The 128,996-nt window shown below is 62.6% G+C and overlaps 9 protein-coding genes across 17 annotated transcripts; 6 read left to right on the top strand and 3 right to left on the bottom strand.

Annotated features, from left to right (window-relative positions):
• The first annotated feature begins 9,978 nt into the window (after positions 1–9,978).
• LOC142091561 (olfactory receptor 10A7-like) lies at positions 9,979–10,995 on the top strand. The gene has a single exon (XM_075170996.1). It carries the CDS (start codon positions 9,997–9,999, stop codon positions 10,993–10,995), a length of 999 nt encoding a protein of 332 aa, XP_075027097.1. The 5' UTR covers positions 9,979–9,996.
• A 10,256-nt stretch (positions 10,996–21,251) lies between these two features.
• On the top strand, positions 21,252–46,664 carry NPDC1 (neural proliferation, differentiation and control 1). The gene is given in 9 exon segments (XM_075170153.1): positions 21,252–21,362; positions 35,924–36,067; positions 42,266–42,373; positions 42,516–42,692; positions 42,810–42,876; positions 43,320–43,521; positions 43,524–43,639; positions 43,758–43,854; positions 44,899–46,664. Coding segments are annotated over 9 exon segments (1,083 nt in total). The 5' UTR covers positions 21,252–21,268; the 3' UTR covers positions 44,977–46,664.
• A 4,034-nt stretch (positions 46,665–50,698) lies between these two features.
• On the top strand, positions 50,699–57,336 carry LOC142091236 (POU domain, class 5, transcription factor 3-like). Its single transcript, XM_075170161.1, has 5 exons — positions 50,699–51,193; positions 53,114–53,225; positions 53,636–53,766; positions 54,319–54,483; positions 54,746–57,336. The coding sequence occupies exons 1-5, from the start codon at positions 50,699–50,701 to the stop codon at positions 54,995–54,997; spliced, it is 1,155 nt and encodes a 384-aa protein (XP_075026262.1). The 3' UTR covers positions 54,998–57,336.
• A 275-nt stretch (positions 57,337–57,611) lies between these two features.
• On the bottom strand, positions 57,612–61,631 carry FUT7 (fucosyltransferase 7). Its single transcript, XM_075170162.1, has 2 exons — positions 61,573–61,631; positions 57,612–59,973 (listed from the first exon to the last, which is right to left on the bottom strand). Exons 1-2 carry the CDS (start codon positions 61,592–61,594, stop codon positions 58,886–58,888), a joined length of 1,110 nt encoding a protein of 369 aa, XP_075026263.1. The 5' UTR covers positions 61,595–61,631; the 3' UTR covers positions 57,612–58,885.
• Positions 61,632–66,441: 4,810 nt separating this feature from the next.
• Positions 66,442–102,947, top strand: ABCA2 (ATP binding cassette subfamily A member 2). Of its 6 annotated transcripts, none has more exons than XM_075170159.1 (49): positions 66,442–66,619; positions 75,246–75,339; positions 77,791–77,902; positions 78,359–78,525; positions 78,744–78,871; positions 79,148–79,252; positions 79,718–79,903; positions 80,017–80,235; positions 80,884–81,215; positions 81,518–81,677; positions 81,958–82,086; positions 82,372–82,539; positions 82,705–82,801; positions 83,212–83,385; positions 83,476–83,578; positions 84,240–84,354; positions 84,708–84,898; positions 85,117–85,267; positions 85,566–85,770; positions 86,357–86,521; positions 86,841–87,021; positions 87,315–87,527; positions 87,846–88,042; positions 88,128–88,310; positions 88,764–88,948; positions 89,050–89,170; positions 89,435–89,725; positions 90,841–91,065; positions 91,249–91,351; positions 91,767–92,095; positions 92,651–92,864; positions 93,041–93,146; positions 93,574–93,685; positions 94,121–94,181; positions 94,437–94,611; positions 94,697–94,812; positions 95,074–95,221; positions 95,459–95,582; positions 96,447–96,579; positions 96,770–96,887; positions 97,021–97,199; positions 97,515–97,656; positions 98,010–98,144; positions 98,380–98,483; positions 98,762–98,854; positions 99,127–99,229; positions 99,389–99,526; positions 99,792–99,998; positions 100,267–102,947. In XM_075170159.1, the coding sequence occupies exons 1-49, from the start codon at positions 66,554–66,556 to the stop codon at positions 100,300–100,302; spliced, it is 7,539 nt and encodes a 2,512-aa protein (XP_075026260.1). In that variant the 5' UTR covers positions 66,442–66,553; the 3' UTR covers positions 100,303–102,947. The 6 variants fall into 6 exon arrangements, with proteins under 6 accessions (XP_075026260.1, XP_075026259.1, XP_075026256.1 ...); XM_075170158.1 differs by having other exon boundaries at positions 79,097–79,252; XM_075170155.1 differs by lacking the exons at positions 66,442–66,619; positions 75,246–75,339 and having other exon boundaries at positions 75,748–77,902.
• A 363-nt stretch (positions 102,948–103,310) lies between these two features.
• CLIC3 (chloride intracellular channel 3) lies at positions 103,311–106,886 on the top strand. The gene is given in 7 exon segments (XM_075170169.1): positions 103,311–103,408; positions 103,410–103,460; positions 104,273–104,382; positions 104,696–104,821; positions 104,959–105,065; positions 105,403–105,578; positions 105,962–106,886. Coding segments are annotated over 7 exon segments (795 nt in total). The 5' UTR covers positions 103,311–103,345; the 3' UTR covers positions 106,124–106,886.
• Positions 106,887–107,158: 272 nt separating this feature from the next.
• Positions 107,159–109,631, bottom strand: PAXX (PAXX non-homologous end joining factor). 3 transcript variants are annotated; one of them, XM_075170165.1, is made up of 7 exons: positions 109,526–109,631; positions 109,377–109,437; positions 109,191–109,225; positions 108,929–109,119; positions 108,279–108,344; positions 107,685–107,778; positions 107,159–107,556 (listed from the first exon to the last, which is right to left on the bottom strand). In XM_075170165.1, exons 1-7 carry the CDS (start codon positions 109,621–109,623, stop codon positions 107,517–107,519), a joined length of 585 nt encoding a protein of 194 aa, XP_075026266.1. In that variant the 5' UTR covers positions 109,624–109,631; the 3' UTR covers positions 107,159–107,516. The 3 variants fall into 3 exon arrangements, with proteins under 3 accessions (XP_075026266.1, XP_075026264.1, XP_075026265.1); XM_075170163.1 differs by having other exon boundaries at positions 108,057–108,347; positions 109,526–109,623; XM_075170164.1 differs by having other exon boundaries at positions 108,279–108,347; positions 109,526–109,623.
• TMEM141 (transmembrane protein 141) lies at positions 109,595–111,527 on the top strand. 2 transcript variants are annotated; one of them, XM_075170167.1, is made up of 5 exons: positions 109,595–109,746; positions 109,851–109,917; positions 110,050–110,133; positions 110,457–110,588; positions 111,236–111,527. In XM_075170167.1, exons 1-5 carry the CDS (start codon positions 109,693–109,695, stop codon positions 111,313–111,315), a joined length of 417 nt encoding a protein of 138 aa, XP_075026268.1. In that variant the 5' UTR covers positions 109,595–109,692; the 3' UTR covers positions 111,316–111,527. The 2 variants fall into 2 exon arrangements, with proteins under 2 accessions (XP_075026268.1, XP_075026267.1); XM_075170166.1 differs by having other exon boundaries at positions 109,851–110,133.
• Positions 111,528–113,174: 1,647 nt separating this feature from the next.
• On the bottom strand, positions 113,175–125,075 carry ENTPD2 (ectonucleoside triphosphate diphosphohydrolase 2). Its single transcript, XM_075170160.1, has 9 exons — positions 124,764–125,075; positions 118,150–118,267; positions 117,483–117,633; positions 116,684–116,843; positions 116,356–116,583; positions 115,672–115,938; positions 115,349–115,468; positions 114,949–115,083; positions 113,175–114,345 (listed from the first exon to the last, which is right to left on the bottom strand). Exons 1-9 carry the CDS (start codon positions 124,872–124,874, stop codon positions 114,145–114,147), a joined length of 1,491 nt encoding a protein of 496 aa, XP_075026261.1. The 5' UTR covers positions 124,875–125,075; the 3' UTR covers positions 113,175–114,144.
• Positions 125,076–128,996: the final 3,921 nt, after the last annotated feature.

The raw sequence follows: 128,996 nt of genomic DNA, 5'->3' as shown, positions 1-128,996 counted from the left end.
GGTACTCCAGGAAGGTGTCATCCCAGCAGCTGAGTGCCTCGGGATGTTCCCAGGTGCTCCTTCTTCCTCCCAGGGACTGGGAAAATACATTTGGGAAGCTGCCCCTCCTGATCTTGAGGACCACGAGAGCTGGACACGTTCCAGGAGTGGCAGGGCAAGGGACCTCACTGGGACTTCCCAACCCAGCATCATCTCCACCCTCTTTGGAAGGAGCCCAGCGTTTCCAGCAGGAATTCTCCCCAGCAGTTTGGAGGGGAACAGTTCAGCATTTGCCGTGCTCCCAAGAGCACCGGGCCCACACACAGCTTTGCCTCGAGGCTTGTTTTCGGTGCGTGTATTGATGTAGATGAAAACATCCTGCTGCCAGCAACGCCCTTTGCCAAGGGCTTTGTGTGACGGGGAGTCCTGGTGTCTCCACATTGTGTTCCAGCCAAATATTTCCTTCCTGCTGCGTGCAGGCATCACCCTGCCAGACAGTGGTGAGATCATTTCTCTTTGCCACCGGCATTTTCCACTCCTCCTTTTGTCCGTCTGTTTTCTCCCTGTGCCACGTGCAGGATGCACACAGGCTGCAATTTCAGCTCTTTTCTGGGTGTGAGTCCCCTCCACGCGGAGCAGGCGGGGGGTCCCCACCGCAGCCTCCCACGATCCCCCAGCCCTCCCATCAAGACGGTCCCTGTACCTGCTGCTCATTCAACGCTCACCAGACCAAGCAGCCCCTCTCCCAGCACCCTGCCTTCAACAACAGGCAGGTAACGGGGCAAGGAGAAGCACACAGGGACAGGGTGAAAAAAGGGTTGTACCTGTCCCCTCCTTTATCCCCCAGCAAACCTGGCCAGATGTCATTGTATATTTAATGACATGGGACTTTTCTTCCCTGAATGTTTCTAAGGGCTTCCCGGGTGAGGCATCTTCTCAGCACTGGTGCCATCCTGCAGCGAGGAGCTTCACCACCCGTCTCTGCACTCCCTTGTTGCAATGATTTCACTTGCAGCTCCTTGGCCGGGCGCTGCGGGAGCATGGTGGTGAGACCGGGTTGGTGCAGTGGAGATCAGCCCAGGCACCCAGGTCCCAACCGGCTGCTGGAGATTGCAGAGGGGTGTTGGGGCAAGGGAGGTGCTGGACAAGACTCACAGCTGATGGCTGCAGTGCTTGCTGGTGATGTGAGACTATCTTCGCTATTCACCCTTTTCATGCTGTTCCAGATCTTAAACCTTTAACAAGTCTCTTTGCTCTCCCAGCTGTGCCTCTCATCCTTCTCTCTCCCTCCCCTGCTTAGGCCATGTCCCTGCTGAGGCTGGATGACCAGACCTGGACCTCCATCCAGCTGAGAAGGTGTGGGTATGGCTTAGATTTACATGGTGCTTTACCCTGTTTCCCGATCTTCACCTAACTTCTCCTCACGCTGCAGCTGCCACCTTTGGCACCTGCTGCATGTGGATGAGATGTTTTACAAGACGTCTGTCAGCACAGTGAGCTCCCTGGGTGACCTTCCTCTCTTTTTCTCTCTCTCAGCCACTCGTTTATCCAAGTGAGGATCTTCCTCCCTAGCCTAGGGCACCTTGTCCCCTGCAAGCTTTGATGAAGACCCTTCTCAGCTGACCAGGGGATGCCCAACACCCATATCTTGTTGACTCCTCCAGAAACTGTATTTCTGAGGTGTGATTTTCCTGTGCAAAAGTTGCATTCAGTCTCCCCTGTGACATACATCAACCGGGTCTACCATTTATTACAGCTTTTGTGAGTATCTGCCCACACTGCATCGTAGATCTACTTGTCCGAAGTCTCTTACCTCCGACAACCTCTTTAAAAGCCAGCATATTTGCTTCTTCTAGTCTTCTAGTGAAAACTAGAGGTAGCAAAGGTGAGTCCACGCAGCAGATGACATCCTACAGTGAAAAGTTTGAGTTTCATACCTGATTTACTTTGACTGGAAATGTCATCTCCCCTGTCTTACTACTCACTTGTATTTCTGCATTGGTAGGACAGACCCTTTCATGTGTTAGCAAAGGAGGTCGTCTAGCCTGGGTATCCACCAAAGCTCCTTCTCAGCTAAGGCGGATGCAGAATTTCTTCACTTTTCTATCAGTTTATTTCCTTTGAATACTCACTCTGAATTTGACTGGCTACTGGCCAAACATTTTCTAGTGTTAAATTCTCCTGGTTCCTTTGAAGAAAGCAGTACATGTAAGTGCAGATGTCATTCCTCAGAGTAGAGGAGCAAGGGGACAAATTTGGTGTCTTTGTTGTTTGTCTCATGTTGTTGCCAGTTAACATACCAGGGGTCATTTTACTGTCTTCATGTGGATGCAGCTTCAGCAAGTTGAAGAACATTTATCTTATTTCTGATCAGCTTCTTTAAATTGATTTTATTGTGCTGACTTCCATTTCCCTTTACAATGTTGTTTAGGGTTTGCCTTTGCTAATATCAGCTTAAGCGCTCAGAGTGAAGCTAAGCTGGTCTTTCCAGACAATCTCTGTGCCATATGTGATATTTAATCCTCTTGACTTTCCATTTTTTCCCCTTTTAAAAATAAGATGTGACTGTATCAGATAGTTTCTGGTTCTAAGCGTAGCACTGTCACGAGAATGGCATTTTGATTTCAGACCATGAGCCAGGTCCTGCTTGCTGCTCAGGACCTGTGGGCTCTTGGCCATCCCAAAAAAACTGAGCCCATGGGTGCCCATCCAACCTGCCTGGAGTAACCATGTGTTAGAGCCTCCTGGATGTCCCTTTCCATGTGACAGATGCCAGCACCACTTCACCAGCTAGAGGCCACCGCAGCAGGAGTCACTCTAACGACATGCAGTCATCAGGTCTTGTCTGTCTGTCTTGGATGGTGTAGGGTGAGGCCATGGGGCTCCCCAAGAGCCACTGGACATGGGACCTGGCGGGTGCCAGCCCAGCTGAGTCTTTCCCCACCCTCCAGCCTCACGGCCAGCCCCCGCCGGGATCTGGGCGATGGGCATTGGCTCTCGACAGCACAGGCATAAACAATTTGAACTCCCACAGGTCAGGAGTGAGTCACCTCTAAATTGCCAATTACTGCTTGTAGACACCTCTGTGCTGGACTGAGCCCACAGAGGAATAAACACTGGTTCTGCTCCCTGGTTTGGGAAGGGGCAAATATAGCTCCTGTCTCCAGGCGTTGCAGTGGCACAACAAGCCCCCTGGAGCCTTTTCAGAAGTTCAGACTGCAGAAGTTCAGAAACTTTTAACGACACAACTGAGACCCATTAAAAGTGAGGAGAAAACCTCATTGCTGCTGGGTGCACCGGCACCCGAAATGCAACTGGCTTCGGACGTTCCCGTCTCTTCCCGGTGTTGAAAGCTGTTGAAAGCTGTTGAAAGCGTGTGGCTATTTTCAACCTGGATCACCTCAGGACCCTGGTTCCATGTCTGGCTGACCCAACATGGCTGATGGGAAGTGGTTGGTGGCCTGAAGGTGGGAAGCAACGTGGCTGGGGACTTCCCAAGCTGCCAGGGTCAGCATCTCCTGAAATGCATGAAGATGCATCAGTACCAGCAATGCCCAATATCAGTGATGATGTGCAAGCTTTGGGGACAACAAAGGTTTGGGGACAGGTTATTGTGCTGGAACTGCCATTCAGAGAGGCCACAGCAGCCCCCAGAATGGGGTAGCACAAACCTCCTGATGTTCAGCCAAGGCAAATGCAAAGTCCTGCCACTGGGCTGGGCTAACCCCATGCAACTGGGCAGACTGGGTCTGCAGGGAGATGGCAGCATTGCAGGAAAAGCCCTGCGTGTCCAGCAGGCAACAAGCTGAACATCGGTCAGCAGAGTGCCTTTGCAGCAAAGGCAGCCAGATGCATCCTGGTCTGGGTTAGCAAAGGGCAGCCGTCAGCTCAAGGGAGCACTTGTGAGACTATGTTGGGAGAGCTGGGTCCAGTTTAGGGCTCCCCAGTACAAGGAAGGTCCTGACAAACCGCAGACAGCCCAGTGGAGGACACGAAGCTGGTCAGGGCCTGGAGCACAGCACGTACGAGGAGAGACTGAGAGAGGTGGGCTGGTCCAGCCTTCAGAAGAGAAGGCGAAGGAGACATCTTGCTGCTGTCTCCAGCTGCCTCAGGGGAGGATCTGGAGAAGATGCAGCCAGACTCTTCCTGGAGTGCTCAGTGCTAGGATGAAGGGCAACGGACACAAGCTGCAACATGGTAAATTCCAGTAGGACAAAAGGAGAAAGTTCTTCATCATGAAGGTGGTCCTGCACTAGAGCACATCCAGAAATGTGGTTAAGTACCTTCCCATCCTTGGAGGTATCCAAACTGAGGTGGACAAGTCCCTGAGCAACCTGATCTAACTTTAAAGCTGGCCCTGCTCTGAGCAGATGCAGGACCAGAGACCCCTGAGGTGCCTTCCAACCGAAATCCTCCTGTGGCTCCCCGGGCCACGGAGATATGCAAACAGGACTGATAACAAGGAACCCAGCTGAACATGGCCAGCTGAGCATCAACGCCCATAGAAGTTATTTATTCATTATTCACCACCCGTAAATTAATTATAATTGTGGCCAACACAAGGGAAGATGCCCACTCCTAACGTGTGGTCTCGGTGAGCCCTCCCTCATCCGCCGCTGTGGGCATCCCCTGTGCTGCCGGCTGCTGCCCGCTGCCTGCCGCTGCCAGACACCTGTGGGCAGAGCAGGGAAAGGCCGAGGCTGCTATGGTGAAATAGAAGGAGGGAGACTTTAGGATCCAAAACACACTTGTGTGTGCTGAAAGTGGGAAGAAGGGTTGAGTCGGAGGGGCAGGGAGAAATGCCGCATCAGGGAGAGGTGCTCCTGTTTCTGGCCAGCGTCTCCCTCTCCCCTCCCCAAAGATGTGGATGCTCTCAGGTCCCACCCTGACCTTTGCAGATTGTTGCATCTGGGGGGAAACTTCCCTTCCAGATTCCCAAATTTCTCAGAGGTGGAAGGTCTCCCAGCAGTGGTTCAGAGAAGCAACACACCTTATGCTTGCTAAAGCCCCTTAAGTCACTCTTAAATCTAGATGAATTTGTCTAGAAGAAACCAAAGCTATCGAGCAAAGCCAGGAGGTACATTCTCAGTTGTAAAAGTGGAGAAAACAAGCTAGAAAAGGAAATCACAGGCTGAAGAGCCAAACTCTGACATATTCCTAGACTCAGGCTCTTGCTTAAGGGTGTCTCTGAGCCACTTTGGCTGCAAAGCCGACCGTGCTACTCCACTCCACCGCAGGACCACCCCTCTGGGTGTCTCTAGCTGCTAAGAAGTTCAAAGACAACTTCAGACCTGCCCCCCGTCCTGGGCCCTGGAGGTTGGGGGCCCTCTTCGTGGAGATTCTGCTGGAGCACCCCTCAGGGAGATGTCCATGGTTGGGCACAGAGCACAGGACTCAGCACACCATATTCCCTCGCAGTGTACTTCCCTGCTCCCACAGCATCCCAAAGCACTGTGCCCGAGGGGCTGTGTGGGGCAATTATGGACTCTGCTGTAACAGGGGATCTTTTCCCAGATGCATCCCAGGAGTATATTGAAATCATCCTGGTGTCCCGAACTGCTGGTGCTGCCAGACACACCTGGTGTGAAGAGAGAAAGCATCTTCTCAAGGTAAGCCGTGCAGGCACTGGGTCACCAGTGTCCCTGACATCTGTGTAGGTGAGTGCTTGGGTGCAGGACAGCTGTAGGGTGGAGGAGGGAAGGAGTCAGCCCCACGACGGGGTCCTGCGAGGCCAGGTCTGCCCTGCTCTGCTCTGTGCCCCTCTCATGGCCCAGCAGCCAGATGAGTACCTGGTGCCTGGTATGCGTCTCAAAGTTCACAGCACCACAGCTCGCCTGCTCGCAGCGCGGCAGGAGCCCTGCCCCTACGGCAAACACAGCGCTGCCCGGCTGCAGACGTGTCCCTCGTTCACCTGTGCCACAGCCTGTTTCGGTGTTCCCGGTCTGCCCGGGGTGCGGCTCTACAAACCCAGTGAGACCGTGGTGGTGGCCTGTGCTTCGTGCAGAGCAGTTGCTCCCAAGTCTACCTCGAGCTCACTTGTCTCATATTAGATTTGATTGCAAATCAAATGCAATTTAATTAGCAGAAAGGCAAACAGACACGTCCAATGACTGGCTGATCGTCCAGCTAATGACTATCAGATCAGATGCAAACCCCTACAGTTATCGGAAAATGAAATGAAGACGCCACTTGCATCCCGGTCGCACAACGCCTTTGACATCTCCTCCTTCCCTGGCTCGCGGGCTGGAGGGCACCGCTGGGGGACACACACGGTCTGCCGTGCCTCATCCCCCCGCGCCCTCCACCTCCCAGTGAGGCAACCGGTGCCAGAGAAGCCAAGCTGGTTTCTGGTAGCCCAGACTGTGGCGGTGCCCTGGGGACATCAGATTGTTGGTATGCCCCTGGTTCTGGGGAGACCACGGGGCACGGGAAGGGTGCTGGGAGTGGGTGCCCTCCCCAGGGGTCTTGCGCCGGGTTTGTCTGTGTGCCATCTTCCAGGTGAACCAGGCATGTGGTTTTCCACCCCTGCTTCATTAAACCAGTGCAAAGGCTCTGCGGACACTCACTTATACTTAGAACAGGTTTATTTTAGGTAAAGGGAAAAGTTTTCCATGGTGACAAAGAGATTTAGGAACCAAAACCCCTCCTGCCTTTGCGCTATGATGTGAGCACTTTGGGCCCCAAGCCTCCTGAGAAGGCACCACGTGAGACCTCAGTTCCTTGTCCGAACGCTGGCGCATTAGATCTAAGGAGATGATTCTTGGGTCAAAGTCTTTTTTGAAATCAGGTTTAAGCTGCTAGCTCTTGCCGGCTTGCCCATGCCAGGGTCACCCACAGCAGCACGCTCGAGCAAAGGGCTCTGCTCCCTGATGCCGCAGCCATCTCCCTGCTTAGCTTTGCTTGTCCGGGCTGACAACGTCGCACCACGTCCTCTCCGATGGACTCTCCCCTCTCCAGGCATCCTGGCAGCCCGGCTCAGCTTCCTCCTCCTCGAGTGGGCTCCCACTCCCTGTGCACCACCTGGCAAGGTCTCCCTAATGTACCACAGCATCAGTATTTTCCCACATGGACTGGAAACCTTTCTGGTGTCCCCATGGCCAGTTTGGCATCCTGTGCCACACTCATGACTCATTACTACCCGGGGCTGACTGGACCACTTGGTCTCCAGCTGAGGACCCTGTAGGCAGACAGACTGCTCCGTAGTCCCAGAGCTCCTGTGCCCACCTAGTTTTCTTTCTTTTTCTTTCCCCTAAAGCCTTGCAAATGTCTGGTGCTGGATTCTCCCAACGGACATAACCCCCATCGCGAAGACGTTTTGCACCGTCACTCTAGGAGAAGCAGCAGTCATTCCTCCTGAACTCAGGTGAAGCCACGCTCCCCTCCCGCAGCCCTGCTGACATGCAGCAAACCTCTGAAGACTCTCCTCCCTCCTTAATGCTGCTGTCCCTGTGCCCTCATGCCCCCCACCCTACCTTTGCCATAAATTGTCATTGTCCTCCTGGAAAACTGGGAATGGGCGATGTATGACTTCCAGGGCACAGAACTGAGAAGCACTGCGGGGCTGCCTGTCCTTCAACTTCATGGCTGAAGGGCGTATATTAATCTCATAACGCTACAAGCAATTTTCACAGTCTCCTTGCACTCCACCTTTAAGTGCAGACTTTGCTTACCGCTTTTCAGGCTCTTTTCTTTCCTTCCAGACTTTCCACTCTTTCCAAATATCCTCCTCGGTGTATATACATTGCTCATTTGCTAGGGAGAAGCCCTGCTCCACCAGCCTCCTTTGTGCTCGAGAGGGAGTTTTAATCTGGATTTTGCACCTTTGCTTTCATGAAATCTCAGCTCTTTTCTACGTTTGCATGCTGGACTTCCCAAATCTGCCCAGCTGCAGTAACAAGCTCTCCTCACTTGTCCTGATTTGTGCTTGTTCACAGCCACAGCCACCAATCTGCTCCTATTGATCTTCCCATTTACAGAAAATGGCATTGACTCATGCCTACTCTAGCTGAAGTTATTTTCTCAGATAGCTCTTCTAAAAACAGCCTATTTTTCAGGAACAGGTACAAAAAAACCCCATCAGCTCATGCTGTGACCTGGTGAAGAGACACGTGAGATGTCATATCCAAGGATATCTTGAATGACCATTACAGACAAGGCTGTGATTTATAACCTCCCAACTCCAAAGAGTTACTCTTCCTGGAACAATTTCTCTCCTGGCGCGTTGTCCTTGCCCCAGTCTGGCTGGGGGATTTGCGACAGGCTCCCAGCACTGTCTGGGCAGGCCTTCTTTTCCCTCCTTCCCAAGGCAATTTAGATCCATGAAGGTCTTTTGATGGTGCCTTTCAACATATTGTGCTGTGCTACCCTTCCTCCTCGCCTCCCGTCCTTATCCTCTCCTCCTGTGACCTCCATTGCCTCCACTCCGGTCACACCAGCTATTTCTCTGAGCTCTGGGAATATCTGCTGCCATGGGCAGCTCCATGTCGTAATTTGAGTTCCTCCATACCAGCTTTGCATGAGGCCACAATCGTTTGGTTATTTCCTATGGACCACCCTGCTGTTCCTGAGCCAGAGGAGACACCAGATTTTTGCTGCCCGTACCTCTCTCCCAGCTGCTCTTAACCCTACAGGTGCTTCCCTTCCCTCTGCGGTTATGCCCTTGTTTACCAGCTCCTACTCTTCCAGCACATCCCAAACCAGCATGGAGAGTACATGCCTCTCCTTCAACCTCCATCCCCTTCATGGTTGAAAGCCTGGCATCAGATCCCTGAAGGCTTCTCCCCTCCCGCTGGCGTGCCTCCGTGCATTAGGAGGAGGGTGTCCGTGGAGGCTCCCAGCTGCTCAAGCACCCCAGCCCTTGCTGCGGCACCCAACCTTGAGCTGGCTGCTCCTCCCTCCCTCCCTGCTCACACACCCGCCTTCACTGCTGGGCACCAGGACAAACCCACAGCCCATCCCTGAACCTCTGTGTCATGGAGCACATCCCCAGCATGGTGAGGTTGTTCTTGTTCCCTCTCGGAGGGAGCCTGCAGTGTCGTTTAAGGGTGCTCAAGTCTTCTCAGCCTGGCACTCACCTCCTCTTCTCTCTGGAAGGACCTGGTGACAGGTCTGCCAGTACCAACAGATTCTTGCAGGCTTGCGCGAATCTCTGATTATCTCCTTACTGCTCTTCCTTTGGATTCAGTAGTTTTAGTTTCACACTCAAAACCTTCTGTATCTCATCTTCGTTTGTCCCTGAGCTCCAGTTTCTTGTTAGATTCAGTCTTTCCCTTTTCCTGCAGGCTAGTGTCTCTGCTTTTCCTTGCCACCCTCAAGCCTGTTTGAACTACGCAGTCACCGTCAGATGCCTTTCTGATCCTCCTATGATCTCTCAGACTCTCAGAGGTCCTTCCCTTGCATTGTTTGCTAGGTGTGAACATGAGGCTAACATCTACAGTGCAGTACTTGCAAGCAGACACCTTCTTTGTCTGTAATGTTTAAAGATTTCTGGTTGGTATTTTTTTTTGAGATCTGCTCCCACAATCTGTGATGGAGAGGGGAAGCAGGAGATCTTTCTCTATCTTCACTAATGGTGTAAACACAATTTGCTCCCAGGAAGGGCAGTAACTGTTCAGGCAAGGTCGAACTTGTCACATTTTGTGGGATCTTTAGACCAATCTCCAGCTGCAGCCCAGGAAACCTGGAGGGGGGAGAGGAGCTGCTCTCATCTGCTCGCCTTTAACAGTCCCTGGGATGCTTACTGACTGCAGTGGTGAGGTCCCAACTCTCTCTGGTGTCCTTCAGGTGACCGAGAGTTGGGGGTTGCCTTGAGGATCGAAACCCCATGGACTGAGACCCCCACCTGCCCCCACAGACGTACCCTCCCCGAGCCCCTGGAGCGAGGTGTGAGGAGTGCCGGGGCAGTGGCACAGCTTCAGCCCGCCGCGCAGCAGAGCGGAGGGCTGGGGATGCCCCACGGCAGGGGTGAGCGTTCACCCTCCTTCTACCTGTCCTTATCTCCTCCTGCTCTCCCTGTAGATGAGCCCCAAATCCCTGCAGCGGGGAAATCTCAGCAGCCCCACCACGTTCCTTCTCTTGGGATTTTCCAATGCCTACAGAGCACAGGTGACCCTCTGCCTGTGCTTCTCGCTCATTTATCTGGTGACGGTGGTGGGGAACCTGCTCATCGTGACCCTCGTCTGGCTGGATGCCCACCTGCACTCCCCCATGTATTTCTTCCTGGGCCACCTCTCCTTCCTGGACATCTGCTACTCCTCCGTCACCCTCCCTAAGATCCTTGGAGACTCCTTCTCACCACAGAAGACCATCTCCTTTGTGGGCTGCATCACACAGATCTATTTCTTCCTTTGCTTTGGGGGCTCCGAGTGCGTGCTCCTGGCTGCCATGGCCTACGATCGGTACCTGGCCATCTGCCACCCCCTCCACTACCCGGTGCTCATGAGCAAGAAGATGTGCCACTGTCTAGTGGCTGTTTCGTGGCTGAGCGGTTCCTCCTCATCTCTGATCCAGGCCTTCCTCACAGCCCGCTTGCCCTTCTGCGGGTCCAACATGATCAACCACTTATTCTGCGAGCTGCCCTTCTTGCTGAAAGCATCCTGCAGCCCTAATGCTCCCCTCAACAAGGCCGCCTTGTATGCTTTGGCCGGGACTATTGCGATGGGCTCTTTCCTCCTTACTCTCATGTCGTACGTTCACATCATCAGGGCTGTCCTCCAGAAGGGAGCAGGGACGCAGAGGGCCTTTGCCACCTGCACCTCCCACCTGACCGTGGTGTCCCTGTTCTTCGGTGCTGGGGCCGTTGCATACCTGGTGCCTCACTCCAGCGGCTCCAAGGAAATGGATGAGGTCCTCGCCCTGCTGTACGCTGTTGTGACCCCCATGCTCAACCCCATCATCTATAGCTTGAGAAACAACGAGGTCAAAGGGGCCATCAGGAAAGCCCTGCGCAGGGGGGTGTTGCAGATGTCCACCAAGGGTGCAGGCATCGCCACTGAGCAACCCCCACCCTCCCCATAGCAGGGATGAGGCTCTTGGTGACCCAACGCACGTGAAGGGGTCTGGAGGTCCCGGCTGGGCGGTGCTGCGTGGTGCTGGTGGGGGCACAGCCAGCAGCTCCTCACTCTCCCTCACCAACGCATCCAATGCTCAGATCCGTTATTGCCCGGTGGGGACCCAGGGGCTGGGTACCTAATTCACAGCGTTGTCTCCCTTTGTCTCCCTTTGTGTTCAAGCACAGCTGGCTTGAACTCCCAGTGGCAGCTTCAGAAAGCCCAACTCTCGCAGGTACGACCCCAGGCAGGTGAGCTGTGTCTCATCCCATCCCAGGAGCCGGGTACCATCCTCCCAGCCTGGAGCACTGCAGAGGTCTTCAGCCTCTTGGACTCTCTTCTGGTGGCAGAAGGATGGCACGCAACGTCCCCTGGAGACCTGAATAGGCTAGAAGGGGATTTTATAAAATTGCTAATTGCTTGACCTCAGGAATTCTCCCAGTAAGTAGTTCTGGAACTTTTTTCCTAAGAAATAGGTATTGCCCAGGTAGAGAAGCTGTACTGGCTGTCCACACACTGCCTTTGATGTGACGGTGCCCTTAGTAAGCCTTCTTTTTTTTAATCATTTATCTACACCAGAGCTTTGTCAGGCTTTCTGGAAAGAGCTTTCATCCCTAAGCAGAGCCCTTTCTGAGGTGGAACACTGTGCAAAGCGCAGCAGTAATGCTCGGCTGTTTGCACCTCCTGTTAAGTGGTGGATAATCTTGCCTGGGCTGGACTTGCAGACACTGCAGAGCCAGATGTCTTTCCCCTAATGCAATAAAATACATATGAGTAGGAAAACCATTGTCAGGGGATTGATCTTTGTAGTTTCAGGAGTCAAAGTTAATCCTGGGAATGGAGAGCTACTTCCACATGCAAAATGGTGGTGGTAAGGCAGGAGCGTGGGTGGGAGAACAGGTTAATCTGACTCATGACGTGCCTTCAGGAAGGGTTCAGGGGCTCTCACGGAGCCTGGAGGGTGTTACCTGGTGGTTGTGAGGGATGTGAAAGGATGCTGTGACCGCTGCCCAGTGTGTGCAAGAAGGTACACCTACAGGCACAGCGAAACATGTCCTCCTCGGACCTCAGCCGAATGCTGGGTTGGGATTTCTTTACAAATAAGACTCTGTAAGACTCCTACTTAGCAGAAATTATAGGAACTGGTTTCCTGTGATTCCTCCGTCCCTGACGGACCCAAGGATTTCCCAGTAGGAACCCAACGTGCCTTATACCGCTCAGGTGAGGATGCAACACATCCTCCCAGAGCACATGGACAAGGCAGGGCCAGTTGGGGAACACAGTTTTTAGGATATCTACAAAATCGGCAGCTCCTTTGGGAATAAAATAGGAATTTCACATCCCTTCCCACCCATGGTGCCCAGGGCAGGGTGAGCCAGAGCTATCTGCCACCCTCCGCTCTCCCTACTGACGGCAAAACCTGTGATTTCATGACTGCTCCTGCCAGTTGTAGCTGCTTTAGTATTTGGCCGGGTATGCACCTCTGGAGGTGACAGGCAGGGAAAGAGGTTGGAGAACCCCTGTAGCAGGGAAGGGTCAGGCACGAGTGCGTCCTGAGTGCGCTCCGTGCTCAGCCTTCATCAACTCATGACACCGATGGGCGAGACCACACCACGATATGGACCAATGGAGCTTGCTGTAAAGACCAGCAGCGTCACCAGGGATAAAACAAAAATATATCCCTTTTATCAGGCTCATCTGTATGGGGATATCCCTGCTTTCTCTAGAGCAGTGTCTCCAAAACAGGGGGCATGCGCCCCGGGGGGTACGCAAGACAATCCATTGGGGTGCAGGAAGAAAATATTTTTGATACCATTAATAAATAAAGTAAAATAAAATAATATTTTAAAACTAGTGTTTATTTAATCTTTATCTTGTCCTTTTAAAATGTCTATTATTGTGTATGATGTTTTATAATGTACATGTATATAATTTATGAATAAATACACATATATTGGTGGTGCAAGCTCAAAAGTTTTTCACTGATAAGGGTGTGCAATCAAAAAAGTTTGGAGAGCACTGCTCTACACCACCACATCTGAGCAAAAAAGAGTCCGGGGGAGTGAAGCTTTACCCACAGCAAAGGAAGATTTAGGGATGAAATGAGGATCACTTATGCAGGCGGGACATATCCCGCCCCTGGGACCAGGCAGGATGCACCCCAGGGTGCCAAGGAGGTCATCTGGGGCTCTCCATCACTCTGGAGGCTCTTGCTCTGACTCCACGGAAACCGTCGGTGGGGCTGAAGCTGGCAGAGAATTTCTCGCCCTCTTCTCCCTGCCCTCTCTCGGAAGACCTGAGGGGACCGCTCTGTCTCAGACCTCGGTAGGAACACGCCGTCCGGCTGCAGGCGGGGAGAAACCCAGCTAACGATGTTATCTCAGCACCGGCCGTCGCACAGACGGGGGACAAGGGAGGGTTTGCTCCGCTGCCCCTGAGGATCCATGTGCAGGGATGAAAGCTCTGAGCTGCCCACGGAGCTTCTCTTTCTCACAGGTGTGCTGAAGATGAAGGTAATTTTCTTGCTCCTGGAATTGATAATTCTGTTGATGCTTCAGGCCCGGGCAAAAATCCCTCTGAAAGAATATTTTGATGGAGAGAAGGCAATGCCGCTGGAGGGAGTTTTCCCATGGTGGAGGACAGGGAAGATTCCTTGCTTGGACATGGTCTCCCCGAGGGAGCAAAGGTCCCACAAAACCCACCTGCCTGTTTTTGCAAGGACCCCAGTTCCTGCTGGAAGTCAAAGTCCCTCAGGCTTCTTGGCATTCAACAACACGATGTTTGGGTGCTTGAACGCTTTAGTGGGGCAGTCAGCAGGCTCGTGAGGGTCACAGAGTCCCTGGGTTTGGCCAAGTGGATCTTGCATTGGGCTAGATCTCTATGGCAGACCGCTGTTGTGCCTGGCAGAAGAGATGGTTGTCCACCCCGTCAGCAGCCTGGGCAGAGGAGCGAGGTTCCTGCTCTACCCCTGAATCTCTCAGTGCTCTCTGTATTAATCAGCGCAGAGCCATTCTCTCTAGCTCGCTGGGAAGTGGCGTACCATCGCCATAGCTTCCCACTCCATCTGGATCGAAGACCTCAAAAAAATGGGAAGATGTCTGCGAGCACCGTATTTCATCGTGATGGTGAAATAATCATCAAAACTTTAATTCCTGGGTAAGTGTCAGTGCAAATCTTCTCATTCACTATGGCTTTCACCCAGGGCTCCTCTCCTTCTTGCTCCTCACCTCAGGTAGCTCTTGAGTTCTTTGTAAAACATAGAAAGAACTACACGGGTCCCAGGGGGGCTGTTGCTTCCCATCCTGGTAAAACACACGTGTGCTCATTGTGCACATGGAGCAGAGCTGTCAGGAGCTGGTCTCTCGCCTCCAACTTGGAGTGGTGATCAACCAGCTGTAGAAAAATGCGGTGGACATGGGAGCACCTGCCATGTGGCTGGAGACTTCAGGAGGTGACATCAGAGGGGCTGCTGTGCCAGAGCTCTGTACCCAGGCAGATGTCCAACAGCTGCTCCTGCTGCCAATTCAGACTTGAGGTACAGCCTAGTTTGGCAAAAATGAAGCAAGGGACTGTGCCAGGAACCCCTCCAGCCCATGGGGGAGGTTTACTTCTTCAGGCTTCGGGTGGAGTCAGAGAATTAATTCATCCCTCAATGTTTGTAAAGCACCTTCGAGTGGGCAGTGTCGGGGACTGGAGGAGTATCGCTAAATCACAGAAGTTAGACAGAAACACCTTTGTATTTTATCTACCTTTACCAGTGCAGGGTTGTCTTCAATCCCCTTTGGGGGAGCGTGTCTGAGAAGAGAGGCTACAAGCAACCAAGCTGCTTCTCAGTGGAGATGACTGATGTGGCTTCACAGGCTTTAAAGACCTGATGAGAAAATTAGTTTCTTCTTTTGTCTAGCACCGGCTAGAGGATTCCCCCATTACCTCTGCATTCAGCCCAAATAATTGGGTGATGACCCTGTTCCTCCTAGAAAGATGTCCAGTCTTGGTTAGAAGATGATGAGAGATGGAAATCTTAGCATTCCCTTGACAGCTTCCTCCCAGCCACCCTGACATTGTTAATTATGCCTTGTCTCTAATTGGAACTGCCTGAGCCCAAGCCACAGGTGCAGCTTCATGCCTCTCCCAGAACCTGCTTGGGCTGGAGCAACAAAATGACCTCTCAAGCTGCTTTTTTAGGAGACCCACTGGGAAAGCTGAGAGCTTTGTATGGCATCAACTGGAGTCCAATGGTCTTTATTTGCTCTCCAGCCCTGCAGGATGTGAGCAGAGGACGATGGTCTCAAAAAAACCCTGATCAACCAGTCAATACACAAACTTCCATAAGTACCAGGGGAGCGCGAGGGAGGAGATGGGACTTGACCCAGCAGCAGGGCTTAAGCCACCCCAGACAGGACCCCTCCATAGGACGAACATCAATGTGGGCTGTTCTCCACTGTGTAGGTGGCAGTTTCATGCACTACCACGAAGTGTATCATGGGGAGCTAGGGATTTCCATGCCATGCTCCCTGGGCTCCCCAAACCAGACCCTTCAGATAACCGTGCTGTCCCATTAACGTCTCCACCGAGGTGCCAGGACGCCTGTCCCGGAGCCCAGCCCAGCTCCATGCACCCTCCTGGCTCTCCGGCTCTCTCTGTGGAGCGTGCTGGAGTCAGGATTTGCGGATGATGCCATCTGGGGCAGAAAGGTCCCTTTTCTGTGGGGCACAATGGGGCCATGTCGCAGGGTGTCCCAGGAGAGGCAGCGCGGTGGCTATGAGCACGTGCTGGTCTACCTGCGTGCCCAGTCATCAGTGAGGGTCCGTGCTGGGTTAATTGAAGGAGATGTTGTCCAGGAGCATCCTCAGAGACCCCCAACCTCCAGGATGTAAGACAGTGCTGAGGGACCCCAGCCTCTCTCTTGGTGCAATTTAGTCCCAGCAGGTCCCCCATGGAGGGGTAAGATCCTAGAGCTTGCAGATTTGGGCTGTTAAAAGCGTACTGTGTTCCCAAGACTAAATAAACGACTTTCTTTAGGCTCTTCAGGGCTTAGGAGCCCTGATGATGGTCTGGAGGAAAGAAGTGATGCTTCTCACAAGCACAGTAAGAACCAATGGCTTTTAGGGGGCTGCAGCCCCCGGTGGTCCCAGGTCCATGCAATCACCCCAAGAGGGAGGCGTCCCGGCCGGGGGGACTGGAAGTGGCCATGTCCCACAGCCAGGGGAGAGGCACAGGCAGTCCTGGGGATAAGGCTGGCGTGCGAGGAGGTCCCACGCTGTGCCAGTGTGGAGGTGGTGGGGACGGGGGGGGCTCATGTGGGTAGGCAGAGAGAGCAACTTCAGAGACTTGGTCAGGGGTGCACAGGAGGTGCAGGGTGTACAGGGGGTGATGAAGAGGGGTAAGAGATGTGCAAGGGGTGCAGTGGAGGGGTGCTGGGTATGTGGGGGGTAGAGGAGGGGTGCAGGGGTGCAGGGGAAGGGTGGGGGTTTGGAGGTAGGGGGTGCAGAAGAGGGGTGCAGGGTGAGGCCCAGGCAGGCAGGACATGAGAAAATGTGTGGCAGCCCAGTGGTGCCTGAAGCTCCGGGAGCTGCTGGAGCACCAGGAGCCCCATGCACGAGGAGGCTCAGCCTGCATGCCGGCAGGAGGGAGCTCATCCTCTCCCCAAACCACATCTAAAACATCCCACCACGTTCTGCTGCAGGAAAGATCTCACCAGATGTGGCCTGGTCGATACGGACTACGCCAGCCACACCTCGGCGACTGGCAATACCAGGGGCTGGCCATCTCAGAGCTCTTTCTCTACAGTAAGTGTCAGGGGAAGCACAAAAAAGCACAGTGATGCCCAGGGAGGTGAGGGTTGTGGCGGGCAGACCCTCCAACAAGCCCCTGCCAATGGGATGGGAGCTGCTGGACAGTTTGTCCCGCTGCTCTGGGGGTGTCGGTGGCTGGGTGCCCCAACATGCTCCCGGTGCAACCCCATGGGAGGAGGAGGAGGAAGTCTGGGGACATTCAGCCAGGCTGCAGCCACGTCTCTGTCCCTGCAGGCAGAGACGCTGAAGTGAAACCCCATGGGTTGGAGAAATTCAGAGACACCATGAGCCAGATGGGACTTTCCAAGGAGCAGATGATCGTGCTGCCCAAAGCCAGAAAGAGCAACCAGCAGCCTCTGTCCCCGGGTCCTCCATGCCTAGGGGTGCCCTGCACTCGGCTCTCGCATGGAGCACAGAGGTGGCGAGAGGTAGAGGGTGATTTTGGCACCTTCCTGTGGCTGCTGCACTGAGGACCACGGGGAGCACGGCTCAACAGCCAGGGTGGCGGTGCCCTGGGATGCACTGAGCTGGGGCAGGCTCAGCCCTTGCAGGCAGTGCATGGGATGTGAGGCAGAAACTTTGCTACCAGCTGGGGTCCATGGGGGATTTTAGCTGGCACAGCCCTCTGGGTGGGTGCTGAGCAGCTTTCCCCAGTGCCACGTTACTCCTCGGGCTCCTTTCTGGAGCAGGAGATGAGCCTCATCCCTCATTGTCTTTGTAGAGGAGTGCACCCTGCCATCGGAGCAGGTGAGCCAGAGCTCCAGCTCTCCAATCCTGGGGCTGGGACAAGCCCCCAGTGCCTTCCCCCACCCCCAACCGGAGCCCTGGGCACAGGGACTCTTGGTACAAATGCCCAAAAGCAGCCCAAAAGTGACCCCCAGCCTGAAGCACCATTCTGGGGAGAGGTTGAGCACCAGATAAAGGCCAGAAAAGCCACTTTTTTCTTTTTTTTCTTTCTGCAAAGTAAATTGTAAGATCTGAAACTCGGCATTAGCAAGAGGTGTGGCCTCAGCCTGCGTTTTGGGAGGCTGGGAACCAGCAGCCATCTGCAACTGGCCAGACCCTTGGAGCTGGGGCCGGGCTTGTGGCGAGCAGCAAGCACTGCTCCAGAGGGTGGGAATGGGATCAGGGCATCCCGGGATAACTCAGGCTGGAAGGGACCTTTGGAGGTCTGTAGTCCAGCCCCTTGCCACAGCAAGGCCCAGGTCACTCAGGCTTTCATACAGTGGGGTCTTGCAAACCCTGAGGGTGGGGATGGTGTGGCTTGAGCGGGTCCCTCTCTGCCTTCCCCAGGAGAGCAGGTCCCACCTCACTGCTGGCCCTGCTCACCCCTGATGGGTCGGTGCTGGAGGATCCAGCTCAGGTCCCCGTTCTGCAGCCCCCAGCCCCGCCATGTTCGGGGCTGGCTCCTGTGACCCCTTCCGCCTCCCCACCTCCCTCTTGCTCCCAAATAGAGATGGTGACCCTGCCCCATGGCTGAGTGTGATGCTGGGGAGTGCTGGATCCTCACAGAGGTGCTTTGGGCTCTCAGACATCCCCTGTCTAGGTAGGCAGCATGGGCTGGGGGTCTCCTCCTCACCCTGCCAGGACTCACAGACTCCCTGGATACACACCAGTGCCTACCCAGTTACCTCCCATTTTCTCCCACTGCTCTTGCACAGCCGGGTGGTAGCAGGCTCAATGTGCACGTGGTTGCACCACCATCCCCACCTGTTTCTCCCGCAGACCCCCTCGCCCAAGTGCCCCCGCTCGGGGCTGCGCTGGCCTCTGCACTCAGGTGCTGACCCGGCGCTTGCTGGGTTTGCCTCTGCACAGACCCATTGCTGGTTCCCAGCCATTGGCCACAGGCGGCTTTTGGTTGCTCCAGGTCAGCTTCATAACTCCTCACCGCTGCAGATCTGGTCCCCGTGTCCTCACCCCCACCAGAAGCCAGCCCCTGGCCCTGACGCCAAGAGGGGGAACCCCCAGCAGCTATGGGACTCTGGAGAGCCCGCAGTGGGGCAGAAACACCAAGCACCCCATTGAGGGTGCACAGCCCTGGCAGGGCCAGGTCAGCTGCAGTGCCCAGGGATCTGCCCTGGCCCTGTGGGCGAAGGGTCCTGGCTGGACCCTGCCCTGGAGATGCCAAGCCCTGGCCATGCGATGGCACCACCACGCTGCACAAGGGCACCCGCGTCCAGGAGCACCAGTCCCCTGGGTGCAGCCGGAGGTGCTGGGTCTGGTGACACATGGAGACAGGACCTGGCAGGGACTTTGCCCACCGGCTGAGGTTGGCCTCTCTGTCACTTGGTTGACAGGGACAACACAGGGCAGAAGAGGAGCTCGGCTCTTTCAGAGCATATTGAATCACTGAGTTTATTAGGGATTTGTATCAGCATAAATGGGACCAGTTTGCCCCAGTAACCCTTTGGTTTGGCCCAGTATCCATCCCAGTAATGCTCCAACCCCACCTTCCTGCAGGGCAAAAAGCAGCAGGTTAAAGATGTGGTTACTGGCCCAGGCGTGGGCACTTGCCTCAGTTCTCTCAGCACCATCGCCTGGTGCGCTTGCTGGTCCCAGAGATGCGTATTAAAATTGAGAAGCAATTAATGAGTACAGAGCTCCAGCAAATTAAAGAGCAAAGGAAATGCAGGGTCTTTCCTTTGGAAGTAAAATCCCGGGCTTGCCCAGACAGCTGGCAGGAGCGATAGGCTAAGGAAATTAAGGAAGAAAGAAAATTTTAAGAGATATCTATTCTGCTGGAGGCTGCAAAGAGCGTTGTTCCCATGGCTGGCCCCACGCCATGCTGTCACCCATCTCTGCCTGCACCTTCCTGCACAGCCTTGGTGGCAGCGAGAGCTGTGGGCAGGCAGCAGCCCCTGCCAAAGTGTCCCCAGCATGCCTCACCCCCAGCCGCTCGCTCTCAGCAAACCTTGGAAAGCCGCAGAGCAGGCTGACAGCCTGCCAGGGCACCACTGGTGCTCTAACGGGGCTCCCGCCACGAGCGCCGTTGGCTGGGGCTGAGCCCAGCCATGAGGTGCGGCGCCGGCTGTGGGAATCCCTCCACCGAGAATTAGGGACTGAAATGGCAGCACATGTCGGCCAGCGGGATCCCGGACAGCGGGTCCCTTCGAGCATCACGACATCTTGCTCGTGCCAAGGTCTTGGGTCTGTGCCCGGAGCATGGGGCTGGAGATTGGATGCCTGGATTTTTCAAAGCTGCCTGTCTCAGCATCCCCTGCCTCTGTGGGGGAAGTCCTCGTGCAGCCCCGAGCAGCTCTGCAGCGCACAGGGACACTGGGGACAACAACCTGGGACCCTTGCTGGACGCGGTGGTCGGTATGACTGGGGTGTCCGTGGGGCATTCCTGGGGCTGGTGGCTGTGGGGGCATGTCCCCACCGAGCACTCACTGTCCTGCAGCCGGCTGGGATGTTCGTGCTTTGAGGAGGACCCAAGGGTTGGAAAACAAACCCTACAGACATGAGCCCGGCCCAACGTATATGAAGAGGGTTCGGAAGGGAGCTGACCCCGTAGGGACCTGGGGATGTGGCTGTGACCAGGAAGGGAGGGGGTGTTTTGGCCATGCACGGCTCTATCCAAGGCCGGCGGCTGCAGCTGAGGTCTGACAAACTCAGCGCTCGCGGTCAGGTGCCGCAGCAGCCTGGCAGGCAGGGACATGGTGCCTCCGGCCATCAGCCCGGGCATTGTCCCAGCAGCAACCTGACCCCCATGCGGGATTTCCCAGCCCCTCGTCCCCAGTTCACGCCACTCCTGAGGGACTGGAGCAGTAACTGGGTCCCAACATCCACGAGCATCCCCTGCCCTCTGCTCCTGGAGTTGGGCAGAAACAGCACCTCTGCTGCCCTGTGCTCCTCACCTCTGTGCACGCAGGTTGCATTTCTGGTTACAAGATTTGATGTTATCTGTCCCACCTGGCATGCAGAGACACCACCACGCAAAATAGTGACACCACCAAGCTAATGAACGCTCAAAGCGGCTGTCCCACACCAGCGTTTTGGAAAACACTCGTGTTTAAAGGAGGGTGGTTTGAGGGGCGGGATAAGCCCGGTTTAGGTGGCCTTGCTGACGGCCTTGATGCCTACAAAGGGACCTGGGGTCCCAGCGCACAGCCCCCCGCCCCGCAATTTGGCCATCAGCGGGGACGTGGACATCACCCACCTGCCCCCTCTGAGGGACTTCCCCGCTCCAAGCCCACGGGGGTGTGCGTGGGGAGGTGGGCTGAGATGATGGGGGACCGCTGCGGGGATGCTGGCAGGGACGGGGGCTCCAGCGGTCCAGCCGCGATGCTGCAGGAGGGGCGGGGCTCAGCGGGGTGGGGCCTGGGGGGCGTGGCCCACTCGCGGGGCGTGGGTCCGGGGGTGGGCCCCGCCCCCACCGCCAGGCCCCGCCCCACCGCTCCCGCCCGCAGCCGCCGCGGCCCCCACGCCCGCCCGCGTCGGTGGACGATGGTGGCGGCCCGGGGCGCTGCCGCCCGCCGCGGAGCGCTGCTGCTGCTGCTCGCCGCCCTCGGGGCCTGCCGCCTGCGCCTCGCCCGTGCCGGTGAGTGCGTCTCCGTGTCCACCCGTGTGCCCCCCGTAACCACCCCTCCCCCGTGTCCGTGTCCCCCCCGGTGTCTGTGTGTCCTCCCTCCCTCGCGGAGGACCGCGGATGCTCGTGTCCCCTTCCCAGGGGACCCGCGTGGCCCCTCCCACGGCGAACCCGGTGCGGTTGCCCCCCCCATCCCCACCCCAGGAGGGCTCAGCATCCATGGGTGTTCAGGTTCTCAGCCCCCTGGGAGGGGGCAGCGGGTCCCTTCCCGCACCGCGGCTCCCGTGCCCCCCCCCAGCGTTCGGGGGATCCGGGAAGCTGCCGTGGGTTAGGGGCCGCTCAGCAACCTGGTCCGTGCATCCGCATGGCCTGAAAGCGAGGTGGGAAACGGCCCGTGGGCTCCCCCCCACGCAGCCCCACAGGCTCCCACCCCACCCGGCTCCCAGCCAGGCCCCGCAGCGCTCCCCGGGGACGGGCAGCGCCATGACCCTCCTGCCTGCTGCTGCAGGCAGGGCCCTGGCAGCGGGTGGCAGCGGCACAGGGCTGGTCCCCGGGAGCGGTTTGGGGTGGCAGGAGGAACCCGTGGATATGGGGCCTGATCCTGGAGCGGGGAGAGAGCGTGGGCTTGTGGGAGCGGCCCTATGCTGTGATGCTCGTGAAGCACCTTTCTTGGGGGGAAAAAATTAAAAAAAAACCCAACAAACCCCCAAAACAAACAAATAAAGCTGCTGTGGTGACCGAGCCATCCCAGGGAGCCGTCGGGAGGCTGTGTCAGGCCGGGCAGCGTGAGGGCTGGCCAGGCCCGGAGCGCCCTGTTTGCTCGCCCGCCCGGAGTCGCTCCCTCGAGGGGCGCAGCAGCAGCAGCATCGTCGCGCCGCGGGGCTGAATCGGTGACGGAGGCGTTTCTCCTCTCTCCCGGGGCAGAAAAAATGCGTGGCTTTCGTTTCCCTCCTAGCAGCACCGCCTTCGGCCTTCTTTCTGTTTTCTTAAGGGTTGTTTTGGGGGTTTAGGGTTTGGGTTTGTTTCTTTTTTTTTAGTTTTGGGGTCTAGGTTAGTGCATTTCCCCTCCCGGCGGGTCTGGCCCTGGACATGCGCCGTGGCCCCTTGCCCTGTGCCCGCTGCCAGGGTGCACGGGGCCGTGATGGGCATAAACACCACCCCTCCAAAAACCCCAACCGCCCCAAGCATTGCTGCCTGCGGGGAAATCTGGGGGCTGCCTGCCTCTGCCCGCGCCGGCTGGTCGCACCGGCAGGGCGGTGCGGTGTCCCTGCCTGGGGGGCGGCGTGTCTCGGGCAGGTGCTTTCCACCTCGCTGGCCGCAGGAGCTGGGGAGCGCCTCCTCGCTCCCAGCATTGTTTGCAGATCCAATATTATTCTCCCTGCTCCGGCTCACCGGAGGGGCGGATGCCGGGCAGGCAGCCTGCCGTCAGCCGAGGACGGTGCGGCCTCGCTGCACTCCTGCCTGCTCTATGGGAGGGTGAGAAGGTGCAGGTTTCTTTTAAACCTCCCAGCGGTTTGAAACATCCGGGTCTTTCCGTGCTGGGGGACTGGAGGCGGAGGTGGGGATGCTCCTGCGCTCTCCCTCTTCCCATGTGTTGAGGCCAGGGTGGCCCGGGTGGGGGTACCGGTGACACAGGCTGCGCTGGGAGGAAGGAGATCTGGGCTCTGATGCAGCCGCCGGTGATCCAGCATAACCTCCGCCGCCTCCGAATTTAAGGGGTTGGGGCGGGATAAGCTGGCCTGGCAGTGCTGCTGGGGAGGGACCCCTCAAGGGGCTGCTCGGGGCAGCTGTGCCTGTGGGCTGTCGCGGGGGGGGGAGGTAGCAGAATTTCCCCTTCCTTTCCCCTCCCTTCCCAGCCCCGGGGGCTGCCAGAGACAAGGCAAGTGCGACGGGCCTGGCTCCACCGGCAGCAGCCTGCTCCAGCGGCTGGGTTGTCACACGCTCTCGGCAGAGGTGAGGTTGGGATGGACGGCTCAACCTCTTTCCCCCAAGCGAAGGCTGGGGATGGTTTCTTTGCGCCGTTTCCAATCACGTCATCGTACTGCCTGGAAATGCCGACGGCAGCATCCCACTGCCGGGAGGTTGGGTCTGTGCTGCGTGTGGCGGTGGGGAGCTCTGGGCTGGGGTGCCTGGAGGAGCATCCCTGGGATGGCTGGGCTGGGAAAGGAGTCACTGTCCTGTCCCCGCAGCCTTCCTCGCTGAGCACGGCGGGGCAGGGGAAACGTTGGCTGTTTCTTCCCGTTTTATAATTTCCCTTCTGGGCAGATGGGGCAGAGCTCGGCTTTCTCTGGGGACGGCTGCAAGGTGGAGGTGGCAGGGCCAAGGGCAGCTCCTGCTCCAGGGCGTGCTGCTGAAGCTGGCTCCTGGCGAGGAGAGAGCCAGGGGAGAAGGTCCTGGACCACCATACCCGCATCCTCCTGCCTCTGCAGCTTCAGCAAAGCTTCTTCAAACGGGGGCTGGCATCTCCTCCTCCCCACCTTCATCTGCCAGTGCTGCAATCCAGAGGCCCCTGCAATAGATGCCATCTCCTGGGACGCAACAGCACATGGCACGGTGACATCCGTACCTTGCCGAGGGCTTGATCTGAACTGGAGGAAGGCTTTGGAGGTGGTGCAGCCGGTGGTTTAGTTTTGGTTGGTGCTCCTTAGTTGTATTTTTTCCCCACGTGTCTCTATCCAGCACACCCAGCTTCAGGCAGAAACGCTTCCTCACCTATTTTCTGGCTGCATTTCCTGGAGCATTAGTGAGAGTCAGACTTCTCACCTCTTCTCGAGTAATTTGGTTGCCAAATTTCATCTATTATTATTATAAACAAAAAAAGATTTTCCAAATGGGATGACAGGCGAGAACCTCTTTTTTTTAATAACCCTGAAAACCCCGGCCCCACTGCTGCAGCCAGCACTTTGCATCAGAAACACCCGGAGAAGCTGTTCAGCAAAAAACAAGTGGTCCTTTCTAGTCCAAGTGACCCATTTGGCCACGTGTGAACTGCCGGCTCCTCGCTGCCTTTCTTCCTCGTGCTGCTCAGGGATGCGGGTGGGAGCAGAGATGCTGGTGCCGACAGCGGCTGCCCCAGCTCTGCGGTGGGGCAGGGACTTCTTGAGGTCCAGAGCTGGGCTTGGCAAGGCAGGAGCCATCCCCTATGAAGTCCTCACGGCTCAGCCTGTGGTGGGATTGTCCATCTCTTGGCTTTTAATTTGCCTGCTTTGGAATTACAGCGCTGGGGAGGGAGCCGTGGCGGGGTCGGGCGCAGCGGGCTGTCCCCAGGGACCGTCATTCTGCCATGGGGCAGCTCCAAGCCCCTCTTGGGAGGATCGCAGCGGAGCCTGGTGCAACGGACTGGCTGCCCTGCCGAGCTTCCCAGGGCTCTGCCCGGTGGGTGAGCAGGGGGTGATCTCTGAGCCCCCCGACATCGGACGGGTCGGTCTGCAGAAAGCGGATATTTCCAGCCCCAGCTTTTGCTTGAGACACAGAGAAGGTCATCTGCGTCCCCCTGGTAGCGGTGGGCAATGGTCCCGCTCAGCGGCGTGCAGCCACCCCGTCCCTTCGAGCCCCCCATGGCTGCACGTCGGGGGGTCCTCTGCCATGCTGGTGCAGACCAAGTGTTCCCTGCGTGGCAGCTGGGGCATCGCTCCCCCGGGAGCTGCACGTTGCTCCCAAATTGGATTTTCTATGTGACTTTATTCTTGGAGATAACGTTCCCCCTCGTTCTCTGGGGCTACATTTGCTCCGCTGGCTCCCACCGTGAGAAATGAGCCCTGGTGGGTAGGCAAGGTGTGGGGGGAGCTGGGGATGTGGTGCATGGGCATCTACGGGGCTCCGCGGGTTGGTACCTGTGCCAGGGACCTGGGCAGGGTGCTATCTGTAGGCGTGGGGAGGGGGAATGGATGGAAAGAGGCCCCTGATCTCAGTGATCCTCATTCCCGATGCAGTCAGCATCAAGAAAGAGTTTGAGTTTTATGGAAGAGACGTGGTGAAAGTCCCTCCTCTCCTTTTGCTGCAGCTTGCTGGGGACCCGCAAACCCGTGTGTGCCCACCCTGTGGGTGCCAGCGCAGGGAGAGCTGGAGCTTGGGGTGGGAAGACTGTGGTCCCGGAGCCTGGGAGATGCTGCAGTTACATTGTGCAGGGATCCTCAATTTCCCTGGCAGCTCCGAGTGCGAGTTTGGGGTCTGCAGGTGGTCTCGAGGGTCTGGGGTGGGACCCTGGCCTAACCGCAGGGCTGCGCTGCCCGGAGGGGGCTCCCTGGGGATGCCATGGCCCCGCAGAGCCGCCCCCCTCCCCAGGGACCCCTCGCTCCCCAGGGGCGCCTGCGCCCTTCCCGCAGTGCGAAGGGGAAGACGAGGCCAGGGTGTTTGCCTGAAACGTCTCTTCTGGGCCGTGGGGGTATTAAGGGAGGTAATCGGCTTGGCTCTGCCGCGCGCTTACGAGTGGGCGCTGGGGACAGGAGGGGTGGCAGCGTGATGGGGCACTGGGGACAGGGAGGTTGATGGGGCTGGGGAGTAGAGGGGTGATGGGGATGTTGGGGATAGGAGGGGTGACAGGGTAGCAGGGACAATGGGGACAGGAGGGGTCACGGGGTGACCGGTGTGCTGGGGACAGGAGGGATATGGGGCCACTGGGTATAGCAGGGGTGATGGGATGGTGGGGGCACTGGGAACAGGAAGGTTGATGGGGGGTGCTGGGGACAAGAGGGGTGATGGGGTTGTTGTGGATAGGAGAGGTTATGGGGTGATGGGGGTGTCAGGGACAGGAGGGGTGACGGGTGCAAGTGCTGGGTCCCTGGGCGCCGGGGACAGGAGCTGCCATCGGTCCCATCCCTTAAACACGGTGCCCTCCTGCTTCACCCCCATGGGGAGCTCTGGGTCTGGTCCCCGATGGGTGCAGTGGCTGCCCCAGGCTGGCTGCCCCCCAAAACCCTGGGGCACGGCCCCAGCGCTGCTGCCAGTGCTGGGGTATCTCCCTCCCCTGTCTGGGCTTTACCGACCGCTGCTGCCGTGGGGGTGACTAGAGCACCGAATGGCGGCAGCAGGCCTGTAATTAGCCGCTTCATGAGCTAATGATAATTGCAACGGGAAGAACCTGACCGTTAAGTGTCTGGAGTGCACTTTGAATTGGAGGAAGGAAGCGCAGCCGGAGCAAGTCCCGGTCCCTGCCTCTTCCCATCCCGGAGCACCGGAGCACTGCGGTCTGGCAGCTGCCCGCCCTAACCAGTGCACCCAGTGGCGTGTTGCTGGGGTCCCTCCTGCATGGATGGAGCGGGGCAAAGCCTTTGCGGGAGGGAGGTTTGCTCTTTGGTGGGGGGGGACCATCGCTTCAGGTGGGTGACACGAGAGGTGACATGTCAGCTGGCGTGCTGGCAGGGACCCTGGCTCGTCATGGCACAGGGGTCCCCCAGGCTCCTGGCCCTTGTTCCTTTCCTGTAGAAAGGAGATGGTGATAGAGGTAGAGGGCAAAAGGTGGGGAAGGCGCCGCTCTTGCTGTGCACCCATAGCACCCATGGGTGCTGCCTGGGCTCGGCTGGGGGTCTGCAGAGGAGTGCTCCTGGGGAGCCCATGGCTCTTGCGTGCGGGAGGAGCGGCTCTGCCTCGGGGAGCTCATCGTCTTGCATCTGTCGGGGATTATTTCCCAGCCGCTCGCTAAGCCGGGAGAGGGGGTGGCCCCGGTAAGCTGCCAGTAATGTGACCCATCCTGCGGCCGTAATTCTTGGCTTCCTGGCTGGAAAGGAGAAGGTTTCCCTGAGCCGCAGGGGATAAAATCCAGCCCCAGCAGGACACGATGTCCTGCAGGTCTTTATCGTTGGTGGCGGCTGAGTCAGTGTGGGCGCAGCCGTGGGCGCAGCCCGGGCAGGGTGGGGTGATGTGGCCCCTGCTTTTCCACCTACCTCTTGCCTTGCATGTCTGCGGGATGCGGGCTGCCCGCCGGGGGTCCCCGCTCACGAGCCATTGGAAAGCCAGAAGCATCGGCCCCTATAGCCCCTGGGACCTGCTGAGAAGTGGCCGTGTCCCCAAACCCCCATTTCAGGGTGACCAGCTGGTGGGAGTGCCGAGGCTGGTGCCGGGCGCAGGTCAGATGGTAGGGGGCAGGACAGACGGACTCCCCACCCCGAGTGAAGCCACCTGTGCTGCCGCTGCCTCCGAGCTGCCCGAGAGTGTTTAATCAGCAAATTCGTGCTGGTGCATCTTTACCAAAGGCTGCAAAATGTCTCCCGGCAGCGTGGGACGGCAGCGAGGCGTGGGAGGGCTTTGGCTTTGCCAAAGAGCATCTGGCCCCAGTGGGCGCAGCGGTGCTTCGCTGGGGAGCTGCCGCTCCGGGGTTTTATTTCCAGCCCAGCAGTGGGAGCACGCGGGAGTGCACGGCTGCTCGCAGATGGCTGAGCTGTGCCGGTGCGGCCGTGCCAGCCCTTGGCCTGGCAGCTCCTTGGGTGCTTGGCTGGGTGAGGTGGGCTCACGTCTCTCACCTCCCTGCTGGCGGTAATGGGTCTGCAGGAGGAGCTCGCTGGTGGCCATGGCTCTGCTCTGCTGCGGCTCACCGGGCAGGCGGGTGCCCTGGCAGACGGGGCTCTGTGGGTGCTGTCTTGCTGATCGGTCGGTGCCCGGCCATTGCCAGGAGGAGAGAGAGGTGGACCCGAGCCCTTCGCTCGAGGCTGCTCAGGGCTTCAGGTGGTCAGGTGGGTCCGTGCTCGGAGCAGAGCTGTAAAACCGCCTGCACCGCAGGGCACAGCCCGCCCCGGTGCTGCCCCGGTGCGGGCACAGCAGTGGTGCCAGGGCTGCCCATCCCCTGCGATGCTGGCACAGCGAGGGTCCGGCACCGTGCCGCGCTGCCGATTGGGGTGTCCCAGAGCACCGTGGGGATGCGAGGAGGGGTCCCCCTCGCCAGTAGATCCGCCATGCTGTGTACCCGGCGTGCCCATGCTGGCCCCGCTAACCCGCTTGCAGCGGCGCTCTGCACCTTGGCCCTGACCACTGGCTGTTTCGCCCGTCGCGCTGTGCCAAACCTCGGAGCCCAGCCAGTAAAAGCGGAATTTAAAAAAACCCAGCCCCTGCCCCTGCCCCAGCCCGGGTGAGCTCTGGGCAGGTTCGAAGCCCGTTGGTATTTGCTTGAGCAAAACCTGATAAACAAGACTGAAAGTGGGTGGTTCAAGCTGCGAAGAACAGCAAGGTGCTTTTTGGCATGGGGTGGCATTGGGGACAGCCTGGGGTCCCCACTGCAGGTGGGCGCATACCCAGCTGAGCCGGGGCTGGCGATGCAGAGCAGGCAGGTTTGGGTGGGCAGCACTGGGGAAATGGCCTATGGCATCTGGTTTTCCTTTTTCTTTTTTTTTTTTTTTTAAACCATTTCTTCTATTCCTGAATGCCTGACGCAAAGCTCTTGGGGCTGGAGACAGCCTGGCGCTGCAGGGCCACCCCGGCACGGCGGGGGATGCAGTGTGTCACCCTCCCGCGGCGGCACAGCCTCTACAGGGCTGGAGCTGCCCATGAGCAGCTGGAAGGGGACAGTGAGCCAGAGCCAGCAGTGCCCAGGGAAGGTGGGGGACCGGGGGGGTCTTGCTCAGCTCGGTGCCCCCCCGTGGGGCTGTGGGATGGGGCGAGGTGTGACGTTGGCTTGGTGACTGGCTCCTGCAAGAGACGCACGGGGCTCTGCAGGGTGACGGTGGTCCCTTGTCCCCTGGGGCACGTGGTGGCCACCATCCCGTGTGCCACAGGCAAGGGGGCCGCATCCTCTGCTGCCTCCCGGCTCTGCCTGGTCCCTGCCGGGGTCTGGAGCTGCGGTTTGCCGGAGCTGTTTCCATCCATCTGGGTGCCATCTCCCCTTCCCGCAACGCCCAGCTCCTCTTCCCTCTTGTGCCAGGCGGGTTCCCCCAGGGTGGGGAACAGGGATTTTTCTGGCTAGTTAAGGGGTTTGAGTAGCAAGGACACGAAATCCTGCTCCCTCGGCCTGGCAGGGGGAGGCTGCCTGGTGCTCCCCCTTCCCCCAGCCCCGAGGCGCAGGAGCAGCTTGAGATTTTGGGGTGCTTGTAGACAGGGTCTGCTCTAAAGCAGGGACGGGCTCTGGGGTAACACTGGCAGTTGGGGAGGTGAAGTGTTGGGGTTGCCAAGGGTTTGGCATCCCCCCACCTCTGGGGAAGCCTGGCCCTCCATTTCCTCCTTGGCATTGAACCTGAAGGGGAACAAGGCTCTGGGAGCCCATCGTGATGGCCTCAGGGCTGCAGCAGGCAGCTGCCCTTGGCGTGGCTCCCGTCTCCTCTGCCACGCAGCCCCGCTGCCTCCTCAGACCCCAGCCCTCCCCGCGCTCGCTCCGTCTCTTCCCGGCACTGGGCGCACCCTGCGCTGCCTGCAGTGCCTGTACACTGGGGCCCCGGTGCGGGCAGCCCTCCCCGCGGCGCCTGCCGGGGCTGGTGGCTCCAAAGCAGCCAGCAGTGGCATTTCAGCTGGGTGACTGCCTGTGGTGGCATTTTCCGTCGTTCCTGGGTGGGGATGCTGCCGGCAAGACAGTCCCCTCAGCGGGAGCATGGTGCAGCCGAGGTGTTTGCTGGGCAGGCAGGGGGGATGCTGAGGGGGCACCCCTGTCCCCCAGCCTGCAGGGACACCCCTGCCCCCCAGCCTGCAGGGACACCCCTGTCCCCAGCCTGCGGCACAGGGCTGCTGGCACTGACATAAGCCGCTTTGGGACCGTCCCTGCCAGCGTGCTTTATCAGCTGGGCCAGACCCCGGTGCCCGCCCGGCTGAACCAGAAAAGCTGGAAGCCCCAGGTGGCCGCAGGGACGGGAAGCCCGGTGGCACGTGGCCTTTGCGTGGACAAACCTGCCGAAGCAAAAAGCAAACAAGCACTTTCAGCTACAAAGTGCTCGCCAGTGGGCCGGCATGCGCCGGTGCTGCTGCAGCAGGGGGTGGCGGGGGGTGCCATGTCCTCCTTCCCCAGGAGCAGCGTGACTGGGTCAGCATTTGCGGAGAGCCCCGCTCTGCTGCGCGGGAGGGGTCTCCATCTGCTGCATTTTCGGGGGCAGGAGCACGGCAGTGACGTGAGTGGCCGCAGGCAGCGGCAGGGCTCCCACAGGGGCTGCCGGAGCAGTGGCAGAGCCTCGCTGGCCGGGACTGTGATGCCAGCGGCTGTGCCCGGGGAGGGGAGATCATTCCTGGGGGTATGGCCATGCCTGGAGCCCGGCTCCCCTCCGCCTCCTTTCATGTGCAAGAAGCAGCAGGGCAGGGGGGATGCAGCCGGGTCGGGGAGCCCGGCAGGGCTCAGGGCCGCTGGCATGGTGTTGGTTCCATGTGGTGCCACCCGTGGTCGGTGTGTGCAGCGGTGCCAGGGCTGGAGCACCCACCTGGGTGACCCCAGCATCCAGCCTGGCTTTAGCTGTATTATTGTGGCCGCTGGCAGTTGAGGCGGTGACCACCCAGCTCACCCGGGGGCTGTGTCCCTGGGCACGGGGGGAGTGGGGCTGGGGCTTTCGGGTGTCTCAGCCCGCCCTGCTCCTGCCTGCTGCTGAGCATCTGCCCCGGGGAGGCTGTAGGGCAGAGGGAAGCGAGACCTTGGGGGCGGGGGGGTGGTGTGGGGCAGGACGCCTGCCCGCCTGCCCAGGGCTGGCTCCAGCCCTTCAGAGCCAGGAGCAATTTGCAGAGCCGGGAGGAGAGCCCCAGATGGTGCCAGCTCGCAGCGGAAGCACTGGGAGGGCAGGCAGGCTGCAGGCAGGCTGCAGGCAGCTCCCGCGTCACCTGGCCGGAGGAGGAGGAGGAGTGACCTTGGAGCGGAGCTGGCAGACACCCCGGCGCTGTGGGGCCCGGACTGCCGCCGCTGCTGGTGATCTGCCGTGCCCTCGGCCATAGTCATACCTCCGGCTGCCGCCGTGCGCCAGCGTGCGGGGGCTCGACGTGGGGGTGGAGACCAGCACCCCTGTTCCCCGGGCACCCCAATATCGCCCACACACCTGGCGTGGCCCCGTGCCCTTGCTGCCATGCGGGGCCGGACCCCCGTGGCCTCGGGGCAGGCTGCTCCCGGCGGGCAGGCGTGAGCTCCGTGCCCGCTCGTCCGCCGCAGCTGATGCCCAATGGGCTCTGCCAGCTCATGCCACGGGCACCAGGGCCCCATCAGCCGGGAGGCTGGGTGTTGGCGTTGCCAGTGCACGGAGCATAAGCACTCAGACCAGCGCTCAGCGCTAATTAATTAACCTCTTACGTTAACTTTTATCTCTCTATCTGCGTCAATGACACAGCGGGGGCAGTTCCTGCCTTCCCAGCCACCCGAACATCCTCCCTGGTGTTATTGTGGGTTTTTTTCACCTGTATGTTTTGGCACGAGTGTTGAAAAACCGCTTCACGCAGGGCCGTGACTGCCAGCAGCTCTGTGCCGTGCCTGGCCATGGCGAGACGCTGCCGGACCCTACGGCATTCAGAGGGGCACAGCGGGCACCCCTGTTGCAGGCGCTCTGCTCATCTCGGGGCCTGCCCTGGGTGCCTGGCACAGCTCTCCACGGGGTGGGTCCTCGGGGCTGGGGCTGTTGTGCTGAGCTTTCCCAGCCAGGTAACCCGTCCGGGGGGGTGTGCGTGTGTGTGCACACCTCAGAGCTCGCACGCCAGTGTTTCCTCCTGTGCACGGAGCTGTTCCCGCTCCCACGCGTCCCCGGCTCACGCTCCCCTGCTGTTTGTCTTTCCGTGCCAGCTGCACGGTGTCCCGCTCACCCACTGGCCTTAGGCTCAGCTCCTGCCTGCATTTCTGCCTGCAGGGAGCCACCCTGCCTTCTCCAGCACCGGCGGCTTGTCCCAGCCCAAGCCTGGTTTCATGGGTTCCCTCTGGTTGTGCTGGGCTGGGCTCGCTGCCCACCTGCACGGGAGGTTTGCACCGTGGCAGCCGTGGTGACAGCGGTTGGATGGAGCAGCCCCCTCCTCCAGACCCTCCTGGCATGTCTGGGCGGCAGCGTCCCGGCTGTGCGGTGGCCAGCGCTGGTTTTGGACTCCATGTTATTGCATGCTCCTCTTGCTTCGCCTTACAGCTAGTTTACACCATCCTGCAGGTGGGTCCGCGCTGCCCTGCCGTGTCCCCGTCCCCCGGGACCAGCCTGGGTCCCTCCTCCCCGTCCCACCCATGGCCAGGCCGTCCCTCCTGCCCCAGCAGCCAGCAGGGCCGGCCACGCTGGGCCGCACTGATGCCAACCGGGGGCATGGCTGGGGTGGGGGGAATTGCAAATTATCCCAGACTCGACAGCAGTCCCATGGGAGCAGAGACAAGACTCGGGGTCTGCAGCCTGCAAGCTGGCACTGGTGCAGGTGGGCGGCATGGCCGTGGCACGGCCACTGCCAGGGTGGAAACGGGACCCACGTGCTGTGCCAGCCCCGGCACCCACCTTGGGGTGGGTGTGCAGGATGGGGGACACACGGCCAGAGCGCTGTGCTGGGGCTGGGGAAGCCGAGGGGTGATGGGGAGGGTCAGGTACACCCTGAAACGGGAGCTGGACCCCACCGCCTGCCCGCTGGAGCACTGGGCAGGGTGGCACCGGCCACCCTGGGCACGTGTGGGTGTGCAGGGCTGTAGAAAAGAGGGCCAGCGAGGGAGGGTGGAGGGGGTGGCAGCCCCCCAGGGTGACGGCAGTCAAAGATGCCCCCATGGCTCCTGAGTGCCAGCACGGGGGGTGCTCAGTCCCTGGCACCCGGCCTGGCATGGAGGTGCCCATTCTCACCAGTCCAGCCGGGGAACAGCTACTGGACTTTGGGGTGGGCTCAGAGAGTGGCAAAGCCCCCGTGGGACCCCTTACCCTGCAGGGTGCCCACACAGCGATACCTGCTCACTAACCACTGATTGATTACACATGGAGAGCTTAATTAGATCATGCCCGCCTGTCTCGCTCCTAATCCCAGCCTGTGACAGCTGGGCAAGCACAGCTCGTTCCTCAAACAGAGATAACGACGTTTTATATATTCCAGGCTGGGGTTTATTTAACTGGTTGCTGGGCACTGGCTTGAGGCTGCCCCCCCCCAGCCCTCCCGCTGCCCTCAGCTGGCTCCGAGGTGGCTCCGAGGGTCCCGCCAGGGTCTCATGGTGCTGGGTGGCCGCAAGTGCCGGGTGACTCATGCCAGGGTGGCTTCCTCCCACCAGTGAACAGCTTTCAGCAGCACCTGTGTTGGGGGGACGTGTTTCCACGAGTCCATGGCACCGGTGGGGGTCTCCAGTGTGTCTCCCAGTGCCCCACAGGGATGTGGCGTGTCCCTGCCCCTGGGGCTGTGCAGTGCCAAAACCTCCTCCTGCCCCTCAGCAGCCACGTGTTTTGGCTGGTTTGTGATTTATAACCCAAGCGGCCTTGAGAGCGAGCCCGGGGCAGGCGAAGCAGGCGGCTAAGTCCAATTTCTGTGCTTAAACACCTGATTATTTTCCCATTAAGCATTAATTCTCCCCCAACCGCCTGGCCAAGCCCCACACCATCCCCAGGGAGCAAACCTGGCTCCTGTGGGCACAGGGTTCTCTGCCGCCCGCCCCAAGCGAATCCTCTCCAGGCTGCTGTACCCAGCACGGGGTTCAGCCAACCCGAACTGCTGCCCTAACTGCAGCTGCCAAGAAAACCCTGCCCGCAAGAGAAACCACTGCAGCAAAGGCAGCTCTGCCCTTCTTTGGCAGCGTCACCCGGAGGGTGATGAATGCGATGCCCCATGGGGTGCACTGGGGAGGGATCTGGGTGCAGGCTGGGGGCCATTGGTAGCGGTCGCACCCGCCGGTGAGCAGTTTAATGATGAAATAGGGCCGTGCAAAGGGGGATTTGTTGTGGGTGGCATCCTGCTCGGCATCCCGCATGTATTGCTTTGGGGTGGCATCCCGCTTGGCACCTGTGCCCTTGCTAGGGGAGCAGAGCTGCCACAGTGGCCCTGGAGCTTCATGTCCTGGCAGCTCTATCTTTGCACTCTCCACCGTGCCATGCCTGGGCATGCCAGCGGCTGCCCCCCTCGCTCCCGGTGTGCTGCAGGGATGGGGATGCTCGGGAAAGCCCCCAAAGTTGGGGTGCCCCTTCTCACCGTGCTGGGTGCTGTGCAGCGCCGGGGCTGTCCCTGGTGCTGCCATCCACCAAGGCACAGGACAGGCAGATGGCGGGCGCTTTGCCCACCCTGTCGGCGTGGGTGGCAAGGGCTGACGGGGATGGCTCAGGGAGCGTGGGACGGTGCTGGGAGGTGGCTCCTGCCGTGACTCATCGCCGGGCCGGGGGCGGCCAGGCCTGGCCCTGCTCCCGGTGAGGGCCCCGTGGCAGCGCTGTCCTGCCTGCTGCTGCCTGGTGGCAAGGTGAAGAGCAGGGCTAGGGCAGCTGTATGCTGTGCCCCCCCCATCCAGCTGTGCCCAGCCCAGGACACGGGCGTACTGAGCGGTACCGGCTCCGCACTGCCACCAGCTCGTGACGGGGGGACGTCTGTGCTCGTGCCGTGGCAATGCCAGCAGTGTCACCGTCTCCAGCAGTGGCTCCTGCTGCCGTTGCTGAAGCTGGGACCTCAGAGTGTCCCCACAGCCCCACGCCGCAAGTGAGACCTGTGCGCTGGCCCTGCGTGTCACTGTCCCAGCTGGTCACGGTTCCTTTCTCCATCTCCGCACGCAGTTTGCCACCATCACCCAGCCTCAGGACTCGGCTTTGCATAGGACCCAGAGACTTTGTGTCCCCCCAGGAGGTCCCACTGGCTTGGGCCGGGCTGGGGGAGGACCGGGGCTGCTCCTGGCCATGGCAGGCTGCCACAGCATCACGAGCATGTTGGGTCCAAACGAGGTCGGAGCATGGGAGCTTGTGCCTGTCCCCAAGTACCGGAGAGGTCCCCAGGTCTGACATGGAAACGAGATGCCTTGTAAAGCCATGAGGAGGTTTGGGCCCTGGTGTGTCACCGGGGAGAGCTGGGTCCCTCTGTTTTCCCCTGTCGCAATGTCACAGGGATGGAAACTGAAGCTGCTGCTGCCTGTGGTGACCTGCCACAGCCGTGCTGAGACTTTGAGCAGGGTTGGTTTGGGGGTCTTTTTGTTTGACAGCTACCACACGAGCATCGGTTTGTGTTGGTTGGATTTCAGCTGCCAGCCTGCTCGGCCACTGCCTGCGTGGTGCAGGCGGGTGCTGGAGACCCTCGTTGCTGCCAGCTCTGCGGGACTCAGGGTGTCCTGCAGCACCCTGGGGCTTGGGGCGTCCCCGCAGGACGGTGACGCTCTGAGGCTCGTGGCGTCCTGTGGAATTGTGGCACCCTGGGGCTTGGGGCATCCCAGGGGACGGTGGCACTCTGGGGCTCAGGGTCCCATGCAGGAGGATGGGTGCTGCCCGCTCTTCCCTGCAGGCAGCAAACAGCCTTGCGCAGGTCATAAAATCATGGAATATCTCGAGTTGGAAGGGACCCATAAGGATCATTGAGGCCAACTCGCAGGTCATTAGAGCCTACGTAACTGCAGTCGGTAATGGCTTTGCAAAGGCAAAGGGGGGCCGAGGGGCAGCTCTGGTGAAGCTCATCCGCACCCGTTAACTGCAGCAGGCGCTGCTCAGGGCGGCTGGGCCCCCTGCCAAGCGGCCACAGACCCGGGGGAGCGTTTGACCCCTCTCCTTCTCCTGACCTGTTTTCTCCTGTCCCCGCAGCAGCTTCGTGTCCCCGGAGCCTGGACTGTGCCCTGCAGCGCCGGGAGTTCTGCCCGCCAGGGTCGGGCACCTGCGGCCCCTGCCTGGCCCCCTTCCAGGAGGACAACCATGGGCAATGCGTCCAGAAGCAGCTCTCACCCAGTGGTAGGTGCACCCACCCTGCAGCAACCCCTTCTGCAACCCCCTGCCCTGCCCTGCCTGCAAACCTGCCTGCAAACCTGCCTCGCACCTCTGCAGCTCCCATGCCTCGGAGCAGCCCCCTGCCCCAGCAGCACCTCTGCTCCCCGTCCTCTGGCTCCTCCTCTCTGTGGCAGCCGTACCCCCGTGGGGATGGCAGCTCTGCTCCCTCTCCCCCCAAACCCCAGCTCGCTGCAGTTGTGGGGTGGTTTTGGGGCTGGCAGGGAGCGCACGGACCTGACCCCGCTCCTTGTGCATCCTCCCGCAGCCACGCCAGAGACCTCGTGTGCCGCCTGGCCCGGCCAGCACCCAGGGGTGCCGGAGTCCCGGGACAGGAGGGGGCCTGGGTGGCTGCCGGGGTGCTCTGGCGTGGGAGCTTTTTGCAGGAGAGGACGTGGCCGCACAGAGCCCCAGGCTTTGCAGGAGCAGGGTAGCGGCTTTTGCTGCACGGAGCCGTGGCTTGTGCAGACCCCATGGCCAAGGCAAATGGGTGCCCGCGGCCTCACCTGTCCCAGGGCTGAGCCATGCCAGTGTTTGGGATTTCAATACCTGGTTCCCATCGGTTTGAGACGTTGGAGCTGCCGCCTCCTCCTCCGGTGATGCCCGGCATCCACACAGGGAGGGTTGAGGTGGGCAGCGCCAGGTAGGAGCCTGGCCCAGCTGCGCAGGAGGGCACCGAGGGCTGCACCGGGTGTTACTCCCCCTGAGGGAGCCGTGGGGCTGTGGCAGCCTGGGTGGCTGCACTGTGCCAGTGGGAGAGACGGGCAGAGCATCCCCTGGGAGCAGCAGGGTGACCATGCCACCCGTGCCACCCTGGGTGCCACCCTGCATGGGGCTCTCCCACCCGCTGCTGCGGTGCATGGAGGGTGCGCAGCCAGTGCTGGGGGCAGGCACAGGCATTTTTTAGGGTGACCCTCAATTGTTCATGTGGCTTGGAAAGCTGTAGGCAGAGCTGTTTCTGTGCCCCCCCCTTGTGGTTTTTCTTGCAGATTCAACCAGCGGGCGAATTAAGACTGTAATTACGGCTCCGCCCAATTATTTTTGCTTTAACTAAAGTGGAGCAGCCTCTGTGCGTGGGGAAGGAGCTGGGGCCCGGCTGTGCCCTCGCACGTCAGGGGCCTGCCTGGTGCGGGGTGGGGGCTCTCGAGCGCCTCTGAACCACCTCCGTGCCTGCTGCAAAATACATCAGCATCTTCCTCCAGCCCGCCCTTCTCTGCTTTTCGCTCCCCAAAACCCTCTTGCTAAGGGGGGGTTGGTTTTTCCATGGCAGGCAGAGCCTACAGTCCCTCCTGCAGCCCGTGGGCACCCCGCAGCATCGCCCAGACCTGGCGTGGGGCTGAGCTGGTACTTGCCAGGCAGCATCCCTGCTGGCACAGCAGCGACCGCCCCCCCCACAGGCCCTCGCCCCCACCCCAAGGCCTGGGGAGCTCCCAAAAACACACAGGGTGGCTCATCCCACGCCGGGCGGTGCGGGCAGGGAGGACAAGCATGGGCTTGCTGGGCCGTGGCAGGACCCAGAGAGGCAGCTCCCCCCGCACCCGAGCTGCTGCCTGCACGGGAGGATCCTCTGGGTTTTGGGGCGGTTACTTTGTGTTCTGTTCCCGTGTCTTGGGGACGTTCGGGGTCCCGCCAAGGTGCAGCCAGAGCTGCCCTTGGCCCGCAGCTCAGCCCGTGCTTTGCAGCGGGTGGGCACATGGGGCACGGCAGAGATCATCGTGCCCTTCGTGCCATCAGCCTCCTGGCAGGAGGATCACCCCTTAAATCAGAGGGGAGATCCCAAAGCGGGGCCCTGGCTTTGCGCAGCCCTTGGGTTCTTGGGGCTGGGCTGCGCTGAAATGGGAGCGATGGCTGGGGGGAATGAGAGAGGGGATGGCACGGGGATGGGGTCCAGACTTGGCGTTTGGCAGCGAGCGGGGGTCCAATGGGCAGATGTCCCCTGCCATGGGCTCCACATTCACGGATACTGAATGGCTTTAACAGTTGTTTGTGGTTTATTTTTTAATGTGAAGTCTTGGGAGCAAATTCCCGTCTCGGAAGGGCTGCACATGCGCCGGCATCTCCATAGCAACCCCATTCCATGCCGGCTTCGGCAGGGAGATGTGGCCACGGTAGCATCCTCACCCGGCTTCAGCAGAGAGAGATGTGGGACCGCCGTAGCATCCTCACCCGGCTTCAGCAGAGAGGTGTGGGACTGTGGTAGCATCCTCACACGGCTCCTCTGGGACCGTGGTAGCATCCTCTCCCGGCTTTGTCAGGGAGATGCGGGACTGCAGTAGCATCTGAGAGGATGCTGCGAGGATGCCGGGAGGATGGAGACCATCCCAGGGTCTCTCCCAGCCCCGTCCTGTTGTCTAAAGCAATGCCACCACCTTCTGGCAGCAAAAGTGTGGGTACAGGGGGAAAAAAAGGGGATCCCCTCCCAAATCCTGTATTTTAGCATGCAGGGGAGCGGTAGCATCCTGAGGATGCCCAGCTCCTTTTGGCAGGGAGGCACCGATTTTTTCCACGGGTGCTTTTGCATCCTGCCTGGACCTTGGTCTGGCAGCAGCACCCAGCTGCCTGGTGCAACCAGGGGAGCTTGCAAGGATGCAGACGGGCTGCGATAGTTGCATTTGGGGAGGGGTGCCGCGGCTCAAGGATGCCTAACCCTTTAAAGGGGCTGCCCTATGCAGCGACTGCTGGTGACGCCGATCCCAGGATCCCAGCTGCCGCTGTGCTTGCCGTCGCGCCGTCCCCGTGATTGGTTGCGGCTCCTGGCAGGAGTGTGGGCAGCAGCCGGAGCTCCTCTCCTCCAGTGTACCCGTGCAGGCAGAGAGGCACCGAGAGCAGCTTTTTGGGGTGAAAAGTGGCATTTTGGGGTCTCGGGAGGGCCATGCACGTGAGCGGCGTGTTCCTGCCATTGGTGACAGCGTGTGTGGGTGTCTCGGCGTACCCGGCGCAGCACCAGCACAGAGGTGAGATGGGATGCGCGGGATCCCATGACGCGGTGCATCCCGCAGCCGCTTCGGCTGGGCGGGCAGCTGGCTGCCTGCACCTCACTGGCGCTGCCTGCCTGGGGGTCTGAGCCCCCGAAACGCTGCCAGCACCACGGTGCTGCGTGCCATTTGAACATGCCGCGATGGGTTTGCAGGATGCGGTTTGGGTTGGTGAATCCCATCCCTGCTCCCGTTTGACTCCACCAGCACGGAGCCAGGGCTGAGCCCCACCAGGCTGCGGGAAGCGCTTGGGGAGGAGGGGGAAAAGGGGGTCCTGGCTTGTGGACCTGGGGGTTCCCCTCTCCCTGCTTGCTGTGCTGCCAGCAGCCAGGAGGGCATCAGCCGTCCTGGGGCAGGACTATAGAAAGAAGTGGATTTGTAGGAATTTTGTGCCCTCCTGTGGAGACTGTCAACATCAGGTTTCCTCCGCCCGGGGCAGAAGCCACACGTGTCCCTTCTTGCTCCCTGCTGTCCCCAAACCCATCACGGTAACTGGCAAGACCCCCGTGGGCGTCCCAGGGTTGAGCCCTGGAGACCCTGGGGAGGGGAAAGCCCCAAGGAGGGGCAGGGCAGGGAGAGCAGCTGGGCTGGGATGCTGTGTGCCAGCCTCGCCATGCCCTCCCTGCTTGCAGGCAGGTGGTGGGACCTACCATGAGAGGGCACCCGTGCCCTCTGCAAGCCCTGCGTGCACCCTGCGTGCCCTGTGCAAGCCCTGCGTGCCCCCTGTGCATGCCTTGTGCGTACCCTGTGTGCACCCTCCGTGCCCTGTGCATACCTTGCTTGCACCCTGTGCCTGCCCAGCGTGCCCAACTTGCGGCAGCAGGGCTGGGGGGACCTCTGGGAGCCCCCCCATCTCTGCTCCTCTTGCAGCAGGAGCCAGGGCCTGGGGCAGCCAGGCAGGAATAGGGGGTCAGCCCTGTCCCCTGGGAGCAGCCCTGGGCCAGCGTGTCACCGCAGTGTTTCATCCACCTGCGGTGCCCGGAGGAACCGGCCGTCGGTGCCAGGCTGCTTCTGCCCTGCAAATGTTGCAGGGTGGCAAACGTGGCATCACGGGGGGAAATCTCAGCTGCCGAACAAAACAGGGGTGCGGGGATTTTGAGCTGCTGAAAGGGAACTTGGCGATAAAGCTGGTTAATGCAGGTGAGCAGCACGGCCCAGGCACTGTCGGCAACGCTGGAAACCACCAGCGGCACAGCTGCCTTGGTTTTGCTCGTGCTGCTTCGCACAGCGGGAGGCTCAGAGTGACCTGGGAGCTGCTCTTGCTGGTTTTCCAGCTTTTTTTTCCTTTTCCAGCCATGTCACATTCATCCTCCTGAAGCGTTGGCTGATGCAGCTGCATCAGCCCAAGGCCAAGGGGTGTCAGTGCCCGGCTGGACCGTGCGCCCCGTTGGTGGCAGCACCAGTGCAGCCCCAGGCCTGACAGTGACAGACATGGGCACGGGCAGGGCTGTCCCGTGGGAGTGGGGACAGGCCTTTCCCTGAGCGCAGTGGGGAGCTGGAGCCAGGCTGTCCCCATCCCAGGCACCAGGATGTCCCCATCCCGGGTACAGAACTGTCCCCATGAGGCACCAGGCTGTCCCCTCCTGGGCACAGGGCTGTCCCCACAGGGCATAGGGCTGTCACACTCAGTCCCATGCCAGGTCCCCTGCCCATTGGGATAGCCTGGCCCCATGCCGGCACCTTGGCACCGTGGCACTTGCCCGTCGGGCACAGCGCTGGTGGCACAGCCCCAAACCTGGCACCGCGTGGCCATGGTGCTGCTTTGCAAATCGCTTTGGGGGTGGAAATAACAGGGTGCAAAGAGCTGGGGAAACCGGGGACTCGTGGGGTGCTCTGGCTCCTGCCAAGCATGGGAGGCTGGGGAGTGGTTTGAGGAGCCAGGGGGCACGGGGGACATGGGGCCATTGGCTCTTTGTGCACTTGTTTAAACCAAGAGTGTCCCCCTTTTAAACTGGTTTTTGGCTTGTGTGGCTCTGAGTCACAGGGCAGCTGAGTGGCCTTTGTGCCCAGCTCCAGAGGGAATGGGGGTTTATTTCCAAACACTGGGAGCGAGGACAGATTCCAGAGGAGCTCTAATTGTTATAACCTTGAATTATCCGGGAACCGAGCTGCCGGTACCGCCTTGCCTTTGTATGTCTTGATTTACCCTCCAGGGCTTCCCGCTGCGGACAGCCTGGATATGGCAGTGCCAGGGCAGAGGGAGCAGGGATGGGGACGGGGACTGCTCCTGCCTTTAAAGTTGAGTTTAATCCTGTTAAAAGCAGAGTGGTGAGCGTCAGAGCTTGACTCTGCTCAGCGAGCCTGAGGACAGCAGCTCCACTCCTGCTCCGCGCAGTCACCCCGTGGGTGGGCACCCCCAGGCCAGGGTGGGGGTCCTGCCTGTGCCCCGCGCCGCAGGGGCACCCAGCCCTTTGTGGGTCCCCGGCATGCACCGTGCTAGGGCACGAGCTGGGGCAGCCACCCATGAAACGCCCAGCCAGCCCCTGGGGATACGTGACGGTCCTCGCTGGACGGGGCACCCCAACTCCCTCCCCAAAGGGGCCGCATCCTGCCAGGCACTGGGCAGAAACCGGCCCCCCAGCTGGAGCGAGGGTTCTCACCAGCTCCTGGACAGCCCCGGATGAGCCCTGCTCTGGGGTGGCTCCAGCCCCCTGGGCCGTACAGGACAATTTAGGGTGAAAAACCAGCGTTCAGGTGTCCCCTGCCTGCCTTCGCCTTGCCACAGCTGCCCCTCGCACCCCGCAGCAGCGGGGCCGCTGTGGGGTGTCTCTCCTGGTCCAGCTTGTGTCCCTCCTTGCTCAGGGCCATTGTGTGGCCCCAGGTGCAGGGACACCGGGCAGGTCCTGAGCAGCAGGCGCTGGCAGCCTGCCTGCTCCTACGGGACTCTGCAGGACCCACTGGCTCTGGCACGGGGGCGGCTGCGGCCACTGTTGCTCTTGCAACCTCCAACAGTTGTGGGGTGAGAAGCATCCCAAAAGCGGTGAGGACACGTGCAGATCCCAGGTCTCGGCTTTGGGACCGCTGGCGTGCCGGAGGGCTGCATCCGAGTGGGCTTGGACTCCAAACCACCCGCGTTTGCTCATGCTGGGACGTGAGCCCCTTCTCGGGGGCATGCTGGGTCCGGCCCTGGGGCTGGGTGCGTGGCCGCGTCCCGGGGTGTTGGTCTCACACTCGCTCTCTCCCGGCGCAGGGCGGACATCCGTTCCCAGCTTGGAGGAAGAAATCGATTTTCTGGCAGATGTGCTGGCCAGGCAAGAGGCTCCTCGCCCCCAGCCGCTGCGGGATGGCAAGCCCAGGAGTAAGTGCCTGCTCCCCAGCTCCCACCGCTCTCTGCAGCGGTGCCAGGGACCCCGCAGCAGCCAGACCCTGCACCCCAGGCTGGTTTGCCCTCCAGAGCTGCCCAGGCGCTGCTCTGCTCATAGCTCTACCTTCTCCCGCAGCCACCCTGGTCCCTGCCGGCAGCAGACAGCGTGTGGCCAGTGTGCTGAGAGAGGGGCTTCTCAGGGGTCCCACCGGCAGTGAGGCAGCCACCACCCGCCCCACCTCTACCACCGCCGCGGTCCAGAAGTACCCGGTGGAGGCATCCCCCATCCCTTCAAATGACGACATGGTGCTCGGTGAGACCCTGGGGACAGGTGGCTCAGGGGAGGGGGTTTCACATCCTGGCTGGGGAAGCGTGGGCTGGTGGCACTGTGCCACCCACCGTCCCTCTGTGTCCCCCTCCACCTCTGCAGGGCTGATCGTGGTGTGCACAGTGGCCGGGATCTCGGCGCTGATCGTGGCTGCAGTCTGCTGGTGCAGGTGAGCCGGGGCTGCTGGGGCCAGCCAGTCCCTCAGTGTCCTTGTGCCCACGGGAGCTTGTTCCTGTGCCTCCCGGGTGTGTGGGGGGGTTTGGAGGAGAGGCAATAGCTGTCCTTGCCAGTCCCCCTGCACGTACAGCGTCTGCCAGTCGGGGCTGGAGGACAGCAGTGGGACACCCTCGTGCCAGGCACAGGCTCCTGGGAGCGGGTGGCACCTTGTTTGGGCATCGCTGTGGCGCTGGGTGCTGACACCCCCAGCACATCGGTGCCTCGTGCCCAGGCCCCATGGGATGGAGGTGGCTGTGCCTGGGGGTGCCACCTGGGTACCATCGCAGGGAACAGGGATGTGGGTGGGAGGGCTAAGCCCCCCCGGGGGTCGCTGGCTCCCGTATGGAGTCATCCACTCCAGTGGCCCCTGCCAACCGCTCCCCTCTCCCCTGGCAGGCTGCAGAAGGAGGTCAGGCTGGCACAGAAAGCGGACTACTCAGCACAGCGAGCAGCCAGCCCCCTGCCCTATGACAAGATCTCGGTAAGGCGCCCGCGTCCCTCCTTGCAGGGTGTTTGGCGCTGGGGCCAGGCGTGTGCTCTGCTTGAGGGGCTTCCAACACAACGGGGGACGCCCACCAGCAGGGCTGGGGGCTCTCCGGAGCCTGGACTCCACACCTGTCCTTGCTCTCTCCGCAGCCCGGGGACAAGACACTGGCTCAGAGCGCCCAGATGTACCACTACCAGCACCAAAAGCAGCAGATGCTCTCCATGGAGAAGTAAGCAGCCCCAGGAGCAGACAGCAGACCCAGTTGCTGGTCCATGCCCTGCCATTAACTGGGGTGCTGTTAATCATCCCCCTGGGCTTCACAACTTCTCTGCATCCTCTCCCCCCAGGCATAAAGAGGAGCCCAAGCTGCCAGACTCTGCATCATCTGACGAGGAGAATGAGGATGGAGACTTCACCGTGTACGAGTGCCCCGGGCTGGCTCCGGTACGGCGGGCACAGGGCGGCTGGGGGAGACTGTGCATGTGGGGTGGGATCCAACACATGCCTGGGATGTGCAGTTCCTTGCGAGGAGCCTTTTAAACACGTCCTTCATCAAACCCTGAGATGGTCCAACCCCTCTGCTTCCCCCGCGTGCCTTGGCCAGGTCCCACTGGAGCTCTCCAGTGGGCAGGAGCGAGTGCCCTGGTGTGGGTGCCCCGGCACGGGGCTGTTCCCTGGGGAGCGCTGCCCTGTGGCCGCAGGAAGGGAGAGCCGGAGCAGCCCTTGACAGACCCAACCTGCCGTCCCTGCGGTGCCAGGGATGTGGTCACTTCGGGCTCTTGGGCACCGGGACCGGGGAGCTCGTCCTGGAGGGGATGTGGTCACCTCGGGCTCTTGGGCACCGGGACCGGGGAGCTCGTCCTGGTGCCTCCACAGCGCCTGGACGGGGGACCTGTGACCCCTCAAAGCCAGGGGGGACTTTCCTGGCTGGCAGGGGACCCCGCGGAAGGGCAGCTCTTAACAGCCCTGGGTACAAAGAGCACAAAGAGACCCAAAAGGAGCCTTTCACATGGTAATGGCTGCGGAGCCCGGCCATCAGGGCCCAGATTAAGGGTCATCATTAGGTCTTTACAGGCCCATTAAAGGGCACTTGATGGCAGGCAGGCAGTCTGGGCAAGGAACCCCATTCCTGCCAGCCAGGCTGGGGGTCCCGTCCAGGGGTCCCCAGCCAGGCTGTGGGGTCCTGTGCTGGAGTCCCCACCCAGGCTGTGGGGTCCCATCCCATCCAGGACCGTGGGTTTTACACACCATGACCCCGTCCCAGCATCCCCAGCCGCTCCTGGTGGGGAGGCAGCTCCTTCCCAGGGGTTATGGCAGGGACCCAGTGTGTGTCACCCCATACCAGCCCACGAGGTCTCCCCCATCCTCCCTCCTCCCTGCTGGGCTGGGGTTCAGACTCAAACCCCTTGGGACAGCGTGGCTCAACCCCAGCTGGTTTCTGACCTCCTGCCTTTTCCTTCCCTCATCTTGCTCCCTCCGCCACCGCAGACCGGAGAAATGGAAGTGAGGAACCCGCTGTTTGACGACTCCTCCTTACACCCCTCCAACCCCAAGTTGCACCAGTAACACCCTTCCTCTCCTCCGCCCGAGCTCGCTACGGACTGTATGCCCAATGCCGAAGCCTGGTGGGGCGGCCGCGCCGGAGGGGCACCCGCAGCCAGGCAAAGGGGCGCGGACCCCACTCTGCCAGACTGTTCGACGCCTGCCCAATAAACACCCACTAACAGCTATGGGAGGGGGGGATCGCCCCCGTTTCCAGCGTCCTTGTCCTCTTTGCTGCTGTGATCGCGTCCCTGCCTTGCCCTTCGCTCACTGCTCTCGGGGACACACCAGCCCCGCGGGGGGGGCGGCCGCTGCCTTGGCACAGAAACTGGGGGGGCTGCAGCGCTGTCTCTTTGCATTTGGTTTTGAGGAGGGGGCTGCTGCCTCGGCTGCAGCTGGGCTGATGCAACAGCAGCTGGGAAAGGGCTGTGGAGAGGGGGTCGGAGAGCAGGAGAGGGGCCAGAGGGGTTGGGCACTCTTGTATCTGCAGGGGAAGGCATCAGGGCTGCCAGCCTGCCCAGAGCCCCTCTGCCAGGGATGGAGACTTTCCCTGGAGCTGGTGGCATTGCTAAAGGCTCTGGTGCCTGCTCTGCCCCCTCCTCCCCAGCCCAGGCAGCCCCTGGCAGCAGGGTCCTGCTCCCAGAGCCAAGGGCAGGAGCAGGAGCGGGCTTGGGCAGGTGCTGGCATCACTCCCTGGGGTGCACCTTCAGATGCTGCCCTGCGCAGTGCCCAGCCGGGAGCAGAGGCTCTGCCCCGGCCCCTGCACCAGCTCCATCCTCTTCTAGGAGTGCTGGTCCTCGGAGGTCCCAGGGTGCAGACAGTCCCGGTGGCTTGGGACCCTGTGCCGGGCTGTGCTGGCGGAGATGGAGGATTTCCTCACGGCAGCCCTGGGTGCCGGCTGGGCTCTCACCCCAGGCCTCCATGGGGTGAATGCTCAGAAAAGACTCAGGGTTTTGGTCTTAAGCCCGTGTGGCTGTGGGGGAGGAAGGAGCCAGACTGGTGGGGGCTCAGGAGGCCGGGAGGGGTAGCCAAGGCATGGTGGCTTTGCTGCGCTGCTTCTGTGCCCCGCGGAGCCCATGCCCTTTGCAGCATCCCTGTGGAGCCCAGCCCGTGGCAGGGGACAGTCTCTGCTGCTCCATCCTGGGCACCTCCTGGGCTCCAGAGACCCCCTGCACCCCTCCGCTGCCCGTGTCTGCGTCCGGGCTCACCAGCCCCCACTGACAAGTCCTTGCTCAGAGCCCAGTGCCGTTCCCCAAAGCCTCCCTGGTGCATTGGCCGTCACCCCTCCAGCGTAATGCCTGGGACGAGTTTTGGGTTGCTTTTCACAGACGTGGCTTCATATCCAGACCCTGGCATGGACTGTCACGGCCACGGGTGACCTGTTGCATGCAGGCGGTGTCTTGCATGGCAGTGACCTCTTACACACGGGTGGCCTCTTGCACACACGGGAGCCATTGCACGCTCAGGAGCCATTGCACGTGCAGGCAGGCACAGGCAGGGCAGGCAGCAGCGGCAGGGCCCTGTGCCGGTGAGCAGTGGTGGTGTGGGAACGTCCCCGGCGGGGTCACTGGCAGAGGCCGTCACTGCGCAGATCCTTTCCCCGCACCCTGCTCCCTTACCCGTGGGCTGCTGCCCTTCTCCCTGCGCCCCTTGTTGTTGTATGGATTGTAGTTCTTTTAAAAGGAGATTTTATTAAACGACCATGTTTGAGACCCATGCGAGTGTGTGGTGTGGGGCCAGGCTCCCCACTGTGGGGCCCTCGGCTCGGAGCGCTCCTCTCGGGAGCAGGGTGGGACGGGGAGGGAGGATGCTGTGGGTCCCCCATCCCAAAACCTTCCCCGGGGAATAGCGAGAGCAGCCGCCCTGCTCCTGCAGCTGGAGTAGCCTCCAAGCCCTTCCCAAGGGTTTTCCCAGACCCAGCAAGAACCAGAGTTTATTTTCTTGCTTCTCAGTGTTTGCCAGGAGAGGTTTCCCCAGAGAAGGGTTGGGTGGGAGCCCCTGGCTGTGCCTGCCCCCACCCAGCCCTGCAGCACCCAGCGCCCACCCACTCTCATCAGTCCTCGCCCCCAGGGCCGGGCCCTTCACACCTCAGCGGGGCCGGCAGATAAGGGCTATCGTGTCCCCCCATTGTGTGGAGCCTGAGCTCCTCTCCCGGCCCTTTGATCACGCCAGCCCCCCATCAGGCCGATACAATCTCGTCTCCTCCTGGTTTCGGCAGCCTGGAGGGTGGGTGCTGACTCACCGCCAAAGCGCCCGTGCACCATCCGGGGTGCTTTGCTCAGCCCCGCTCATGGGTGGCCCCGGGCGGGCAGCATCGCACCCCAAACCACCTGGGCCCGCACCAAGGCTCATCCCTGGGGAAACCCAGCCTTGCACCCCCTTCTCCAGGGTCCCCAAATTCATCCTTCCTTTGCTCTTGGTGCCTGCCCAGGCTTTTGGGGAAGCTCTAGCTTTGAGTAAAACCCGGCCTCTCCTCCTGGGAAGACCCCCTCACTCAGGGCCCCCCTGGGAAGCCATGTCCCCACCGCATGTCCATGGAAGAGTCACTTGTCCTGGGACACCATGTCTGTGCCACAGACATCCCAGGACAGCCTGGGTGCAGGGTCTGTGCTGAGCCCCAGCCTGTCTGTGCCTCAGTTTCCCCAGCTGTAAAACAGCAGGGAAGACTGGCTGGTGTGTTCAGGCACTGCGGTGATGTGGGCAATACCCAGATTACACCCCGGGCTCTGTAATGCAGAGGCCTTTTTAACGAGGGGACAGATCTGGACCAAACCATCCTCCAGGACTTTCACCTCAGACGGGTTTGGAAGCACCAACCCTCCATCCCATCCACCCAGGTCAGCAGCCAAGCAAATTGTGGTGCCTTGGAGGAGCTTTGGCATACCTCCCAGGGCTTCTGAAGCTGAACCCACTGCCCAGCCCTCCCCAGACTGACCTGGGGTGAAGACTGTGGCCGGCTCCTGACCATGGGGCTCCTGACCATGGGGCCCTGACCCACCGTGTGCAGGGCTGCAGCCCGCCAAGGTGTGATTGCCTTAGGGGTGAAACTCAAGGGGATCCAGCACAGCCCCAATGGCTTCTCCATCACCTGCCCCAGGAGAAAGGGTGGGCTGGGTCATGCACTCTCTTAAAATCTTGTCTCCAAGCCAAACCAACACCAAACCAGCACACTCAGCAAAGGGTGGACAAGCAAATGTGCATCTCTGACCCCCAGCCTGCTGCCGTCTCAGTGAGCCGGGGAGGACAGAGGCATTTCTTTCTGCTCCCCTTTTCCTACCAGGATCCCATCCATCCCTGGCTGGGTTACAGACTGCAGAGCTGGGCCCGAGCCTGGAGCGTGAGCGGGCTCTGGCCACAGGGGTGATGGAGGGACGCATCCTTCCTCCTCCTGGAGCAGGCAGGAGGCTCTGCCCCAAAGGAGACGGATGGCCAAGCCCTGGCCATCGGTACAAAATGACCCCGCACAATAACCGGGCATCTCACACAGCCCCCCCAAAATCGCCCCATTGAAATGTATGGGGGGGGGCACACATCGAGAAACCCCACTGACTCCCTCCACATCCCCCAGCTAAAACCATCACTGCCACAATGGGCCCCGCTCCTACAAAGGGGCCGGTTCAAAGTCAACGTCTCCCTTCCCCTCCGCCTGTATATGAAAGAGAGCAGGAATGCGTTTGAGGCCTTGGCGGGCTGGGGGGCTTCCTGGGGGGATGGAGAGAAAGAGCAGGTTGGCAGGAGGAGGGGGTCCGGCCCGAGAACAATAAATCAAAGGGAAGGGGAGTTACTGCCCGGCCAAGGATCTTCTGAAACCCTGGGCCGCAGCGGGAGCCCGGGAGGAGCAGGGCTGATGGCTGCAATTGGAGTCCCGCAGCGAGACTTCCTCTGCCCGCTGGCAGGGGCAGGCAGCAGGGCAGGCCTGCCTGCACGGCGCCTGGGTGCCGGCAGCCCTGGCAGCTCGGCCCAGGGCCCGGCTCTCCCCTTGGCATGGCAGAATCCAGCACCGGCAGGGAAAGGTGCCTCACCAGGTCTGGGCAGTGGTTCCCGGCCAGGCAGGTCCTGCAGCTGCAGGGCTCGTGGATTTTTGCATTCTCAGTTTTTTTTCCTTGGGCTGCCCTCCCTCCCCAGAGCAGCCTGGCACAGCCGGGATGGGCAGCTTGGCCCATGCCCAGCCAGGAGTTGGGGAGGGGCTTTAATTCCAGCTCATCCTCTTGGTCTTTTTTTTTTTTCCTTATAGGAATATCATTACCGTGTGTGGCAGTGCCATGTGCTGGGCCAGGGGCTGCTGCTGGCACTGCGGGTACCAGTCCCTGGGTACCAGCCGCTGGGTGCCAGCTGCTGGGTATGAGTCCCTGGGTGCCAGCCCTCTCGGGAGCCAAAGCAAGTGCTTCATAACCAGCATCAAGCGCCTTCCACCAGTCCCACCAGCAGCCCCATCCCCACCCCACTGCCGCGGGGGAGGCTCCTCCAGCCTATCTCTTCGGCATATCTCCAGTGCGAGACAGCCGCAGGCTCCCGGTAATCCGGGTTAATAAACAGGGAGCGGTGCAGGCAGTAGGATCGCCCCTTGCCCTGCCCTGGCTGGGGTCAGGGGGTGCCCGCGCCGCCGATGCCTGCCTGTAACCAGGAGCCAGCATCGGGCAGGCCGATCCCAGCAGAGCCTGACGTGGCGGCAGCGTCAGGCTTGGGGAAGCTCCCGGTGCCGAGGCGGGAAGGACGGAAAGGGGAAATGCCTGGAGCCGGCCCCGATAGCGCCATTGTGAAGGGCAGTGTGAGAGGAAAGCCCTTGAGATAGAGAAAGTATCAAGCGCACTCCATTGTGGAGCAGATGGGCCTGATAGCCAGGGCTGCAATTAGCTCCCCAGCGGCGCACCCAGAGCTCTGGGGCCTCTCTGCCTGCACAGGCCTCCGGGAAGGACACGCTCCCTCTGGCACATGGCCTTTCTCTGCAGGGCGAGGAAGAGGAGAGGGACAGTGGGAGTGCAAGGGAGCCGGGGAGCCCCAGCTTTATCCATGAAGCACTCTGCAGGACACCCCACGGAGCCATGAGGCCCCGCCGCTGGGACCACGCGTCGCAGAGGGCCGAGAGGGGATGGCCGAGTGCTCGCACAGCCCTCCCACTGCACGACGGCACCAGTGTCCCCGGGGCTTGTTCTCCGTCCTGCAGACAAGGGGCTGCTGCGGCCCCAGGCAGGCTGCCATCCCTGCCTGCGCCCCCAGCCTTGGCTCACGCCGTGGCGGCTGCCCCCGTTCCCCAAAGCAATCCCGGCTCCCTGGCCGTGCCCAGACCCTGCGGCACTGAGGACTTCCCGGTGGGGAGACCCTGGGGCCGCTGCTGCTCCAACATCTAGAGACGCGGGCCCCGTCGAGCACCGCGCTGCGCGGGGGGCTCTGCCCTTCGCCGCACACGGGGCGAGCGGGGCCAGCGGGGTCCCTCGCCCGCCGGGGCCGGCCCCCGTCCTCTCCTCCTCGCGGCCCGAGGGAAGGGTGCGGGCGGGCCGCGGCCCACCTTGCGTCGCACCTTCCCCCCGGGCGCCCCCCCGGCCCCCCCGGCGGGATCAAGTTCACGCCCGACCCACCGGTGCGGGGCCAATGGGGCCGGGGCCCATTTCCATACGGCCCGGCCCGGCCCGGCCCGGCCCCGCCGCCCTCAGAGGCCCCGGCAGCGCCGCAGCAGGGAGGCAGCGGCCGGCGGGCGGCCGGGCCGAGCCCCGCAGCCCCCGCATGGAGCCCTAGGGCGGTGGGCAGCATGTTCAGCCCGGACGGGGGGCTGCCGGCCGCCCCCTTCGGCCTCCTGCCCGACGCCGGCCCGCCCTTCCCCCGCGGCGGCTTCGACGGGGCGGCCGCCCAGCCGCTCTTCTTCCCCTTCGCCGCCGAGCCCGAGGCCGCCCGCGACCCGCCGCCGGCCCGCGCCTGGCTGCCCCCGCCCGCCGGGCCGCCCGCCAAGGCGGAGGCGCGCCCGGGCCGGCCCTGCCGCCAGCCCTCGCCCGAGCCCCGCGCCGCGGCCTGCTGCGGGCCGGCCTGGCCCGCCCCGCCCTGGGCCGGGCCCGCGCCGCCCGGCACCGCCAACGCCGCCCTGCCCGGCCCGCCCTTCCCCGGCCCCGCCGCCGCCGCCTTCCCCGGCCCCCAGCTCTGCCCCGCCGCCCTGCAGCCGGGCTCCGGCGGCCTCTCCGGGCTGGGCAGCAGCGGCAGCTCCAGCGGCGCCGCCAGCGAGGGCGGGCATTCCAGCGACAGCGGCGACGAGGTGAGACCCGACGGGACGGGGACGGGCTGCCCTGCCGCGCTGCCCTCCGCCCGGCACACGGGGTGCCCCGGCACGCCTCGGAGGTACCGCGCTCCCCTCCGTGCCCCGCTGCGGAGGCGGGGAGCTGAGCCTGGGCTCGCTGCCGTGCCGCCCCGTCGGGGCGGGCCGCTGCTTGGCCACCCCCGGGCATCGCCGGCCCGGCCCGGCTGCAAGGCGGGGGCCCCGCCGGTGCCGTCCTGCCTGTCCCCTCCGCCCGGTGCCCCCGGGAGAAGCTCCAAAGCGGCCCGACGTGTCCCAGCGCTGCGGCTCGTCCCAGCTGGGTCAGCTGCTCCGCGGAGGGAGCGCCTCGGGGGAGGCTGCACTGGGGTGAGAAAGGTGGTTTTGGGGACTTGGGGAGCCGCTTTCACTTGTGCTGGCCGTCCCTTATAGGCGGTGCTGCATGCACGGCCCATATACACGATGCCCTGTGGCCGTGCCTTGAACACGGCGCTGAAGCCGGGCTCGGGCGGGACGCTCGGGGCAGTGCAGCGCGGTCCCCCCGGCCCTGCCCCGCCGCAGCCCGGCTCCTGACAGCCCCCGCCGGCCCTCGGCCCTGAGGCCGCTTCCCCGGCCGCTCCGCCGGGGGCTCCGCGGGCACCCACGGCTGCCGGGGCGCGGGCAGACCGAGCCCGGGGGCAGGGGGAGCCTCGGGGGGTGGCAGCGCTGGATCAGCATGACTGGCAGTTGTGTTTTGGGTTTGTTTTTAGTATTTTTAAATCTTGGCATAATATAAACCCGTCCCTCCCAGGCAAGCACGCCTCGGGGGTAGCAGCGGCAGATGATGCCGGGGTTTGTTGCAAGGTTCCTGCGAACTGTTGCGGGTGTGTTGGCTGGGTTTGTGCGGAGCTGCTGCCGGGTACGTGCCGCGGGGATTCGGGACCTCCCACGCACGCCACGATGGGAGCGCGGAGGGGTGCGCGTCCCCCGAGTCGCAGCCTGCCGCGGTTGCGGGGGTTACGGGGAATGGCTTTTCCCGGCTGAGGGAGGGTGAGGATTGCCCCGTGGCGGGGGTGCTCCGGACTTCTTGCTGCCGGTGTACGCCGGGAGTTAAAGCCGAGACTTGGTGGCAGGAGGGACGTCTGTAAAATCCGAAATTGCGCTGCAGATGTGGAAATGGGGTAAAAGATTGCAAAATGCCCCTGCAGCAGCTGAAGGCTGCGCTGCAGGGAGGAAGGGAAGCACCTGGGTAAGCAGCTTTCCAGAAGGGGAGAGCCGGGTTGTGGCAAGGAGGTGTTTGAATCCCACTCGAGTCATGGGCCCTTTCATCATTTGCTTCGTCTGAGCCATTTCACCTGCCCGGGGCGCAGGCGGGAGAGGGGCTGGGGAGGTGGGTGCCCACGCCCCGGGATAGCTGAGCCCGTGGGGACATGTCGTGGGATGCGTGGGAGTGGGGCGATGCTGGGGCCATCAGCAAATGTGCCCATCAGTGGTGCCTCTGGTCAGGCCGCGAGGGTCTGAGCATGGGGGCAGAGGGGACGTTCCCAGGGCATGTTGGGGCAGAGCAGGAGCTCTGGGTGCTCCCGGGCCCTGCTCTCTGTCCCCGGGCCCTTGTGCCACCCTGGGCCTCTGCCACGCCAGCGTGGTGTGAGCTGGGCGGTGTGCTGTGGTCGGGGGGGTGTCCAGGGGGTCCTGCGTGGGGCAGGGTGGACTAGAGGCACTTTGGGGTCCCCTTGTTGAGGGGTTGGGGAAAACCCTTCTGCCACCCACCCCATCGCCCAGAGGTGGCAGCGGCTGGTGGGTGTCGGTGCTGCCAAGGGCTCAGCCGAGCCCTCTCCTGTCCCCATCCTCGTTCCACACTGACCCCGACACATCGACAGACCCCGCTCTTGGCAGCCCCTGGGCGTGAGTTGTCCCCTCTCAGTTTATCTGTGCCCCTGCCAGGATGCACCAACCTCAGAGGAGCTGGAGCAGTTCGCCAAGGACCTCAAGCACAAGCGCATCATGCTGGGCTTCACCCAGGCTGACGTGGGGCTGGCTCTGGGCACCCTCTACGGTAAGGGTCCAGTAAGGGTCCTTGTCTCCCCCCCCCACCCGGGGGAAAGCGAAAGGCCTGGGATGGAGATGGAGCACCTGGGCAATGGAGATTTCTGCTCCTTAACAACCTGCAAAGGAGGTGGTGAGCACCCAGCCCCAGGCTTCTGGGGCTCCCTCACCCTGTGAAGTACTCGCTCAAGCTGGCAGAGTTGGATAACAAGGAACTGGTTTAAAATAGCTACAGCTGCTTATTGATGAGTGTTTCAGTGCTTTAAACGCCTGCTGAAGCAGCAGGGAGAATGCCTTTCCTGGTCTCCCATCCCCAGGGATAGAGGATGCTGGAGGGGGGATCCTGGGGGGCTGCTAGAGGTGGGAGATCCCCCAGCGCGGGGGCAGGAGCGGTGCATGACGCCCTGCCTGCCTGCGCAGGGAAGATGTTCAGCCAGACGACCATCTGCCGCTTCGAAGCGCTCCAGCTCAGCTTCAAGAACATGTGCAAGCTGAAGCCGCTGCTGCAGCGTTGGCTCAACGAGGCGGAGAACACGGACAACATGCAAGAGGTGCGGGGCTGGGGAGGGCCGGGAGTCGGGGGTACCACACACTGACGAGCCCTCAAGCTGTAGCTTCTCTTCCCTTTTACGCGTGCTTTTTGGGAGAGAGGAGGGGAGCGGCAGGTGTCTCGTGCCATAGCAGCATCTCATTGCCGTGGCTTCAGTCTGGCTGTGCGGGGAACCACTGGTATCACCTTCTGCCAGGCTGGAGGGAGCCCAAATCCCCCCACAGACACCTTGTGACAACTGTGGCAGCTCCTGTCTCAGAGCAACCAGGTCCTGCTGGAATCTCGGGATACGCTGGAGGTGCAGCTTGCTGCTCCCTGGGGAGCCTGAAGAGATGTAGGGAGACGTGTCCATCTCCCCTGCACCAGCTACAGGCAGTGCTGGGACACTGGGAATGGCCCCAGTTGCAGTGGGGTGACGCTCAGTGGACACTCACAGGGACAAAGCCTGTCCCCATCTCTCCCAGACCTCTGCAGCCAGCTGCATGTGTGTCCAGAGCCTGGTGGGACATTGCTAGCCCTGTGACCAAGCATGTGGCCTTCCTCTCATTTCCAGATGTGCAATGCAGAGCAAGTTTTGGCCCAAGCCCGGAAGAGAAAACGCAGGACCAGCATCGAGACCAACGTGAAGGGGACGCTGGAGAGCTTCTTCCGCAAGTGCGTGAAGCCCAGTCCCCAGGAGATCTCCCAGATCGCCGAGGACCTCAACCTGGACAAAGATGTAGGTTGGGAGGATTTGCAGGGTGGGTTCCTGAGCACCCACATCAGGCCAGTTCGATACCAGGAGCTGTGGGAGAGTGTCCGGGGCTGGTAGCCACCATCAGCCTGTCCGAGCCCAGCCCCAGGAGGAGCTGTGGCAGGGAGGGTGCTGTGCTGGCGGGTCAGGGTGCTGTGGAGATGCCACCAGCAGAAGGGTCTCCTTGTCACCCGCACAGCGCCTGGGCTCACCCCCTTCACCCTCCCCCATCTTCCCTCCCTCGCAGGTGGTCCGGGTCTGGTTCTGCAACCGGCGTCAGAAAGGCAAACGGCTGCTGCTGCCCTTCGGCAATGAGGCGGAGGGGGTGATGTACGACATGAACCAGTCCCTGGTGCCCACCGGCCTGCCCATCCCGGTGACGTCCCAGGGCTACAGCCTGGCGCCCTCCCCTCCCGTCTACATGCCGCCCTTCCACAAAGCCGAGATGTTCCCTCAAGCGCTGCAACCTGGGCTCTCCATGAGCAACAGCAGCCACTGAACCGGGGGCTGCAAGGGCTGGCGACGGTGCCGCCCCGACACTGCGGCTGGGCTGGCTCTCTGGGGGCAGCTCCCCCCCTTCGCCCTGAGAAGGCACAGGCATGGCCCCGCTCCTGCTCCCAGGGCCTGCCTGGGCACTCGCTGGGCTGCCTTAGGGCTTTTGCGGGGTGAGAGGCAGGCGGTTGCTCCCAGTCCTTCCCAGTTATGTGAGTTTACAGGTCCCAGCAGCGTCGCCCCCCCTCCGACCTCTCCTGGGGGGCAGCTGCTCCTGCCCCACTGCACCCCACCGAAGCCACGCATGCCCGGGGCGCTAAGCGGAGCCGCCTGCGCCTGGCCCCAGCCCAGCCGAGCCACTCTCCTGCAAGACCCAGAAAAAAAGTATTTTTTAGATTTTTTTGAGGGGTGGGTGGGGGGAGGGGGGTGGGTTTTTTATTTTTTTTTTAAATGGTTTTTGGTTGTAGTTTTTAAAAAGCAAAAATCTTTGTAGTGATTACTAGTTTCCCAGGTGCCCTCTCCCTGTCACGTAGAGCAGGGCTGGGGCGCTGGGCCCAGGGCCGGGGTCCCCGGCGGCTGTGCCCACCTTCCCAGGCAGCTGGGGTAAGCCGAGGGCTGGAGCGTGGGGCTGGAGGTGAGCCCTCGCAGCCCCAGCCGCCCCTCGCCCCACGGCATAGGAGAGCTTCGCCCGTCCATGGGCAGGCTGGCAGGGCTTCTTTTGGAGGGGGTGGGGGGGTCCTCCCCGGCTCTTGTGCCCAGCATCACCCTGGGTCCCCTGCGCCCTTTCCACTCTCCAGCCCTTGTCCCTCTGCCCCAGCCCGATTGCCCAGGGACCATCTTTCCCCAGGGGGTCCCAGCCCAGGGGGGCCACCGTCCTGTCCATGCTGCTAGCACCCCCGTGCCTTTGAGCCTGCTGTAGTTGATGATGATTTTGATATTTTTTTTTTCTTAATCATATTCCCTCTGGCAATGAAATAAATCTCAGTTCTTTGGGGCATGAGAGCGAGTTAACCCTTTCCTTGCCTCCCTTGCATCCCTGCTCCTGCATGGTGCCAGGAAGCCCAGAGGTACGTGTTTGGCTACATGCAGGGGCACGGTGGGGCTGGAGCGGTGCACCCAAATAGGGTAGATGTGTCCCCGTCGTGCCAGCAACGCCCGGCTCTTGGCTGCCTGCAGCCTGACCCACCACCGGGAGTGGTGGCAGCTTGGCCCTGGAGGGACACCTTGTCGCAGCTGTGCTCCCCCCAAAGCAGAGGTGGTCCGGAGTGTGGCGGGGGTCACCTTCCACCCGGTTTGAGCTGCTGTTTTTCCATAGCTGCTTTTGGGAAGGGTGGAAGTGCAGTGGGATCTCACTTGCAGGCTGCTCCAGTGGATGCTGTGGACATGGAAGGACCGGGAGGGGGCGTAACGGGAGCTGCAGAGCCCCCAGCCCCGGGGTGGGCAGGGGAGAGGTACTGGAAGCCTGGGCTGTCCTCGCCGTGGGGCTGCCAACGTGGCACTGGTGGTCCAGCTGAGGCAGCCTTATGGTGGCCGTGCCGGGTGGTGCCAGTCCAGCCAGGTGGTCTGGGGTGGGCACCAGGGGCTGAGCTGGTGGGGATCAAGGGTGCCAGCCCAGCCAGGAGAAGCAAGTGTCTGGGGGATGACACCTAGCTTTTCCACACCATCACCTCTGCAGCTTGGTTTGCCACCAGCCTGTGCCCCCGAGGGCAGAAGCAATGAGATGATCAAGCCTGTAGGGAAACCTCTGAAAAGCCCCTTTTTCAGCTCGGCTGCCAGTAAACGATGGGTTTGCTCTCTGGGCTGGCCTGCAGCCTTGCTCCCACGGGCTGGGCAGGAGCGGGGTCACTGCAGGCAGCTGCTTGCGGGGCACCTCGGGACCCTGCAAAGGGCCGGAGTGCACACCAGGCTGGGTGCCAACCCTGTGGGGCGAGATCCCCTTGGCTCACCCTGTGTCCCCGCTTGCTCCCCGGTGCCTGGGTACCCAGGACCTCATCCCTGACTGCCCACAGGGTGGGGGCCCAGCCAGGCATGGCACCCGCTGGAAACTGTCCCCCTGCCGCTGCTGCCCTTTGGTGCCTGATGCTTTGGGGTTGGGAGGGCTGGGGGTGCTGGAGGCTGGTGCTCGGCGGGGTCGATAGCAGAAAGCCTGGAAAGGGTGTCGCCTCTCTGAGGTTTGCTTCTTTCCACGTTTCCATCATCCAGCAAAAGGCCAGCCAGGCAGGAGCCCTGGCCCCCTGGGGGACCCTGAAATCCTGCTGCCCCAGCGCCCTGCCCACGGGTGCTCAAGATCCCCTCCTGCTCCATTTTCGGTTGACCCAGAAGACAAAATAAGACGGAAATCGGAAGCCACAGAAATCTGAACAGCACGGCGTGCCCGTCAAACTGCAACCCAGCAAGGGCTGGGCTGGGCTGGGCTGGGTGAGCGGCTGCCGGGGCCACAGCAAAGCGCCAGCCCGGGGCAGGAATGTCCTCTCTGCTGGGGGGGTGTCACCGCACACCTGAGCCCTGCTGCACCCCGGGTACGGGGAGCAGGTCCCGGCAGGCACCCGGCAGCTTGCAGGGTGGCAAGGGTGGGGTTGGGCGACTTTGGGGCTGCAGTGAGGGAAACCAGGGGAAACCTGTGAGAAAATGAGTCATTTATATCAGGGGTTGATGGCACCGAGCCAAGGGGCATGGAGGAAGGCACGGATAGAGCAGTCGTGTCTCAGCCCTGGTCCTGGCACCCAACCCGACATCTGCCCCTGATCCCAGATGAGTGCTTCCCCGTGGGGTGTCTGGGCATTGTCTGTGCCCAGGGTGCAGGGTGTGTGCGCTGCAGAGTGCCCATGGAGCAGGGTGCACACACAGTGCAGGGTGAGTGTGTGGTACAGGGTGCCCACATTGCAGGGTGCTCTCCATGCAGGGTGCCCATGGTGCAGGGTGTGTGCATGGTGCAGGGTGCCCACAGTGCGGCATGTGCGTGGCACAGGATCCAGCACTGCAGGGTGCTGGTAGTGCGGGCGCCTGGGGTGCGTGGTGCGTGCGTGGTGCAGGGTGCGCAGGGGCTTGGCAGTGCCAAGGGCACATGGAGCAGGCTGCTGGTGCCGCAGGGTGCCCACGGGACCGGCTTTGCTCCGGGCTCGCTGCAAGGCTCCGGATGCCACCACCTCGCTGGCTTCCTGCTGCAGCAGGGCAGGCGTGCCGGCAGGGGCGTGAGAAACCGCAGCAGCCCTCTCTGACTCGGCCTGACACTGAGCAGGCTGAGATTGCTCTCAAGAGCATCCGGTGTCCTGCCGGCCCTCGCCAGCATGATGACACCCATGGCTTGAGCGTGGGGGTGGGGGGGAAATAGGTGCTGCCAGGCTGTGCCGGGATGTAGCAGAGCAGAGGCTGTGCTCTCTGTCCCTGCCGCGGGTATGCTGGGCCCCCCTGGGCTGTCCTGCGCTCAGCTCCTCCACCCCAGCCAGAAATGTCACCATGGTGCCTCTGCCACCGGGGCTTCGTCACTCAGCAGAAGGTGCTGGGGGGGGGACACAGTGATCACAGGGGAAGGTTGGGGAGCCCTGAGCGCCCCGCCAGCCCCCTGCCCTGCCCAGCCCCTGCGCCACAGGCAGAGCCTCTGCAGCACTGTGTCATTTATTTCCGAAGCACCCTCTTGTCCTGCCAGCACCCTGGCGAGGTAGGTCAGTGTCGGGTCTGGGGGACAGGGGAATAGTTCCGTTTTGCAAGAAATTAAGTTACGCGGAGTTGCTCAAGGTCCCAGTGTGGCAACAGCAGGGCTGAGAGGAGAGGTCGGGGCTCCTGCATCCCCCCTGCCCCACGTCCTGGTCTGTAGGAGGCTGCCCCATGCTCCCCCCCATCCCAATATCCTCTGCCCAGATGTGTCCCCGATGGTCCCAGCACATACCAGCCCCTGTTAGGTGTTGAACCAGCTCTCCAGGTCAGGATAGACACGGCCACGGGGCAGGCTGGGGTAGATGGTGCAAATGGTGCAGATCCTCTCCCTCCAGTCGGCATAGAGCTTCACACTGTACCTCTTCTGCCAGGCGAAGAACTGCCGGTAGCGGCTGGAGTTCATGGTCTTCAGGAAGGTGGCCAGCTCCGCCAGGGAACCAAAGTCATCGACGTGAATGAAGGAGTCTGCAGGAACAAACTGCTCATAGTTGGCCCGGGGAGGCCCCAGCACCACGGGCACGGTGCCGGCCATCAGTGAGTTCCTCCAGAGCTTCTCAGTGATGTAGTCCTGGTGGATGGAGTTCTCGAAGGCCAGGTAGAACTTGGACTTGGATGTCGTTGGCAAGAGGCAGTCCTTGCAAAGTGGCTTTTTGTTTGCTTTCCCGTATATGTTCACGTGGAGGTACCTGGAGAGGTTTTTGTAGACTTCAGCTCTTTTCTGAGTCCTGTGGTAGTTGCTGATAACCCAGGACACCAAGTTGGTCTTCGCAGGGATGTTCACGGTGGCCGACCGGTTGGGTACAAGCTTGCCATAGGGGATGAAGATGTCTGAGTCCCGTCTGTAGGTCATCACCCAGTTGAAGGTCTGGTTCCATCCCGCTAGAGCTTTAGTGTTGGAAGGGGACTCCAGGGAGACCCACACCCAGTTCTGCCCTGGCGGCCTCTTCTTGGGCAGCCTGTCCCTGCCTGGCTGGAGCCTGGCGTGGGGGAACACCACCACGTCTGCCCGGCCCAGGAGCTGCCGCTCAGTGGTGAGCCAGCAGCCTGCGATGCCATATAGCTCATGGCAAGTGTTCCCACTGATGTTGGGGACCTGCTTTGAGGGCCATTCCCACACCAGGACCACCAGCGGCTCAGTGTGCTTGGGGGCTTCTCCAGAGACCTCAGAAGGGTTGAAGAAGCACCTCAGGTTCCAGAGGGTGGTTACAAACACCCCAGTGGTGACCACCGCCTTCATGCCGGGCCAGCCCCATGGCAGCCGTGGCAGTGGCGATGCCCGGGGCATGCTGCTGCGCTGGCTGTCACCTTCTCCAGTGACAGAGCTGACACCTGGGAGAGAGGGAAGGCCACCAAGGGCTGTCAGCTCAGCTTGCAGGGGGTGAGGGGTGGTGGGGTGGTGCTGAGGCCGGAGGGGATGGAGAAAGGGCTTCTCCATGAAACCTGGGAGTCACCCTTGGTGGTTAGTGTCACCCCTGGTCCCTCCACTGGCCCCCAGCTCCCCCCAGGGTCCCTCATGCACCTCGTGTCACCCTGCGGTGGCTTTTGTGTCACCCTCCTGCAGTCCCTGGTGTCACCACCTCTGGGGCAAGCAGGGATGCTGCTGAAGGGGGGCACAGAGCTGATGGGCAGCAGCCACCCATCGCCCCCACTCCAACTTCCTGGCACCGCTCCCCATTACATGCACAAGGGATGCGGTCCTTGGTACTTGCTCCGTGCCTCAGTTTCCCCACCTGACAAACAGTCATAGTCCGACTCCACTCTTCTTGCTTTGCCCCGGTCAGGTTGAGCCTGAAATGCAGCCAGCCTTGCCACAGCCAAGCTCGGGAGAAAGGTGCCTGGCGGTTTGCAGGATGGGGCCATGCACCAAAGGGCGAGGGGGGATACCCCGGGTCCTGAATAACCCCACGGCAAGGCCCTAGCTGCGAACCAGGGTGTCCCTGGGAGTGACTGGGAAGTCTGAAACCCACTCAGGGCTGGACTGGAGTGTCCTGCCCGAGAAGTGTCCCCTCACCCCAGCACCCTCCTGCGGTGATGGCAGGGCTCTCCCCAGGCTGAGGGTGCTCTCCCCAGGCTGAGGGTGCTCTCCCCAGGCTCGGGGTGCTCTTCCCAGCCACCTAGGGCACAGAGAGCCCCAGCAGGCTGAGAGCTTGCAGCCTTGATGCCCCAAACACTCGTATTTTATTTTCGGGGTGTCACAGATGGCCAGTGTCCTGCAGGGAGGGCAGTGCGGGCAGGGGGCCATTTGGGGCTGCCGCTGGTGGGGCTCAGCCCACTGGCACATGGGAACCCCGGCTGCGAGATGCTCGGCCACCACGGTGCCCATCTGCCTGCCTCAGGCCTCCGCTGGCGGTGCTGCGCTTTAACCGTGGGGGCAGCACTGATGGGAGAGCAGTGGCGGGGGCGGCTCGAGCCCACCCGGGAGTGCCGATCCCAGAGGCAGGGCTCAGTGCCCGCGGGCTGCCCGCAGCGTTCGGCACCAAAGTCGGTTTCCCTTTCGAGGTAACCTCTCAAAACACGTTGGCTGCCCGAGCCCTGCTGCCAGCCAGGGCTGTTCCAGTTCCTCCACGATTTTGGAGCCTCCCAGAAAGCAGTGCCCCACTTTCCCACCCCAGCTGCTGCAGCTTTGCTGTGAAAAATCCCTTCCCTGCCTTGGCCTGCTCCGTCTGTCCTGCTAAAATACACGAGCTAAGTTTAGGCTCCAGAAAAACCTGGCATCCTAAGCGGGGAGGGTTGGGAAAGCTTTGCTGGCTCCCTGCACCTCATGCTGGTGCTTCTGGTCCCTCTGTCCGCCGGTCTCTGGCAGCGGGGATGCTGCCCCCATTTTGAGGATGCTCTGGGAGGGGACACCCCGATCTGGCAGTGCCAGGACCCGACCCGTTTCTCAGCCCCTCTCCCCATGGCGGGTGGTGGTGCTGAGCTCAGACTTACCAGGGAAGGGCCGGCGTGGCATGCGAGGTCCTGTGTGCGTCTGCCCGGGCAGCTGCCGGCGCTGGGCTAGGGCACTCGAGGGCTTCCTCTTTTCTGCGGTTTTGCCTCGTCCCGGCCCCACAGTGGGTCCTTCCTGCTGCACACGGCAGCTGGCACAGCCCACTCCCAGCACTTCCCCTGTGCTGCGCGGGCAGCGATGTGACCCACGGCTAGGTGCATGTCCCAGGGGTGGGTGAGTGCCCATGGCCAGGTGGGTGCCCCATGGCTGGGTGCATGCGCCATAGCAAGGTGGGTGCCCCATGGCTGTGTGGGTGTCCCATGGCTGGGTGAGTGTCCCATGGCTGGGCCGGTGCTACATGGCTGAGCACGTGCCCCATAGATGTGTGGGTGCCTCATGGCTGGGTGTGTGCCCTCCGGCCAGGTGCATGCCCCATGGCAGAGTGGGACACTATTGCCCAGTGCATGCCCCATGGCAGGTGGTGCCCCACGGCAGTGCCCTGGCACCCCCGGGAAAGGCTCCCGCTGCAGGTGCTGCTCACAGCTCTGTGCTTGCGCATCCTGCTCCATCCCCCTGTGGATGGAGCTCCAACCCTCCAGCCGGGCTGCGGCTCCTTGGAGAATGTGCATGTGGCCCCACGTGGGATTTCAGTTCCTCAAAGGGTTTTCCCAGGTGCCAGGTTTGAAACCGAGCCCAAAGCGTGGCTCCTCTCTGCCAAGCGCGCCTCCCACCCCAGCTGCCAGCCAGAGCCTCGATGCGCCGGCTGGGCTGCAGTTTTCCAAGGTACCTGACCCCGGTTTGCCTGCCGGAGCCATGGCTGTGCAGGGGGTAAAGCTGCCCAGGGGGCTGTGCTGAGCCCTTGGGGCAGCTCTGCTAGCTGGCAGAGCACACCTCACAAACACTCTTTTGCTCAGACCACTAATACATCATCATCATCATCATCATCATCATCATCATCATTATTATTATTATTATTATTATTATTATTATTATTGAAAGCAGGATCGTCGGGCCCGGCTGCACACCCCTGGCACACACAGCTCCCTCTGAAATCACCCAGGAGCAGCTGAGCAACGAGATGCTCATTCGGCTCGGGCTGGAACCAGGCTCTTCCTTGGTGTTTGCTGCCACCCACGGCAGAGCTGGTGGGGAGGGAGAGGGGCATCAGCCCCAGAGCCTCAGCCTGGCACTGCCACCCAGGACCACGGGCGATATCCTCTTGGTGGGTGCTGGGAAGGAGCCGGTGCCTTGCCCGGGTGTGGATGCCAGGGGTTCAAATGCCCTGCCTGTGCTAAGACGGGTGCAGGCAGGGCCCTGCCCTCAGCCTTGCCAAGGTGCCTCCCGTCTGCCACCCGCAGCCTGGTTGAAAACAGGATGCCAGCCTGACTTTGGCTCCCACTGACTCATCTTGAAACCATCAGCTAAAGCGGCACCAGCAGCTCCTCAGTGCTGCCAAGCCCCGGGCACCTGCCCTGGCCAGCATGTTTTCTCCTAAAAGGGGAAGCGGGCACATGTGTGCCTTGGCGGCATCTGCATGGAGAGTTGCCTTCTGTGCCCGGGTTGCAGACCTGCCCGTGTCCCAGTCTGGCTACGCGCCTGGCTGTTTTCTTTGCTGGCATTGCTGTCCGGGCACTAAGTCTCCCGCAAAGCCCTGGCAGGGGAAGAGAGATGGGGAAACTGAGGCAGCGGCAAGGAGGGGAGCCCTGAGGCATGCAGCACTGTCCCTGGAGCTGGCAGGGGCACACACAGAGCGGAGCAGGGCCCCAAACCGCTCCCTGGGGGGCCTCGGGCTGCTCGAGAACCCCTGGGGTCTGCACCCCTCACTGCACCCTTGCTCCCACCGGCTGCCTGGACCCTGGGAGCAAGGATGGCCGCAGTGCTGGCAGCGCGGTGAGGGGCCGGGCACAGTGCTGTGCCACCGCGCCAGGGTGTAGCAGGGCTCTGCGGTTTCAGTGCCGCCCCGGGAGCCCTTGGAGGCCAACTGCAGCTCTGGGGCTGGGTGTTTTTTCCTCCCCAGCCATGTCCCCTGTTTCCTGTTATCTTTTCTCACCCCCTTTCTATATTTCTTCCCCTGCGTGATTGAGAGCCCAGATATGGGGCACTGTTCCCAGCCTGGCCTGCCCCAACCCTGCCACCTGCAGGCAGCGCTCCCTGCCTGGCCGGAGCTGCCAGCATCGTCCCAGCTGCTGTCCCCGTCCCCCCCGCACAGCCTGGGGACCGGGGCCGCGTGGGACGGGCCGTTCCCCTCTGTGGAGGACAGCAGCGGCCACGATGTTTCCACGGGGGATGCAGGATGAATGGTGGAGCAGGAGGGAGCTTTTCCCCAGCACTTGTAGCTGTCACCCCGGGGTGCTGCTCTAGGACACCCCAACAGCAGGGATGATGCCCCAGGGGACACTTGCAGGCAGTGGGTCCAGGCACCCTGACCCCCGCAGCCCAGGGATGTGGCAGCACGGTGCCAGAAGCTCCAAGCAGGGTGGGAGCTGGGGCCAGCTCTGCCTGTGTGGGCTGGGCAGAAGCTCCCAGCACCCACGGCCAGGCCATGGGACCATCGGGTAATGCCAGATAGCACCAGCAGAGGGCAGGGACCTTTGTGTGGGTGGGTGCTGCCCTCTGCAGATGTCCCCGTACAGATGGAGAAGGTTGGCCACCTCGCGAGGAAGTCCGCTGAGAGGTGCTCAGGGCCCCAGGTCCATGGAGGAGATGGGCCACCGGGCCCCCAGGGCTTCAGGGCCCCTGGTCCACAGAGGAGATGGACCACCGGGTCCCCGCGGCTGTGCTGCCCCATGGCACGCTGCTGGGTCTGTCTCATGCTAGCCCCTCATGGGGTTTCGTGGTCATGCCAAGCAGAAGAGGAGCTGTGAAGATCACCAAGACCTTTGAGCCCATGTCACCCATGACCCCACCCTTAACCGTCTCCGAGCTGGGGACCCACTGTGCTGCAGGGCAGGTTTTTTTGAGGTGTTTCTAGTGTGGGGTGGGGACAAACCATGTACGATCCCTTGGGAAGAGCCAAGGATGCATGCATCCCTCCTTCCCCAGGGACCAACTATAAGCCACCACTGGAGCAAGGTCCTGGGCTGGACAGCCCGTTGGCTGAACTCCCACGGCCTGGCTTACCTTGACACCAGATCTCTCCGGTATTTCAAAGCCAGAGAAACGCCAGCAAACCTCAGGGTCATCCCGGTGCAACAGCCTCCAGGTTATGTGTGCTGGTGGGGCGCAGGTGGAAAGGCGCTGAGCCAGCCCTGGCCACCCCCTGCCCAGCTCCTCTCCGTGCCAGGCAGCTCTGCTGCCTGCACGCCTGCCTGCACACCCTGCAGCCCTTCCAAAACAGCCACCCTCCCCAGAGCACGGAGCCGGGGCAACGCGGTGCCTCTCCACCACCGTGTCCCCCCCGGGCATCCCTTGCTCTCCCTCATCTCGGCACAATGTTTCACCCAGAAGTTTTTTGAATAATGGCGCTTTGTGGCAGGACAACGGGAGCTTTTGTTAGTGCCCGGACAGCTGTCCAGAGCCTGCCCGAAACGCAGTCACCCTTAGCAACACCAGTTGGGGCTGGGGCAGCCAAACGAGTTATTCACAGCTCCCAGCTGCACTTGGCCCTGAAAGCAGCATGGAAAGAGAGATGGTTAAAGATAGCTGCAGGAGAGGAGAGGGGGTGAAGGAGAGAGGTGGCTACGGACAGCCAGGGAGGAGGGAGGGACAGGTCATGAAATGAAGAGAACTAGAGGAATGGAAAGAGGGAAGGAGAGAGGGAGGGAGGGGGGGAGGGAGAGAAGGATGGCTGGCTGGGTGGATGGATGAAAGCAAGGATGGAAGGAAGGAAGGATGGCTGGAAGGAAGGATGGCTGGATGGAAAGAAGGATAGAAGGAAGGATGGAAGGAAGGGTGAATGGAGGGAAGGATGGCTGGCTGGAAGGAAGGATGGATGGAAGAGTGGAAGGATGAATGGAAGGAAGGAAGGAAGGAAGGAAGGAGGGAAGAACAGAGAGCTGGTCTGGTTCAGTGCTTACTGCTGTTGAGGGCAACCCTTCCCAGCCTTGGAGTCACAGCTGGGCTGGGGGTACAGCTTGTTGCAGGCAGGCTGGTCCCCTCCAAGAACACACGTGGACACCCCACCACTTCTCCGTGGGATCGGCTGGGCAGGAGCTGCGGGTAGCTGGGTCTGAGCAAGGTGGGCAGCAGCCAGTGTGTGGGAATAGCAATGCCACCCTCACACGCAGACCTCCACAGCGACGGGCTCCCCCGAAACAAGTCTGTCCTGGAGGGGCAGCGATGGAGGAGAGGCTCGGTGGGGGTGACCTCTTTGTGTCTCTGGCTTGGAGAGGTGCAGGGGCAGCTCCGGGGCAGCTCCCGGGGACCGAGGGTTTCCCCGACCCGGCACCTCCCCGGGGCAGGAGCCCCGCTCCCGGACAAGCCTTACCCGGGGAGATGAGGGTGCCGCAGCAACCGCCCCCCCGCCGTGCCCCGGGGGCTCCGTGCCTCGGTTTCCCCGGGAAGAGCCGGACCCACCAGCAAGCACCCGCCTGGTGGCAAATCCCCGGGGGCCCTCGCGGGACGACGGTGCCCTCTGGGCCCGGCAAAGCCGCGCCGGGGCTGGGCCGCGGGGCTCCGGCCTGCCCTGGGCCGCGGCGCCGGCTGGGCTGCGGGGGCGCCTCGAGGCCCTGCCCCGGGCTAGGCCGGGCCGGGCTTGGCTGGGCCGGGCGGTGCGGGCGGAGCGGCCGCGGCCCGGCGGTGCCTTTAAGGGGCGGTGGCAGGCAGGCAGCCCCGGGCCGGGGGCGGTGCTGCGCAAGGCCGGGCCGGGCCGGGCCGAGCGGAGCCGGAGCCCGCTCCGTACCGCTCCGCTCCCTCCCTCCTTCCCAGCCTGCTGCGGACAAAGGCGGCGGCGGCCCGGTGGGGCATGGCGGTGGGCGGCGGGTGATCCGCGGAGCCGAGCGGGGGGAGCCCCTGCGGCGGGGCTGGGCCGGGCCCGGCCCGGCCATGGGGTTCCTGCACCAGCTCCATCTCCTGCTCTGGAAGAACGTGACGCTAAAGCGGCGCAGCCCGGTGAGCGCGGGGGCGGCGGGCCCGGCGGGGGTCCTGCGGGGCTGGAGCTCCCCCACAGCCCCTGCTGCAGCCGCCGGGGGGGACGAGGCCAGGCCCCCGAGCGGGGGAGGCTCCGCGGGGCGGCTGCGTGGGCCGGAGGGGAGGCCGCGGGTGCAGGAGGGGTGTGGAGCCAGCCCCCCCCGGCGTCGGGGTATCCCCTGGGTCCCCCCCTCCCCACCGCTGCCCCCTCCCGCCGCCGGCCGGGCCCTGGGGTCGGGCGATGCATGGGGTGGCGGGTGCAGGCCTGGCGATGTCTGCTTGCGTGGGGCTGCAGAGAGCAAGAAGCGTGGGCGCCGTCTGCGTGTGAGCCCACGGAGCGGCCGAGGAACGCCCCGCCGTGCCCGGCTGCCGGCACGTCGGTCCCCCTGCCCCGGCGTGGGCCCAGCCCGGCGGCCCCTCCGTGTGGGGCAGCAACAGTTGGGTCTTTCCTGCCTTGCTCCCACCCCGAGTCCGTGGGAGCCATCCGGGCCCTGTGGCTGCTGGAGGAGCCCAGGGCCGTGGGCTGGGTGCCATCTCCCACCCACCCCTCCTCCCTGTGCAGCATCTCCCTCCCTGCCAAAGCCCACTTTCGTGTCCCAAAAGCCCTGGCACTTGCCAGCCCTGTCCTTAGTCCCCAGGGCCGCCCCTCTGGGGTGGGAGAGCTTTCCCTGAGCCCTCAGTATCTGCAGGCTATAAATAGGTTTCCAAATCATATGTGGGTCGGAGCTGCTTCTCCTCCGTGGGCTGGAGAGGAGCTGCTCCCGCTTTCTGGGTGTGAGGTTGAGGAACCTGGGGCTCCCGGGGGGCTGGTCCCCTCCGGGGGGTGGCAGAGGAGGCAGGATGGCACCGTCCCTGCTGGGGTCGCAAATCCGGTGTAACCTTGCCCCAGCCTCCCCTGCCTGGCTGCTCCTGCGCAGGGCTTCCCTGCCAAATCGTGCTGGATGGGCAGGGGGGACCCCCGGCCTGGAGGGACCCTGGGCAGCGGTGCAGGCAGGGGGATGGGTGCGCTGGGCACTGAGGGAGCCAGTTATTTTTAGAGGGTGGGGGAGGGTAGCGAACTGCTGCTCCTGAGCTGGCAATGCTCTCTCCTCTTCCCCCTCCCAAATATCCTGCAGGCCCGCTTTTCCTCGCCAGCAGCCCACGAGCATCAGGCCCTGCTTCCATCCCAGTGGCCAGAGCACCAAAGATCACCTGGGACAGGGGCAGGCAGGGGAGGGCATGGGCAGGGCTGGGTTAAGACCCGCGTTGCAGGCAGGTGACCCCCGGACGGGCGAGGGGGATGACTTCGGCTGAGTCATTCCTGCTCCTTACCCCGAGCAGAGCTGCATGGCCACGGCGAGGGGCTGCCCGGTGCTGGTGCCATGGATCCCTGCCCACGAGGACAAGCTGGCTGGCACAGCTATGCCCTGGCATCCACCAGCGCTTGGCAACTGACCCAGACCTGGCCACCGTGGCTGGTGGGGCTACAGACTGGGGGTGCACACATCTTTTGGGGACCCGTTTCTGACCTTCTGCAGCCCCGTGGGCAGCGTGGGGGCGCAGCGCAGGAAGCTGCATCTGTAGGAGGAGGACGAGGAGCCCAGGCCCGGTCACCCCCGTGTGCGGGGACTGTCACTGGAGTGCAGGCAGGGTGGCCGGGAAAGGACCAGCACTTCCTTGCCCACCCAGCGATGCTGTGTGTGGATGGGGCGTGCGGAGGACCAGCCATGTGCCGGGGCAAGGGCTGGGCCCCAGTGCTGCAGGTGCTCATGGATGGATTTGGTGCAGCCCTTGGGGCAGTCAAGCCCTGAGGATGTGTGTGCCCTGTGCGTGTCACCTACTTCCTCGTGCTCCTGCTGCGTGCAGGTCCCACGGTCACCTCACGCTCCCTGTCTGCGCAGGGGACGCCATCCTGCCCTCTCCCAGCAGCCCAGGAGCAGAGCTGCCAGCACCGGCCAGCCAGGGCAGTCAGGCCCCGTGCCAGAGCCCAGCCTCGTCAGCCCGTGCCTTGCTCTCTGTGCATGGGTCCCCCTGCGCAGGTCTGCCCTGGCCCCATCCAGAGCTGGATGTTTCACCAGCTCTGTATCCCGCTGGGCTCATCCTGCTGTGGCAGGCAGAGGCTGGGGGGATTGGAGCAGGTGTGGGGGGGTAAGCATGAGACCCCTCCCCTGCTGGGGGTTTACCCGGGGAGGGTCGGAGTTGGGGATTACTGGGTTTCTCCCAATCTCACAGAGGGAGCGTGGTGTGTACCCTGCCCTTGCCCTGCCAGCAGCTGCCCATTGGCACAGCCCCGTGCCACAGGGTGCTGCCCTGGGGTAGGTGCCTTACCACAGTGCGCTTTCCTCCCAGGAACATGCAGAGCAGCAGCCCCAGTGCTGCGGGTTGGGATGGGGAGCAGACACCTCGTTTTGGCTGAGGGTGCTGGGCTGGGACTCAAGAGAGCTGGGGCCAGTCCCCTGCGCTGCCCCTGAATGCTGGTGGCCCTGGGGGGGTCCCCATTGTCCCTGGCACCAGGGGCTGTTCAGGGAGCAGCATTGCAGTGAGGTGCAGCAGTGGTTTCAGGACAGACCTTGTCTGCAGGTGAGGGCTTGGCTGGTCTGCTTGAAGATGCAACAGTGGTGGGCACAGGGAGGCTGCGTGACCAGCTGGCCTTAGAGAGGTGCGAGAGATGCGCCCCGACCCACAGCGCCACATGTCACCTGCTTCCGTAACCCCCTTTGTCACCAGATGAGCTCGCCTGCAGCCTGGTGAGGGTGGTGGCTGGGTACTGTCCCGCGGCACCTCTGTAAGATCTTGTGCCCAGCTCATGGGAGCGTCAGACTTTGCCTGGCATGGCTGAGCTGTTCTGGGCACTGCTCTGGGGTTTGGCTCTGATTTTATTCTTCCCAGGGCAGAAATTCAGGCAGGAGCCCTGGGGCGATGGGGGTCTGAGCAGAACAGCATCGGCGGCGCTTGGTGGAGGGAAGCCAGAACTGTGGGTGCCGAAGGACAGGCAGTCACCTGGGTGCCGATAGCAGTCCTGGGCGGTGCAGGCCATTGTGTACGTCGCCTTGGCTCTGCTGGGATGGGGGGTGAGCTCAGCTGTGTGTATCTTAAGGGATGGGCTCCCCGATGACTTTTGATAGCTGGTTTAAACCTACGTTGGATGTAAAGTTAACAGGTGATCTCTCAAAAGTTGCCGCAGGCACAGTTCAGGGTGTTCGGCCACTTTCCCTGTGGCTCTGCACCCACACGTTTGGGACAGGAAGGCGACTGCAGCTGGAGCTTCCGGCTCTGAAGGGCCGGTGATGGAAGGGCACTGCTGAGTTTTGTTTGACCCCTGGGGAAGTGTTGGCGGTTTGGGGCTCTTTCGAAGGAACGGCGAGCAGGAGTTGAGGCTCCAGGCGCTGCTTCGGTGTCGCAAGCGTGTTGGAGAGGCTCCTGTGGCGTGGGTCCTGGCGTGGGGGGAGGATGCATGTGGGGCAGGGGGGAGCCAGGCAGTGGCGTGGCTGCTTCACCCTGTGCAGGGTTTGTGCTTTCTGCTCCTTGGCCAAGAGCTGGGAAGCTCCCACCACACAAAGGAGTTGTCCTGGGAGGTCTGCCCCTTCCTCCCTGGCTGGTGGGAGCAGAGCTGGGGGGATCTTGATATCTCCAAAATAAGAAAGGCTGTATTGGAGGGGCTCACCCAGCCGGCGGGGCCCTGCTGCAGCAGCGCCTGTGCTGGGACTCGGCGTCCCTGGGGGACAGGGCACCCCATGCCAGTGGAGGCGCTGCCAGGTCCTGCTGCTGGTGCTGGGTGGGGCCTGGTGCTGGATCCTGTAGCAGGAATCGATCGGGCCGGCGCTGCCCCAGCTCAGGGTGCTCTTTGCCCCCTCGCTGTTTGCAGCTGGCGCAGGGGAGGTGGGGGGGACACGCAGGCTTGGCAGGGTGGCGCCGGTGTGGCGGTGCCAGGCAGCATCCCTGTGAATCCCTGCTCACAGGGTGGCCATGGGGGCCCCTGTTGCAGAGCGATTGGTGGCCATGGTGGCCCAGAGGGCAGGTGGCCATGAGCCACTGAGCCTACAGGGCTCTACCTCGCTCTCTGCCCATGGGGAGAGGCTCCGGGGCAGCCAGTGTCTTCCTCCACACTGGGGCTGCCATCCCAATCCCTCCTCCTTGTGCTGGTGGGAGGGTGGCCGTGTCCCAGTGCTGTGTGCTGGTGCGGGAGCGCTGCCGCGTGGCCGTGGGACAGGGTGCTGCCAATGGCGTGTCCCCCTTGGCCTGGCACGCTGGTGCCCAGCTGACACAGCACCACGGGGCTGGCATGGGGGAGAACCGTGCTCTCCTCTCCCTGGACTCCTGGTTCTGGTTCGGTGGGACCGGGCTCAGGAGAGGTGTTGGCAAACCCCGATGGGGATTTCCTCCTCCTCCAGCTTCCCCGAGGCACGTCCCCAGGCTGCCATGCCAGGGCTGCAGGGCAGGGTGTGAGGGATGGGGCCGGGGACGTGCCCTTGCTGGGGGGCAGGTGGCAGTGGAACAAGGGGTGATGGGCACAACTTGCACTGAGCAAAAGTGTGACCAGAGGCAGGGGTGACGGCAGCCAGGCCTCGGCAGGGTAGTTGGCAGCCCCTGGGTCCGGCCTTGGCTGTCCCCATGAGTGAGGGCACAGGCAGGTGACCTCGGGCAGCCCTGGCAGATGGCCAGCTGGATGGTGATCACCAGTGGATATCTGGTTGGGTCCCTGCCGGGGGGGGGTGGGGGTGGGGGGCAGGACTGGCCTGGGGTGAGAGCTCGGCTTGGCCTCGTGGGTCTGCCCGGCCGCGGGGCCTCGCTCCCCCGCTGGCTCTGGTGCTTGTCTTTTGCGGTGACTGTGGCTTCACCCCCCTGCACTTCCCAGCTGTGGGCAAGTAGGTGGGGATTTAACAATGATTAAAGTCTGGAGCCATCAAAAAGTTCAAGATATTTCTGCCAGCCTTAAAATGGTGTTGGAAAAGTTGAGGTGTAGATTCTCCAGGAGCTGAGCCCCATCCCTTGGTGCTCCTGCCCGACTCCGTGGGCAGCACTGGGACCTGCAGGAGAGGCTGGCAGGGAGCAGCCAGCAGCTCTCCTTCCTCCCCAGGGAGGAGCTCAGGCAAACCATGCCCTGTCCTCCGGTGGGTGCAGGACAGGGGTTTTGGAGGCTGGGCTTGTCCCAGGCTGTGCACGGTGCTGCTTGACCTGTGTCGGGGCCAGTAAATCCCCTCACAAGTGCCAGGCCACAGGGAGAGGGGGGCTGATGTGGCAGGTTAGGGCTGCGGAGGCATCCCTGGGGTTGCCAGCTTGGGCGTCTGAGTGGGGCTCCCAGCCCCTGGCTATCTCTCTGCGGGGCCGAGCTGGCTGCAGGCTTCAGGGCATTTCTGGGAGCGTGCAGGAGGGGTGGAGCGGACTTTTGGGTGATGGTGATGGTCATAGAGAGCTGCCTCTGCCTGGCCTGGCTGCCCTTGCGAGGATTGCCCAGCTCGCCATTGGGGCATGCACACTGCCGTGACCTGGGGACGCCAGCGGAGTTGTCCTGCCAGTGTCTGTGGCCCAGCGCCTGCAGCTGTGCTAACCCTGGCTTCAGCGTGTCTCCTGGCTGCCGCTGGCGCTGGCTGGCGGGTGGGCGCAGTGGGACCGCTGCGCCAGGCTGGGCTGTTCGCTCTCGCTGTGTCCCACGGGGCCTGTCGGTGCTTTCGGCCTGGCAGCGTGGGAGCCGTGGGTCCCCGGCTGGTGCTGCGGCCTTGTGCTTGGGCCTGATCCCACTCGTCCTCCTTGCGGCCCCCCCATCCCACGTCGCAGAAGGTGGGAGTAGGCGTCGAGTCACTGGCCTGATGCTCTGGGGAGCTGAGCGTCCCCCTGCCAGGGAGCTGCCTGCCTGGGGCCAGCACCCTGCCGGCAGCACCCGCCCACCTCTGCCTCCCTTGCTGGGGGAGTCGGGCAGGATCCCGCTGCCCCTGCGTCCAGCTGCTGGCAGGGCTGAACATGGGATCCCAGCAGGCACGTGTGCTCCACCATCCATGGCGGTGGCAGGCAGATGCACCTAGCACTCATGTAAACCCAGACAGCACCCATGGCCTCATCCTGCTCACCTCTCTGGCCGGTCGAGGTGAACGTGCCAGGGGGATGTACGCACACGTGCATGGGCTGGATCCCTCTGGCAGCCCAGCTCTGCCACTGCCCAGGAGCCACTGCCCCCAGCCACTGTCACCTGGCGCAAGGGCCCCTGGGCCCCGGGTCCCGTGCTGGGTGCTGCCCCTGCACCTCCCCAGACATACATGCGAGAGCCCTCACCGAGGGGGGAGTGAGGAAGGGAATGGGTGCGAGGACAGGACAGACTGCACTGGTCGGTGCTGCCAGCAGGCACCGGCCCTTCTCTTCTTTGTGTCCCTCTCCTCCTCCTAGCGTTTCCTTCCCAGCTGCCTGGGTCCTGGCCTTTCCCCCCACTTGCTTCCTCACACAATCCCAAAATGTCCCCCAGTGTCCTGCACTCGCAGGCAGGAGCCCCGCCATCCCCAGGCTGTGCCAGCATTTGGTTACCCCCAGGGGGGCTGAGGCTCGCTTGGGACAGCATGCCTTCCCCCCCGCCCCCCACTGCACACCAGTGCCTCTGCCCCACTATGGGTGTGGGGCAGCCCTGGTCCCCCAGGGCTGGGAAGCCACCATGGGGACAGACCTGGGGACCAAAGGGGCAGGATCAGTCCCAGAGGGGTGGACTGGTGAGCCCTGCTCTGCTGCCATGTCTGCCCATCACCGTGTCACCCCAGGTGCCAGTGGTGGGGGACAGCCTGCCCTGGGACTGGGGTATGCGGTGGTGCAGGAGGGGTTGGGGACAGGGGACATCTCTGGGGAAGGAGATGAGCAAAGGGTCAATGACCCACTTTAAAAAAATAAATAACAATAAGGAGGTCCCTCCTGTCACCACCAAGGACCCGACAGTCCCCAAGAGAGCCTGGTACAGCGTGGCGTGGGCGTGGGGGGACCGTCCCACAGGCGCCTGGGCACAGAGGCCCAATTGTGTGCCTGGTAAACAGGCAGGGGGGCGGGTGCAGGCAGCGAGTGGCAGGGCAGGAGCCATGGGGCGGGCAGAGTGGGTTGGGGTGTCCCTTGCTGCCCCCCCTTGACACCAGGGACCGTGCCTGGGACCGGTGGTGCTGGAAAGATGGGGATCCCCCAGCCCTGGCACTGCTCCTGGGGTGTCTGCTGGCCCAGTCCCCTCCAGCCCTTCTTCCTCCAGTCTCCGCCTCCCCCAAAATCAGCAGTTCTGGGGGTGGGGAGTGCAGCACTGGGGGACACCCATGGGTGCAGCCATCCTGGTCCCACAGCCCTGCCAACCATGGTGCCCACAGGAGTGCCACGGACATGTGCCGGTGGGGGTCAGGGGTTGGGGGTCCCTCTCCTCACCGCTGTTTGCTGGGCTGCTGTGACTTCTTAGCAGAGCGTTTGCAGCCCCTGAGCGAGGCCAGCGTGGAGGTGACGCTGTTGGGGACAGGAGAGCCTGACCCTGTCACCTGCTGCCGGCTGTGTCCTTCCAGACAGCCCCTGTCATGTTAAAGCCCTCTCTTACCGCCCCGCTGCCGTGCCCCTCCGGTACCTGGTCACCGTGGGTGACTGGGATGGTGCGGGAGCGTGGTGGGAGGTGCTGGTGCTGTAGCGAGCACCTTCCCAGCAGCAGAGCTGGGGCCTGCCCTGCCTGTGGTGGCAGCAGGTTCTGGGGTCTCAGCGCCAGCCTAGGGTCTGATCCGGCTCTGAAGCGAGCTGAGGTTGGCTCACCTCACCCCATGCCTCAGTTTCCCCATCTACAGTAGTTCTCCTCCACTCAGCAGTGAGGGCAGTGGTGCTGTGATGTGGCCTGGGCACTCGCAGTGCAAACCAGCAGCAGCTGTGCTGGCAGCGTGCCAGTGTCGGTGGCTGAAGGCCCTGATGCCCATCCCCAGGGCCTCTGGGCATGGAGCCCAGCCTGGGCCGCCTGTGCCATTGGGGTCAGGGATTCCTGGGGATTTGCTGTGATTTACCATTTGCTGCTGGTGGAAATCCCGTGCAGCCGTAGCCTTCTGGGAGGGCAAGGAGAGGGTGCCAGAACCCCCCACGCTCCCCCCACCGTTGCACCTGGAGCCGGTGCCAGGGCCTGGCTGAACCAAACCTTGCCCCAACAGCATTGGGGTCTGCCCCCTGTATGGCCCTGCAGGTGGGACCCAGTGGTGGCACAGGTGGCAGGGGGATGGCATGCCAGGAAGCTGCCAGCTGGGAGGGCACTGGCAGGATGGGGGTCTGTGGCTCTTTGCTGGCCATAAGGACTTGGGGTCATCTCCCCTAGGCAGCCCCAGCTGCGGTGGCCCGTCAGGGCTGGGCTCGAGCCCCAGCACCCTGTTTGCATTGCTGGAGTAGGGAGTCCATCCCCTCTGTGATATCCTGTCCTGTCCCGAGGTGCCCTGGCCAGGATGGAGCAGGCAGGGACGAGCAGGAGATCCTTGAGTGCCCAGGGACCTGTTTGCCTCTGTCTGAGCTGTGACAGTGCTACCAGCCACCCGCAAGGTGTGGGCATGGTGCCGCTCTGCACCGGTGCCCCGGGGACCCCTGTCATGCCCACGCTCCTCCTTGGTAGCCGGGTCCTGTCCTCAAGCATCACGATCCCTCCGCTTTGTGTCATCCCCAGTGGGTGCTGGCCTTTGAGATCTTCATCCCCCTGGTGCTCTTCTTCATCCTCCTGGGGCTGCGGCAGAAGAAGCCAACCATCCCTGTGAAGGAAGGTGAGTGCCAGCAGGGCAGTGCCCGGGGCACCCGCACTTGGGGGCACCCACACTTGGGGCCACTCCGAGGCTCTGGGGAGCTGCTCCAGCACCCCGGGGACAGCCTGGCGGTGGGGGGCGGGGCTGCGGCAGCTGGCGGGGACTCAGAGGGGCCTTTTGGGGGACGTAGCGCTGGGCAGGGGCTGCAGCCAAGGGCTAGCGGGGCAGACACAGGGAGGTTGGAGAGGAGCGTCAGTCCCAGCCGGGGGGGCCTCCCGCGGGGGTGGCAGCGCCAACCAGCCTGTGGCTACCATCAGCAGGGATATTGTGGGGGGGAAGGGGGAGAAGGATCTGGATGGTGCTGGGGCAGCCACGGTCCCCCCGAGTGCTCGAGGAGCAGCTGGGGCGATGCTGGGAAGGGCTCCCCAGCTTCTTGTGGTGCTGGGGGGGTGGAAATGCATGTGTGGAGCCCCATGCCTGGCTATGGGGGTGCTCTGGGGCCCTGGCAAGGTGCAAATTGATGGGACTGGAGCTGGGGCATCCTGGAGATGTGCAACTGGAGCTCTGGCCGGGGCTGTGGGTGCCCGGTGCCTGCAGGCTGTGCCGCTGGGAGGAGGCGGCGGAGCAGGGCTCTATGTGGCACCCTGGTGGGTGCCCTTGCACAGGTGGCGCGGTGGGGCCAGGGGGAGATGCTGGGAGCCGGCAGCAGCGGTGACCTGGTCTAACGATGGTCCAAGCCTGTGTTTCAGTGTGTGCCGGCGAGGGAGAGCCCAGCTGCGGGCGCAGGTCCGGCTGTGGGCGGTGGCGGGCACTGCCCAGATTCCTGTCCCAGCGCTGACATGCGCTCTGTGTTGTGTGGTTTTTCGGTTTGTTTTTTCTTTCTTTTTGCTCACGTTTTCTTTTTCTTTCCCACCATCTCCCCTGCCTGCCTGCCCTCCATGCCTCTACTGCATGCGCCAGTCTGTAAGTTGGTGGGGCGGGTGGGCGCCTCCCCCCCTTCCCCTGCCTGGGCCGGCTACGTATTTTGGGGAGAAAGAACCCGGTTTGGATCAACTCATTCTGGCCTAATCTGCACCTCTGTAACCCTGTTGCCTTCCTCCATGGCTGGTGAAGATGAGCTTGCCCCTGCCTGCTCCTCCCCGGGGGCTGCCCAGCCAGGACTGGCCCGTCGTGGTGTCCCCACTGAGTTGGTGGTGTCCCCACTGGGGTTGGCGGTGCCAGGTTCCCCAGGCGCTGGGGCCGCCGGTGGGGATGTCCCTGGCTCCCCGGGCTGCAGGGCTTTCCAGGCCAGGTAGAGGCTTGTCCTACCCCTTCTTCTCATCTCCCTCCTGGGGCAGACCCTGCTGGGTGCTGGCACCCATGTGGTGGCCTGTGGTCACCCAGTCTTGCCCGGGCTCCCCCCGGGCTGGTCCCCAAGGGGCTGGAGATGGCTCCCACCCCTGCACTGCCACTGGGTCCCTGTCCTGGCCCCTTGCAGCTGTGATGAGCCAGGACGTGGCACTGCTAGGAGCATGGAGGCCAGCAAGATGCTACCCATGCGCTGAATTTGTCACCAAAGCATGGCATGGCCACCACCGTCTGCAACGCCACCCGCGCAGGTTGCTGGCCCGTCCCATGCTGTGCCCATCCCTGCCCTGGGCTGTCCCTTGTCCCTGCCAGAAGCCCATCTTCACCAGCCCCTGCCTGTTGTGGCTGTGCTAACAGCACTGACCTGCCTCTAACAACAGGGCCACCAGCCAGGGCGGCGAGAGCAGGGTCCTTGCCCGGCACTGCCCAGTGACAACCTCTGGTCCCCTTTGGGCAGGGCCCTTCCGGGCTCACCCTGCCCCAGGGAAGGACATGGAAAGACCCTGTCAGGGACAATGGCTCAGCGCCGGTGGAGGGGGCGAAGGTTTGCCATCCCCTTGCTGCTTCTCATGTCTTCCATCCCCCCCCACTGTGTCTCCATTTCCACCCACCTCCAGCAGCCGCACGTCAGGGCAGCCGGGCAGTGGGGAGGCTGGGGTCTCGGGGAGCTGTGGATGCCAACTCTACTTTCCCTGTCGTATTCTTCCTCCTCCTCCTCCTCTTCCTCTGGAGATCCGGCGGTGCCTCTGAGATTACTAACAAGAGGGGCCAAGAGGCCAGGGGAGGTTGGCAGCAGTCCTGGGAGCAGGTGGCAGAAGTCGGCGTTGTACTGGGGCGGGAGGGACCTGTCACCCAGAGGGGAGCAGGCAGGGGCAAGAGGGCAGGAGCCAGGGTGGCAGGAGCTGCCCATAGCCCCAGGGGGCTGCCAGCCAGGGACAACCTTGGTGGGAAAGCTGCAGACTTCTGACCTTGGCCACCAACCTCCTGCGGGGCTCGCAGGGCCCAGCGCGTGCTTCTCTGAACTGAGTGTCTGTCTCTCTGGTGGCCCCCTGCCTCCCCCCTGCCTCTCCTCCCTCCCTGCCCGCACCTTCCCCGGCCTCTTCTGCGCTCTCTCGCTGGCTCCAGCTTTCTACACGGCGGCCCCACTCACCTCGGCCGGGATCCTGCCCGTCATGCAGTCCCTGTGCCCTGACGGCCAGCGCGACGAGTTCGGCTTCCTGCAGTACTCCAACTCCACGTGAGTCGTGCCCTTGCTGCGCGCTTCCTCCTCCCGCCCCACGCGCTCCTGCGCACTCCCGCGCACAGCCTGCCCCTTCCCACGCTGGCACTGCCCCGCTGGCAACAAGGCTTACAAGCCCCTGTCCCCCAAAGTGCTTAGGTGCAGAGCGCTGTGTCCCCGGGGCGCAGGGGACATATCAGCCCATTCTCTCATGGGCTCCGAGGTGCCCGGTGCTGGGACGAGGACGGAGGTGGCCCCTGGGGACACCTTGAGGCACTGGGGCTCTCCTCTGTGCCCCTGGCATGGTGGGTTTGGTGCACAGGCAAGGGCAGCTCCCGGGGCAGCAGTGCCTTGTGGCAGGCAGTGCTGCTGCCCTGCGCACCTGAGGGGCTTGTCCACCCCAGGGCTCTGTGGAGGGTGTCCCCATCCCTCTGTCCCTGTCCCTGAAGCTGCGGCGGTGCTGGGCTCTCGCAGGGTGACGCAGCTCCTGGAGCACCTCAGTGAAGCAGTGGAGCAGAGCAGCCTCTTTGACCCGCAGCACCCAGGGCTGGAGGAGGAGCTGGAGTCGCTGCGCCGGCGCCTGGAGGCGCTCAGCAGCAGCGAGCCCAGCTCCATGGAGACTCACTTCAGCAGCCGAGCAGGTAGGCTGCGTCCTGCCTGCTCCCACCGCTGCCTGCGCAGGCAGGGATGGAGCTGCCCACCCACCAGGCACCCAGCGACGTGATGGCGTGTGGCAGTGCCACTGTCCCACATCGCTGCGTGCCGGGCAGGGCCAGCTGTGATATGTCCCCGCATGGGGCCAAGCCACGTCCATGATGCTGGCGGGCTGCTCTGATCCCCCTGCCTTTTTCCTTGTCAGGATCTGGCTTCACACTGGCATGGGCGGCCAAGGACCAGGGCGAGCTGCACCGCTTCCTGACGCAGAACCTGTCCCTCCCCAACAGCACGGCCGAGCTGCTCCTGGGCTCCAGCATTGACCTGCGGGAGGTGGGTGACGACCTGCAGGAGGTGGGTGATGGCCTGTGGGAGGTGGGTGACTGCACAGTGCTGCAGGGCCGGGCTTTGCGGCGGTCCGCACTGCCCCACCGAACGGGCACGTCCTGACCCAGACTAAGCCCTGACCACCAGACCCACAGGGTGGGAGTCAGGGGGCACCCGGCCAGAACTCATCCTGCCCTGCCACCCCATGCCGGGGCATTGCTGGGTTGAGAGGTGCTTCCACTCCTGGCGCACTTGGCAGCCCCGCTCCCGTCCCCGGTGCAGGTTTACCGCCTGTTTTTCGGTTCCTTTCCTTTGGTACCCGATGAGACCCACGAGCGAGACCTGTGGGATGGGTTTGGCCCCAGTGAGAAGATGACGCAGATGGAGGTGAGGAGTGCCGCGTGCGGGGAACGTGGTGGGGCAGAGCTTGTCCTCCGCATCCCCTCCATGTCCCACCGCAGGGTGATCTGGGGGTGTCCATCCCGGCAGAGGGGATGTGACGGGATGCTGTCAGGTGGCCAGAGCAGCAGCAGGGATGGCTGGGTCCCATCCCGGTGCTGCCACTGGTTCCCCCAGTGCTTTGAGGCACACCAATGCCTGTGCCTCGGTTTCCCATTGCAGTGGGTGATGGCACCGCCTGGATGGCGGCTGTGGAGGGAGCGGGGGAGATTGTTCCCTCCTGTGGCTGGGGTGCAGGGGACCCACGCTCCCCCTATCTGCACATCCCCTTTTCTTCCCCTCCCCATGGAGACTGTGGATGTGGGTGCTGTGGGGCCTTTCACGTGTGCCTGGGGATGCACACAGTGCGGGGAGCCCCCACACTACCAGCCACCCCCGTTGGTCCTCTTGCAGAAGAGCCTCCCCAGCGGCTGGAGAAGCCTGCGGGAAGGGCTAGTCCACAGGGCGCTGCGGGACCCCGCGGCAGCCCCACGCCGGCCAGCGCTGCTCCGCCTGCTCTCCCAGGCCCTGGGCCTCGCCAGCGCCGCCTCGGCACCCGCCACCTCCGACAGCCCTCAGGCCTTCGTCACCGAGATGGAGGTGAGCGCCTCGCGGGGCGAACCGGGACGCGCAGGCAGCTGCTCTGCCAGGGCGGGCACCGTCACAGTGCCCTTGCGCCTGGCGCTGCGCCCCCATGGCTCCCTGCCCTGTAGGGTGTCCTCTTCACCGGGCCAGTGCTGGAGCAGCTGACGTGCGAGCAGAGCCTGGGGGGGCTGCGCCGCCTCCTGCATGTGGCCCCCGGGCAGCAGCCGCTGCTGCAGGCGTACCGGGCGCTGGCCTGCAACGGCAGCCAGGCCGCCCGCCAGGAGCGCTTCGCCCAGCTGGCCACCGAGCTCCAGGACCAGCTGGACACCCCCAAGATCGTCAGCAGGGTGAGAGTGGGGCTGCGGGATGTGCCTCCCACCAGCTGTGGGGTGGGCTGTGGGGCAGGGAGAAGTTCTGGGCAGGGTTTCCCTACTCACCGGGGGATGCGTGGGGACAGGCGGCTCTGTTACATGGCCTGGCCTTTCCTGATCACCCATTCACTCCATATGGGCACCCCCCGCCCAGCCCCATGGTGGGACCACAGATGATTCTGCCTCCTGGCACCCACTCGGGCACTGCCCACTGGATGGGGCTGGGTGTCCCCAGCATTCTCCAAGTGTGTCCCTGCAGGCTCCTCTCCCCAGGACTGGCAATGTCCCTGGGTGGTACAGCTCCTCAAGGCTGGCTCTGAGGTCCTTCTCCTCATCCCACCTGAGTCTGATGTGTCCCTTGTGGTCACAGAGGACCACCCTTCCTGCCTGACGGACATCTTGTGTCCCCCAACAAGACCCTGCCAGCATTTGCCTGCACTCCCGCTGCCCGATAGCCACAGATGCACGGCAATCAGTCCAGGGCCCCAGCTGGGCACATCTCCAACCTTCTAACCAAGAAAGTGGACGTGCCACTGCTTGGGGTCCCCCTTGGTCCCCTCCCACTGGCGAGCAGGGCCCTGTCGCCCCAGCCATGGGTAACCCCTTGTGCGCTCATTCTCGCAGCTGAAGCTGGATGAGGTGAACAGCACGGCCGCCCAGCACCGCCTCCGCGCCCTCCTGGAGGACCTGGTGGAGATGGAGAAAGTTCTCCGCGACGTGGACATCCTCTCGGCGCTGGCCAAGCTGCTGCCCAGGGGAGCCTGCGCCAGCAAGGCCCCGCTGCCCACTGCCAACAGCACCGGCTGGGCCGGCGCCAACACCACAGCCGGCAACGCCACGGTGGAGGAGGAGGGCACTGGAGGGGGCCCAGCCGGCAGCGACAATCCCCAGGGGCAGTTCTCGGCATTCGTGCAGCTCTGGGCCGGGCTGCAGCCCATCCTCTGCGGCAACAACCGGTAAGAGCCCTGGGGCACGGAGGGAGATGGATCCAGGTGCTCTCTGGTCAGGACAGGGATGCGGGAGAGCCCACCCTGCCTCTGCCAGCAGCCAAGGGCCCCGGTCATCACTCGATGAGCGTGCGAGAGATGGATGCTGCACTGCATCCTTGTGCCGCAGCCAGAAGAAGCTCCTTGTGCTGGGCAGCACCGCGCTGGCACAGGAGTCGATGTGAAATCCCCTGACAGGCAGGGGTGGGGGCTGCCCGCAGCGCCAGGCGCTGGGGCTGGAGCGGAGTTGGCAGCCTGAGCCCCCTTTGCAGGACAATTGAGCCCAAGGCGCTGAAGCAGGGCAACATGAGCTCGCTGGGCTTCACCAGCAAGGAGCAGCGAAACCTGGGCCTCCTCGTGCATCTGATGACCAGCAACCCCAAAATCCTGTACGCGCCCGTGGGCACCGAAGTGGACAAGGTCATCCTGAAGGTGAGGGTGCAGAGGCCAGGACCTCCATCCTTCCTCTCCCGCCAGCCCCACTCTGCAGGGACCTCCTTGCCCAGATGGGCTCAGCGGGTCCAGGGCTGAGTGCGGAGGAAGGGGCCAGCTGCTTGCCAGCCAGCGCTGCCAGAAGCAGGCAGCTGCCCTGGCCCTTGTTAGGGTAGCGATGCCTGCTGGGAGGTGGGCAGACATTTCCATGGCTGCTAGCCATCCCAGAGAGCATGGGGGGCCCTGCCTCTTCCTGCTATGTGACCTTCCTCCCCTCCAGGCCAACGAGACCTTCGCCTTCGTGGGCAACGTCACCCACTACGCCAAGGCGTGGCTGAACGTCTCCCCCGAGATCCGTGCCTACCTGGAGGAGGGCAGGCTGCAGAGGCGCATCCGCTGGCTCCAGCAGGTAGGATAGTGCAGGGACCGAGCCTGCCTGGGCTTTACTGCCCTGGGGGTGGGAAGGGGGTGTCCTGCCCCCAGGCACCTCGTAGCTTCTTCATGTGAAGCTCTCAGGCGCTCCTGGGTGCCCAGCCTGCTCTTGCAAGGACCAGGCTGGTTCCCTGCACAGGGTGGACGCTGTCCCCCAGTCCCCAGGAGGAGCGTTGGGTCCTGTCTGTTTCCGTGGGGAGGACAGGAGGCTGAGAGGCAGGGCGTACCCCAGCTTTTCCCTCCTGTGTCTCCTCCGTCCCAGTTCACCACCGATCTCCACAAGCACCCAGAGATCCTGAATGTCTCTGACAGCGATGTTCTCCACAACTTCCTCAATGGCAACTTCTCCCTACCCAACGCCAGCGTCCTGCTCCAGCAGCTGGACACCATCGACAATGCCGCCTGCGGCTGGGTCCACTTCATGGCCAAGGTGAGGTTGTGCCCATCTGTGGGAACATGGGTGCTGGAGCGGCACCCAGCGCCCGCAGCCAGGCTGGCGGAGCGGCTGTGAGTGGCACATGCTGCACCGTGTGCCGGGTCCGCGTGCTAGACCCATCGGGGCAGTGGGGTCTCACTGGCCTTCCCCTCCCCCTAGGTCAGCGTGGACGTCTTCAAAGGCTTCCCGGATGAGGAGAGCATCGTCAACTACACACTGAACCAGGCCTACCAGGACAACGTCACCGTCTTTGCCAGTATGTCCCCGGGAACCAACCCCTTCGCAGGGGTCCCTGAAGCCATGTCCTTCTCCAGCTGTGTCCTGGGCTGGGGCCACTGGCTTTGGGATGTGGCTCCCTTGGTGCATGTGTTGGGTGGATGAGCGGACCTAGCATCTTGCGGTACCCATGCTCTGCCCCGGCCAAGTCCTGCCGGGCGCAGTACCCTGTCGCTGTTTTGGTTCTCCCACCGCCGCTGCCTGCTGTCCACGTGCCCTCGCATCCCATGCCAGGGCCATGCCCACCCTCCTCATCTGTGCCCATCACGTCACAGCTCTTATGGTGCCCTTGGCTGGGACATGCTGAACCCCTCCACATCCCTGCCCGTCACTGCAGGCCGGCCGTCTCCTGTGGTGCCAGCGGGCTCCCTGTCTCTCCCGCTGCCGCAGGTGTCATCTTCCAGACCAACAGGGACGGCTCACTGCCCCCCCACGTCATGTACAAGATCCGGCAGAACTCCAGCTTCACGGAGAAGACCAACGAGATCCGGCGGGCGTATTGGAGGCCCGGCCCCAACACTGGCGGCCGCTTCTACTTCCTCTACGGCTTTGTCTGGATCCAGGGTGAGTGCCAGCTCCCTGCCACAGCTGCCCATGTCCCATGCCCCTGTCCCCTGGCACTGCCCGCTCAGCTTGGCCTCTCCTCCTCCCCAGACATGATGGAGCGCGCCCTCATCAACACGTTCGTTGGCCACGACGTGGTGGAGCCCGGCAACTATGTGCAGATGTTCCCGTACCCATGTTATACCCGGGACGAGTGAGTAACACACATGTGGGCAGGGTGGGCAGGGGCAGGACCTTTCCTCTTCCCCTTTGCCAGCCAGGACACTTCAGCTGGGAAAAGGGGACAAGTTTGGGGGCCTGAGAGAGGTTGGTGACATTAGGAGTGATGAGCAACCAGTTAAGCCCCGTTCCTTGGACCACCAGGCTAGGCCAGCAGGGGAAGGATTTTGTGCCCAGTTCGCAGCTGAAATGAGGAATTCGTGGCTGCAGGGTGTCTTGGAGGCTGAAAGACTTGGGGAGAACAAGAGGAGTGTGGTAGATGGATGGTACATGGGTCTGTTGGTGGTTATTGAACACAGTGGTCTGGAGGAAGCACCTGGAGAAGTCCCAGAGTCACCAGCCCTCCAGGGCAAGAGGGTGGACAGGGGCCCGTCCACACCAGGGTAGGCAGGGCACCGGGCTGAGCCCACAGCCGCTGCCCACCTGCCTGCCAGGACCTAACAGCCAGGACACTAGATTGTCCTATGGGCTCATTGGAGAAGCTCTTTCAGGGCACTAAGGAGCTGCTGGACCAGAGGGCTGGTTGTCCCTGGGCAGTGGGAGAGCTCTTCCACTGCCCTGCGCCCCAGGGTCTCCCCGAGTCTCTGTGGTGGTGCCACCATGCAGCTCTCCCCTCTCTTCCTCTACCCCACCAGCTTCCTCTTCGTCATTGAGCACATGATGCCCCTGTGCATGGTGATCTCCTGGGTCTACTCAGTGGCCATGATGATCCAGCACATTGTGACAGAGAAAGAGCATCGCCTGAAAGAGGTGGGGATGTGGGAGAGATCCCTGGGGAGGAGCTGGCATCTCTGAGCTCTAAGTTCTGCGCTGCATCCCGTGGGCACCTTCCCCATGTCTCTGGGGCGCATGAGCTGGGTGGGTGCAGATCCCACGTCCCTGGGCTGAGCTGGTCCTTCCGAGTGTCCCTGGCACGAGCCCTGCCCAGCGTTGGAGGGAGCTGAGCCCGATGGCACCCTGGCACAGGGTGCTGTGGCCTGCCTGCTCCCAGCAGCCTCTGGGGACCCCTCAGTGCTGCCCGTTGCTCTCCCAGCCCCAGCGAGTGAGGCAGCAGAGATGCGCAGGGTAGGGGACAGCCCTGCTGAGCAGTTTTGGCCTCGCAGGTGATGAAGATGATGGGCTTGAACAACGCAGTGCATTGGGTGGCTTGGTTCATCACTGGCTTCGTCCAGCTCTCCATCTCGGTCACAGCGCTCACCGCCATCCTGAAGTACGGCAAGGTCCTGATGCACAGCGATGTCCTCATCATCTGGCTCTTTCTCGCCATCTACGCAGTGGCCACCATCATGTTCTGGTGAGCTGCCTGGTGCACTCCGTGGGGTGAGGGGGCACGGCAGTGCCGGGGTCCGTGTGCCATGGAGCGAGGTGTGGGCAAGGGTCGGTGGAGGGACACAGGTATCCCCAGCCAGCTGATATAAGGGGCCAATTTATCACCTCAACACCACCACAGTTGGACGGTGTGGGGAGAGCCCTGGTGGGGTAGGATCTGAGGTGACGCTTTCCTCCCTGCAGCTTCCTGGTGTCGGTGCTCTACTCCAAGGCCAAGCTGGCCTCTGCCTGTGGCGGCATCATCTATTTCCTCAGCTACGTGCCCTACATGTACGTGGCCATCCGGGAGGAGGTGGCGCATGACAAGATCACGGCCTTTGAAAAGTGTATCGCGGTGAGTTGGCTGCGGCTGCTGGGGAGGTGCTTGGCCCCACATTTGCCCCGGGCACCCCATGTCCAGTACACAGGCCACCAAGTTGTCACCAACCCCTGGGCAAACCTCTACCTGTATAAACCAACTGCCATGGAGCTTTGGAGGCAACTCCAGGAGGTTTGGTCCCTCCCAGTGCAGGGAGCATCTCCACAGGGTTGGGTGGGGCAGCACCAGGTAGGAATTCGCCCTAACCTGTTCCTCCAGAGCTGGCCTGTGGTTCCTGCTGATGTCCCCTTCCCTTCCCTCCGCCTCTCTGCAGTCCCTCATGTCCACCACAGCCTTCGGGCTGGGCTCCAAGTACTTTGCGCTGTACGAGGTGGCCGGCGTGGGCATCCAGTGGCACACCTTCAGCCAGTCTCCCGTGGAAGGAGATGACTTCAACCTCCTGCTGTCCATGATGATGCTGATCGTGGATGCTGTGGTTTACGGGGTGCTCACGTGGTACATTGAGGCCGTGCATCCGGGTACGTGTGGGAGGGGGGGCATGAGGGCACCTCTGATCTTATGGGAGCCTCCTTGCTGGGAACACTGCTGGTTCCTCATGGTGCTCAGCCCTGACATGATGGGATTTGGCACAACGTGCCTTCAGGGTCCCCTGCGTGTGTCCTGTTGGAGACACGTGCCCACATGCCCTGACCCACTGGTGACACCAGCAGGTTCCTTGGAGATCTTCAGTCACGTGTCTCAGTTCAGTGGTGAACTGTAGCAAAGCAAGGTGTCTATGGCTGGAGCACTGTTCCCCCTTATCGCCCGCTTGGAGAGGAGTCTCACCTGCTTCCTTTGCTTTCCTAGTAAAACCGAAGCATGAGCCAGGCCCAACCCAAAGCCCAAAGGACTTTGCTTCCTTGCACAGCCCAGCAGCGTTGCCCTGAGCGCAGTTGGCCAAGGTGCTTGCAGCCCCCACCCTGCAGTGATGTCCCTGAGATGAGGAAACCTCCAAGCCCATGCCCGTGCCTGTACCTGTGCCAAGCTCTGCCCCGGCCCTCGGCCAGTTTCTGCACAGACATGGGTGCAGGGTTGGCCCTGACTCCACAGGGGTTGTGCTTGCAGGCATGTTTGGCTTGCCGCGGCCCTGGTACTTCCCCTTCCAGAAGTCCTACTGGCTGGGCAACGGGCGAGTGGAGACCTGGGAGTGGACCTGGCCCTGGTCCCGCACCACCCGCCTCAGCATCATGGAGGAGGATCAAGCCTGTGCCATGGAGAGCCGGAGGCTGGGTGAGGGCAGACAGGGGCGGCAGGAGGTGGCCCGGGGATGGCTCTGGCTCTGCTGCAGGGTCCTGCTGTGGCCAGGGACACCTGTGTGTCCCCTGTGCCCTTATCGGGGCAGGCTCCTGGGCCAGGCACTGCTGCCTGTCTGGGAGCTGCTGCCTGTGGCACGGGAGAGGGGAAGCTGGCGAGAAGCAGAGGGGAAGGGGCCACAAGCCAGCACAGCCACTACGGGATGGAGGCAGGGAGTTCATCCCCCAGGGCACCCCGCTCCAAGCCTGGCCTCCCTGCCACCCCCCGGCTCCTCACCATCCCGCTCTCGCAGCAGAGGAGACACGGGGCATCGAGGAGGAGCCGACCCACCTCCCCTTGGTTGTCTGCATTGACAAGCTCACCAAGGTCTACAAGACGGACAAGAAGCTGGCACTGAACAAGCTGAGTCTCAACCTCTATGAGAACCAGGTGGTGTCCTTCCTGGGGCACAACGGCGCAGGCAAAACCACCACCATGTGAGTGCCCGTCAGGGTGGATGTGGGCCGTGTCCTTCTGGCCAGCTGCAGTGTGGGGGGGAAGGTGCTGCGTGATGTCCTTGTAGGGCCCTGTGGCAGCTGGTGCCATGCCCAGAGGGCAGCAGCGTGGATGTGGGGGTGGCACAAAAGAGGGACAGGCAGTGGGCGCATGACCCTGCACTGACATTGCTCTGCCCAGGCCCAGCAGATGCTCCTGGAGGTGGTGGTTGGGATTGGGACCAGACGGAGGACTACGAGCTTCCTCACATTGTTGCCTTTCTCCATCCATCCAGGTCCATCCTCACCGGCTTGTTCCCTCCGACCTCGGGCTCCGCTACCATCTACGGCCATGATATCAGGACGGAGATGGATGAGATCCGGAAGAACCTGGGTATGTGTCCCCAGCATAACGTGCTCTTCGACAGGCTGACGGTGGAGGAGCACCTCTGGTTCTACTCGCAGCTCAAAAGCATGGCGGAGGAGGAGATCCGCAAGGAGATGGACAAGTAGGCATTCCCCCAGCTCCTTTTCCCCCATCTGTGCCTTTTGCATGAGTGGGTCCCCTTCCTGCTGGCTGTGCTGTGGTGGGTGATCTGGGAGCAGAAACGTCCCCCGGAGCAGCTCCACCAGGTGTTTTCCAAAACTTGGGGTATCAGGCTGTGGAAACCAGCAGAAGATGCTTCTGTAGCCTGGCTGCAGCTGGGCTGTCCTGGCGGCCGAGAGCCGCAGGTACCATGCAGGGAGAAGGCGTCACGTGTTCCCTGCAGGCACTGGGCGCTGGTACGGCCCCCCCAGCATCCCTGGTGCTTCCCCCCTGTCCCCAGGATGATTGAGGACCTGGAGCTCTCCAACAAACGCCACTCCCTGGTGCAGACCCTCTCGGGAGGCATGAAGAGGAAGCTGTCGGTGGCCATCGCCTTTGTGGGAGGGTCACGGGCCGTGATTCTGGATGAGCCCACGGCTGGCGTGGACCCGTATGCACGCAGGGCCATCTGGGACCTCATCCTCAAGTACAAGCCAGGTGAGCGGAGGTGGGCAGAGCCCAGCATGGCGCCTCTGGCTGCGATGGCCCCAGCCCTTCCACTGAGGCTCTGTGCCACCGACAGGGAGGACCATCCTGCTCTCCACGCACCACATGGACGAGGCCGACCTGCTGGGTGACCGCATTGCCATCATCTCCCACGGCAAGCTCAAGTGCTGCGGCTCCCCGCTCTTCCTCAAGAGCACCTATGGTGATGGCTACAAGCTGACAGTGGTGAAGAAGCAGTCAGACACCAGGAATGGCACAGGTCTGGGGGGCAGCGGGACCCTGTGTTTAGAGGAGTAGATGGTACCAGCCCTTCTTCAGCCCAGGAAAGGAACGAGAGGTCAACACCCAAGTGCTCCCACCCCGAGTCTCCTTAGGCCACGTGGAGGGCGGAGGGGGCAGGGCAGGGGTGTAGGAGGTGGCATTCGCTCAGCCTTCATTTCTCCCATTTGGGTCCCGGGTTAGACCCTGCATGGTGGGATTTGCCTCCAGGCGCTGGTTCTGTCCGGCCCGTAGGCTGCCCACTGAGACGTCCAGCGTGGGCTGCGGTGCAGAGCCCTGTCCCCAGCCCAGGCCGGGCAGCCTGGGAAGCCGCCAGCACCCCACGATGGAAGTTGGAGGAGCCCTCACAGCACTGGGGTATAGGGTGGGCATGGCGGGTCCTGGTGGGAAGCCAGGTGAGAAGTGACCGACTGGTGCTGCCCCTCTGCCACAGAGCCAGGCCAGCTGCACAGCCCCCCGGCCCACTCCTCCGTCAGCCCCTGCTCTGAGCCTCGCGTCTCCCAGTTCATCAAGAAATATGTGGCCTCCTGCCTCCTCATCTCTGACACCAACACTGAGCTCTCCTACATCCTGCCCAGCGAGGCCGTCAAGAAGGGCTGCTTTGAGAGGCTCTTCCAGGTAACCGCAGGGGCTGGCGGGGTGGGCAGGGAGGCAGTTGCGGGGTGCTGCAGCGCTGTGGGCACCTCCTGCCCTCCTCACACAGTGCTTTGCCTCCACAGCACTTGGAGCAGAGTCTGGAAGAGCTGGACCTCACCAGTTTTGGGCTGATGGACACCACGCTAGAGGAGGTCTTCCTGAAGGTGTCTGAGGAGGACCAGTCTCTAGAGAACAGCGACGTGGGTATGAGCGGCGGGAGGGCACGTGGTGCTGCTGGGGCTGGCGAGGGGCTGTGTGACTTTGTGTGGGTTTGGTGGCTCCTCTCCCCTTGCACATGGCCGCAGGAGTCTCATTTCCCAAGAGGAGTGGTCTCCAGCGGAGCACATCCCGGCCAAGGGCAGCTGGCCTCTGCTCCACTCCGGGTTTGCAGACCAGATCCGTCCCCACCCTGTGCCACGCCGTGGTGAAGGGTGGCATGGCTGGTGGCACCCCCCCTTCTCCTTCCAGACATGAAGGAGTCCAAGAAGGACGCCCTGCAGCCACCCGCCCCCGAGCTGGGCCTGAAGCCCGAGGCCAATGGGGAGCCCCTGGCCGAAGCGGCCGTGCCAGAGAAGCCGGAGGTGGAGCTCAGCAACCTGGTGGCCTGCTCCAAGCTGGCGCAGTCGCAGGCGTCCCTGCGCTCAGCCTCCTCGGTGGGGTCCGTGCGGGGTGACGAAGGTGGGGCTTATTCCGAGTTCTTCGGGGATTACGCGCCCCTCTTTGATAACCGGCAGGACCCCGATAACATCAGTCTGCAAGGTTCGTGCCGCCGGTGTCTGGCCAGCGGCAGGGGCCGGGGGAGGTGCTCAGCTGGGACGCGGAGGGTGGCCGGGGCAGTGGCAGTGCCTGTCCCTGCACCTGGGCAGGGCAGAGCTGGCCCTGGCCGAGGCAGGCGGATGTGCCGGGGGTGAGGGGCTGTGCCTGCTGGGGCAAGACCCCGCGGGGTCTGATGATGCATCCGCCAACGCCGCGCCCAGAGAACCGCAGCCTGGGTGGGAGGGCTGAGAACAGGTGCTTCTACCAGTTTGCACCCCCAAACTGGTAGCACGTGCATGGGGGAGTCCCACGCTGAGAGCCGGAGCCAGTGGGCATGGGCGCAGCCAGCACTAGCTCTGCCCTTTGCCTCCCTTCGATCCCGCGAGTGCCACCCTGCAGACTCGCCCCACTAACACGCTTGTTCCTCGTGCTGGCACCTGGTCGGGTTGTTTCCTCTTGGCCCTTGGGCACGGAGTCATCTTCCAGCTGGCGGCTTTGCCCTCCATGCCCTGACCCAGGCTCGGGGCTCTCCCTGCCTGGATACTGGGATTGCTGGAGGATGGAGGATGCAGGCAGGTGCCCTTAGGCTGCTGTTTTATTCACAAATCCTTTTCTGGGTTATCCCAGCAGCTCTTGTCATGATTAATTCAGGGATGTGCCAGCCTGCCTCCCTGGCCAGGGTTGCTCTGGGCGTTGTGATTTGGGTTGTGGGAGGCAGAGCCGAGACATTACCGCGGCAGAGCTCCTTGAGCCCCAGCCCTGTGCCCGCTGCCTCGCTGGGTCCCCCCACCCGTGTCCTGTCCCCCATTCCTGACTGCGCTGACCCCTTGCCAGCTGGGAGAGCTGATGGGAAAATGAAGGGGTTCTGCCAAAAAGCACCAATTTAGGTTGTTTTTTTAAAACTGTCTAAATTTCCCATTTTGGGCCAAGAGGAACCCGCCAGCCAGCTGCCTCGTTTCACACCGCGGTGCTGCTGTGGCTCAGTGGCCGTCAGGGCTGGGTGCTGCCCTGTCCCTTGTGGTGGCTGCGCCCAGCTCGGTGCCCAGCTCAGCTCCTTGGAGGCCAAGGCGTGTGAAGGAGTGGCCGTGCCGGGGGCTGACATCCTTCTCCCCTCTCAGAGCAAGAGGCGGAGGCAGAAGTGGAGGCGGAGGACCGCGACCTGGCTGGGCAGGGGAGCTTCAAGCTGGAGGGCTCGTGGCTGAAGCTGCGCCAGTTCCACGGGCTGATCGTCAAACGCTTCCACTGCGCCAAGCGCAACACCAAGGCCCTCTTCTCGCAGATACTCCTGCCCGCCTTCTTCGTCTGCGTGGCCATGACGGTGGCGCTCTCTGTGCCCGAAATAGGTGCCTGCAAGCCACCCACCTGCACGCTGGGGGTGCTGGTTGCCCCTTCTGCCTGCCCCAGTGTGGCTGGTGGGGACACTGGCTAGGGGTGGGGGTGAGGACACGGCTTGCGGGCGCTCGGCCAGTCTGCCTGTGCACAATGGTGCTGTGGGTGCAAGCGGGTTCCTGTCCTTGTCCCCACAGGTGACCTGCCGCCCCTCATCCTCTCGCCATCGCAGTACCACAACTACACCCAGCCCAAGGGCAACTTCATTCCTTACGCCAATGAGGAGCGGCGTGAGTACCGGTGAGAGCTGCCGCTCGCTGGTGACGAGCATCCCGTGCCCCATCCCCATCCCTGTCTCCATCCCTGGGACTGCGATGGGGGGCAGCAGGGAGGGCAGCCCGCAGCGGGGCTGGTGCCGGGGCTGGCTCGGGCATGGAGCAGATGTGCCATGCAGACATGGTGCCATGTCCCCTTGCAGAAAGCAGCCTCCATCCTCCCCAGGGTCTCTCTGGGAGAGATGCCAGCCCTGATGCTGGCTGCAATTGGCAGCTCAGCTCATGCCAGGCCTGGGCTGTGTGTGCCACTGTGGTTGCCCATGCCCATTTAGTCATGATACTTGCCAAGGCCTCGGGGAGGTCCCGGCAGAAGATGGCTAAGGTGTTGAGACCCATGTGTCCTGCTCCTTGCTCCTCCTCACCCGCTCCTCTCCCCGCAGCATCAGGCTGTCTCCTGATGCCAGCCCCCAGCAGCTGGTGAACACCTTCCACCTGCCCTCCGGTGTGGGGGCCACCTGCGTGCTCAAGACAGCCTTCAACAACACACTGGACCAGCCCATGCAGACCCTCAACCTCAACAGCAATGAGTCCAAAATGCTGGCAGCCAAGTACTTCGACGCCATGTGCATTGACTCCTTCACCCAGGGTCTGCCGCTCTCCAACTTTGTGCCGCCACCTCCATCCCCAGCCCCCTCTGACTATCCCATCTCGGTGGATGAGGACCTGCTCCGTGCCTGGAACTCCACGACCTTCTCCTCCGCCATCAAAGGTATCGCTTGGTGCCTGGGTCTGTCCAGGCCTGGGATTCATCTCCAGCAGGGAGATGATATATCTCCCCCCCAGAAGCAGCTCCAGGGACCCCTGGAAATGCCTATCAGTTTGGCCTGGCCACAGCAGAGCATCGCATCGCTGGGCTGAACTTCTGGCTCAGGGCCAGTGCTGGCCCCTGGAGCACCGCTCCCTGTTCAGCCCCGGCAGTGCCGGTGGAGCTCCCTGGGATGGTGACACCATCGAGAGCCCTGTGGCCAGCCTTGTGTCATCCTTGCTGGTCTGCAGTCCCTAGCCATTGCCTTCTCCAGCCACACTTCATGCCCCCTCTCTGAACTGTTTCTGTCCCCCCAAAGCTTTTCCTCACGTCCATCTCTTGGTCCCTCTCGGTCACCAGGCCACAAAAGCCCTCTCGCAGACCGAGCTCTGGCTGTGGGGCAGAGCCCTCCCTCCCTGCCCGGCCAGGACCCCTCGGCTCAGCCTCTCGCCCCAACGTTGTCCCAGGCAGCCAGGGCAGGCAGGAGCCTGGCTGTGAGCTGCCCTCTCTGATCTTCAGAGACCATGACCTCAGCACCTGCCCTGCCTCGCATCATCCATGAGCCCATCAAGTGCACATGCTCCATGCAGGGGACCGGCTTCTCCTGCCCCAGCGGTGTGGGGGGCCACCCCCCACAGATGAAGGTGGTGACGGGGGACATCCTGGCAGACATCACAGGGCGCAACGTCTCCGAGTATCTGCTCTACACCTCGGACCGCTTCCGGCTGCACAGGCAAGAGGGAAGGCCAGGAGGGTCTGGCCTGTGCCGTGGAGCTGGGGTGGGGGACCGGGGACTCAGGGACACCGGCCCCGGGTGCTGACGGGAGCCGGGAGCATGCTCGAGCATGGCCCCGCTCCCAGAGGCGGAGGACAGCGGTCACAGCTTCTCGCTGGTGCCTTGTCCCTCAGGTACGGGGCACTCACCTTTGGCAACATCCAGAAATCCATCCCAGCCTCCTTCGGGGCCAGGGCTCCTGCCACGGTGCGCAAGATTGCCGTCCGGAGAACAGCCCAGGTGGGACCACGCTGTGCCCTGTGGCAGCTGGGAGATGGGTGGGCAGCGGCAGCCATGGCATGGGTGGGGAGGAGAAGAGGGCAGGCAGCACTGCCTGCACGGCAGGGGTCCCTCACCCACAGCTCTGCGGCAGTGCTCTCCACCCAGGAATCTGGTGGGGCTCTCACCCTATGGGGTGCTTAGCAGCTCCCACCCCAGCGGGTCTGGCCAGCATGGTCAGCAGTGGCCTGGTCTCCCCACAGCCATGAGCACAGGAAACCTGTGCTGTGGCTGTCCCACCCCACCCCACCCCACCCCATCCCACCCCATCCCATCCCATCCCATCCCATCCCACCCCATCCCATCCCATCCCATCCCTCCCTTCCAGTGCATCTGCCATGAGCCCAGCTCTCTTGCCACCTCCCACCACTCTTCTCTGCTCCTCCAGGTCTTCTACAACAACAAGGGCTACCACAGCATGCCCACCTACCTCAATGCTCTCAACAACGCCATCCTGCGAGCCAACTTGCCCAAGAGCAAAGGCAACCCTGCTGCCTACGGTGAGGGCCTGGAGGTGTTTAAGGGCAGGAGCGCGTCAAGAATAGCTTTAGGGCATGGTCCAACCAGGCTTGAAAGTGCAATGTACCCCCTTGGACCAAGCAAGCTAGTGCCCAGTTGGGGCAGGGGTTCACCCACCTTGGCTATGAGATCTGGGCTAGGCAGATCTCTCTGAGGTCTGGGCTGGGGCAGAATGTCCCAAAGTGCTGCCTGAAAGCACCTGGGCTTGTGATGTGTCCGAGGATGCTCTCTGCCAGCCCGTGAGGGAGGGCTTGGCCTCAAGGTGCTTGGTCGCTTCACACAGCTCAGCTTCTGCCGAATTGCAGGGAGGAAACCTGTGCTCCCGCTCAGAGCCAGGATCAGGCAGGCTGGGGGCAAGGTTTTCTGTCCTGAGCCAGCTTTCACGCTCCCATATTTCTTCTTGGGCCTTCCTGCAGGCATCACGGTCACCAACCACCCCATGAACAAGACGAGCGCCAGCCTGTCCCTGGATTACCTGTAGGTCCAGGGAGGGGGTTTGAGGGAGGGTGGCTGTCCCGTGGAAGGGAGGGAGCTCCTCACCGCAGTTCGCAGGGGAATGCCGAGGCTTCTGCCCTGCAGGCTGTGGGGGGGGGACCGGGTGGCTGTGACGTGGGGGTCCCTGTGCTGTGCCCTGCTCTGTGCACAGTGACTGTCCCACGCCTGGTCGGGTGGTCCTTTCCCGGGCAGCTGAGGGTGACGGGGTCTCTGCTCTCCTCCTTGCTCCCCATGCAGCCTGCAAGGCACAGATGTGGTGATTGCCATCTTCATCATCGTGGCCATGTCCTTCGTGCCAGCCAGCTTTGTGGTGTTTCTAGTGGCCGAAAAGGCCACCAAGGCCAAACACCTGCAGTTCGTGAGCGGCTGTGACCCCGTCATCTACTGGTTGGCCAACTACGTGTGGGACATGGTGAGCAGGGCACGTGACCCCACCGGCCGAGCCCCCAGGGCTGGGCAGGTGGGTGGGCAGTCATAGAAGTTTCTGTCTTCTCCAGCTTAACTACCTGGTGCCGGCCACATGCTGCATCATCATCCTGTTCGTGTTTGACCTCCCGGCGTACACCTCTCCCACCAACTTCCCTGCCGTCCTCTCCCTCTTCCTGCTCTACGGGTACGTTGCTCAGAGGGGTGGTCAGGATGCACTGGTGGGTCCCTCCAATGCCCCATCTGCACTGTGGCTACGCGGGCAGGGTCTGGCCCCGGGGCTGCCCATCGGGCTGATGTTCTGCAGCTCCTGTAGCTGGTGGGCTGCAAGGGCTGGGGTGGGAGAGCCCGGGGAGGACGGGGCTGGGAGGTGGGCAATCCCAAGGTTGGTGCTGCCCGGTCCCTCTCCTGCCACGCTGACATGCGCTCCTGCCACTTGCCTTCCCAGCTGGTCCATCACCCCCATCATGTACCCTGCCTCCTTCTGGTTCGAGGTGCCCAGCTCTGCCTACGTCTTCCTCATCGTCATCAACCTCTTCATTGGCATCACGGCCACTGTCGCCACTTTCCTGCTGCAGCTCTTTGAGCACGACAAGGTATAGGATTCACAGCTCTGCCTGGGGCCACCAGGAAGGGAGAAGCTGCCATCGGGTCGTGGGACAGCTCAGGCTGGGAGGGACCTCAGGAGGTTTCTGCTCCAAACTGCTGCTCCCAGCAGGGGCAGCTATGAGACCTGACTGGGCTGTATCTTGGTGGGGATCCTGATCCTACCATGCGCTCACAGTCCTCAGGGATGTTTCTGATGGTCATGTCCTCTCTGCCTGTCCCCACAGGATCTGAAGGTGGTGAACAGCTACCTGAAGAGCTGCTTCCTTGTATTCCCGAACTACAACCTGGGCCATGGCTTGATGGAGATGGCCTACAACGAGTACATCAATGAATACTATGCCAAGATCGGTATGGCCTCTCGTTCCCTCCCTCCCTTGCTCCAGGGCATGTGGGGCTGGGGGGGACCACGGTGCTGCCGCATCCCCTCTGCCTGCCCAGTGGGGCTTCCCAAGGCCCAGAGCAACCTGGAGCAAAAAGCCAGGGGATGTGAACTAGACTGGGGGGCAGGAAGAGACACGGTTGAGGGTCAGCCATGGCGTGGTGCCAGTGATGCTGAAAATGGTTCTTTCAGCCGTCCCGAATAGCAGCCCCACAGAGAGAGGAGGTTGTGAGCCCTGGCAGAGTTGTGCGTTTCTGCTGCTGTTGCACATTGCCTGTGGTGGAGCTGTGGTGGGCCATGGTGGAGCCGTGATGGGGCTGTGGTGGGCCGTGGTGGGGCCGTGCTGTGATACGAGAGGTGGGGACTGCAAGGGCTCTTTCCTTCCAGATGTGGTCTCCTGCTTGCAGGGGTGTGCTGCCCAGCCAGAATGAGCCTTTTGCTACTCGCAGCTTCAGCGTGGCCTCAAAAAGGTCTTGCTGCTCTCCACTTCTCAAGCAGCTTCTGTATATAACCCAGGTGCTGCTGGCATCATGGGGTGCAATTTCGGGGCAGGATCTGACAAATCCGTCCAATACTCACTCTCAGTTGGGTTGATTCATCCTACTGAGGTTGAAAAGTCACAAGGTGATTTCAACAGCACATGCGCTGTGAATGGAAAGCCTTGTTGTGACCAGCCCTGGTGCCAGCAGCAGCGACCAGCCCAGGCAGCTGTGGCAGGGGAGGGGACATGGGAGCAGGACAGTGTCATTGGCACAGGCCAGCTCAAGACACCCGACCAGGTTGTCCTCACGGGAAGGTGTCCCCAGCCGCTCTCTCCTCTTCCTCCCACTCAGGACAGTTCGATAAAATGAAATCGCCCTTTGAATGGGACATCGTGACGCGGGGGCTTGTTGCCATGACAATCGAAGGCTTTGTTGGCTTCTTCATCACCATCATGTGCCAGTACAACTTCTTCCGGAAGCCCCAGTGAGTGCGGCCGGGGAGTGGGGGGCAGGCTAGGGGGCTGGCCGCAGCGAAAGCTTTGCCGTCAGGACCCCTTAGCTTAAGGCTGCCCCTCCCGTGGGTGCAAGCTGGGGAGCTGCCTATCCCTGGCAGGGATGCGGGCAGGTGGCTCCTGTGCCTGCATCCCCACCCTGCCCTGTGCGCCCTCCTGCAGGCGGCTGCCCGTCTCCACTAAACCCATCGAGGATGACATCGATGTCGCCAACGAGCGGCACCGTGTCCTGCGCGGCGACGCCGACAACGACATGCTGAAGATTGAAAACCTCACCAAGGTGCAGTAGTGGGGCGGCGGTGGTGGGGGCTGCACCGGGGCTGCAAGGAGCCATCCCGTCTGAGGGAGGTGGATCAGGGCTGGGGGTCCAGGTGCCTCCCAGCGGGCTGAGCCCCCATCCCCTGCCCCACCAGGTGTACAAGTCCCGCAAGATCGGGCGCATCCTGGCCGTGGACCGGCTGTGTGTGGGCGTGCGGCCTGGGGAGTGCTTCGGGCTGCTGGGCGTCAACGGCGCGGGCAAGACGTCCACCTTCAAGATGCTGACGGGGGACGAGAGCACCACGGGCGGAGAGGCCTTCGTTAATGGGCACAGGTTGGGGGGCACGGGCTGGGCAGGAGGTGGCGACTGCCCGCCGTCCTGGAGAAGGACAGGGTCTGCCTGGGGGTCTCCCAGGATGAAGCAGCGTGAGTCTGCTCGTGTGGCTCTGTGGGAGTCAGCAGCCCTGTGACCTGGGCTGACCATCACCTGGGGGGTGGCAAGTGACACTGGCTCTCGGCCAAGGCTGCCCGTTGTGGGTTACCTGGTAGAAGATGCTCCAGTATAAAGGCGTGTGAAAGGGGGGTGAGCAATGGGGTGCTCCCGAAAAGCAGTTCCTTCTCCCCACAGCCCCTCCGTCCTCTTCCACAGCATCCTGAAGGAGCTCCTGCAGGTCCAGCAGAGCTTGGGCTACTGCCCCCAGTTCGATGCGCTCTTCGATGAGCTGACGGCCCAGGAGCACCTGAAGCTCTACACCCGCCTGCGCGGCATCCCCTGGAAGGATGAGGAGCGGGTAGGGCTCGGGCGGGCGATTGCCAGCACCTGAGGGCTGGTGCTGTGCCTCAGGAACGCTGTATCACTGGGCACCAGCAGGGACCGAGCTGGTGCCACTGCCCTCACAGCAGCGCTGCCCCAGTGGTGCGCCCATGTGGGGTGCTGGGAGCATGCACGTGCACTCACAGGCCCCCACTGACGCTCATGGCCGTGCCAGGGGCTGCCGTGGGGCTGCCCTGACTGGCACATCACTTTTGGACCCCTTGGCAGCGGGCCCGTGCCGTGCAGCCCAACTGCTTGCCCACTGCCCGCTGCCAGCTCTGCCAGCCCCATGACCTTGGCAGGGTCCCAGCAGCCCCCCACACCTTGCAGGTGGTCAAGTGGGCACTGAAGAAGCTGGAGCTGACCAAGTACGCCGACAAGCCCGCCAGCACGTACAGCGGAGGCAACAAGAGGAAGCTGTCTACAGCCATCGCGCTGATCGGATACCCAGCCTTCATCTTCCTGGTGTGCCCTGGGCTCCAGCACCCTGCCTGCGGGGTGCTCCTCCCACCCCCCGTGTCCTTGGGGCTGGTGCTGGGCTAGGGTAGAGAAATGATGCTGGGTGGGAGCTGCCTGCCCCTGGCTCCGCCACGAGTGCCCTGGGGTGTGGGATCATGTCCTGAGCTGGGCTTAGGACAGTAAGGGGGTGGTGGTGTCCCGCCGGGGGCTGGTGTTTCTGAGGGTGCTATCTGTCCCACAGGATGAGCCCACCACGGGGATGGACCCCAAGGCACGGCGCTTCCTCTGGAACCTCATCCTGGACGTCATCAAAACGGGTCGCTCCGTGGTGCTCACGTCCCACAGGTCCGGGGGGGCTTCTGGCTAAGCCCGTGATGCCTCTGGGCACCTGGGGTGCTGTGTGGGTGGGAGGGGGCTCCTTGGTCTCCGGGAGATGGCATTCGGCAGGGGCACGGGGAGCAGAGGGGGGCCGAGACACCTTCTATTGCCTTCTCCCATCCCTGGGGGTGGGGCCACAGCACCTGGGTGACGGCCTGAGGAGCTCAGCTCACCGCCTGCCCCAGCTGCAACCCCTGGCACTGTCCCCCCATGCCACCCTGCTGAAGCCTGCCCTCTCTCCCCAGCATGGAGGAGTGCGAGGCGCTCTGCACCCGCCTGGCCATCATGGTGAACGGGCGGCTCAAGTGTCTTGGCAGCATCCAGCACCTGAAGAACCGGTAAGAGCCCGATGGAGGTCCACCACCCTGTGCACGCTGCAGGGCCCAAGGGGGCCGGGCCCCCACGGCAGGGTGACAGCATGGCACCCGCGGCGAGATGTCTGCCCTTCATGTGGGTGCTGCTTTGGAGGGTGGGCAGGGGACAGGCTCGCTTGACCGTCCTGGGTGCAGTGGCTGCTGGAGAGCATCATCCCCTTCCGTGGGGTCAGTCCATCCCCGCAGAGGTGCAGGTGGGGGGGCAGGTCCTCACGGAGTCCCTTGTCCCCACACAGGTTCGGAGATGGTTACATGATCACGGTGCGCACCAAGTCCAGCCTCAACGTCAAGGAGGTGGTGAGGTTCTTCAACCGCAACTTCCCTGAGGCCGTCCTCAAGGTGAGCTCCCTGCGGTGGCCGTGCCATCCCCTGCCAGCCCCCACCTCGGGGCGCAAGCAGCCTTCATCCCTGAAGGGACACCTCTGTGGGACCCCCTGTGGGGTGACGGGAGGGGGTCTGGGAGTCAGGGCTTGGGTGTCACCTCCATGTCCCCTGCAGGAGCGGCACCACACCAAGGCCCAGTACCAGCTGAAGTCGGACCAGATCTCGCTGGCGCAGGTCTTCAGCAAGATGGAGCAGGTGGTGGATGTGCTGGGCATCGAAGACTATTCCGTCAGCCAGACCACACTGGACAACGTGAGACAGGGACGGCGCAGGCAGCTGGGTGGTTGTCCCTAGGGAGGGTGGCCATGCCCAGGTCGGGGTTGGCCGTGCCAAAGTGCCTGGCAGAAACCACCCTTGGGATGGGAGGTGGAGCTGGCTGGGGGGCATGTCGGTGGCCACAGCCTGCTAAGATGCGCTGGGGCCCGTCTTCAGTGGCACAGATGGCAGGCGAGGGGCAGACAGGGGGTGGAGGTGCTCACAGGGGTCCCTCGCAGCCTGCTGCCCCTTCCCCCCCCAGGTGTTTGTGAATTTTGCCAAGAAGCAAAGCGACAACCTGGAGCAGCAGGAGACGAGCCCCAGCTGTGCCCTGCAGTCGCCCCTGGAGCGCGTGCTGAGCCTGCTGCGCCCCCGGGCTGCCCCCACAGAGCTGCGGGCCCTCGTGGTGGAGGAGCAGGAGGACCTGGAGACCGACGACGAAGGCCTCATCAGCTTCGAGGAAGAGAGGGTGAGAGGTTGTCCCCAGATCTGGGTGTCCCTGGTCCCAGCTGTGTCCCTGCCACGGGGCACCGGGGCTGGGTGCTACGGCACCGGCTCTCGTCCAGGGAGGGGGGACACGGTAGGGCCAGGGATGGACCAGAGAGGGGTCTCCGGGAGGGGCGGCTGCTTCCCACCCCAGGCCGGATCCTGGCCCCAGCAGCACTGGGTGTGCTGGGCAGAGCGGGCAGCCCCTGCCCAGCCCAGCCCCTGAGCCCTGCCTGTCTCTGTGCCTGCAGGCCCAGCTCTCATTCAACACGGACACGCTGTGCTGAGACCCCGCGGGCAGCCATGGCCCCGGCTGTTAAGCCACCGAACCCTTTTGGCCTCTCCCCTCCCTTCGCCCTGTCGAGTGGAGCTGCGGCGGCTGGAGGCGCGTGCCGGAGAGGACACGGTGGGTGCGGCACCGGCCTGGACGGACCCTGCGAGCCACTGCCCACCAGGTGGCCTTTGCCCCTTCAGCTCTGGGGCAGCGTCACTGCGCGGTGCCGGGGGCCGCTGTCCTCAGCTGGCTTGCCCAGCCAGCGCGTGCCAACGGACAGAGACTGCAAAGAGAAGGACGCGGCTTGGCGCCAGTGCTGCCGGCCCCGCACGCTTTGTGACGGGGACGAGGCCTGTGAGCGGTGCCTTCAGTTGGACACCCATGTTGCACCCACCCTGGGGACCCCGAGCCGCGGGGATGCCCCGCCCCTGGCACCGGCACCGCCCCAGGCCTGGCCCTGGCAGGGCTGGAGGAAGGATGGCTGCTTTCGCCTTGTTTCCATCATCCCTGGCTTGGTGCTTGCCCTTGGCTCCGTGGGGGGCTCGGGGTCCAGCGCCGCGGGGGCAGGAGCTCTGGTGCTTCACCCACGATTGCTTTCCATCACCGACGGGATGTCACCAGCGACCTCCAGCCTGCCCACGACAGGGGGCTCAGCCCTGCTGGTGCGTACTACCCGCCCGCGCTGCTGCCAGCCGAGGGGTCCGGCCGCTCCGGCCCTGCCCAGCCTTGGCACACGTGCGCTGGGCACTCGGCCCATCCCCGGAGCCGGGCAGCGACGCCCCTGCAGAGGGGCACGCGGTGGGGTAGAGGGGTATTTCACAGGGTATTTCACACGCTGGCACCAGCTGTTTCTCCCCTCTGCCCCCAACCACGTCCCTCCTCCCAGAGCCCATCACCCTGCTTCCTGCCTGCCCTCACCGCTCGCTTCCCCTAGCACAGGGCATGGCTGCGGCTGTGCCACCTTTCCACTGTGTCCCCCTCCTTTTTCCCCTTGCCCTGGCACTTATTGCTCAGCGTCCAGCCCTGTACAGGAGCCACCTGCACTGGTTTCGTATTGTTAGGTCACTGGTGGTTCTGGGAGAGGGGTTGCTGCACCCCAGCATGGCTTTTGAAGCTGGGAGTGGGGTGGCCTTGAGGTACGAGGACAAGACAACCTGGCAGTGGTGCCCAGGGCGGTGGGGAGGGGAGGAGGGACTGCGGTGGTGGGGCCGGCAGCGTCACTGGGGCTGGCAGCATCACCGGGGCCAGCAGCAGGCACCCCCTTGGCCAGCAGTGCCCCTCCTTTCTGCAGAGGGTCCTGCTGCCTTGTCACCCATGGGGGCCATGCCCAACACCCACAGCCTGGCGGCACGCCTCAGCCTGCAGCTCTCCAGTGACCCACAGCCATGCCCAGAGGCTGACCCCGACCACCCACCCCCTGGGTGCCCCAGGCTTTTGCAGCACCTTGGGGTGGCTGTGCACAGTCCCCCCTCCTTCCTGGGGAGCACCCAGGGCCGGGCTGCTCATGTGTGCCCCACTGCCCTTTATGCCTCCCTGGCACGGGCTCGGCTGGAGGCCCCAGGCTGGCTCCTGCCCACCGGCAAGCGGGCAGCACCAGGCACCCCAGCTCGCTGCCATGGGGCAGCACACGGCGTGGGGAGGCGGATTGGGGCCAGCCCTGGCCCCGCTCGGCCACAGGAGCAGGGGCAGACAGAGTGGCAGCTGACCCCCCGCTGTTCCTGTGCCCCCCAGTCTTGCCAGTCCTGTATGCTACCTGCTATAGATTGTGATACAATATACAGTATTTTCAATAGGGGAAAAATTGGGGGGAGATAAGCTCTATTTTCAGATTTTTCAGACCATATTTTTTTTAACAGCATACTGGAAACTGGCTGGTCCTGGGGGTGGGGTGGATGGCACAGGTGGGCAGCCCCCCACCTCGGGTGCCCCCTGCTCCCTTGCTGGGCACGCTCTGCCTTCCCAGGTGGGTGCTGGGGAGAAGCCAGCTCCGGGTTAGCCCAGAGGGAGAGAAGGGACGGTGTCACCTTTGGGTCACCAGCTGTGACCTCAGTGGTGGCACCCCAGGTGGCACTCCTCTCTGCTCTGACCAGGGTTTTGCCCTTGCCCCGTGCCCACCCCACTGCCCTGCCACTCAGGGCTCCAGGAGGGCACCAGCACCCTGGGCACAGAGGCCCCCCCCGCCCCAGCCCTCCCCTCCGCAGAGCTGCCCCCACCCACTGCCATGCCACCGTCCCCATGCCCTGTGGCTTTCAATGGTCAATGGAGATGCTTTTGTGCCCCCTGCATGGCGTGCCCACACAGCCCAGGTGGCCACAGTGGCCTCCCTGCCCTGGGCTCGGGGCTGCCCAGGCACAAACCCTGCTGGGGGCACCCCGAGGGTGGCAGCGGGGTGGGGGTGGGAGGGTATCACCCCAGGGCAGGGGTGGCCGCTGCCTTAACACTATTCGCTTAGTTGAGTTTGGCCCTGCTTTCCGCCTCACTTCCCTCTGCACATCCTTGGCCACCAGCCGTGGGCAGAGTGCTGGTGCCATGCTCGGCCCTGGGCACAGGGCACCCCGAGGGGTGGGGATGCCTTGGAGGAGCCTGTACATTGCAAGCAAAAGAAACAAGATGAAATGTGAAAATAATGATCGTTTTAAATAAAAAATAATAACTGGAGCCAGCGAGGCTGCGCGGTTGCTGGTGGGCAGGCGTGCCAGGGCTGGGTGCCTGGGGAGGGACTGGTCTGGGCAAGGGCTGAGGAGGGGGTTCACTGTGCCCAGGTGGTGGGCGTGCAGGCCGTGGGCAAAGGGAGCTGGGCAAAACACAGGGCTGTACCCAGCACTTGGCATCTTCCAGGGTGGGTGGTGGGCCTGGCTGGGGGCGCGAAGCTCCGCAGGGCACAGGCACCGCAGGCAGGGCACTCAGGCAGGAGCCGCTGCAGCTGGTGATGCTGCGAGCCGCCCTTGCCGGACCCAGGCTGGCAGCAGCAGCAGCCGCCGGGGCCCCACGGCAGGGCGTCCCCGGCTGCACTGTGGGGCCAGGCGTGGGTGGGAGCGGGTGCACCCCAGGGAGGAATGTGGGCTGGGAGGGGCCGTGGCTCCGCCACGGGCACTTGCGGCACAGCCACCACTCAGCCAGCAGCCGCCACCCAGCATGGCCGAGAAACCCCAAATCCAGCTCTTCGTCAAGGTGAGTGGGGTCATGGGGGCCGGGGCTGCCCCAGGCCAGTGGGCACCTCTGGCAGCCACCCCTGGCATTGCTGGGCTGGGGTGCCCCTGCCCACCACAGTGCCCAGATGCGGGGCCCTGGGCAGGCAGCAGGCAGGCAGGGGGCAGCTCGGGGCTCTTCAAGGCACAGGATGCTGCTGCCTGCCCCGCGGGCATGGGGGGGCTACAGGTGCTCAGCATGGGGTGTTGGACTGGGGTGCTCCCCCGGACTAGGGCCCCCTGCCCAGCAGCCCGGCCACCACGGCGTCTGCCTCCTGCCCCTGCCAGGCCCTTCCCAGCCACCGCCCGGCTGGGGCAGTCTGTCCGGCTGCGCAGGGCAGGACAGGGCCCACCTGGGATCGCGCCTCAGGGTGACAGGGTCACCGGCATCACTGTCGCCTTCCTCTGGCACAATCCCTGCTGCGCTGGGCTGTCCCCTGCCACAGCCACCCCAAGTGCCACTGCCATCGCTGCCCCCAAGCCCCGGCCCCCTCGGCACTGCAGGGCTGGGGCAGCCTGGGGCCTCCGGGTCCCCCTGCCACGCCCCGAGGGCTGCTCTGGGGTGGGGCATGGAGGCCCCAGGAGCAGGTGGGGGCCAGCGTCCTGCCTGGCATAGTGGGTGCCACGGGCTGCCAGTGCTGCTCGCTGGCCTCTGGCCAGCCCGGGCTTGGCCAGGGAGGGTGGCATGTGCCCTGCCACCCTCACCCTGCACCCACCGGGACTGCCGGGCCAGTGCTGCCCCTGCTGCGGCTGTGCCAGGGCAAAGGGGCAGCTGAGCTCTCTCTCTGCCCACAGGCAAGCGAGGACGGGGAGAGCGTGGGGCACTGCCCCTTCTGCCAGCGGCTCTTCATGGTGCTGCTGCTGAAAGGGGTGCCCTTCACCCTCACCACCGTGGATGTGAAGAGGTGAGTCGTGCCCCCCCACTCACCATGGGGCCATGGGGGTTGCCTTGCCCTGGCACACTGATGGGGGGGGGGGTAGGTCCCCAACACCTTGGGAAGGGGCATGAAGGGTGGGCACTGTGGGACGCATGGAGCCTGTTGTACCCCCCACAGCTGCCCGCTGCTGCCTGAGGGAGGTCAGCGGCTATTTTCCAGGGCAGAGGTGCCATGGGCACACACTGAGGCAGGAGCACACACATGCGCACACGTGCACACAGAGTGCCCTGCAGAGCCCTGGGCACTGCCAGGCATCAGCATCTGTCCCCATCTCCCACAGGGCGCTGGACGTGCTGAAGGATTTTGCGCCGGGCGCCCAGCTGCCCATTTTGCTCTACAACGGCGAGCCCAAGACCGACACCGTCACCATCGAGGACTTCCTGGAGGACAAGCTGGGCCCCCCCATGTCAGTGGCTGGCGCTGCCCCGAGGGGGGGCAAAGGGCCAAAGAGGGGCAGGACAGGCTGAGAGAGGGGGGCAGGCGGGCAGCACATGAGCCTGCTGGCCCCTGCTTCCTTCCTCAGCTGTGCCCACGTCCCTGCAGGTTCCCCAGCCTGGTCCCACGGTACAGGGAGTCAAGCCTGGCCGGGAACGACATCTTCCACAAGTTCTCCACCTTCATCAAGAACCCGGTGCCTGCCCAGGACGAGGGTGAGGAGCTGGGTGGGGGGACGCCCCATGCGACCTCTCAGGTGCCACCACCTCAAAGCCCGGTCAGGTCATCCTGAGCCTTTCCAGCCCTCCCCTGCCCCAGGCCACAGCTGGGTCTCTCCAGGCACTGCCACTCCCCACGCAGTTCAGCGTGGCCATGCCAGGGCTCTCTTGGGAGGGCAGGGGCAGGTGCCAGCATAGGCAAGGCAGGAAGAGCACGGGCAGGCGCTGCCTGGGCACAGGAATGGGCTGGCAGGAGGCCACAGCAGAGATGAGGGGCCCCGTGCCCACAGCGGGGCTGCGCCCTGACCCAGCGGCGCTGCCACCCTCCCCGCAGCACTGCAGCGGAGCCTGCTGCGGGCCCTGCTGAAGCTGGACGAGTACCTCAGTGCCCCCTTGGAGTACGAGCTGGCCCAGGACCCCCACCTCCGGGCCTCCCGGCGCCACTTCCTCGACGGGGACCAGCTCACATTAGCCGACTGCAACCTGCTGCCCAAGCTCAACATAGTTCAGGTGAGCGCGGGCACCCCGGTGCCATGCCCTTCCCCTTGACCTGGCTTCTCGATGCTGCCGGCCCCATGCTCACCTCCTCCTCGGTGCCTGCAGCAACCCCCTGCTCCTTTGCCAACCCGTGTATCACCCCGGTGCCCCCCTGGCACTCCCCTCCCCGTGACCCCCACCCAGCATGGTGCTTTCCCACAGATCTCACTCCCCCTCCACATCCCCTGCCAGGTGCCACCCCTTGTCTCATGCAGCACCAGGGATGTCCCCTGGCCCTCTGCCACCCTTCCTGGCTGGCTCCTGCCTGTGAATACCACCCCCCGGCCACGGGGCCCTCCTTGGCACACCACAGGCACAAAGGGCTGGGCAAGGGCTGACCCCGTTTCCGCCCGCAGGTCGTGTGCCAGCATTACCGCCGCTTCGGGATCCCCAAGGACCTGCGGGGCGTGTGGCGCTACCTCAGTGCTGCCAGCGAAACCAAGGAGTTCAAATACACCTGCCCCAACAGCGAGGAGATCGTACAAGCCTATCGCTCCGTGGTTCGGTCACCGCAGTGAGTCAGGCACGCGCCCAGGTGGGCGCAGGGCCAGGGCCAGGTAGCAGGCCAGCACCCGCCCCAGTCCTGCCGCGACCACCACAGTCCTGCCTGCACAAGCTTGGGAGGGCAGAGAGCATGAGCTGTGCCCTTGGCGTCCAAATTCCCCCAGCTGGCACCCCTGCCCGAGGTGCCAGCAGCAATCTGCATCGCACTGAGCCCACAAATACGTTCTCGCCTCTCCTGCCACCCTCCCTGCCCAGCCAGGACCCCTTCGACCTGCCCTGCAGTCCCTCAAGGATCAGGATGGGTGCAAGGGAGCCACAGCCACGGGCACCATCTGTACCAAAGCTGGGCAATGCTGAGGGCGAGGGCAGGAGCCAGGGAGGAAAAGCTGCCCAGAGCAGAGGGCTGAGAGATACAGAGGGCAGCGCACTGCAGCAGGCATCCCTGCAGCCTCCCTTGGAGACACACCATGCCACCCGCCAGGCGAGTGACCCAAGGCAGGGCTGTGCCAGGGCAGGAGGATGCCCCCGAGGAGCTGCACCGAGCGAGGGGAACTTGAGAGCCCCAGAGCCCTGGGGACGGAGCCGTGGGGATGCTGCAGCTGGTGGACATGGCCCAGCCTGCATCGCCCTGGGTGAGGGGAGCGGAGGGCACCGTCCTCCCAGAACCTGCCGTTAGGAAGCTCTCAGGAACAGATTTGGCAGAGGGATGGGGGTGAAGCGGGGCAAGTCCAAGCCATGTATCAGAGCTCCTGGAAATCAATAAAGGCTTTGCAAGCGAGACAAGTGTGAGTCTGGAGTGACCAGCCCCAGCAGCTCTCCTCCCTCGCAGGACTTCACACCAGCCTCCCAGTCCTCTCCCAGTGCCTAGCAAGGGCTGGGGCCATTCTCCCAGCTCTCCAGAGGGCTGGGGAGGCTCTAGCCACTCACCCACCAGCACAGCTAGCAGGAAAGCGAACTCTTCTGAGCCCCTGACCCTCCAGGTTCAGCTGAAGTTGGCCACAGGGTTCCTGAGCAAGGGGAAGGCAGAATGGACCGACACATGTGCGCTGTCCTGGTCCCCAGAGACCGGCTGCCTAAAATCACCTTTACTGGCAGTAAATTAAGCACAGGCAATCTTCTTGTTACATGGCGATATAAAAGTTCTTTAAAAACCCGACCAATTCATGGCAAGCGAGGTAGAGAGGTGGCCTCTGCCAGCAGGGAAGAGCAGCAGGGAAAAAAGCAGGGACCACTTCTGTCACCCCTGCCCCATCTGTCCCCCCAAAGGCCCTGCCACCGCACCAGCTGAGGATCTGCTGCCCACTCAGGCCTGCCAGGTGCTGGCTGCAGTGAAACCTCCTCCACCAGCCACACGTGCAGTTGACAAGGCTCCGGTGGGGCTGTCATCGGGGGATGGGACAGCACAGGTCAGGAGTCCTCAAAATCCACTCCAGACGGTGCCTTCTTGCTAGAAGGAGATGGAAGTAGCATCACAGCCCAAAGCCCCACACCCTGCCCCCATGCAGCTACAGGGCGGAGTCCACTGGATCTCCAGCACAGTCCAGCCCCAGCACTGGGCCTGGGAGCAGCGCTTACCTTTTGAAGCCAGGGTTAATGAGAGACTCTCCTGGGATCTTCCTCTTGGCTGGCAAAGCTGAGCCAGCACCCCTGTTTTTCCTGGGGCTGGGGTCTGCCTCGGTCAGAGACAGGCAGGACAGGGATTACAAAAGGTCAGCTTTGTTGCTTTGGTAGCCCTGCAAGCCCCTCCATGCCCAGGCTGAGCCTCCAGCAGCCCAGCCTGGCTGACCCAGCATCCGTGGTGGGTGAGGAAGGGCCAAGTCCGGTCCCCTCTCCCAAAGGAGCAGGGAGCCATGGACCTGCTATGGCCCCCAGCCTGGAAGAGCAGCGAAGCCTGACCTCCTCCTGGAGGCTAGCGAGCAATCTGCCTGGCGATGCCCGGCATCTGACCTGAGCACAGTGCATGCCAGACACCCCGAGAGCCACCACGCTGAGCCTGGCCCCTTCTGCGCCAGGAAGGGCACCAGGACAGTGGGGCGGCTGACAGCAGCCACAGCCAAGGGGACTCAGAGCGTCCTGGAGAGCACATGGACACAGGACCAGCAGCCTCCTGGGGAAGAGAAGGCAAACAAGCAACTGGACCAGGGGAGGTGCCCCCTGGCAATTGCCTACCTGGCAGGAAGAGCTGCTGGGCAGCGTTCTTCTCAGGGCTGCAGGAAGACTCCAGCATCTCCACCACTGCTGAGACAGGAACGAGAGCCAAAGCTTGTGACAACACACCCCAATGCAGCATGCAGCACTCCAGGCCTCCCCAGGAAGCTCCCTCCCCTCTACAGCCAAACTGAGCCACGTTCTCCTCCCAGTGCTCCCACCCAGGCTACCGCTGTCCCAGGATCTTCCTAGATCCCTAAAATAGAGGCCTCGGTAAGGCGACTCACACACACAGAGGTGATGGTGTGGTGCTGGCCATGGGGAAAAGGTTGTGTTTCTGCACAGAGACACAACACTGTGTCCTCTGGTCCCATGCAGGATCTCTTCTGCTCGAGGCAGTCAGGTGTAGACCCTGGCCAGCTTTAGGAACTGGCCAGCCCAAATAGGAAAAAAGCGGCAGCACCTCTGCTCCCAGCCCTCCTGGCCAGTCCACCTGGGACCAGTGAGGAGAAACCCCCTGGGGCGAGGCCAGGGAGGCACAGCCTTCTCCTGTCGCTAGCTGAGCTGGATCACTTGGGACACCTTTGGGTGGGGGGGATGATACCGCGAAGGTGGCAGGGAGCTGCCCGCCCTCCTCCTGCCTTTACCCCCTTCCAAAACCCCCAACAGACCTTCCAGGCGTCTCTCCAGGCTCTCGACGCGCCCTGCCATGCCAAACAGCAGCGCCTGGAGCTGGCTCCTCGCCTCGGCAATGGGCAGCTTGAAGAGATCCAGGGCCGAGCACCGGGCCTCCTCCCGCAGCTGCAGCGTGGCCTTCCCCTCGCCCAGGCTCAGCGAGGCAGCCCCCCGCCCCAAGGCCTCCCTGCGCGGGCGAGGCCGGGGTGAGGGGGGTCCTCGGCGGAGGGGCCGGGTCCCCGCGGCTGCGGCACCCACCTGAGCTTCGTGCCGTGCTCCTCCGGCTGGCACCGCTGAGGAGGAGAGGGGGCGCGTCCTGAATCGGCCTTCCCCGGCCCCCAGCCCCGGCCCCGGCCCAGGGCCAGGGCCAGGGCCAGGCCCGGGCCCCACCGCCGCTCCGGCCCGGGCCTGGGCCTTCCCCGCCGCCCCGGCCCCGGTACGTACGCAGCCGAGCGGCGGGCGGGCGCCGAGCTCCCCGGCCCAGACCTCCAGCGCGTCAGTCACACTGCGGGAGGCAGCGGCTCAGGCTGCGCCGGGGCCGCTCGGCCCCAGCCCGGCCCCGGCCCCGGCCCCGCTCCCGGCCCCGCACTCACTAGACGGTGCCGCCGGGGCCGGGGCCGGGGCAGCAGTAGCACAGGTACCGGCCCGGCCCGGCCTGCAGCAGGTGGAAGGGCCCGGTCGGCTCCGCCATGGCGGAAGCGCCGGAAGGGGCGGGCGAGGCCTGCGGGCCCTCCCCGGCACTGGGGCCGCCAGCCCCGCCATGGTGAACCTGGGGCTGCGGCGGGTGGAGGACAGCGTGGCCGCCAAGCACCCGGTGCGCCCTGCCGGGGCCGCGGCTGGGGCTGGGGGGACTGGGGTGGGGGCTCCGGGTGCCGGTGGGGCTGCGGCCGGAGCCCCGCGCTGAGTGTGTCTCCGCAGGCGCTGCAGCAGTACGCGGCCTGCCAGTCCCACGCCTTCATGAAGGGTATCGGTACCTTCCTGGCAGGTACGGCCTGGCCCGGCTCCCCCCGGTGTCCCCCGGCTCCTCCCGGCCGCTCCCCGGGGCTGCGGGCAGCGGGGCGGGCGGCCCGGGCGGGGCCGTGGCCGGTGACGGCGCCCCGCCCCCGGGTTTCGGCAGGCAGCGGAGCCGCCTTCGCTGTGCAGAAGCTGGTGAACAAGAAGCTGCCGTACAGCCTGCAGTGGAGCCTGCTGCTGGCCGGGGGTGAGTGTCCTGTCCGGCCCTGCCAGCCCCTGCCCGGCCCTGCCCATCCCTGCCGGTGCCCGGGCAAGCCTGCGGGATCCGCTCCGGGCAGGGTAGCAGCAGGAGCAGGGCCGTGTTGCAGGCAGAAGGGCTGTTTGCCCTTAGCGTTGGGGGATTTTCTCCCCTGGCTCCTGTCACATCCCTGCTCCCCACGGCCCTGGGGGGCTCGGGGACGGCTCGCAGGCAGCTGCAGCAGCTCAGAAGCTGGCAGGTGCTTTCCCCACCGCTGCCCTTAGCAAATGCCCTTGCTGCCGGCACTCTCGGGAGCATCTTGGTCTCTCCAGCCACAGGGTCCCTTGCCAGCTACGTGGTAACCAGAGCTGAGACGCAGAAATGCTCCGACTTCTGGATTTACCTGGAGACAGGCAAGTCCCCACAGGAGCTCGCCATGGCTGGTAGGGTGTCTCAGCCTGCAGGTACGTTCACATCTCTCCCTGATGCTTTCCCTGGACTTGTCCTGCCTGGTTCTTCCCTGCTGCAACGATTTGCTGTTCCTGCCTCATAATTAAGCTGGCGACTGTTTGTGTTATTGTCAAAATCCCCATATAAGTCCCACACTGGCATCCCGCAGCCGAGGGATGGGAGGAGGCGCCTGGGATGGCAGCAGTGCTAGGGTGGCCAGAGCCCTCTGCCTGGTCTCATGGCTCCCGTGTCCCTCCATGCCCTGGGCTCACCATCTGCGCTGCAGGTACCTGAGCAGGTCTGGTGGCGTGGGTGGGAGCGCTCGCTTCTGCCTGCTGCCCTGTCTGTTTTGTGGATTCAGGAGAGCCAGCGTGAAGGGCTTGTTTGCTGGAAGAGGAAGAAGAGGGTAGGGGATGGAGGGAAGCAGTAAACCCCTCCACACCTTGGTTGCTCTGTGCGGTGGGCAGAGCTGGAGTGGCACCAGGACAGCCGCTGCTGGGCGGTTCCCACGGCTGCTTGCTGCTTTCTCCCACTGGTACCTTGAGCTCCCAAAGCTGGGCCTAGCTGAAGAGGCTTTAAACGCTTCACCAGGGCTCTGTCGTTCTCTGCCCACCCCTGGCAAACAGACCGGGGTCCAGAGAGCTTGTTCTTTCTGTTGCAGAAAATCTGCCCAGTCCAGAGGACAGAGAGAGTGCGGCACTGCCGGCGAGGAGGAACAAGTATGGGGACCTGGTGGAGTAGGCAGCAGAGCACAGCGCACCATGCCCGTGTCCTGCTTCACCCCTTCCTGCCTACCCAGCCTGCCTGTGCCTGGGCTGCCTGCAAGACTGGTGGGCTCTGTGGCACTGCCCGGGAGCTCGGATCAGTCGATCCTGCGTGGTGGATTGCTGCTTCCCAGGTGGCCTCTGAACATCGCACATGGGGGGTACAATAAAAGTCGAGAGCTGAAAGCACACGTTGTGGACGAAGCGAAGGCTGGTGGTGGGACAGGAAGAGCTGGGGTGCAGGTGGTAAATGTCACCCTGAGGCAGCCTCTGCAGTAAATGTTGGAGCAGAGAGCTGCAGTCCCTCTGAGGCCACGGCACCCGCAATCCGACAGCACAGGGCTGTGAAGCGGCTGCAGGCACGGACAGGTCTGGGATAAGCTGTGAGGGGGGGAGCTGTTGCTGTGTGCTCTCTGTTTCTTGAGCCTAGCCGGTCACAGTGTCCCTGCCCCCGTAGCAGCAAAGCTTTTCTTGCCTGCCTGAATGGGGCTGAGCTGAGCCCTGCAGCTGCATGGCCTCTGGGGGTGTCCTCTCTGCCCCCGCAAAGGGGGTGCATGCGTGCCCAGAGCCCCTCTGTGCGGTGCCTGCCTTGCTCCTGGGGCATGTCACCCGGCTACTCCCAGACTCTCCATCCAGATCCGTAACCAGCCGGCAAAGGAATGGTACTGTCTTGAATCCCACGCATCCAGAGAGGCACGTGGGAATATTAAGAAGCCTCTTTTACTTAAGTTTTTCCTAAGAGCAAACTCCAAGTCATGACTAGGGCAAACCGGCTGCTCTTGGTGGATGTCCAGCTCTGATTCAGTTGCAGCTGAATTTCTTTGAAGGGGAAACCCAGCCTGGGTTCTGGAAGCTAGCTGGTTTCTTAGAGCAGAGCAGCAGCGTTTCAGCTTCATAGACGAGAAATGCTTCCTTCTGTGTCAGAGCTGGAGACAGTCCCCAAGCCTCACCATGGGATGGAGTCCCTATGCTGGGGAGATGAGGGGCCCAGGGAGGAAACTGGGTTTGGGGGCTCAGAACATCATCTGAACTGGCATCACTCTTGGCCTGTGTAGAGAGATGGGGAGCAGCCACCAGAACAGCTAAAAGCAAAGTGGCTGCGGGGAATGGACGGGTTAAGCCAAGCACAGCATACTGGGAGCTCGGCCAGACCGGGGAGCGGAGCTCGCGCTGCCTGCAAGAGCAAGGAGGGCAGCGAGAAACTGCAACTCTCGCTAAAGCCGCTCCTCTCCTGGGGTGTGCGGAGGAACATGGTGGGGCAGGAGGCTCTTTCCAGACGGACTTGAAGAATCAGGACTGGCCCTGCACAGCTGCCCGGCGGCTGGATGCACGCCGTGGCGGCTCTGAGCTGCCAGCAACTGCACGAACAAATTGCCAAGCCTGTGGGCTGCTCTCATGCCCTGCTTGGGTACCAGACCCAGTCCCCTACGTTTTCCTTGCGTGGAGGCTGTGGCTGTGAGCGCAGCGGTGAATGCGTGGGGCAGAGTCAGCTTGAGCACTGCCTGCTCACGCCTTTGGGGTGACTGGATCTCTAGCGCTTGGGAAACCTCAACTTTACAACCAAGGCTGGTTGAAATTCTTCCACCTCCAGGTGGGCCTGAGTCTGGAGTGAGGTTCCAAGCCCACCTTGGTCCATCTCGGGGGGGGGTTCTCCAGGCTGGTAGAGCATACAAAGCCATGATGGTGTCTCAGCACTGGGCAGGCTGCAGGGGATTGAGACCTTCAGGCAGAGCCTGACCTGCGTCTGTGTCTGAGTAGACTCCATAAGTGGCTCTACCCCTGCGGGACAGCCAGGCTGATCAGCCTGTTGCTGATCAAGAGCCACAGAGCCATAAGACTGGTTACAAAGATTTATTTCTGATTATAAAAAACCAAACCAAACAAAACCAAACCTTCTGCATGTTTGCATGTCCCTGTTCTTACTCAATTGGAAATGAAGGCGCATCCTCCCAGCTGCCTGGCGTGGGGCGATGCGGGGCTCAAATCCTAAAGCAGCACAAAGCCCCACTCCCGCAGCGAGCCCATCACCTCTGCGCTGGCACAGCCAGGCACCAGGGAGCCATGGGGGCTTTTTGTGCCATTGCCAGGGGGGACGGAGGAGGCTCTGGCAGTGGCAAAGGCGGGTCTGGCTTAGGAACCACAGGAATGGGGAAGGCGCCGCGTCTGGTTGCTGAAGCGGAACCTGGGAAGCTGCCTGCTCTCCATGTCTGGTTGTTGCTAAGCCTCTACCCAAAGCCCCTGTGCTGAGGCTGGTGGAAGTCCAGGCCAAGATCTGGCCCTCAGGAAGGTCAGTGGGGTTTGTGCACCGGCCAGAAAGACAGCATGGACTCTGGGTGATGCCCAGAGCCCCCTGGGAGGCAGCGCTGATGCTCCAGGGACAGGCTAGAGAGGTCAGCTGTAAGGACTAGCGTAAGTAATACTCCCCACCCACCCCACGCACATGAGAATAAATCGTGCTGTTGTCTGGACTTACTGGCCCAGTCCAGCCCAGGTCTTGTGGCAGAAAGATGTCCCAGGTCTGAACATCCAAATCCTGACCCTGCTCCAGGGTCCATCCCTGAGTAGCACTGGGAAACCCTTAAGCCATTCTCCTGCAGGGCCAGCAGTCCTCTTCTGTCCCCCCATTTTCTGCAGCTCGAAAACAAGGGGAGGGCAAAAAGGGACAGCTTTCCTTCTGGGGCAGGTGTCAGGTATTGGAGGAGGACATCTCCGAGCACTTGCCGCATCCCAAGTGTTCAGGCCACGGAGACTCCAGCAGGAAGGATGGTGCTGGGTCCTGCAGGCAAGGCCCACCCTGTCTCTGCTGTTAGATTGCGCTGGACTTGCTGCGCCGGAGCAGACAGACGGCGGTCACCAGAGATGTCAGCGTGGTGACCACAAAGAGCAGGATGAGGATGACCCAGTAGTTGTACAACATGCTTTTGTGGGAAGAGGGCTTCTCTGCTGGGATCATGTTGGTGAGGTTCAACATGTAGCCCAGGGCCCAGCCAATGGAGGTTTCTCCTGCCTGTGGAAACAGCAGGGCATGGTCACTACCCCAGTCAACACAGCTCCATGGGCCTCAAGAGACCTTCCAGGGACCGCCTCAGTGTCAGCCCAATGGAGGAGAGGAGTGTGGGGAAGTCCACAGCACCCTGAGCCCTTGCTCGCCCATGGGTCCAGCCAGCCCAGGGACAAAGCAGTGACCATCCTGTGCTGAGCTGGGCTCATCCAGTGGGAGCAGGATCTCGTCCACTCAGGCCAGTCTTGATCTTGCTGCCCATCCCATGGCTTGTGCAGGTGAGGGCACTTGGCAAAGGTGGGATCCTGCTCTGAGACAACTTCCCAACAAGCCTGAACAGAGTTGTTTTAGATGGCTGGTGCCTTGAGGGCCAAGGAAGGACTGGAGGACCTGACTCCATGACCACTCTATAGTCAGCTCAGCTCATTTTTTTTCCATCTCCCAGAAGATCTACCCCAAACCTGGAAGTCCCACCCTGCCCCTGTTCCTCGAGATCTTCCCTCACATTGCTTGGCTTTTTCTTGGTGTGGGACCATGTCTCCAGTAGATCTTTTTGGCCTAACTCCAAACAGATACCATGGGATGGGTATGGGCTCTGGTGTTACCCACCTTCTTCTGGAAGGCGATGTTGGGGAAGGAATGATTGTTGAAGTTGTAGCCTTTGGTGGTGAGCAAATAAATGAACGTGCTGACAGCGCAGTAATCCGACAGCCTCTTCTCCAGATTGGGGGCTTTCCGGAGCAGCTGGGTGGGATGCATCGAGGGACAAAGAAAAGGGGTAAAGCCAGCAGGGTCCAGGCTTTGTTTCTGTGGCCTGAAGCTCTGGGTGGCCAAGGCGCTGCCCATACTCACCTGAGCCTCTCCTGGTCCCATGTGGGAGCTGTCACCCACCCTCCCCCTACACCATGGGTGCCAGGACACCCAGCCCCCTCCAAGGGCTGCTCTCAGAGCCCAGATGATGCCCCACATGAAGCAGCCCTCCCCTCCCCGCCATGCCCGAGGAGCCCACCTCGCTCCAGCTAGTGGCACAAATGGTCTTGGCAGCATCCTTCAGGTCACCGGGCAAGTGCACAGGTCTCCCCATCACTGTCTGGATGAAGTCAACCGTGTAGAAGAAGGCAGAGAAGGCCTGACGGAGGAAAGGAGGCAGCTGTGGGATGGGCTGGGAGCAAACCCTCTCACCACGAACAACCACTCTGACCAGTGTGGTGGGCACAAGCAACTGCCCTTGCAGACCTGGGTGTCTGGCTTTGCCACCACGTGATGCCGGGGTGCTGGGGACACCTGCCCACCCAGCAGCCAGGCCACCACCTGCTCCATGCCAGGACTTACGATGAAATTTCCCGAAACCTCCGGCTGGAAAATGCCGTCGAAGGAGCAGCGGGAGAAGGAGCAGGTAGTGAAGTCGAAGAGCTTGCTGACGTGCAGAGCGCAGAGGCTCCCGTTCCCAGTGCCAACCACAGTGATGGTGGTGTTGAGGGCAAGGCTGGGCCTCTCCTTCTCCGTGCAGGGGCTGTCGTAGACGCTGCTCAGCAACAGGCTCTTGTGATAGCCCGTGGGCCAGCAGGGATGGGGGACAGTTGCTTGGTAGCTCTCAGCCTGCCGGAGAAGAGACACATGGGACGAGCGAGCCGTGCCATAGCCCCGGCTCCCCCAGTGCTGCGCGACAGCCCTGGCACTGCTGCCTGCCTGCCTCCGTTTCCCTGCCGGGGAGATGCAGAGGAGCTTGGGCAGCAGGACGCAGAGCTGGCAGTTGCCACAAGCGTCTTGAGATGACTCAGGACATCTTGACTCTGGTCGAGGGGTGCAACACCTTATGGAGAGGGTGGGAGGAAGCCCTGGGACCATGGGAGAGGGCCAGGGGCAAAACCCAAGAGTTGGCTGAGAAAGATGCACAGCTGGCCCCGCGGGGCTGTCCTAGAGCCAGGGTTGGGAACACCCCTGTATAAACACCAGGGTGAGGGGGCAACCGTGGGATGACGACAGCCAGCATCCCTGTGGAGCAGATGCTGGTACCTGGAGGAGCTTTGAGAGCAGCCTCTTGAGGACTTGGTCCCTTCCGTAGCAGAGGAAGCTGTGAGTGTACACTTTGTACGCCCGGCCATACAGCTTCAGCATCACTTCATTTCTGGGGTCTTCAATCGTGTCCCTGGTTTCAAAGGTGATCTGTGTGGAAGCGCCCCCAAAGTCCATGGCCCCCAGGGTCTTCTTCTGGGGCTGGATCCATTCCCCGAGCCACCCACGCTGAGCAAGGAAGACAAGAGCAGGGATAAGGATGTGATGAGCTGCAGGACAGCCTGGCCACCACCGCCGTCCCCAGCGGGCACCGCGCTCCCCTGCCCACCTTGATGAAGTTCTCCAGGAGGTAGTTTGCGGTGACCCAGCCGAAGACCCCTTCCTCTTCCCCCGACAGGATCTTTGCCCCCCGGAAATCGAAGGGGTACGACTTCAGTGTGGCCGCCACGGCGCTGAGGACAGCATCCGAAGCCTGCAGGTTCGCGATGCTGCGGGCCAGGCAAGAGGGCAGAGTGGCAGGGCTGCGCTGGGGTGCCGCGAGCAGAGCCCCCGCTGCCCACGCAGCCCTCGGGGCTCGGCCCCACCGTGGCACGCAGGGCAGGAGGCAGGTGGGTCCTCGGCTGGGTACCTGTAGGGATGTCCCCCAAAAAAACCCAGCTAATTCCCCTTGTGTCTGCCAGAGAAGGAGGCAGGCAGCAGGGATGGAGGTGTGCTCCCTCCTCCTGAGCCATACCCCATGGCTAGCCGAGGCAGGCATGACTCCCTCCTCTCTGTGGTTTTCAGGGGGGATAATTATTCTCACTGCATCCCATCAGGTTGGCAATGGGTGCAGGGGGACTTTCCTCCTGGCTAGCCAAAAAGACTGGGTGGGTTATCCTGGTGCTGGGATGTACCGGCTGTGCCCTGCAGAGCATCTCCTGCTCTGAAAGGCAGGAGCACCTCTGCAAGGGACATGGAGCTGGGCAGCTGGGAGGGTTGGGAGCTTCGCCTGGGAAAGATGAGACATCACAGCTGTCCTTCACCATCTCCACCCCTGCCATGGGTGGCAAGACAGCAGGGTGGCATGGCAGGGCCCCCCAGGCAGCATCTGAGGCCAGGCAGCTGACACGGCCAGAGCAAGCACTCACTTGAGCAGGCGCATGCCGGCCGTGGCGCCCAGGTAGAGCGGGGTGCCCGCATGCTTCTCCTTGGGCACATCTCTCACAGCCTGGTTCAGGCAGTGCACCAAGCTTGTCCCAGCAGCTGGAGGGTTGGAGCTGTAGCTGGAGATGCCAGGACCTGCGGAGAGGAAACAGCATTGCTCCCTGCGTGGTGGGATGATGTTCGGTGGGAAGATGCTCGGTGGGCAGCTTTGCCCTTCCCAGGCTGTTCAAAAGGCAGGTGCTGCAGGTTTCTGTGGGCATGGAGCCATCCAGAGTCCAGCCACGCTGCAGCCCCCACTGGCTGACAGCCTGGGAAAGGTTACTTAAATGGGAAAGGTTACTTAAATGGAGCGTGGAAAACCATCCCTTGCTCCTCGCTGGGCTAGGCAGGGAGCTGAACTTTTTCCTGGCGGTTCAATGCATGCCAGGAAAAGATAAACCACAGGCATGCACAGCTGCAAGCCTTGGGGCGAGATGGGGGAGGCTTTGGGAACAGAGCTGGACCCCTCGTAACACCTCACTGCACTGGTGAATACACAGGGAGGCAGCTGGGCATGGCAGGGGCATTCACACCATCATGGTGCCCTGCCCGCAGGGGACATGGCAGACCCTGCCACCAGCCACGGGCCCCGGGGACTGGGACAGCCCTTACCCTCCACATCACACATGCTGTGCTCGCTGACCACCCCGGTGTCGTTCTCCTTGTCTGCAGGCCACTTGTAGATGAACATGGCCGTGTGGGAGGACCCGGCGTCCAGCACGATGCCATACTGCAGGGGGGGAGGCAGCGAGTCAGGCCCGGAGGCAGGAGACCCCCCGGCTGCCCCAGGCCATCCCGAGGGAAGGCACTGGGGCTCAATGATCCACCGTGCCCGGCCGATCCTGCCCTGGCAGTGCCCTGCCTGGCAGCTTCAGGAGCGTCGCCTGGCAGAGGCGAGCACTGCTCAGCCCAAAATGGGCATGGACTTGCCCACACCTGCCTGCACGGGGCCCTCCCCAGGATGCGGCTGGGAGTGAGCGCTGTCCCCAGCCGGAGACACCGGCCGCCCCAGGGTGCCGCTTGGCGCAGCACAGGGACTCTGGCTTTTTGGGCATGGGGACCCCCCTTGCCTCCTTGAGCACAGACCGGGAGGCTCTTCCCCTGCTGCTTGCTCCCATCTCCCTGCAGCATTGCTCCTGGCCAGCGGGCATCCATGCTGAGCCATGCCAGGGGGTCCCTGGGGCCAGTGTGGGGGGAGGGACACCTGGGAGCGGCCCCTCGGGGATGCAGCTTGCCAAAGAAGGGCAGCCAGGCACCTCGTCCCTCCTGCCCTTGTATGGCTCGGCCATTCTCCGGCTATAAATAACCTCGCTCCCTCCTGCCAAACAAGGTTACCCAGCTCCCAGGGAGGGGCTGCCCCTTCACCCCCCTGGTCGGACCCCTCTGCCTCACCCCCTGCCACCCATGGGCTTGGGGCTGCCTGCGCTGGCCCCACCCGTGCCCTCGCCGGAGCTGCTTCGCTGCCAGAGAGGAGGCTGCGAGTCTGGTGGGGGGGAAAGCAGCTGAGCGTCTCTGGGGTGAAACCACTTAAGGCTTAAACCTGGCTTGTACAAAGGCTCCGTCTGCTGCCTGCCCTGCCCAGACCCGGGTGGAGCCCCTGGGCTGAGGCAGGCAGCTCCTCTCCCTGCCCAGCACCCGGGAGCCACCCCATCCCCGTCCCCATCCCCATTCCTGTCCCCGCCAGCCGTGAGCGGGCTCCAGCTTGGGTGGCTGCAGGGCTGGGTTTTGGCCAGCTCAGGCAGCAGAAATAAAGTGTCAGGGCACAGGCAGGGATGCCTGGGGTCCCCGCTTAGAGGCAACCCCCATTCCCACGTGAACCCATGGCCCCACACCAGCGGTACCCCGTGTTCCCCCAGGGAACCATTTCCAATAGGTGGCCCCCCCCCCAGCCTCCCACAGCTACTGTTAACTGGCAGCAGCTTGCCACATGCCCTGGGCCAAAAGCTACGAGCCAGCGGAGAATCCCCCTCTGCAGCCTGACTGGGGCCAGTGTGCCATGGCACTGGTGTGGGGGAGCAGCTCCCGGCGATGCTGAACACTGCAGAGAGGAGGAGGGGGGCTCTGACAACCTACGCCCCTCAGCTGCTGCTCCAAAGCACAAAGCTGGGGAGCAGGACCCCCAGTCTGGGCCATTTCTGGGCTGGGTGCTCAGGCTCAGTGCCCCGGGCAGCCTCAGGGGACCTCTCAGCCCCGTCCGCTGCCCAGCATGCCATGGGCTATGCACCCCCTGGCACTGAGTGTCCCCCCAGTCCCTCCTTGCCATAGCACCCTCTGCCTCGCCACTCGCCCCGGGGCCCCGTGGGCACCCACTGCACCCCCGAACAGGCAATCAACCACCAGGCACAAGCACAAGCAATAAAGGATGCTGAGTCTGCCCCAGCGAAGCTGCCTGTCCCAAGGGACACCCGCTGGCATGTCACCACCGGCCTCCACCCTATGGTCCTCCCGGCATGTCCAGCCCTTGGGAGTGGCTGCTGGCATCCCCGCGAAGGGTCCCTGGGGAGGGTCCAACCCCAGCAGATCCCCCTGCCCACCTCTGCCACATGTGTGCCCACGCACCCTGCGGCCACCATGCAGATGTCCCTGGTGTCCTCGCAGGGCACCACACCACCTCCGCGCCACCTAGATACCACCTGGAGTGACATTAGCATTAGCAGGGTGACAACACTGTCCCCAAAGGGAAAGCATCGACAGGTCTTCCCCAAACCCAAAGCTGAGCACAGCCAGGACCCCGGGAGCAGTTTCCAGCCCCAGGATGACATGGGGGGGCTGCAGCCCACGGAGGGGGACGAGGCTGGAGATGGGGATACCTACGGGGTGGCAGGGGCTAAGAAATGCTGGAGCAGGAGGCAGCGAGGATGACCCGCAGCACCGGGGACACCCGGTGCCACACACCAGGAGTGGGCACAGCCCAGGAGAAGCAGCACTGGGGATGCCGGACCGACCCCGTGGCAGGATCGGATGTGGCCACGTGAGCTTGGACACACGGCCGGAGCAGGGTGGGCGGGGGAAGCCCCTTCAGGGGAAACCTGGTTCAGGGGATTTCCTCCTGCCTTTGCCAGGGCTGGCAAGGCTGGGCCCTGCTTCCAGCCCCACGGAGAGCTGGCACGGGGGTGCACGCGTGGGGTTGCACACGTAGGGGGGGTTGCACGTGTGTGGGAGTGCACACAGGTAGGTACACATGTGCATGGATGTGCATGCATGCATGTGGTGTGCATGCCTGCAGGTGTGCACGTGGGGCTGCGTGTGAATGGACATATGCATGTGTGTGCAAATTTAGGTGTGGAGGTGCGTGTGTGTGGGGGTGCATACACGTGGGTGTGCACGGGTGCGCCAACGTGCTTGTGTGCACATGGGTACATGTGTGTCGGTGCATACATGCATTTAGGTGGGTGTGCATGTGTGGGTGTGCGTGGGCATGCATGCGAATGTGCGCCCATGCGGACATGCGTGTGGGTGTCACGCTGTCTGCTCAGGCCCAGGGAATCGGAGCACACGTGGCTGCAGCTGCGGCTCTGCCACCTGCGCAGGGCAGCTGGCAGCAAGAGGTGGCACCGATCCTACACCCAGGCAAGCCCCGTGGGGAGGTATCATGTTTGGGGTGACAGGGACACTGCCAGGGCAGGTTGCAGAACCAGCTGCCCAATCCAGGCACATCCCAGTCCCCTTTGCTGCCAATGCCTGCGGGTGGGAGTAGGGGTGTCTCCTCTCAGATCCCGGTGTCTGGGTGGGCAGAGCCCATCGCTCCCAGGTGCAGGGCAGCAAAGATGGGCAGCAGCCCCAGGACTCGTGGGCAAGGGACAGTTCATGGGACCCCCGGGACCAGCAGTGGCCCAGCCCCAGCACTGGAGGCAGCAGCACTCAAGCCCCACCGAGGTAATGACGTGCAGCAACACGAACTGCTGCAGCGCAGTGGGCGCTGCCAGCTGCAGGGAGTGCCCGGCGCCCAGCCAGCCGCTGACACCATGGCTCACTCCCTAGCTGCTCCGGCATGAGAGGAGTCGCCGCGGCCTCGCACCAGTCCCCTCTGCCCCGCTCCGGGGGGTTGCAGGGTTTTGCACCCCAGCCTGTCCCCACGGAGGAGCCATCCACCCCAGCAGCACTGGTGGCAGTGAGCAGGGGTGGAAGCCACGTGCACAGGCATGTGCGCACGAAGGGGCCAAGGCAGACCTGGACGGCCAAAAGGGTCCCCAGGGATGAAGGACAGATGCCATCCCCTCCTCCAGAGCCAGGGGTACGCACATGCCTCCAGCACCCGCGTGGGAATCGGGGATGGAGTCACCCACAGGGTGGCTGCAATGGTGCCAGCCCCTGTCCCAGCTCCTGTCCCAGTCCCTGTGCCCGAGCATCAGAGCCACTGCATCACCCAGCGCAGAGCAAGCTGCTGTGCAGCCTCAAGCCGTGGCCGAGCTGTGGGCTCACAGCCACGCGGGGAGCACAGGCAGGTTGTCTGCAGGGGCCCTGCAGACAGGAAGCCCCAGGAGGGAGAAACCCAGCTGAAAGCCCACCTCGTTAGTGATTTGCAGCATAAGCACTGCCCTCAGCTCCTCCAGCCCAGGTGTCCTGAGCCTGCCAATGAGCAGGCTGGAAATGAGTGTTGGAGGGACACAAGGATGCCCTGGCATGCTCCCGTGCCGGCACTTGGCTCCCGGCATCCCTCTCATCCTCCCCAGCCCCCTGCCGGCACCCCAGGGCTTGGCGGGGCCTCACTCATGTTTGTGGCCGTGGCCCCAGCCCGTGGGACAGTCCCCAACCCCAGCATCTCCTGGTGGCACAGGGATGATGGATTTCTCTAACAACAGGACCCCCTGACCAGACCCTGGTGATGCCACAGGGGTCCCCAGTGTGGCCCTGCACCAGGACAGTGTCCCTGTGCCACCCCCGGCCCTGCTGCCTCCTGGGTCACCCGTGGCCCTGCAGGCTCTGCCCCACTGCAGCATCGCTCAGCCCAGCCCAAGCCAGGGCTGCTCAGTCCAGAAGCCCATGCAGAGGGGACGCAGAGGGCAGGGATGTCCCCAAAGGCAGCAAAGAGTAGGGCTCAGGTCTCCTGATGAGTGCATAGCTCTGCCCAGAAACGTCCCACACCCCAGGGGAGGAGGCGGAGGGGGACTGCCCTGAGAACTGCCAAACTCACTGTAGCCTGGGACCATGCTCCATGGCCATGCCTGGGCCTCCAGGGCCCCACAGGCTCTCCGGTTAGCCCCACGGTGCAGCGGGGACTCAGCCCGGCCCCACAACATCCCACCTCCCTCAAGGGCAGTGAGACCTGTGGGGCCCCGAGGTCTGCAGTGGGTTACGACGGGTTTCCTTCTCGCCGCGGGAGCCGCAGCTCCCCTGGGACGGCTGGCGGGGGAAGAGCCCGGCAGGCTTTGTAATGGCCAGTGAAGAGATTTGCCAAAAGAAGGAAAAAAAGGGTTGTCAAAAGAAGGCAACAGCTCCAAGCCGTCAGGCGGCAGTGCCGTAAGCCCTGCTGCGGACCCACGAGGGAAGGGGAACACTGTGCTCCCGGGATCAGTCCCTCTGGCAGCAGGATAAATAATCTGGGGTATTTTTAGGGCTATATTCCAAGCAAAGGAGCTGGAAAGGAAAGCCGTAGAGCCACAGCTCAGCAGTGAACTCAGCAGCTGCTGCTAACATGGACTGAGCCAGCAAGGACCATGTCTTGCCCAGGCGGGTGGGGAGGATGTGCCCGGGGTCCCCCACAGCAGGAGCAACCTCCTCTAAATTGGTCTGCACATTTTGAGCTGAGTTAGACTAAGACAAAGCTTTGCATCCCCAAAATAGTCTTTGTGCAAATGCAAACCCCTCGGTGCCTGCCTGGCGCCAGCCCCACAAGAACGGGCACCGCCATGACACTGGTGCCGAGCTCCAGCGGGCAGCGCCTCACTGCACGCACCGTGCTGCACCTCACATGCACTTGGCACATCTAGGAATGGAGGAAGACCCCCAGTCCGCAGGCCAGGCAGCACAGCCTCAGGCAGAACAGGGCCAGGACCCACATGAGTGTTCATGGATGCTCAGTCCCAAACCGCAGCGCTGCCTGCAGCCTGGAAGGTGCTACCACCCAGAGAGAGAAAAAGCACAAAAAAGCTCAAAAATTAGATTTCTGGTAATGCATCTGGCTTAAAAGCAAAGCTCCAGCTTGGAACCAGGAGGAGAAAAGGCTTCCCAGGCTGGCCCAGGTGCTGCACATTGGGCTCTCAGCACTGATCCGTTTAATTCCCCCATGTCCGAAGAGACAAAATCTGTTTTGAAACCAGCTATGGGCACTGCATGTGGCAGTGGGTGGCAAAGAAAGGTGTCACAAGGAAAGAGTTAAAAGTTAGTTATACTAACAGCAGCACGTATCATCTTGGCTAAGCCAGCTCGTTTTCTCAACCTAATCTTCATTACATCTGACAAACCCGGAGAGAAGGCAACACATCTGGCATGCAGGCTGGCTCAGAAAGTTTCCAAGCAAATTGCTTGGGATGACAAAAAGGGGGGTTTGGATGAACCATTTTCCAGGACAAGAGCCTGCTCCCCACAGAATAGTTCGGTCTGTCACCAAAAAAAAAAAGACCTTTTTAAAACAAAAGACTTGGGCTGCAAAAGAGTCAACTGAGGGACTCAGCCAACGAGAAATTGGTCTGGAACTTCTTTCAGTATCTGAATTTACAATGAAAAAGAAAAAAAAGCAGCTCGTTTTCATAGGGAAGTGCATTTCTTGTCTGGCAGCGCTGGCTCAGGCGATGCAGCTGGAGCCCAGGAACACCAGGCGATGCTGGGGTGCGCAGGGATGCCCTGTCCCCAGACAGAGCCGCGGCAGCAGATGCTGACACAGCTGCTCTGGTTTGGGGGGCTGCATCCAGACATGCCAGAGCTATTTTTCAGTGTGTCCAAAAGATTCCTCTCTCAAAGCACAGGTCTGAGATGCCGGGGATGGGCGGCCGGGTGTCCCCGCAGCCGGGGGGGCTCGCTGCCGGCCTGGTGCCAGGGGCAGCCCCGTTCCTGCGCAGCCCGGCGTGGGCTGCTCCCTGCGACCCCCACCCCGCAGCTCGGGGACCCCCAAGCCCCGGTGACCTCCTGTGACGCTGGGGATCCCCTGGATGCCGTAGCCTCTCCCGCACCGGGCATCCCACAGATCGGGGTGCCCACTGCAGCTCCCCCAGCCCCTGGTAGCCCAGGTCCTCCCGGTGCCCGCTGTCCCCTCCGTGCCCGGTGCCCCCGGTGCCGGCCCCGCTCACCTTGAAGCCCGGCGGGCCCCGCGCGTCCCCGGAGCCGAGGCAGAGCAGGAGGATGCCCAGGAGGCAGCCGAGGGCGAGGAGCAGGAGGACGGCGGCGACCCGGCGGGCCATGGCGCGGCCGGAGCGGGGCAGGTGAGCGGCTCTGCGGCGGCTGCAGCGGCTCCTGCTGCTCCTCCTCCTCCACCGCCTCCTCCTCCTCCTCGCCCGCCTCTCTCGGCTGAGTCACCGCCGCCCCGACCCACCCGGGTGGGACACCGGGCTCCGCCGGGCTGCGGGGGTCGGCCCCGGGCTGCGGGTGCTGCGTCTGCCCCTGCCCCGGGCTCGGCTCCGTCCCGCCCCCCCGCCCCGGGCATCGCCCCTGCCCCGGGATCAGCCCCATTACCCTCCCCCCCGGCCCGGGCGTGGTCCTTGACCCAGGGACTCAGCCCCATCCCGGCCACCCGGGCATCACCTTTGCCCCGGGATCAGCCTTGTCCTGTCCCCTCCGTCCCGGGCACACCGTTACCTCGGGGCTGAGCCCCACCCGCTCCCTCCTCCCCGACACGTCCTCTGTTCATTCACATCTTCTCTCCCCACCAGGCATCGCCCTTGACCCAGGACTCAGCCCCATCCTGCCCCCCCCAAGGCATCGCCCTTGACCCAGGACTCAGCCCCATCCTGCCCCCTCCAAGGCATCGCCCTTGATCCAGGACTCAGGCCCATCCTGCCCCCTCCAAGGCATCGCCCTTGACCCAGGGCTCAGCCTCATCCTGCCCCCTCCAAGGCATCGCCCTTGACCCAGGACTCAGCCCCATCCTGCCCCCTCCAAGGCATCGCCCTTGACCCAGGACTCAGCCCCATCCTGCCCCCTCCAAGGCATCGTCCTTGACCCAGGACTCAGCCCCATCCTGCCCCCCCCAAGGCACCGCCCCTGCCCCAGGGCTCAGCCCAGAGATGGGTTTGGTGGGAGGTGAGAACACCCTGAGCAACAGAAAAGCTCAGAGAAATAATTACCATAATACCATAATTAACAGCTACGAATATATTACTACTTTTAATCATCACAAGGAGTTGTGACAGCCCTGAGGAGCCCAGACGTATATTGAGATTGTTGTTAATATGGTCACAAGTGAATAATGTAATGCATTTCCACATGGAGCAGTGAGCCAAGAAAGGTTGGGCCCCTGGCTCTGAGAAGGACATTTTGAGCTTGCTTACACAGAGGGATAAAACAGTGAACAAAATAATAAACAAGGAGATATCACCAAGGAGAGGAGACAGAAGGAGGACGCGGCTTCCAGCCCAGCTGGGTTGCAGACTGGAGGGTCACACTTCAGCTCCTCGCAGCCTGCCTCACTTGTTAATTTTTTTTGAAACAAGCCACTTTTTGTGCCGCTCACAGCTCTGCACGTAGCGCGCATTGCCTCAGCGCTGGGGTTTCTGCAGAGCTTCCTGCCCATCGCTGTGGTATCTGGGTACAGAGGTGCTCAAGGGGCCCAGCCCATGCCAAGGGCTTGTGGTTCAGGGGCCCTTGGTCCCGATGTGCCGCTGCGTGCACGGCACTGCGTCACTGCGTGCCACTGGAGGTGATGGCTGGGGACGAGCTCCAGTTTTGTCCCCTGGATCAGTGACTGGCAGCAGAGTCTGGGGAAGAAAATGGCTAAATAGGGACACAGAGAGTGACCCTCGCCCGGCCGATGTCCATTACCACAGTGTGGGGCTTCTCCGCAGGACCGCTGTGTTCAACCTGTGAGTGGTTGCAGGTGTGTCTACCTCCTCACTTCAATTCATTAAGCATTTAACCTCTGGAAAACCTGTGTCCATCAACTCCAAGACATGAATATACTGATTTATGTGAAAAAATTATTCCCCTTTGCTGCTGCTGCTAACACTACAGGAGACCATAGTCTTGTCTCTGAGGATGAGCAGAGCATTGTTTCCGCTGCCTTCCTGCATCACTGCTGACTTTAAGGCTCTTCTCAAGTTTCCACAGGGAAATGCCTGCCTATTCCTGACTCTTCTTACCACCCTCTTTACCCATCCAGTATTTCTGAGGCACACATCTGCAACCCTCACAGGTGCAACTGCACCAGGGATTAACATAGAAGCAGAAAGATCTTCTCTGGATTGCACTTAATCCTTTTCTTAATAGCTGCCAAGCCTCCCGTTTCTCTTTTTGACTGGACAAGCAGTGAGAAGAGGTCTTCAGGGACAGAAAAGGAACCAAAAATCTCTTTTCTGAATGGTAGCGAGCAGAGATGGGGCTGGGAGAGCCCTGTGGGGGTAGAGTGCTCCTTTGCCCCTCGTCCTTATTTTGCTTTAGGGGCTTTGGAGCAAGTCCCTTTCTGGCAGGCAGTTACTCAGTGTGGTGGGACCCTCCTGGGATTTGAGTGAAGATGTGAGTGTCTTCTGTACCTTGGTCTTGAGCAGACTTGGCCACCCTGTTCCCAGTTTGCCCATACGTAACATGGAGCAGGGGGTTTGCATTCCTTCCCACTGCAAGAGGGGCTGTTCCTCCTTCTCTTCACGGGGTTGCATTTGCCACCCTCTGCCTGTCCCCAAGGGGCGGGGGGGTTGTGTCAAGGTCCGAGGGAGCCTGTGCCCAGCCCTTGCTGATCACTGGTGTCCCAGGAGACTCAACCTGCAGCGCAAACAAGGAGGAACCAAGAACTGGGACATGCTGGGCTGGAAATGCTCCCAGCCATGCAAGGGGAATGACAGCCATGTGAACCCATGTATAGCCAGAGAAATATCGCCGCAATAGTGCGTTCAGGCGGGAGCACACCGACACCGCTGTCCTGAGCTCAGCCCGGCCAGGGTCAGGCGCTGGCTGTTTCTGCCCCAGCAAGGGGATGCTCCCATGAGCAGCCATTTCTCATCGTGCCCTGTTTACAGGAGGCACCACCAGTGAGGAGAACAGGGCAGGGAAGAGTGGCAGTACCTCTGCCCACATTGTGCAGGCAGCCCCAGCCCCTCGCGGGGAGAACCCAGCCACATCCCTGGGGATGGAGCAGGTGCCTGCAGGTGCCCAGGTGGGCAATGCCTAGCAAGGAGCATGAAATGAGCTCCAGGCACAAATGAATTCAGTGGGAAAAAGAAAGTGAGAGGAAGGGAGGGCTTTCTCCGTAATGGAAGATGGAGTGAGGGATCTCCATGGGAAGGAGAGCACAGCTTTGTTTGTCTAAGGAAACCAGGGACATGTGGATTTTGGACACCAGCAATGCAAGGCTGGCACAGATGTCACCTCTGTGGGAGTCCAGGTTCTGAAGCAAAGGATCTGCCTAAATGAGCAGGTTCAATGCACAAGCAGCTGTGTGGGAAGCCAGCCCAGCACAGCCTGGTTTTCCTGCTGCCTTGTCACCTCCGCCATCCTGCTACCTTTGCTGCACAGTCACCTCTGCCACCCTGCCACCTCTGCCACCCTACTGCCTTGCTGCATCCCTGCACCCTGACACATTGTCCTTGCATTGCACAGCAAAGCAGGGGTGGAGGGAGAGCGGCACCAGGTCTCAGGGCCCTGTGCCCCAGCAGGCAGCAAGGCTGTCCAGCACCTGCAGTGTCCCACTGTCCTCCTGTCCCCAGTGCCACGTCTGCTCTTTGCCCTCAGCAGTGCAGATGCAGGAGCTCAGGAGGCCCAAGGGAAAGTGTTTCCAGACAGCTGTGCTCAGGCGGGCGAATACCCCCCTCAGCAGCTCAGCTGTGTCCTGGAGGCACCACTGATCCTAGGCAGGGGTCCCCGGAGGAAGGTGTGGCCCTGCTCTCTGCGTTGTCATTTTAACTGCTCCCAAAGCAGCCAACAATGGCCCCAGCCTGTTGGGCTCAGGGGACATGCAGCAGCTGAGAAACCTGCTGGAAAGCCAGGTAAAAGGGGGATGCTCGCCCCTGAGCACCATCCTAGAATCACAGAACGGTTTGAATGGGAAGGGACCTTCAGAAATCATCTAGTCCACCCCCCTGCCATAGGCAGGGACAGCTTTCACTATATCGGATTGCTCAAAGCCCCATCCAACCTGGCCTTGAACACTTGCAGGGATGGGCATCCACAGCTTCTCTGGGCAACCTGTTCCAGTGTCTCACCACCCTCATCGTAAAACATTTCCTCCTTATGTCCGGTCCAAATCCACCCTCTTTTCATTTAAAACCCTTGCCCCTTGTCCTGTCACTGCAAGCCCTGGTAAAAAGTCTCTCTCCATCTTTCTTATAAGTTCCCTTTATATATTGAAAGGCCACAATAAGGTCTCCCCAGAGCCTCTC

This window comes from Calonectris borealis, chromosome 21 (assembly GCF_964195595.1).
Source record: "Calonectris borealis chromosome 21, bCalBor7.hap1.2, whole genome shotgun sequence".
Taxonomy (NCBI): domain Eukaryota; kingdom Metazoa; phylum Chordata; class Aves; order Procellariiformes; family Procellariidae; genus Calonectris; species Calonectris borealis.
This window is presented reverse-complemented; position numbering and strand designations above follow the sequence as displayed.

Bases quoted from the DNA above. Each gene is read 5' to 3' on its own strand.
- LOC142091236 (XM_075170161.1), top strand. From the start codon at position 50,699: ATGTTCAGCCCGGACGGGGGGCTGCCGGCCGCCCCCTTCGGCCTCCTG. The intron at 53,226-53,635 runs GTAAGGGTCCAG...CTGCCTGCGCAG, and splicing joins GGCTCTGGGCACCCTCTACG to GGAAGATGTTCAGCCAGACG. The intron at 53,767-54,318 runs GTGCGGGGCTGG...TCTCATTTCCAG, and splicing joins ACACGGACAACATGCAAGAG to ATGTGCAATGCAGAGCAAGT.
- PAXX (XM_075170163.1), bottom strand. From the start codon at position 109,623: ATGGCGGAGCCGACCGGGCCCTTCCACCTGCTGCAGGCCGGGCCGGGC. The intron at 109,120-109,190 runs GTGGGTGCCGCA...TCGCCCGCGCAG, and splicing joins GAGCACGGCACGAAGCTCAG to GGAGGCCTTGGGGCGGGGGG. The intron at 107,779-108,056 runs GTCAGATGCCGG...TGACCGAGGCAG, and splicing joins CTGGCATGCACTGTGCTCAG to ACCCCAGCCCCAGGAAAAAC.
- ENTPD2 (XM_075170160.1), bottom strand. From the start codon at position 124,874: ATGGCCCGCCGGGTCGCCGCCGTCCTCCTGCTCCTCGCCCTCGGCTGC. The intron at 118,268-124,763 runs GTGAGCGGGGCC...CCCCCCCTGCAG, and splicing joins GGGGCCCGCCGGGCTTCAAG to TATGGCATCGTGCTGGACGC. The intron at 116,844-117,482 runs GTGAGTGCTTGC...CCTGGCCCGCAG, and splicing joins GCCGGCATGCGCCTGCTCAA to CATCGCGAACCTGCAGGCTT.
- TMEM141 (XM_075170166.1), top strand. From the start codon at position 109,693: ATGGTGAACCTGGGGCTGCGGCGGGTGGAGGACAGCGTGGCCGCCAAG. The intron at 110,134-110,456 runs GTGAGTGTCCTG...TGGTCTCTCCAG, and splicing joins GAGCCTGCTGCTGGCCGGGG to CCACAGGGTCCCTTGCCAGC. The intron at 110,589-111,235 runs GTACGTTCACAT...TTTCTGTTGCAG, and splicing joins TAGGGTGTCTCAGCCTGCAG to AAAATCTGCCCAGTCCAGAG.
- LOC142091561 (XM_075170996.1), top strand. From the start codon at position 9,997: ATGAGCCCCAAATCCCTGCAGCGGGGAAATCTCAGCAGCCCCACCACG.
- FUT7 (XM_075170162.1), bottom strand. From the start codon at position 61,594: ATGCCACGCCGGCCCTTCCCTG. The intron at 59,974-61,572 runs GTAAGTCTGAGC...CCTCTCTCCCAG, and splicing joins GCCACGCCGGCCCTTCCCTG to GTGTCAGCTCTGTCACTGGA.
- ABCA2 (XM_075170154.1), top strand. From the start codon at position 77,181: ATGGCTCAGCGCCGGTGGAGGGGGCGAAGGTTTGCCATCCCCTTGCTG. The intron at 92,096-92,650 runs GTATCGCTTGGT...TCTGATCTTCAG, and splicing joins CTTCTCCTCCGCCATCAAAG to AGACCATGACCTCAGCACCT. The intron at 96,888-97,020 runs GTGCAGTAGTGG...CTGCCCCACCAG, and splicing joins AGATTGAAAACCTCACCAAG to GTGTACAAGTCCCGCAAGAT.